Source organism: Episyrphus balteatus, chromosome 1 (genome assembly GCF_945859705.1).
Source record: "Episyrphus balteatus chromosome 1, idEpiBalt1.1, whole genome shotgun sequence".
In the NCBI taxonomy this organism is placed as follows: domain Eukaryota; kingdom Metazoa; phylum Arthropoda; class Insecta; order Diptera; family Syrphidae; genus Episyrphus; species Episyrphus balteatus.
In genome coordinates, this window is record NC_079134.1 from 110,472,182 (window position 1) to 110,616,360 (window position 144,179).

Sequence of the window (144,179 nt, forward strand, 5' to 3'; positions counted from 1 at the left end):
CGAATAACAGAGTTACGCGCGACAGAGTTACGGCCGCCAAAGTTACGCGAAACCGAAGATACGAAAAACTAGAGTTACGAATTCTAAAGTTATGTTAAGCTATGACATGTGATGTTTGGGTTGGCAATAATTGCGAGGAACGATATGGAATTATGGAAACATAAATAAGAGAATATCGATACGTAGATGCAATATTAGTTGGACAAATAAGAAGTTAATTTCAATTATGGCCCCCAAACTTACATAAGTATACTTATTTTTTTTTTCTATTTCAACGTTTTTGAGATCTTCTCAAAAAAACAAAACCATATATGTATAATGTATATCTATGCCTATCCAATCAAAATTTTACAAGATTAAATAGCACCCATTTTCGCTTTACTCATTTAGTTCTGACCAATGAGGAATATATTAATCTCTTGTTTGTATTTCCATATCGTTCCTCGCAATTGTTGCCAACCCAAAAATCACATGTCATAGCTTGACATAACTTTAGAATTCGTAACTCTAGTTTTTCTTCTTCGTAACTTCGGTTTCGCGTAACTTTGACGCTCGTAACTCTGTCGCCCGTAACTCTGGTATTCGTAACTTCGTCGGTTTACCATAAAATTTAGCTGGTATACTATGACGAAAGTAGGGTCCTAATTTTTGCAAGTTTAGGGGTGTCTGGCAGGGGGAAACAACCGCCGTAGGTGTCTGGCAATGGACGACTAGACTTCTGAAGTTATCCTTAAGAAAATATAAAAAGATGAAGCGGTATACTATGACGAAAGTAAGGTCCTATTTTTTACACCTTTAGTACCGTTTACCTGCCAAAGCAACCACAACCCAGAATTAAAAAGTCCCTGGTCGTTCTTACCTTTATGGGGGGTATGCACAGACAAACTTTCAGCTGGTATAAAATAACGAAGGTCTGGCCGTCGTGGGCTCTTAGTCTATTACAAATTCATCCAAGACGATCGATGGGATGAATAATGCGAAAATCTTGTTGCATTTATGCATATAGTTCGGATGGAGTTGAGTTTTATGAAATTATTTGACATCAACAAAAAATGTGCACATCGAGATTTCGTGCGAGTTTATTTTTTTAGTTTTGCTTCTCAACCATCGAAGAAGGAATTTTGAAAGAACAATTAGAAAGGAAGAATATGAATGAAAGCTGTGTGATGCAGGTTTTATGGGTTGTTTAATTCTACATATTTCTGCTTGTCATTAATATTATTAGACATAGTTCGATGAGACATTCTTTTCTTTAGATCAGGGTGTGCAATGCACATTTTGCACACCCTGATGAGACGCCACTGTGAGATACCTATCTAGTGTTCAACATTAGAGTTCCTGCCCGAATAATTCATGTCCATATATTATTATACATATTTTAAAATTAAATTTAAATTTAAAAAAAAAAAGACATGCCGCGAATAGTGATTCGAGCGAATACCGAAAATTTGGCCACGCTCTTCGGCCGAATACCAAATATTCGGCCAATCTATCTTACTACTTCGTGATTTTTTGTATTCATTTACGAGTAAGCGACTATTTTAGAAGCTGGAATTGTTTCAGAAGAGAGGCGTAATCGTTTGCCACCAACGAATTCTGAAAAAGTTGTTTTTATTCTTCAAAACTTACCCTTAGGCCCAATTTATTGACTCTCCATTAAACTTAAATCGCCATTAAAAAAAGGAATTTTAAGATTAAAAACCAAACTCGTTTAATTCAGCCTCTTTTAAGGATTTTTTTGAAGTTTGACATCATTAACTAATTGAGCATTAAATTTAAAAGTCGTTTAAGTTAAAACTCCAAATCGACCTTTTAAGAGGGATTTTTAGAGCAAATGGAGGTTTTAAAATGAATTTCTATTTACTCACTCTCCATTAGCGTCAAATGTCATTTCAGTTATTATTTCATTATTAATTTATTTAAAAAAAAATTGTTCGTGAAGTGAGTTAAGGAATCATTAAAACAAAATTGTGTATGTTATAGTCCAGAATAGAGAATATTTGTATGGAATATTAGTACCTGTAAAATAGTACATAAAATCAAGAAATAGATTCTTAAGTCTTATACCAACCAAAACTTTTACACCAAATCTTTAGAATTAATAAAACGTAAGTCAGCTGTTATGATACCTTTCTCACACACAACTTAACCCATCAAAAATACACCCTTTCACCAAAAATAATTTTAAGAACTTTATGAATCCTTTGTCCCTGCTTTATCTAAAACTTTCATATCGAATTTGATCAGTGTAGCAAGTTTTTCACATGGGTTTCGGTTATATTTTACCTGTTGAAGTCAAAAAACAAACACCTTTGTTTTTAATCGGCAATAACTTTTCTTAGAGCAATCGTATTTTACTTTACTTTATCGTACTTTACTTTTATGTCATTAGATTCAGCATCAAAAAATACCTTGAAAACATGTGTCATATGATGCTATTCGACAAACAATTTTTTTCAGTTTATTTTTGACCTTCACCCCCTCTTTTCCGCAAAAAAACACCCTTCCGCCCGACTTTTTTATAGACTTATTTTGTACTTGGTTCTTATCCCAAAAGCATCTCATCTTTTCGCAGAGCGCAGATGAGCGACTAATAGATCTAATAGATTAACTTCTCCACTTCAAAATAAACAGAAACACTACGTAAAACTAATCAGGGTTGAGATGCTGCATAATAAAACTATCTCAAAACATTGCAATTGTAACAGTCTTTGGTAACCACTTACGGGTAAATCGTTTGTGTGTTTTCGCCTGGCGTTTTAAGGCTGCAAAATACTTACGGTTTATAGTTTTTATGTTTTTTATACTGTTTATCCTTCAAATCTTCAAATTCAAATCTATTTAATTTGACAAAATCATAGCTTTTGACAGTTTTATTTTTCAAATAAATAAAAATCCCTAGGATATTTTTAATGGAGTTTTAAATTTAAAGTTTGCATTAAAAGGAAAGACTTTAACTAAAGCAAATTGAATGAATTTTTAATGATGTATACTTAAATGTTTTAAAAGATAAATGTCTTTTATTCTCCATTTTTGGAATTCAGTATTCTTGCGACAGTCGTTGTTGACGAACACCTGAAATCACTTTTTGAGACGACCCCAGATCCGACTGTTTTAATTAATGCTTTCGTTATATCGGAAATAATAAAAAAATGTTCGAAGAATAAAGTTTAATCAACATTAGTACCAAATAGATATCATCAAAATTTTAAGAAATATAAATAAAAATAATAATCTGTATTCGTACTGTTTAAAGGCGTTTACGTTTTCTCATTTCCCTCTGGTTGGTTATACCACGCGCATGCTGAGAAAAAAATATTTTATACTTTTTTCTGTTTGAAAGGTTGTAGGAACCGCCCAGATGATGGCTAAAATTTCATCCGCAAAACATGTCGTTTTCATCTACATTTTTAATTCTTAATTGTTGTTTCGTTTTAATAAAACAGTAAAATTATACCTAATTTATTAAAGTTTATGCTGAAAATATTCATCGACATCGAGATTTATAAAATTACAGCAAATCATTCTTGATAAAAAGGAATGCATCTAATTTTCCATATGTGTTATCTTTTTTCACTATTCTGATTAAGTAGTTCAAGACTTTTTTGTTTTATATTAGAGTTTTCTGTTGGAGCATCGCCCGAGAGAAGATGTCTTTCTTTGTCATCTTCGAAGTTTTGGGGAGTGTTCCAGATTTGAAGGGTCGATGATCCGAATAATACATACAGTAAACCACATCCTATCAACATCCCAGCAGTAATAAGGAATACATATTTCCAGCTTTCGAAAGTTTGCTACAAAAAAAAAAAAGTAAAAAAATTTTATAATGAATTTAAAAACTTACATTTTCTAGTGTAAGCATTCCAACAATGATTGGAGAAATAAAACCTGGAAGAACACCAATCATTCCACTGATTCCAAGAACAATTCCAGCATAGTTTGGTGCAATGTCTACAATACTAGCAAGAGGTCCAGATGATACCGCCCCGTGAAACATTGTCGCAATAGTCAAAAAAACTATTGCCGCTATGGAATTATGGCCGTACAAAGCCAAAGCCAACACTACGCAACCTTTAACAATGCAACAAAATGTAGTTGCAAGCTTTCTTACATTTGTTCGTGACATTTTCTCTGTCCGAAGAAGGTAATCACCCAACATAGAGAAAATATAAGCGAATATCATTCTCATTAAATGTGGTAGCCCGGACAAAATACCTGTCTGAAACGAAATGTAATCTTTTAAAATCTTTAAATTATGAGAATTTTAAATTAATATTATATGGTAGTTACTGAGCCAGAAAAGTAAAAATAAAATAAGAAAAAACAAACTTTATGTACATATGTATATCAAAGTAACATAGAAAATTTTTTTAAACATACGAGTATACGAAATATTCAAAATCAAAGAGAAACAATGTTAATTTAAATAGTCTACACTGAGGGAAAAAACGCAACGCAAAATGTAAAATGTTAAAGTTGATTTAATGTTGAAAAAACTAATAATCCAGTCAAATAAGGGTTTAACCTCGGAATGAATGCTAATAGAAATTTTTTCTCTCAATACCTTAGTTTTGGCATTCTATAACATACCTCAAAAGTCTCGAAAAATCTCATGTCCGCAAGTTGCGATTTTCAAGGTCAAAGCGCGAAATGGAGATTTTCAAAATTAGCAAAAATAGATGATGGTATTATATGTATACACATATGATACATGATATCAAGGTATTTTTTAATGCTGATTCCCAAAAATTTAAAATCAAGGCAATTTGAAAGTATAATTCCTAGAGAAAATGATGTACTAGAGAAAGATAATTATAAATATTTCCAATCTAAGATGTTCTTGAAAGTTTTCTGTCTGACAAGTCGTTCTCCAGATATTAAGCCTAATGCGTTTTTCAAAATGGCGGACGCCCCACAAGACCAAACAATACGCAAACTAAGATTTGTACTCAAGATAAACCCCTCTTCAAAACTGCATTCAAACTAAGCTGACGTCACAACTTTTTTTGGATTTTTTCCCATTGACTGAACTATAACCCATTGAACGATTCTTGCAATAAAAACTCGTGAACGTCTGTAAGCAATAACACTGGTCAACAAAATTGAACTTTTTTTTTGCCATAAGAACCAAAACATACTTTTCTATAGGTTTTTGGTGTGCTGAACGTGAATCTGAAGTCAGAAAAATTTGATTGGTGTCCGTTTTTGAAATATTACCGTTATAAAATGTCATTTTGGCTGTTTTCGATGTTCTGTTTTTATGTGGGGTAATTTATTATAAACAATCTTGTAACGGTGATTACAAGAACAGATATTTTAAAACTGTTTAAATTTTCAAGATATCTCTATTACTACTTGAGATATCTTTAGTTTCAGTTAATAAGCCAAAGAGAAACTAAACCTATTCTAAAGTTTAAGTCACTGGTCACTAGAAAGTAGCGGTTTTTGACTCAGAAACAGCGCTGGCCAACCAAATTAAACTTTTTTTGCCACTAGAACAAAAATATACTTTTCTAGAGGTTTTTGGGTTTCTGAACTCGAATCAGAAAAATTCTATTAACTTCCGTTCTTGAAATATAGCCGTTATAAAAAAAACCTTTTTTTTGCATTTTAAAACATTACCTCGAAAACAGCCAAAATGACGTTTTTTGGCATTTTCCCGAACCCAAACCAATATCCTTCTCCCTATTCCAACTTAAGTTTAGATGGAACTTATCACGAAAATTATCTTTCGGCAAGTAAAATTATGTGTTGTAGAAAAATTTCCGATGAATGCTGCTACTGATTTATTATTTAAAGTAAGCAAAATAATTTTTTTATTTAAACAAAATGGTTGAATTTTTGTATCTGAAGTTTTCTTATCTGTCTTCATGTAACACCCAAATAAATAGAGTAAGTAAGTAAGTTATGTCGTAACTGAAGTCAGCACCTAATTCAGCACTGATGTCAACCTTTGAAATTCTTTTTTGAAATGTATCTTATATAAATTATAATAGAGTTGTTGCGTCCCTCAGGTGTATCTTTTCAGAAACGGAGATAATAAATGTGGGTTTTTTATTAATAGATATTTTCCCCAAAATAAAATATGTACTGTTTTTATTTGAATAAAGGATCGGAATTCGGAACACTCCCAAACATTTAATTTTGTATCAATGTTTATATTTTGAGATAGATAGAGGAAGTAGGGTAAAAGCGGGAGGCTTCGAAACATGGGAGGCTTCGTCATAGGTATGCATGTTTTGTCGCTCTTAAGATTTATTCCCTTCGTTTAACGAAAAACCGTTACTGGTTACTCTAATGACTGAAAAAACAGCCCCCCCCCCCCCCCCGTTTAGCCGGGAGGGGCAATTTTCTAAAAAATTGACTTAATTTGGAAAAAAAATATTAAAAATCAACGGTTATACCTACAACAACGTGTTATACCTTTTTGTAAAGCCAAATACCTCGTCTTTCATTTGGTATTTAAAAAAAGCTGTTTTTTGAAATAGCTTTTGAAAAATTAATTTCCAAAGTCAAAATTTTGGAAAAAAAAATGAAAAAAAAAATGTTTGAACTAATTTTTCTTAAAATTTTATGTAATTAAATACTAATTTAGTTTCTTAAATTCGATGCTCTCATATGTTTTTAAACAAAAACAGAAAACCAGATGCAAAAATATCTTGTCGTTTTTGAGAAATAAAAATAAAACCAAAACAACTTTTTTCTAAGAAAACCCCTTTTTTTTATTTTACGTGGAATATCGCAATATTTTGTCGTTAGAGGTGAGTTCCTGAACTGGAGTTAGGTGGTAGGGGTGTAATGTTTCAGTGTGAATGACTCTCCAAGCTCTCGACTGCAGTTACCCTCCTGGTGCTAATAGAGGGATTATGATCCACCAAATCCAAAATTCTTTCGTTAGCGGCAACTGATTCCTCGGTAAGTGGTCTTTCGCTTCTTCGACGTTCTATCACTCCGTACTCTCTCAGTATTCGGTGGGTTTTGGAAAAGGTCCCACGACTAGGACACCTCCTGTTGGGAAATCTTTCAGCATAGAGTCTTTCGACTTCACGATCTCGACCATTAGCTAAACCATAGCAGAAGTGTATGTCCGTTAATTCTTCCCAAGAGTATCTGTACATCGTGTTGATGAGTAAAAATTCAAACTGGAAATAGTTACTTAACCAAACTGTGTGGGCTTTTATTTATCTTTGGGTCCCAAATTTTTTGTTTTTTATTAATGAAAAATTGCAGTTTTATTGACCTAACGCCCTATTAGGTAGAAACTATCGGCAGCGAGCGAGCGACCCCATGGGGTCGTAATAAGAAAAAATTACAGGTCAGTGGTCTTTCAGGCTTTATCAATGAAAAAAGGACAAATCCATGTTCATCTAATACTATGTAACAATTCCTTCCACTTAAAATAAAAAAAAGGGTTATTCTTAGAAAAAAGTTGTGTTGGTTTTATTTTTATTTCTCAAAAACGACAAGATATTTTTGCATCTGGTTTTCTGTTTTTGTTTAAAAACATATGAGAAAATCGAATTTAAGAAACTAAATTAGTACTTAATTACATAAAATTTTGAGAAAAATTAGTTCAAACATTTTTTTTTTCCAAAATTTTGACTTTGGAAATTAATTTTTCAAAAGCTATTTCAAAAAACAGCTTTTTTTAAATACCACGTAAAATAAAAAAAAAGGGTTTTTCTTAGAAAAAAGTTGTGTTGGTTTTATTTTTATTTCTTAAAAACGACAAGATATTTTTGCATCTGGTTTTCTGTTTTTGTTTAAAAACATATGAGAACATCGAATTTAAGAAACTTAATTAGTACTTAATTACATAAAATTTTGAGAAAAATTAGTTCAAACATTTTTTTTTCATTTTTTTTCCAAAATTTTGACTTTGGAAATTAATTTTTCAAAAGCTATTTCAAAAAACAGCTTTTTTTAAATACCAAATGAAAGACGAGGTATTTGGCTTAACAAAAAGGTATAACACGTTGTTGTAGGTAAAACCGTTGGTTTTTAATATTTTTTTTCCAAATTAAGTCAATTTTTTAGAAAATTGCCCCGGCTAAACGGGGGAGAATAGACCTCCCCCCCCTCCCATACGGTTTTTTTCATATCTCGACCTAACCTACACGCTCTAGCTTTTTGGCACTTTACTCCTGAATCACCCTGTATATAGATTTTTGTTCGAAAATAGTAAAAAAGTGCATAAGGGAGGGTTCGTCATCAACAATTGGGGAGGCTTCGTCAAATACCACCTTTGCTGCTTTTTAAGGATGATTTAACTTTCAGTTTATTTAAGCGTCGGAAAATTAATTTTTTATTATTTATTAGAACAACAATTTTGTCCTGAATCAAAAAACAACAACAAAATATAATCTTTTAATCATGTATTATTACAGTAAGTAAACTTTATTACATACAATTAGAATATATTTCTACATTATTGAACTTTTCTTTTTTTGACTGTTTGACTTGATCTCCCAACCTATGCTTCGTCAACCGAAGCCTCCCATGTGGGGGAGGATTTGACAATTTCACTTTTTTGTTTTTATGTTATAATTTTTCAAAAACAAGTTGTAACTTTATGAATTTCCTTCAAAACAGTAAGGAAAAAGACATAAAGTTAAAATACAAACAAAAAGATAAAAATATTTCATTTTATTAAATAACTAAAATTCGTTAACTGTTAAGGTGTCGAAACCTCCCCCGCCCTCTACCCTACAACCTTTTCAATTAACTGCAAAAATGTGAAGTCAATTCATTTATTGCAGATTTACTTGTTTTAAAAAATAAAAGCTCAACTATTTTGATTATACTTACCGTAACGAAAGACTTCAGAGCCTCTATGGTCTGTGTAGCAGCGAAGCATTAGTAAATGAGATTTTATCATTTTCAATGATATAATACAATTAGGAGCAAAAAATTTGTTGAAGAATATTTAATAGACATGTTAGTTGATTTGTGTGGGTAACTTATTAATTTGAAATTCTTCTTAAATCCTGAGTTGAGAATATTTGAACTAAATAGTGACGATTTGCCTCCCATCGGCAACACACGTGTGAAAGTCTCGTCTTGTCGGAAAAGAGTGTTCTCGTTGTGTTTTTAATTATTTCTTACATAATTCCTGTCATTTGTGTTTTTATTTTTGTTTACAAGAAATAATTATTAAAAAAAAAAGAAACAATAGCCCATTTAAATCAAAAATATAAATACATAAAACCCACAAATTAAACCAAAAAAAAAAAAATAACCTCGCGGCGTGCATATAAAATAAATTCATAAAAAGTGCAATAACAAACAACAAAAACACCTCAGTACCTCTCCCGCAATAAGAAAAAAAAAAAAAAAAAAAACAATAGTTCACTGTCCCTTACCAAATAACATAATTCCAAAAAAAATGCAAATACAATAACAACAACAACCGTAGCATCGCCAAATCACAAAAAAAAAAGTCGCGAGCCTCTAAATAATAGTCTTCAGTGCATGTGCATAACGAGTTTTCCTTCCCCCCATCATTCTCACTGTCGAATTAGCTAATGATTGTGGTATTGTGAGTGGAGCTTCTTCTCATAATGCCGCAATCGTTATCAGTTCGATTCCAGATAGATTATTGTATGTGTTGATAAATAACCAGGGGCGGATCGATACAAATTGTCACTAAGGCATAACACTAGTGACAATTTGTTTTGTTGAAGCTCAAATTGGAATTTATGTAAGACATTCAATATAGGTAATTGTCGGATAAGGTTTTTTAAAGTTTAAGTATATTTAAATGGTAGGTAATTTCAGGGTCGATTATGCCAACATTCGTGGGCTTAGATCGAATTTTCGAGATGTGTACATTTATACTGTGCCATTATTCTTTTCTCACCACGGTCTCTCCATTTATATTCGAAATGATGTTGCCTATCAACTTCAACCACAATACGGTCAGTGCATTAACACTAATTTTAACTTCATGTGGTTCAAATTTACAATTAACAAGCGCATCATACATACATGTTTTATTTATCGAAGTCCAAATCTGGATAGTAATTCAACTTCTAATGAATTTGATGCTCTATCCGACTCCATTCAAAGGATTGTTACCCTTCAGATTACCCTGATTCCAGTACAGATATGATCACAAACTTAATTCGCTCCGGAATGAGAAATTTTATCCTGAATAGGGCTACAACAATCAAACCGAAAGAGAATTCGTGGTTGGATTCGAGCTGCAAAGAGGTTATCAGGGAAAAAGAGGTAATGTTCCGTTATAAAGCCAACCCCACTGAGGAAAATAGGATAAGATTTAAGCAAGCTAGAAAGGCCAGCAACGCCCATATTCGACGAATCTAATTTTTGCATAAGCAAAAACTAAGACAAAAAATACTACAGTGTCCCACAGGTAGTACAAATTTTTGGTCATTTGTGAAAAATATTCGAAACTCTACAACATCTTCGGTTCCAACGCTCGTTTACAATGACACTCCTTTTGTTAGTTCTCTTGAGAAAGCCAACCTTCTCGTCAGGCAGTTCGTGCCAATTCAACGTTAACAGAAAGTGTCATGACTCCCCCTTCACTTGAGCGAGTAAATAGTTTTATGGGACCTATCTTTTTTCGTACTCGTGCAGTGGCAAGAGTTCTTAAAGACCTTGACATACACAAATCCGCTGGCCCAGATAGTATCCCTCCCATAGTTCTGAAGAGATCTCTTTCCGAGTGGATGGAGAACAGCATTTGTCCAGCCTGTCCCTAAAAAAGGCGAATCTTCTTCACCCTCTAACTATCGTTCGATTGCACTTACGTCCCTTCTTTCCAAGGTCATGGAAACGCTGATTAATTTCCAGCTTAAGAAATATCTTAAAGAACGGAAGCTTCTTAATTACCGGCAGTATGGCTTCGTAGCAATAGATCCACTGGTGATTTGATGGTTTATCTCACCGATCAGTGGAACAAATCTTTACATCGTTTTGGAGAAAGTAAGATTGTTGCGCTTGATATTTCAAAGGCATTTGATAGAGTTTGGCATCAAGCTCTCTTATCGAAAATGCTTGCATTCGGTATTGATGAATCTCTTCTTCGTTGGAGTAGAAATTACCTTTCGAACCGTTCAATTCAAGTCGTTTTGGATGGATTCAAGTCTGAAACCCATAATATAAACGCTGGTGTGCCCCAGGGCTCCGTTTTGTCTCCGACTCTCTTTCTCATTTTCATTAATGATTTGCTCTCTGAAACTTCTAATGCATTAAATTGTTTCGCAGATGATAGTACCCTCAGCTTTTCATATTCGTTTGTAGATTCACACCCATGTCCTTCGGATGTGGAACTCCAACGGCAAAATATGATAAGCTCATTAAATTCTGATCTCGAATGCATTGTCCAATGGGGAATAAGAAACCGCGTAGAATTTAATGCTTCTAAAACACAATGCTGCTAACTATCTTTAAAACGAAACAATTCAACCGTAATACTCATGCTTCAAGGAATACCCATCAGTTTACACTTGAGCCCAACTTCGGACGTACCGTCAAATACAGAGATTCATTCTTTAGTCGTACTTCTAGAATGTGGAATGCATTAAGCATTACCCGCCTCAGTTTTTCCCTCCCATTTTAATGTTCAGAACTTTAAAACCAATGTGCATCGGTATCTCCGTTTACATCCCTTCCTCTTTTCCTAAAGCTCGTACTGTGTATATATACAAATTAAACTATTTTAAACTTATTTTACTTAAAAAAAATAATTTTATTTTATTTTTTCAATATTAATCTTAAGTCTATGAGTTACAAATTTAAACTAAACTAACTTAATGGATAAAGCCTAAGCGAAACCTTCTTTCAATTTATATTTTGATGACTCTGTTGTTTTTACGGTGCCGTGAAATAACGCCGAGCGAAATAACGCCGAATTCCAAAATTCGGCGTTATTTCACTTTCAAAAGCGAAATGAGGCCGAATTTCAACATTCGGGCTTATTTCACAATGACAAAGTGAAATAACGCCGATTCGGCATTATTTCACTTTTTCGGTGAGGCAAATCCTGCTAAGTGGAGCTTAGGAAAAATTGCAATGTAACCACCTGTAGTCAGTTTGGTATTGAAATGCCATATTCTTGGCAAAGGGACATAAGGCCCATGGACATAACAGCCACTTTATATTTGTGGACTTAAGTCCCAATTGAGTGAGACATAAGTTCCAAATTAATTGTCAAACTCAGGTTGGACATAAGACCCACAAATAAAAGATGGACGTTATGTCTCACTAACGAAGAATTCACAAATTATAAAATTATTTCCCAACTGGATTTGGGATAGTTACAAAATTCGATTTTGCACTTATGTCCCACCCTATTGGCACATACGCCTATCCAATAGTGTATCCAAAGCAGGACAGCATGTCCCCAGCCTACAAACATACTTCACTATTTATACGCCTAAGTCCTGGGTATTATTATTGTTTTTATGTGTATACCAAACAACAAAGAAATGTTTGTGTTATAACTTAGCAAACGCGAAGCGGAAAAAAATTTGCTTACATGAGAATATATTTAATTTTCGGAACCCAAACGCGTAGCGGAAAAAAATTTTGCCCACGGGAGAATCAATTTTGAGGTGTGAAAATAAAAATTCGCGCGAATTTTTATTTTCACACCTCAAAATTGATTCTCCCGTGGGCAAAATTTTTTTCCGCTTCGCGTTTGGGTTCCGAAAATTAAATATATTCTCATGTAAGCAAATTTTTTTCCGCTTTGCCTTCCACCAATTAAAACAGGTGGGATTTATTCGTTTCTTATCTTTGTATTGTGATGACCGCCCTATTTGCGAGATAATTTTCAAAATGACCCGCGCTTATCATGCGAGGTTGGTTGTATTCAAAGTTTCTTTTTCATTTAAAGAATCTGAAACAAAACGCGAATAAAATAGAACAAAAGTTATTCTACATTATTATTTTATATTTCGAAAAGTGTGGGGCTTATGTCCCAGTTAAATAAAAAATATGTTGGGCTAATGTCTCACTCAAGTGGGATATAATTCTTAAATTAAATGTCGTCCCACTCAAGTGGAACGTAATTCCCAAAAATAAAGAGTGGGCGTTATGTCCTTGGGTCTTATGTCCCTGCGCCACATTTTAATCACATCTTGAAACTTATCTAGGTTAATGAATAATTAAGAGGCATATAAGAAATAAGAGCCAAAACTTTTTTGGAACCTATACCTCGATGGGATGGACATAAGTCCCAAATTGGTATGGGAGCCATTGTGCCCAAATAAATTTGGGACTTATATGCCTTTGAAAATAAGAAAAAGGGTAACATACCGGTTAACTTGCGTCTGCTCTTATGCTGACTTTTCTAACATTCGGCCTTATTTCTCAGTTGGGACTCGGCGTTATTTCACTTTGACAAAGTGCAATAAGGCCGAATGTTGAAATTCGGCGTTATTTCGCTTTTGTAAAGTGAAATAACGCCGAATTTTGGAATTCGGCGTTATTTCGCTCGGCGTTATTTCACGGCACCTGTTTTTACTTCACACGTTCACACAGTCCAGACTGCAACGTATGTCAAAAGTATGTTGCTGTTGGTCATTGCACTCGTGGCTTGTGCAATGCATTTAATATCCGTTGATCTCGAACCCATTTCGAGGTAATGCTTAATCAACAAAAATGTTTCAGCAAATGTGAAGTTAACTCCTCCACCCTTAAATTCGAACGTCCTCGTTCGATGACCTTAGGTGGTTTGCGATGTCTTCAATTCCAATTACTATTGTTTTCGTTCTTTCAGCTGGTTTTGGTACTGATATGATTTGTATTTGTATTTTGTATTTGTATTTGTATTTCAAAAAATCACATGATACAGTAAGATATAATCTTTAAGAAGTATCTAAGTTTGCTTACCAAGTTAAAAAATAAACTATACAACAAAAAGTTCAATATATTAATTAAATTACAGTTACATAATTATAAAAGTAAACAATATTTATAAACTATAAAAATAAAAAGAAAGCAATTAAAGAGAAGAGGAAAAATGTGAGATAATCTTCTTTCTGAAGGAAGCTTGTGAGGAAGTTCTTTGAATATCAAAAGGAAGAGAGTTCCATGTCCTGACAACAGAAATAAAGAATGATCGTTCAGCAATGGTGTGTGTAAAGCGCGGCAAAATTAATATAAGACCTCTACGAGACCTAGCAAAATGGAGCATCTCCTCCAAGTACCCTGGACATCTTCCATGAATTATTTTATGTAGCAGTGAAACGTTTCGATACAAAATATATTTATTTAAGTTGACTCCTAACAAAGAATCATGTAAAAATGAAACACTTTCATATCTGTTGATATTATGGATAAAGCGAAGGCAATCATTAAACGCAACATTAAGTTTATTTTTACAATCATAGTCAAGACAAGGGTAAACGGCACAGTTGAAAGTGAAATAAGGCATGATTAGACTTTTTACTAGTTGTTTTTTTCGGATATTGCATCACAACAGCTCAACTTGTTATTAATTTGAAACCCTAGGTACTTAACTTTACTAACATAGTCAATATTTTGAGCATTTAAAACAATATTCGGAAAGTCCATAAGATTAACTTCTCGTCTTGAACATACCATACTAAGTGTTTTCGTCGGATTAAGTTGCAGTTTATTTGAGTTAGCCCAACTTAAAATATTAGCTAAGTCTTCATTTATGCGAGCAACGCAATCATCCATTAGACCTAAATCACTAAAAATATACAACACATCATCCGCATACATATGATTTCATCTTGTGGATCTTCTCTTTTCCAGATCTTACAATATGATGTTGCTGTTGATCGTATTATTTTGAAAAAGGCGAACATCGTTGCTAAGGTTGCTAACGTTGATAATAACAACATGAAGATGGTTTTTCTTTGGCTCGCTATCTCTAATTTCTTGGTGTATAGGGTGTTGTTTGCTTCTATTTCTCTTATCATTTCTAGTGATAAAAGTTCTTCGATATGTGGCTTATTGGCAGATGGTTGGAGTAATGCGGGCAGGGGGTTATGATCCGTCTTTTCAGATGCTGAGAACTTATACTGTTCTACTCGGATGGTTGCGTTACTAAAATAAATTACGTAAGTTCCGTTGAGTGGAATTTCTTTCTCATTGACTTCAATAGTGTTATCGAACTGATTTAGTAAGATGATTCCGGGTGTGATTTCTTCTATGGAAGGGACGTGTTGATTGTTTACGTAGTTGCATGAAGGTTTTTCGCTTGATAGTAAATGGCTTATACAATTATCTTCACTTATATCTATAACAGAATTCTGTTTACAAATTGAAAGTTTATCATAAGTTTTACATTGATTTGTTATGCCGTACATAACTTTTTTACATTGTAATATTTCTTTATAATTTAATTTTATTATGTTTCTTTGCTAGTAATAGGTAGGCTTAAAATGTATAACAATAATGTATTATTTGAGGCTATTTTTACATCGGCAAATTCAACTGCTTCTATTACATTGTTGTAAGGCATATTTTCTTCATTTATAATTTGTTCGATTGATTGTATTTCAGAATTAGATAAAATATAGGTGTTTATTACACCAGTTTTTGCCCATTGCATGGCGTACTCAATATTAATAATTTCTTCTCTTAACATATCTAATTTAAATTTCAAATTTAAGAGTAGTTCATGCTTAATATCCATTTCTGATTTTCTTATTATTTCATTTGTTGCGTTACTTATTTCGTTTATTTTAACTAAAAGTAAATTATTAATTATTCTTTGTTGATTATTATTTGAAAGTATGTTGTTTATTTTTTCATTTATTATTTGGAAATCATGTTTGTCAGGGGTTCCTGCGATCCATTTCCATGCTGAACCAATTAGTTCTATAGATCGCTTGTTTCGAGGATTAGGGGAAAGGCGGTTGAGGTGAGTTTGTATTTGTTGTATTTCGTAGGATAAGAATGGGAACATATAGCCCGGGAGCCAGCGTCACTCATTTTTGAAAGATTTGATAATGGATGAATTTATTTTTTTCGGGCAGTTTTTACATTAGAAAAACATAAAACCGATGCCTGCAGGCGCACCCGTGGTGCATTAATTTACAGTTAATTTTCAAAGTTGTAAAAAAAACGAGGTCACATGTCTAACATGATAAGACTTGAAACCGGTCTAGAACGTTAGTTGGCACTGCCTTGAGAAAGAAAAACCATGCCTGCCACCTGGACAGTGGGGCGAAGTTACCTAAAGTTGTAAAAAAAACCGTCAAATTGTTATATGTGATAAGGGCTGAAGTATGTTTAGATAGTAATGCCTGCCACTTGCGTCCCGGGGAGAAGTCGCCGGCAGGATCGAAAATAGTCGCACTGTCGCATACTGTATACAATCCAAAAATATTTTGTTTTTGGGTAGAAATATGGGAGAGAAACAATGTTTTGATGAATTTTGTAGACCGTTTAATAAAGAACACCGAAAAAATAATATCAGCTCTAAAAGTCTTTTATAACTCCAAAGCAAAGGGGTAAAAGGGGGGAAAATACCCATTTTAATCTATTTTATCAAAACGTCTAAAAAAGTAAAAGTATATTAAAATATACCTATACTTTGCATTAATATATACCTCATAACAATTATACCAGAAAAAGGATAAGGAGGGGGGGGGGAATCACCTTTTGCTGTTACCTGGCATAAGATCTTTACAAAACAAATAAGTTTTAAAAAAACATTTTTGTGTGTGCTTTTAGTTTTGGTTTTAATTTGTTTTCAAAACGTTATAAGATTATAATTTAGTCAAAAATGCTGGACAGCACATCTTCGCCACTTCTGAATGACTCCATTAAACATGAAATATCTTCTTCATCAGAATCTTCGCTAGTGCTGACTTGGTTGTGGGTAGGTTCTTCATCATCTTCTTCGTTGTCAATTTGGATATTTGCGTCTGTTTAAAGGAACATAGGCTCAGAAGTTTTTTCTAAATCGCCAGCTTAACTGAAGCCACCTGTGCGATAACATGAGACAATTTTCAACTATGTCTCCTCCTCTGTGCCACGTAGTTCAGTGTTGTATGTTCTTCTCTCGTTCTTTCTCTCTTTGTCTTTCTGTGTTGTATTAATGTCTTGTGTTGTATCAGCAAAATGGACCTAGATTCCGAAGCTGCAGTGTTTCTAGTACGGAGATTTATCTTCAGATTAGTTTAATATGTAATGTAATGTAATGTAATGTAAAGGAACATAGATTAAAAACTGTATGAATTGTCAAAGGATGATGGAAAGTTGATGTATTTACCTGAATCATTAATGTTTGAATGATCCTTAATCAAAACTTCGCTGGCCGAAGTTGGTAATTGGTCACCTTCAAACCACCTAAACTCCAGTTTGTCCCTTATTTCTTGCCATCCACAGTTAGAAGGAGAGAGGACGGTGGGATTTTGGCGGTATGCATTACTCCATATACTTCAGATGTAAGCACATCTCAAAATTTGCTGGCACAGCTCCGACTTGCAGGGTGGCAAAATTGAGCCATCAAAGTTTTTTGTTTTAATTTTGAACGTCTCTTCAATGTCGTTGCATTTAAAGGATTTGGCGAAAATTGAAAACCGGGCTTCGTTGAAGTCATTAAACTGTTTAAGTCCGTATATGTAGCAATCAAATCTTTCTAGTATGTCAAATATCTGTGCTTCGATGTCTGGATAGTTTTTCAGTTTTGAGAAGGCTTCGATGAAATCAGTTGAGTTTTGAAGAATTGTAAGTGGCCGCTTCTTGCCTTTTTTGAAAAATGCAGGGTTGAAGTCACATCCTGTGAAAGCATGGAATCCTGGAAGAGCTTGACATAAATCTGGTCCCAATGATTCGTAGAGCTTCGACACGTTGATGAACTTTTCTGCATTACCAACGCCAACTTTCAGCCAAAGTCTTACATTTTCTTTCAAGTGCTGCATGTTTCCAAGTGCAATGACGAGAATGTCCGTATCGGAACAGCGAATAAGAACATTCGAATCTGGCTCCACTTGACAGGCGTGGAAAATGACTTTAGTGTCGGCTTCTTCGTGTGCAGGACATGCTTTATTTTCGTCTTCTGTTCTAACAACAGCTCCATTAACTTCCAAAAATTTGTAACAATTTGTATAGTTAACATAAACTGTTTTATTTTTGAAGAATGTCACCATCTCTTGATTTTTCTAGTCTTCGATCAAAAAAGACACCAAGCTCTCCTTAAAATTAATATTTCTCAGCTCGGATAGAAAGTCTGCAGGCCGGACTTGATCGGGACCCTTTATTTGATATACATTTGTGCAACGTGTGTTCATTGTCCTTGATTGAGGGTGAGAAATATTCGTCAAAGGTTACTATCACCGTTCCGGCTGTACAAGTGTACATCTCGTAAACATCTGCAGTATCTTTTTTGAAATATTTCCAAAAGAAGCTGGGATCTCTCTCATCAGATGAAGAATGAAAAATCCATCGAAAATTTGGACATCTACATGCGATGGTGGTTCTTTGTTTTCCTTTGTTTCCAAAATGTTCAATAGGGTAGATTTATTAAATTATTTTTCCTAATTACTTTTTCTTGAAAAAAGAACATTTAACCCTTTTTAGGTAAAATATGCAAAATAATTTTTCTTCATTACTTTTTCTTGGCACCAATTAGGAAATCAGGTATAAAAAAATTTACTATGAAAATCAGCCAAAAAATGGTTATTCAATTATATTTTTTTTGCACAAGTATGAACTCAGGTATAAAAATAGGAAAAGGAAAGTATTCATTTGAAAATAAATTGATAATTAAAAAAAAAGTAACATTTTTATCCATGAATTAAATAAAAACAACTTCATCATTGACAAACAAAATGTTTTTGAAAAAAAAAAAAAAGACATTTATATTGAAAAAATTTACATTTTTGATTGCAAAAAATGTTTCATTTAAAAATAAATATATTACCAGTGGCAATTCTGGTAAGGATCTCACAAATAAAAAATGTGAAATTAAGATTGCAATAATCTTATCAATTTGTGCCAGTTACGACTTTTGCAAAAAAATACACATTACGTTTCGTTATGAAACAAAAAAAAAATTAAGGGTGTTTTAGACCCATAACCACCCCCACCGCACCACTCTCAAATTTTTATGGTTTGATTTATATTAGTGCCAGAAATAAAACTAATTATTCTAAAAGAATTTCGTTTTGAATATATGGGTATCAAGAAACCATATAAAAATGTGTTTGTATCCCATTTGCCCTTCTTTGTGCCCCTTTTTCTTATATTATTGTTATAAGATATAAAATTATGCAAAAAATATGCATATTTCTTGTATACATTTAGTTTCATAGCTGTTTAGATAAAATTAAATAATTAATAGATTAAAAAGGATGTTTTTCCCCTCTTTGCTCTATAGGGCAAGTATTGGTTTCGTGTAGAAAAAAAAATTTGAGGTTTTAATCAAAACCAACATTACGATAGTGGAGAAGATCAAAAAAGTGGTTTTCGTCATGCCGTCCGTCGGTCTGTGCGTCTGTGCGTCTGTACGTCCATCTGTACATCGAGCTAGGGCCTAAACGGATGGATGGATTTGCTTGAAACTTGGTACAGATGATTTTTACGTAATTCCCTAGGTCCCTTTTTTTATTTTTTTAATATCTCCTTTCTAACGCATATCTCCCATATAACGTTTTCGAGGTATTGCAATTTTCTCGAAAACGGCTCTAACGATTTTGATTAAATTTGGTGTACGTAATAGTCTTGTTGGTTCTAACAAAACTGCGTTTTTAGTTTTTCTCAAAAAATGCGGAGAACAGAAATATGGCGTTGCCGTTTTTCGAAAATCGACATATTTTTTATGTTCATATTTTTCATGAAAGCATAATTCAATTTTACCCAAAATTTACCGACATCATTTTTGAACTACAAGAGCAAGTACGTGCGACCCCAGTCGTGCATTTTATTTGGAGTGATATTAGACTTTTAGAGCTGATATTATTTTTTCAGTGTTCTTTATTAAACGGTCTACAAAATTTATCAAAACATTGTTTCTCTCCCAGATTTCTACCCAAAAACAAAATATTTTTGGATTGTATACAGTATGCGACAGTGCGACTATTTTCGATCCTGCCGGCGACTTCTCCCCGGGACGCAAGCGGCAGGCATGGTTTTTCCTCTATTTTAAATGTCAAACTAACTATCTAAACATACTTCAGCCCTTATCACATATAACAATTTGACGGTTTTTTTTACAACTTTAGGTCAGCGGCAGGATAACTTCGCCCCACTGTCCAGGTGGCAGGCATGGTTTTTCTTTCTCAAGGCAGTGCCAACTAACGTTCTAGACCGGTTTCAAGTCTTATCATGTTAGACATGTGACCTCGTTTTTTTTTACAACTTTGAAAATTTTTTGCCACTTATTGCCCCACTGTTGAGGTGGCAGGCATCGATTTTGTTGATTACATTTGCCTAAACTACAGATAAAAAAATAATTTAAGCGTTATCATCATTAACATTGAATAATGACGCTGGCTCCCGGGCTAATAGGAATGTTAGAATTTGGAACGTTGGAAAATTCTTGTATTTTTTTCTGGATAGCACTCAGGCTTCTTCTATAAAGATCCATGTCTATGACATGTATCAGTTTGAAGTTCCCTGTTTGAACTTTCACATTTCCCGAGTTGATGGCTATGAGTTGGGAGTTCGTATAGTCAAGGATTTTGACGCTGGCATTTGTGGTACAGAGATACACCAAAAACCTAAAGGGAAGGAGAGGAAATTAATTTTTAATTAAACTTTTGTGTATGGTTTTTCCTGATTTTGTAACGACAGTTGAGTTCTTATTTTCTTTTACTATTTCTTTTCTATACTTGGGAGATAGTTTATTTCCTAATCTCTTGTTGACCTTTACGTAAATAATTTCTCCAATGGAAAAGTCTCTAACAACGGTTTTCTTTTTGTTATGGTATTCTAAGTCGGAGTCTTGTTTTTCTTTAATTTTCTGTGTCGTTCTTTCTCTTTCTTTTTCAAGTTGTTCCGGATTATTTGCTAGATCTCTTGCGAAAAATATGTCGATGGGTTTTTTGCCTGTAGTCGAGTGTATGGAATTATTATATTCAAATATTGATTTGTCAAGAAGTTCTGAAAATGTAAAGTGTGGGTTTTGAGATTTCAAGCATCGAATTACTTCGGAAAGTGTAGAGTGGAAACGTTCTATTTGTCCGTTTGCTGTACTCGTATATGGAGGTGTTTTAAAAACATTTATATTGAAAAAGTTTTCTACCATGAAAAGAACCGAATTCGAGTTTAAGGATTTTTCGTTATCTACGACAATACTTTGTGGAACGCCAAAGGATAGTATTAATTCTCTTAGAAGTTGTTTTATGTCCTCAGCAGATCTTGATTTTAGGATTTTTACTAAAGCATATTTTGAAAACTTATCAATAGCTGTCAGGATAACTCGTTTGTTTGTAAAATAGATATCTATGTGTAATATTTGTCCAGGGTATGTAGGTATGGGGGTTGCTTGGATCATGGGCTTGGAAGGATGTCTGTCGTATTTATGTTCTTTGCAGTATACAGTTTTTGTTATCTTTTCGACTTTACGACGCATTTGAGGAAAATAAAATTTGCTCAACATCTGTAATTTATTTTCTTTACTATTTCTATGTGCACGGTTATGTTCTTTGATTATTTCAGATTCTTGTTGTTCTTCATCTACTAAGTCTGTGACAGTTTTTCTAGCAAATCTAGTTCTATATTGTTTGAAATGAATAGGATAAATTTCTTGAATTTGGCCTAAGATTCTTTTACTTGTCTGTAAGCCATTGATGACAGATGGATTAAGGTAGCGTTTTAGGATTTCAATTATTTTTTCGTTAGAAAATTCTGGTTCTATTATTGTGTGTCGGTGGTATGTTGGAAATATAATTTCAAATTTGTAAGAAGCTTGAGTACCTTCTGATAGGATGATCTGATTTTTGAAGACATTTACAGGTTCATCTGCGAATTGAATGAGGTTCTGACTAGAACTCTCATTACTGTGTTGAGTAATAGTCAATGTGTTAACATTGCTGTCTACTGGTGGTCTAGATAGACCAGGTTTATATTTTATTTTATGTTTGTATTCTTCAAGTATGTTCTTCCAACGTTTAAGCTTTTGGTTGTTATTTTTATTGCTTAGAGCGTAAGTCAGTGGTTGATGGTCGGTGTAAATTGTAACAATTTCTGAACCGTAAAGGTAATTTCTAAGAGAATCAAGTGCCCATATGATGGCCAACATCTCTTTTTCGTTGGTTCTTGTTCTAGTACTGCGCCTATAGCGTAGTTAGAAGCATCTGTAGTAAGATGGAACTCTTTTTTAAAGTCAGGAAATGTAAGGATTACATCTTCTGAGATAAGGGAATTTTTTATTTTCTGAAACGCTTCAAGGGCTTCATTGTCGAGGTGTATAATTTTTTTGCTGGAAGCTTGTTTGGACACTCGTCCATCTTCCCCTCTTAAAAGGGGTTTCGCAAGTTTTGCGTAGTCCTTAATGAACCTGCTGACTGAGAAAGCTGTCTTCTCTATATCATTTTCGTGAAGTTGTATCTGGTGAAAACCACTTTTGAGATCTAGTACTGAGAAAATTTTGTTCTGTCCAAGCTGGGATAAAACTTCGTTTATTTCGGGGATCGGATAGCGATCACGAATAGTAATAGCATTTAGTTTTCTGTAATCGATAACTAATCGATATTTCCTTTCTCCAGATGCATCATCTTTTTTGGGTACGACCCATATTGGTGCATTATACGGGGACCGTGAAGGTCTAATAATACCATCTTTTAGAAGTTGGTTAATTTGTTTCTCAACCTCATCTTTTAATGACATTGGATATGGATAGGATCTTGTATAGACTGGTTCATCATCCTCTGTTCTAATTCTACCTTTAACTGTCGTAGTAAAAGTTTATTTTTCATCAGGTTCGGCAAATAAATTTGAATATGTTTCTGTAAGTTTATGAAGTTCTAATTTTTGTTTTTGTGACATGTGGCTGTCTCTAATTGTGACAGAGTTTATTGATTCGGAAATTTGTTGTTTGAGTCTGATTTTAAGTTTATCTTTTATAAGCATATAATTCTTTTCTGTAAAAATGACAGCTGACAAATCTTTAAGACTGTCATTGCCTAAAATTCCGTGGAAGGATTTAAGTGTGGGTAGTATAAAGAATTTTATATGAATATTATTAATACCGAATAGATTTATCATAGTATGTTGGGTAATTTCGACTTTTCCGCCAACAGAATTTGCAAAAAAGTTTTGGTTATTGGGAGTTGGGTTATTTACTAAGCTTGGCTGAATGTAGTTTTTATTTGACCCTGTGTCGACTAAAAATTTTAGAATTCTACCATCGCTCGTCTTACATTCGAAGTATGGTAAAGACGAGCTTGTTAGCCTAAAAAATGAATATCTGCATAATCATTAAGTTGTTCATGGCAGTTGTTTTGGTTTGCAATATACTCTTCTAGTGATTCGTCTCCAATTTCTATTTCATTCATAGAATTGAGGAGAGAGTTATAAGAGTTGATGTCAGGTTGGTCAGGATAGACATTATTTGAAACCATGTTAATTTGGTCGGTACCTTGTTCAAAATCTGGATTGTTTACTGATTCAGGATAGGGATAAGAAGTTACTGGTGTTGTTGAAACGTGAAAATTTCTTTGGGCTTTAGGTGGATGTGCTTGTAAGGATGGGGATGAAATATTTTGTTCATTTGGTCTCTTACCGAATAATGGGTTGTGGGGTTTTGGTCTATTCATATAGTTTACTGCTCAGATCGACCATAGATCTCCATTGGCACTGGTCTTGGAAAAGGTTTTGGAGCGATCGATCTAGGTGGGACATATTGTTTTTGTGGTTGAAAAACGTTTTGTTGTGGGTATTGGTAACGTTGTTAAAATTGTTGGGGGTATTGAGGATATTGGGAATTTTGTGGATAATGGGACCGTTGTGGAGGGTATTGTGGAATATGTGCTAAATGTGGGAAAAATTGTTGTTGTTGTGTAGCAGGGGCTGGTCTGTGGGATGGTAATTCTGGGATTGGTTTTTTGTTAGGAATATTAGCATGTTGTGATCGAAAGTTTTGGTTTTCAAGCTTTTGACATATTGATTGATTGATATTTGGGGTATAGGATGTACTGCGACCTGTAAGATCTATTGTACCCCCCTATTAAGCTAAATGAGTTAGTACCTCATTTTATAGCTCCTCCTCTAACCTAATTCCTTTTATGAAATTGATTATTTGGGGTATTTTCAAAGAGTGCAATTTATCCTCTTCGACTTGGTAGCGACCCATGTGTTTAAATCTTTGGTGTATTAGTGCATTGCAACTACCCAGGATGTGGTCTGGTGTTTCTTCTTCTTCGCTACAGAATCTACATATTGCACTATTTACTAAACCCAAAATATGTAGGTGCCTTCTTAACTTACAGTGGCCAGTGAGGAGCCCAGTGATTAGCATGAGATTGTTCCTACTTAGACTGATACATGATTTGAAACGCTCTCGGTTGTAGTTCCCGAGGAGCATTTTCGATTGTCTCAGTTTTGGTAGTTCTGCCCAGTTTTTTGCTCTCCTCGTCTAGTTTTATTTTATTTTTAATGACATTTTCTCCTATTCCGCAATACGGTTCGGGTCCCATTAGAGGGGAATTTGCTCCCGTTTTTGCTAAGGAGTCCGCCTCCTCGTTACCCTGGACACCAACGTGCCCAGGTACCCAGTGGAGGGTGACGTTGTTTATTTTGCCAAGTTCGTTAAGTTTTCCTATACACTCCAATACTAGCTTGGAGTTGATTTCGTAGGATTTAAGTGCTTTTAGGGCAGCTTGACTATGAGACATAATGGCAATATTTTTATTCCGGTGATTTAATTCGAGGTTTATTTCTGCACATTTTACAATGGCATTTACCTCAGCTTGAAAGATACTTGGGGATTGACCCATAGGTACGGAGAGTTTGGTACTAGGCCCAAAGACGCCTGCCCCTGTACCTTCCGCTGTTCTCGACCCGTCTGTGTACCATTTGATGGTATTTTCTTTAAAAGAGTAGTTGATAGATTCACCTACCCAATCTTTTTTACTACTGAGATGTATACTGTAGTTTTTCACAAAGTTATAATTTGTGACCATTGCATCTCTTGGAAAGTCAAGGAAGTTTTCTTCTGAGGATCTGGACAGGAATTCTCTTTCTCTGTTGCCTATGCATTTTCCAGCCCCAGTTCCTTCCTTGGCAAATCTCATGATAGCTCCCTTAGCAGCACTTTCAATGATAAGGTGAAGTGGAGTTAAATCAAGAATTACCTCCATTGCTGCTGTAGGGCATGTTCTCATAGCCCCGGTTATGCAGACACATGCGAGTCTTTGCACTTTATCTAGTGATTTCCTAGTTGTTGCAAGATCGGTTCTTTTGTGCCAAGCCACCGCACCATAGGTAATTATAGGTCTTACCATCATAGTGTACATCCATCTTAGGATGTATGGTTTGCAGCCCCATGAATTGCTTGCTAATCTTTTGCAAATCATTAAGGCTTTCGTAGCTTTACCAGTGGTTATTTCTACGTGTTTGTTCCAGAGGAGTTTACTGTCTAGTGTGACACCTAGATACTTAACCTCCTTCTGTGTTTCTATTACTTCTCCAGCTAACCGTATAGGTTTCATACGTGGAAGAAGTCTTTTTTTGGTAAATGGTATAATTGTTGTCTTGGTAGGATTGATGTTAAGTCCTGCCGATAGACACCATTTCCGAGTGTTTTTCAATCCTCCTTGAATAATATCGCAAAGAGTTTCTTCAAACTTCCCGCTGGCTATTATTACTATATCATCGGCAAAACCGAGACATCGTATACCTAGGGAAGTTAGATTTTCTAGTAGTTCATCAACAACAATACTCCAAAGCAAGGGTGAAAGGACCCCCCCCTGAGGACAGCCTCTTGTTGTGATGATAGTTTGTACATTAAGACCTGCCCTTACCTCAGCTGTTCTTGTGCTCAGCATTCTTTTGACATAAATATAGCGCTTGTGGGAGATCTACAAGCAGGGGCGGACTGGCCCACCGGGCACTCTGGATTTTTCCCGGTAGGCCCTCGGGCAAGAAAACATTTCTTAAAAGCACTTGAAATTCAATTTTTAAATTCACTCACGTCATGCTTCAAATCGGTTTCTGGCCTTTTTAGTCAGTATAAATCTATTGTGCCCGCTTGTGGATCTTTCGAGACCTATAGCATTATGTTTGTGAGCCCGCTATGTATGTTTCGAGGCCCACAGAATTATGTTTGTGACATTTAAGTCAATGTAGGCCTCCTATGGTTCTTAATGGGCCTACCGAATTCTGTTTGTGGGCCCCATATGGATCTTTCGAGGCCTACAGAATTATAATTATGGCCTTTAAGTCAATGAAGGCCTCCTATGGATCTTTAGGGGCCTACCAAATTCTGTTTGTGGGCCCCATATGGATCTTTCGAGGCCTACAGAATTATAATTATGGCCTTTAAGTCAATGAAGGCCTCCTATGGATCTTTAGGGGCCTACCGAATTCTGTTTGTGGGCCCCCTATGGATTTTCAGGGGCCCCATATGGATCTTTCCAGGCCTACAGAATTATAATTATGGCCTTTAAGTCAATGAAGGCTTCCTATGGATCTTTAGGGGCCTACCGAATTCTGTTTGTGGGCCCCCTATGGATTTTCAGGAGCCCCATATGGATCTTTCGAGGCCTACAGAATTATAATTATGGCCTTTAAGTCAATGAAGGCTTCCTATGGATCTTTAGGGGCCTACCGAATTCTGTTTGTGGGCCCCCTATGGATCTTTCGAGGCCTACAGAATTATAATTATGGCCTTTAAGTCAATGAAGGCTTCCTATGGATCTTTAGGGGCCTACCGAATTCTGTTTGTGGGCCCCCTATGGATTTTCAGGGGCCCCATATGGATCTTTCGAGGCCTACAGAATTATAATTATGGCCTTTAAGTCAATGAAGGCTTCCTATGGATCTTTAGGGGCCTACCGAATTCTGTTTGTGGGCCCCCTATGGATTTTCAGGGGCCCCATATGGATCTTTCGAGGCCTACAGAATTATAATTATGGCCTTTAAGTCAATGAAGGCTTCCTATGGATCTTTAGGGGCCTACCGAATTCTGTTTGTGGGCCCCCTATGGATTTTCAGGGGCCCCATATGGATCTTTCGAGGCCTACAGAATTATAATTATGGCCTTTAAGTCAATGAAGGCTTCCTATGGATCTTTAGGGGCCTACCAAATTCTGTTTGTGGGCCCCATATGGATCTTTCGAGGCCTACAGAATTATAATTATGGCCTTTAAGTCAATGAAGGCCTCCTATGGATCTTTAGGGGCCTACCAAATTCTGTTTGTGGGCCCCATATGGATCTTTCGAGGCCTACAGAATTATAATTATGGCCTTTAAGTCAATGAAGGCCTCCTATGGATCTTTAAGGGCCTACCGAATTCTGTTTGTGGGCCCCCTATGGATTTTCAGGGGCCCCATATGGATCTTTCCAGGCCTACAGAATTATAATTATGGCCTTTAAGTCAATGAAGGCTTCCTATGGATCTTTAGGGGCCTACCGAATTCTGCTTGTGGGCCCCCTATGGATTTTCAGGGGCCCCATATGGATCTTTCCAGGCCTACAGAATTATAATTATGGCCTTTAAGTCAATGAAGGCTTCCTATGGATCTTTAGGGGCCTACCGAATTCTGTTTGTGGGCCCCCTATGGATTTTCAGGGGCCCCATATGGATCTTTCGAGGCCTACAGAATTATAATTATGGCCTTTAAGTCAATGAAGGCCTCCTATGGATCTTTAGGGGCCTACCGAATTCTGTTTGTGGGCCCCCTAAGAATTTTAAGGAGGTCCCATATGGATCTTTCGATGCCCACAGAATCCTGTTTATGGCCTTTAAGTCAACGATTTTTAAGAGATCTTTTCCGAAAAAAAAAAATATTTTTCATTTCACCACAGTTGTAAACCCAAATGCAAAAAAATTTATACTCACTACGATTAAACGCAAAAATAAAATTCACATGACAAAGCTTGCCTGGTGTTTTAAAAACCATTAATTCTTTTGTTTTGGAACTGAAAAAAATATTTAGCCACTTCGAAAATGTATCCCAATTCAGAAGCAAAGGCCGTGTGTGAATTGGGTTGAATATTTAGCCGAGACTAAATTTTTGACAATATTGAGGTGAAAAAAATTTTTTTTCAGTTGTAAAAAATTTACCCTGCTCTGGGACCTGGTTAAATTTGTATCTGGGATACCCATATCTGGAATATGTTTTTGAACGCGATTTATGTCTTATAAATAAGGTTAATATTGAAAAGAATAAAAATAATAAATACCTAAATATTAATTTATTTGAGCAAATTATATTTTTTTTATTGTAGCTTAGTTGCAAAATTTGCTTGACTTTATTTTTTAATTGAACAAATTTTATAGGTTCAATTTGAATTTCAGGGTGTTCCTCTGAAATAAAAGTAACAAATTGAGTTTTTAAAAAATATTGAACTCTTAATTAATTTGCAGCAAAAAATATTTTGATTAATTAATTATTTCTTTTTATTAGAAATGTTTTAGTGATAGAATTGTAAAAAACAAAAATCAATTATGAGCGGAGGAAGCAAAATACAGTTGCAAAGTCAGGACTTTTCGAAATTTCGCAAAAACTGCATTAAATCGAAAACCGTAAGAATTTGAGATGAACAAGTTACCAAATTCTGAGAATCCTAAATTTAGCCTATCAGCATATTTCGTTTGATCCATTACTTCTACGACACCCTGTGTATACAAAATATTTAACAAATTTTTAGCAAAAAATGATATAAAATTTGTTTTAAAAGTTACAAAAACATCTTTTTAAATGGTTTTGACATTAATTTATCGAAGTTACTGATAAAAATATTATTTTTTTTATGAAAATCGTGAAGTGTTGTTTTTTAACATTATCATTTTATTTTAAAAGATTTTTAAATTGTGAAATCTCAAATTTTAATTTAACTTTTAACATGTAATCAAAAAACTTTTTCTTGTGAAGCTTTTCAACATGACAAACAAAAGCACTGGATAAATTCACGAAAATTTCTATAAGTCGGTTAATGTGGTTGCAGTCCTCGTAAAATGCCACATGTTCCGAAAAAAATAAATATAACGTCCTTAACAATTATTCCTGACAGACCAACCCCTTGTATTTTAGAAAAAGAAGGTGCAATAAATAAAAAAACATCAAGCTCTTCAAATGTCTCTGTTAAAAAATATTTCTAATATTTCAAATATTTTTTATTTATACTAAGAACATACATACATTTTGAAAAAAAGAGCTTGTTTCTAATTATTTTTCGACCACTGTATATAAAAAAACAATTTCTGCATATCAACTTTTATTTTTAAATATTTCGAGTAAGTAAATAATTATGTAAGTATCTTGGGGCCCTTTTCCTAAAAGTCCCGGAAGGCCCTTTGACTCCCAGTCCGCCCCTGTCTACAAGTTCTCTAATACCTAATAGTCTAGGTAGATCGCCTCTAAGACCTCTTATAAACGTATCAAGAGCTTTGTCTCGATAGGTTTCCGTTAGCAGATGCATTGCATCTGTAGAAATATTCATGCTTGATATCTTGTTAAGTATCAGTGATAAGTGTTGATATACCATCTGATAGTATTGCTCAACAGTGTTATGACTCTGTGTAAGAGAAGTCATTTGGTACTCGAGTGTACCAAGGTCTCGTTTGTCAGCATAGTGAGTAGTCAGACATTTGGAAATACATTCCCAGTTTAACAATGTGTTGTATGATTCTAAAACTGCATCAGCATTACCTACAATTTTGTTTCTTATAGTATTAAGAATACCAAAGTATTTTGGTGAGCCTTTAAGATTGTTATAAATGTTGAGAATCCTCTCAACACTTTTTCTCCAAGAACTATATTCGAAAGGGGGAAAATTGAGCATCAATAGTTTGCTCTATACCCTTGTAAAAGTTGGCATGAGGATTTATAATTGTTTGAACTATGTCTTTGCACTGTTCCTTACACACTCTTGAAACTATATTTGTAACCAGATTTTCGAGCTCTGCTGTGGCAATAACTCTATTACTGTTATTTACGGTTGCACTTCCACTTGGAGGGGGCATATTAAGATTTGGAAATTGCAGCTGGATGCCGCTAAGGTCAGGGGGATTTGTATTATCGGTTGGATTTGGATTTTCGGTATTAGGAAGGGGATACATGATTTGTTTAGCTTTAGAATGCTTTGATTTACCAATTTTGGTAGCAAAATTAATAAAGATTTTGGATTAAAAATTAAATTAAGTAATGGGAAAATTTCTTAAATTTAAAGAATTTAGTTAAAAAAAAAATTTAATTCACTTTTTGATTTGAAATTGAAATAATTGAAATAATTGAATAATTTATAAATTTTTCTTAAATTTCTTAATTGACTAATAAATTTTAATTCACTTCTTAATTTAAGTTCTTACAGTACTATTACTCGGAACATCCCACGCTGGTGAAAGGTTGGGTTTCTCTTTTGCCTAGGCTACTCGGGCAACTCTTTCACACTCCCTCGTGTTCTCGTCTCTCGATCGATTGACTACGTTCCTTTGTTTTGTTTGTTTTATTCGGCTATTCACTCGCAGCGAGCTTATTAAGGTCGACTTACTACATTAGTTCGAAAAAACCGTGTTGGACGCCAATTAAACTATTTTAAACTTATTTTACTTTAAGGGCCAATTTTTCAATAGTCAGATAAACCTCAGATAGAGCTCATTCCTAGGAATAAAAGTTTTTTTTATATTGATATTTATTCTTCTGATAGTCTAACTGACGATTGAAAAATCAGGGCTAAAAAAAATAATTTTATTTTATTTTTTCAATATTAATCTTAATTCTATGAGTTACAAATTTAAACTAAACTAACTTAATGGATAAAGCCTAAGCGAAACCTTCTTTCAATTTATATTTTGATGACTCTGTTGTTTTAACTTCACACGTTCACACAGTCCAGACTGCAACGTATGTCAAAAGTATGTTGCTGTTGGTCATTGCACTCGTGGCTTGTGCAATGCATTTAATATCCGTTGACCTCGAACCCATTTCGAGGTAATGCTTAATCAACAAAAATGTTTCAGCAAATGTGGAGTTAACTTACATATTAATTACATATCATTATAAAAAAAAAATAGTATGTATATACGAGGGCTAATTGTTTGATGTTACCTATGTTTTTGAAAATAAAAAAAAAACAACCATTCTATTAAATGAGCGTTATTTGACAACCATGTCATTTACAAGCAAAACACTTTTTTTCGACTTTTGTTGAATTTGTTAATTTAACATTATGGAAAAACCTAGCATTAAAATATTTTCAGTAGGTAATATTGTAATAATACCTACGCTTAAAAATAATACATACGCAAAAATCTGATATTTAAGAGAATTTACGTTTTTTGAAATAACAAATAAGGATATCTTCTTACATATATCGGGAAACCGACGACTAGAGTAATGCGCGACAGAGTTATGCGCGTCAAAGTTATGAAAAACCCTTTCAGAACCTTTCAGAATACAAAAACTTAAATACCTAATATGGAAAATTTACCTAGTAAAAAAGTCGGATTTCCTAAGAAAAAAAATTTTATCTCGGTTATTTATGGAATATTCTCAACAATGTTATATCATTTTGAAAAGAGAATTGAACACACCAACTTTTTAGGTAACTAGCCGAAACATCGTAGTGCATTTTTTTTTTACACTACGGTTCATTGAATTAGAGTCATGTAAAAATTTTTAGTACTTAGTTGGGCAAAAAAGTAATATTTGCTTTAAAACTGATGCAGCTGAGTTAAAATTTTTGAATGCATTTGGTAGCAGGGTTATTCAAGGTTCCGTAACAAAAGAAAAAAATGAGAAAAATTCTTATAATCGCTATAAATTCGATTGTTTGTCATCAGGGCCCTGTTTCAGAGCTACTACATCAACTACATCAGCTACATCAGCAACCTCAAAAGCCAATAGTTGAGTCCGATTGAAATTCGGGAAATATTTCTTATGGTTTAAATAGTGCAAATGTTCAAAAAATGCTTCGTGAAGTCCAACAGGCCTCCGCAATTAATGTTTAAAGTCATTGATGTAGCTGATGTAAACAATGTATTAAGCTCTGAAATAGGCTCCTTATATTATATAAACATGACAGGGCACATTTGTTCGGTCTTCTTGATTGAGGTTATTTTGTTGTGTTAAATTTTGGAGGAAAAAACAATTAATTTTTTTCGTTCACCCCGTTTATTAGTGTTAGTTTTTTCAAAAACGGATGTATAGTTTTAAATGATATTTTCAGAGTTATGAGCAAGAAAAAAGTAATTTAAGTAAAATCCGCTTAAATTGAAACGGCTCTATTTAAAAAAAAAAGTTTTATTTAATTAAAGAAAAAGAAATAAGGAAAACATTAACGAATCAAAAGAAAAATTCCAAAATTTTAAACAAGATAAAGCTCAAACTTTCTAGTTTTGAGAAATCATAATGAATTTTTTTCGAACTAGATGTTCGGCTCAATCCTATTAAATCAAAAAAAAAAGAAAATTGGAAATTTTTCCGTTTTTTTTTTTTGTCTAAAAACTTGGAAAAAATCTTTCCACCTTAAATTTTCTTTTTTAAAGTTTGATTTCGACGCTGAGATATCGAATTTAAAACTTGAAAGGATCTTTTTGACTTTAGATCAATAAATCAGTATCCGCTGATTGCACAAGAAAAGGAGTGTTTTGAAATCTTCAATAAGTTTCCCACAAAAATTTAGTGGGTTTAAAAAAAAATATATTTTTTTTTGCAATTTATGGAAAAATCAAGAAAAAAATGTGCTTTTTGTTGCTATGGGATAATCAGGCGCTAAATTATATCAAATGGTTAGATCAAAAAGCATAGAGCGCGTTTTGGTTGTGTGTAGTTTCATTAATAAGTTTGAACAAAGCGCGCTTTACTTTTTTAAGACTAACCATTTGACATAAACTAACAAAATTATTTTATAGTTTTTAATGCGTGATAAAAGCGTTGTTTTTAAAATTATATATTTTACTTTTTATCATTATTGAAGGTAAGCAAAATTCGACTTACATAGGTTGTATATGTTGTATAAGCCTCCATGTTTTTTTTTTCATTTAATTGATTTGGAATGTTTCAATGTTTCTAAGCTTCACGCCCGTCCCCTGACCACCAAAATATTGTGTTGACGTCTGAACTACATATGTGTACAAAGTTTCAGCTTGATACGATAATCGGAAGTCGGTCAAAATTAACTTCTTCGATTTTATTACATTGCTAGTTAGTTTGTTTGTTACAAGTGAAGCTAATAAAAGCTTATTAAAAATACAAGTATTGATTGAAAACGTTATAAAGGGCATGTAATGGACTTTATGCAAAAAATATTTCTTGACATCACTCCTCCCCCTAGTGGGATGTTTCATTTTCGTCTGTAAATCGTAAATACCCTCATTTTGGGTATATACCCGCCGTTTGGGTATTTACCCGGTATAAACCCGGTAAGTACCCATTTATAATTACCCACCCGATTGGTATATACCCGAGGCACATCACTAGTCACGGCACATGAAAAACCGTCACAAGGTGACCATTTTTTCGATTTTTTTTCAAATTATATTTTTCCTCAAAACATGAAAACCAAACATGAAAATGTTTTCTTCCCCTTACCTCTTTCCATGATCAACCTCCTTAAATAATTTAACTGTATAAAGAATGATGTTTTTATACACGAATAAGGTAAGATATGGATATACGAGTAATCACATTCAAATTAAGTCTATTTGATGAAACTCATCAACTAACATAAATGGGCCTTACTAATAATCAAATTTAAAGCTGACTTTAATTTTTACCTTAATTCCACATATTTCACAATACAAAAAACCAATTTTATAGTCATGTTAAAGGCTAACTCTAGGTTAAATTTTATAGTTGAGTTTCCCAACTATAAATTTTAATCGAGCATTAGCCTTTAACTTGACTATTAAATTGGTTTTTGGTATTGTGAAATATGTGGAATAAAGGCAAAAATTAAAGTCAGCTTTAAATTTGATTATTGGTAGGGCCCAATATGTTATAAATTATAACTTACCGTTTTAATATCCCAGTTGTGTATAACTTTAAAGTATGTTGGCGCCTGTGTCATCAAAGTGAATAATCCCCAAATGCCTCCCCATTGTGCAATAACATTCATCCAAACCGGTTTAGAAGTAAGAATTTCTTTCCAAGGCGTAGAATTTGGTTTGGTTTGAACTGATGAACCGAGGGATTTCTGGATATAAGAAACTTCCTGTTCTTCAATTCGCGGATGCAAGGCCGGTGTATCGTAGACAAATAAGATCCAGCCTAGCCACCATAATGTGCCCACTATACCACAAATGTAGTACACCCATTCCCAAGAGGTCCAAGAGATGACGTAGCCAAAAAGTGGATAGAAAATTGCTATACCGACCGAGCCTCCAAGATAGGCCGTAACAAATTTACTCCTTTCATTCGGTGGAATCCATTGAGCAGTTAGGACATGCAGGTTACGTATCCCACAAATTCCACAATCACCTCACCCATATCCATATTTTCGCAGTAGTCAAATTTCTCATAATTTCCGTTCCCACGATGCAATGAACTTAAATTGCAAAAATGCAAACCTAAACGGTTTTGCTCGTAACCATAAACCCCAAAAGTAAAGTAAACCCAAAAGTAAAGTAAAATTAAAAATATGTATCTTCTAATAAGAGCAGTTGTAATTGAAGAGCTGAAGAATAAAGACCAAGAATCTAAAGTGTTGTGTTTAATTTGTATTTCTTTTTAAAAAGTAAATTGGCGAAACAAAAAGTTTAAGTGGCGCAGTCATCGGTAGGATTTCTATATATTTTAGAAATCCATATGAGAACGAACTTACGTAGTGACAAGTGAAAATTGTGAATCATAAAACAAAAATAAAACAAAGTGACAAATTTAAATTGTCCTAAAAAGAAAATAAAAAAAAAAAAAAGACAAACTTAAATTGTCCCAACAGATCAAAATAAACAATCAAAATTCGCCGAAACAAAATTAACAGAACACTCGATTCGTGGCAAAAAGAGATCACAGAGATGGCGAACGAAGAAATCCTGAACAGATTAACAACTATTCTGGAAACACTAACAACAGCACCGCAACCCAGTAGACAGAGCAGAATCGTTTATTTGAATAAAGAAATTCAACATATTCCAACATTTGCGGGGGAAAGCGGAGACTTGAGTCAGTTCATAGCCAGTGTTCAAACACACCTTGACGGATTGCGAGAACCGCTGCGAAGTGAGACATGGCAGACCATTTACAACTCGAAGATCATCGGAAAGGCAAAAGAGCTGTTACTAAATAATCGACCGGATGGATGGGAAGCGACACAGAAATTATTAAAACAACATTTCCGACCAGTATGCAGTTATAAGGAAATTTCCAGAAAAATAGGTAACTTAAAAGTAAGTTCTATCCAGGAATTAAACGAAAAAATTGAAAGTTTAACGCAGGAAATAAATCAATTTATAGTCTATGAAGAGAATCCAACAGAAGCTAAACAAACCTTTTACACCTTACTGACGAACAAAATAAAACAAGTAGTGTCAGGGAATTTGAGTAGAGAAATAAAGGAATTGTATAGTTTACATCAAATTAAGGAAATTCTATATTCATATGTAGGATACGATCACAATAATTTAGATAGGGAATTCCTCAGTCAGGATAGACGCATACAAAACTCAAACCAGAAAAGTAGGAATAATTGGAAAGAAACTAATCATAATCCTTTTAGACAGAACAACAATAATTTCAATAGCAATCATAACCCATTTAGACAAAACAACAATAATTTTAACAGTAACTTTTCCAGGCAGTATAATAATAATTTCAGGGAAAATAATAATAATTTTAACCATAGTTATAATAGACAAAACTACAATGGACCAAGTACATCCGGGCAACATAGGGGTAATAACCAACCCATATTTAATCCCTCCGGACAAATTAGAAATTCAACTCAAAATCCTGTACCCATGTCGGTAGATCAAACGGAGAGTAGAGAAGAAACGAATAATTTAGAGTTTTTTCTAAATTAAGCCTCGGAAACAAAATATTTACAGACCTAACAATAAACGGAAAAAAATATAGGGCGCTCGTTGATACTGGATCAACCATGAGTATTGTGAATTCTAACTCAGTGGACTGTAGCGAATTTAAAGTATACGATCAAATAAAAATGCAATTACAGACAATAAATAACGTAACGAATGAAGTAGTAGATAGGATTATTACTAATATCCCTGAAGAATTTAATTGTAGCGGTAGAACAAGATGGTATAAAAGAGACTTAGGTCCTAAACCATACGATATCTTAATAGGTATGGACTTACTAAGTAAAATTGTCAAAACTTTTGATTTCGATAATAAAATTCTCATACTGAAAAATAACACAACTATTCCATTATATTCTGAAAAAGACATTGCAACTTTTGATTGTTTTGAGCTTATTGAAGAAGGTAAAGAACTTGATCTTAGTTATTTAAATGCAGAAGAACAACAAGAAATGGAAAAGTTATTAAGAAAATTCAAACATTTAGTTTATCATGAAGGTGATCAGCTGACGAATACAGATACGATCATGCATGAAATAAAAACTACTGTTGACCAATCAATACACGCTAAGCTTTACAGGCTACCCCCCCAACATGAAGAAGAAGTCCGAAGACAGGTAGAAGAAATGGAAAGTCAGGGAATTATAAGAAAATCAAATAGCAGGTACGCATCGCCTATTGTAGTAGTGGCAAAGAAACAAGATAATTCAGGACAAAGAAAATTTCGAATTTGTGTAGATTATAGAAAACTGAACGAGATCACTGTCGATGATAAATATCCACTCCCGAACATCGATAGCATCCTTGATAAATTAGGAAGGGCACAGTATTTTTCGTCAATTGACCTTGCAAAAGGCTATCATCAAATTAAAGTTCATCCCGCCGATATCCCAAAAACCGCATTTGTGACACCCAATGGCCTCTATGAATATCTTAGAATGCCATTTGGATTGAAAAATGCACCGGCGACATTTCAAAGGATGATGAACAATATATTAAGAGACTATATTAACAAAATTTGTGTCGTCTATCTAGACGACATTCTAATTTTTTCAACGAGTCTTAAAGAACACATGCAATCCTTGACCTTAATTTTCAAGAAACTAGCTGAACATAATCTTAAAATCCAATTTGACAAATGTTCGTTTATGAAAAGAAATACTGAATTCTTAGGACACGTATTAACAGCAGAGGGAATGAAACCGAATCCAAATAAAATTCAATGTATAAAAGATTATCAATTACCAAAAACACAAAGACAAATTAAGTCGTTCCTAGGCACTACAGGGTATTATAGGAAATTTGTTAAAGACTATTCAAAAATTGCATACCCAATGGTGAAGTATCTGAAAAAAGGAGCAAAAATAAACCTTAATGATCCTGAGTATATTCAAGCGTTTGAAACACTTAAATCAAATATTATAAAACATCCCATACTTAAATTTCCCAACTTTGAAAAACCTTTCACACTTTTTACTGACGCAAGTAATTATGCAGTAGGAGCAGTTTTGATGCAGGAAGGTCAACCTGTTTGTTACGCGTCAAGAACTCTTAACGATCATGAAAAAAGATACTCCGTAACCGATAAAGAATTTCTAGCAATTATCTGGGCAGTTTCATATTATAGACCTTACGTCTGGGGAAGAAGATTTAAAATAGTTACTGATCACTTACCTATTAAATACTTAAATAAAAAATACACCGGAAAAGAATTTAGTCAGAGAACCCAAAGATGGTTATTAAAATTACAAGAATATAAATATGATATTGAGTATCAAAAAGGCAAATTAAATACAATTGCAGATTTTCTAAGTAGAATCCCTGAGGAGGATAATAAAAAATGTAAAGAGGACATAGAAGAGACCGTTAATAATTTATCAGATAATGCAACAGTACACTCAGTAGAAGAAGAACAGCTTAATCATATCCCGATAAAAGAATCAATAGTAAATATATATAAAACTCAATTAATTTTAACAAACAATGTAGATAAGGAAATAGAAATTTTATATGGAAGAAGAATTATTTATATTGATATGACAAAAGGAGAAGAATATTGGACAGACGTTTTACGAAGATTCATTAAGACAGGTATAATAGGAATATACACTGAATTAACATATCACGAATACAACAAAATACAACAATTGTTAATAAAGTTATTTAGTCATAACAATCAGATTAAATTTATAAAAGCAACAATGAGAGCACAAGAAATAGGTAATTTAGAAGAAGCCCAAAAACAAATTTCATTGTACCACACCAAAGAAAGTCTCCACAGTGGAATCGTTGAGACATACCATAGTTTAAAAAATAAAATATATTTCCCAAAACTAGTTAAAGAGATATCAAAAATAATAAACAATTGTAGAACATGTCTAGAAACCAAATACGAAAGGAAACCCATAAAGAAAAAATTTCAGTTAAGCGAAACCCCAAGTAGACCAAACGAAATTTTGCATTTAGACATATATTATTTCATGAAACAACCGTTTTTAACCTTAATAGATAAATTAACCAAAAAAGCGTACGCGTATTATCTTCCTAATCGAAACTGGGTTAAAAAAATAGAAACTCTTGAAGAACATTTTTCAAAATTCGGAAAACCTTCTAAAGTCATTTCTGATAATGAATTCAACTCTGAAAATGTACTAGAATTCTTTAACCAACAAGAAGTTCATCTTCATTTAACAAAACCCAATACCCATACAGGTAATAGTGATGTTGAAAGATTCCATTCAACATTACAGGAAAAGTTGGTAACTATGCGGAATTTAAACCTTACTTTATTACAAAAAGTCCATAGAGCAGTTAATAACTATAACAATAGATACCATTCTACTATTAGAATGTCCCCAGAAGAAGCAATGTTCGCTGACATAGCCATTTTAAGAAATCACATTATAAAAGAAAAAGAAAAGAGAATAGCAAGGCTTAATAAAAACAGGGAAGAATATAGTGAAAATAGGCAAGTCATACCAGTAAAAAATTATAAACGAAATTATTTTAAAAATGAACCTAGATATAGGATTAAGAAATTAGAAAGAGAACATCCAATTAACATCAAACGACCTCGTTTATTTGCAGATGATCTTGCCATTTCTATTTCTAATTCTAATACCAGTAACGACACCCACATTAACAATTGACACAATAACAAACGAAAACGGATACTCCATTATTAACATGGGTAAAACGGAAATTGTACAAGACACTAAAATAATACTACACTTAATAAATATACAGGACTTAAGACATACCATTGACGCAGTAGAAAGAAACATACAGTTCTTAAAGCTCCAGAATGACCCCATAATAAGGAAGCAAATCGAAACCATCAAAGCAAAAGTTAGGACAATAGGACCAAATCCATTAAATACGCGACAGAAAAGAGGTTTATTAAATGTCATAGGGAAAGCTAGCAACTATCTTTTTGGTGTAATGGACGATGAGGATAGACAAAATATACTAGAACACGTTACGGAATTAGAAACCAACAATGAAAACACGATCAATGTAGTAAATAAACAAATAGAAATAAATCAAAGTTTCAACGAAAGTATAAAACATTTCAAAGAAATAATAGAAACAGATAGGATAGATTTATCTAAATCCTTTTCAGAACTTAAAGAAAATGAAAAACAATTCATTTTAAAACAAATTAAATTAGATCAGATTTTAAAACTCAATATGTTAGAAGAAAAAATAAATCAGATAATAGATAATATAGCTCTTATAAAACATGGATTAATCCACCCTAGTTTATTAACTTTAGCAGAACTAACTGACACTAAACTTGATATATTAAAACTTAAAAATATTAAAGTAGGAACACTAAAATATAATAATGAAACTGTAGTTATAGCAATCAAAATTCCTAATAATTATGAACAAATTGATTTGAAACTAATAATGCCTGTTCCAAATAAACAAAATTTAGAAATCCAAATCCAAGAATACTATTTCATTGAATTAAATAAAACCATGTACCATTATCAAAATGATGTTCAATATAAAAAAGATTTGATTGTTGTCAATAACTGTATTACAAATAAAAATTGTACACTAAAAGAAAATTATAACAGTGAAATAAAAAGAATTGATGAAAGTACAATAATATGTAAAAACTTAAAAAATGAAAATATTGTAAATAAATGCGATGATAGAAAAATCAAATTAGAAGGAAATTATTTAATAACTATTAATAACTGTAGCATTTATATTTTTAACGAAACTATAACAAATAAAAATATGTATTTTGTTGAAAGATTTTATTATGATGAAACAGAAAATTATAATTTTACTAAACAATTAAATTTTGAAGAGATCATTCTTAAAAATGTTGTAAATTTAAAACCAATAAAACAATTAAAATTGCATAAAAACATACATTATGTCATTGGAACAACAACTATAATAATTATTTGTATTTTACTTTTAATATTTGTAAATATGTTTAAAAAATATAAAAAAGTTATTTTGCTAATTAAAGAAAAAGAAACTCCAAAAATTCAGGAGAATTTTAATGTAAAGGGGGGAGAGGTTACGTATCCCACAAATTCCACAATCACCTCACCCATATCCATATTTTCGCAGTAGTCAAATTTCTCATAATTTCCGTTCCCACGATGCAATGAACTTAAATTGCAAAAATGCAAACCTAAACGGTTTTGCTCGTAACCATAAACCCCAAAAGTAAAGTAAACCCAAAAGTAAAGTAAAATTAAAAATATGTATCTTCTAATAAGAGCAGTTGTAATTGAAGAGCTGAAGAATAAAGACCAAGAATCTAAAGTGTTGTGTTTAATTTGTATTTCTTTTTAAAAAGTAAATTGGCGAAACAAAAAGTTTAAGTTGCATAGCTGGCCAAGAGAGACCCTTTAAAAAAGAAAGTTATTCTTAAATAATTGTACATGTGTAATCAAGAAATCATCTTCTGTAGACCCATTTGCTCCTAAAATACAAATATTTAAGTTCCACATTTAGGCTAGGCACACACATGCGATTTTAGTCGCACGATTATTCAGTCGCAAAAATGGATCACACGGATTTCAATGTCGGTAAACACACATGCTTCAAAAAAATAGCCGCGATTAAAAAGTTGAAAATTGTCCCATTTTTTTGGCGACACGATTGTCGCAAATTAAAATGGAACAAATGGACCAGTATAGTTATGCACACACTTGCGACTAAATCAGAAACGACTAAAAAGTAGCAGTCGCAAAGAGGCCAAATCATGCGCACACATGCGATTTTCAACCACTCGATTTTTTAGACGCAAGAAATGAAACACATTATTTTAAATGAGAGCGCACAGACTTGCGATTTTATAATCGCAAAGTTTAAAAAAATGGATCCGGTTCTATTTTTCGCGATTTTTTTTTGCTGCACATAAGGATATATTATACAGAATAAAATGCACCTGCCCGCAAGTGTGACACTTGGAACAATTATTTTAAGTACAATAATGGATATTACTAGAAACTTTTGTATAGAGGCTCTTTTTTATAAACGATTGGAAATTTAAATTGACAATTCCATAAAATTCATAAAAATTTAAGAGAACACCCTCAGAAATTTACCCAGTACTATAGAATGAGTAGACAATGCTTTGGTGAAATAATGGTACTCGTGGGGCATAAAATAAGATACAAACAAACACATTGCAGAGAATCTATTTCTATTTCTAATCTGGTAAACAAGCTGTCAAACCTTTACCAAATTTTGAGACATTTATCACTTTACCACTTTTACCAGAGCTTACACCGTTTCATGAATTCACCTTATCATAAAATCCGATCGTAGATACCATTTGTGTGAAATGTTTCATTACGAAAGGATTTCGTGATTGTTTTCTTTGCGGTCATTTGATCATTATATTTGAACAGTGAGTATCTCCTGGCTCTTTTGATCTTGAGATGATGCATTTTTTTTTATCGATAAACGGTCAACTTTTTTCGACCAAACATAATGTTTTTTCTTGCAATAAAAAATAGTCGCGCGATTTTTTAGTCGCAAGTGTGTGCACGGTAATTTTATGTTGCAACTGCGATTTTTAAGTAGCAACGACTGAAAATCGCATGTGTGCGCCTAGCCTTAGATAGGATTTTCATATACTCAAAAACGCAAAATATCCGCTTCAAATATAATATAATGATCCTTAAAACCTCATAATTTTATAAAATATCAATATTTCTTTAAAATTATGAAAAAAAAAACATTTTACCTTACTTCTATATAGAAACCATTTCCGAGTTCAAAGATGTAACTTTTTGGAACTGTTTATGTTTGCTTGGTCCAAAATTTCAAGCGTGCAATTGAGTTATTTTTGGCAAATTTTGGGAAAGTGCTAAAATATGCATTTATAGTAAAATATTCTAAATTTGCACTAACGATTAAATGCTATTTTAGAGGAAATCTCCTGATTCGTATAAATAATTCGATGCCATGCTTTCAAGGTGTTCCTAAAAAATAAGCATTTCTGATACCTAGCTTCCACATAAAGAGCTGCATAGTTGTAAAGAACAGTTTGCATGAACAGTTTGAAACTACTCCCTAAACCGCATATCACACTATAGAATAAAATAGATTTATTGAAAAAGAATTTTAAGAAATTGTTTAATGGACTTTAATCTTTAAAAGTTTTTTTTTCTTCATGTATAGAATTGTAGTAGGTATAAAGTTACAGCTAGTTAAAATATTTTTTATTTTTATTTATGCCATTAATTTGTTTTCTAAGAATTTTGAAATAAACTTAGGGGAGAAGGGGGTAAATTTGACATTTAGTTCTTAAAAGTCTGTATTTTCGAAAACTGTTAATGTATTCCAATATTTTGTTTTGTATTTGATTTATTGACTATTCAAGATTATACTAAGAGTAAATTTTTTTGTTTTACAACATTTCAACATTAAAAAAATAATGTTTTCTAAAAAAAGTCATTTTGTCAAAAGTGCCCCGGGACCGGGACATCGTGTGCATTATATTTTTAAAACTATCAGCGGATCTTGCTCGTCTATTGTTTGATTAGAAAAATAAATAAATTTTTGGTTATAAACAATCTACTAAACAATATAACGAAAAAAATAAATCAAAAAATTCATTTTCTAATAAGAAGAAACAAAACCATAAAATATTTAAAAAAATCCCTTCATTTAAATCTTAATCAAAATTAATCTATGTCGATTTATTTTTAAATAATTTATTTAATATATAATTCCCCTAAATCAAAGTAAAATTTTGTGCCCACATTGCAAAAGTCAAAGGTGCCCCGAAGGAGCCTCATAAGTGTTTTGCTTTTTTTCAATAAAATTAATACTATTTTTTTACAAAGCTGGTTTTAATTAACTAAACTTTGAGCATAGTTCTATCAAAATATGGATTCACCATCAAAAAAACTTTTCTATTAGGTTCACAAATAGCTTACATACCGATGGTCAAAAATAAGATCAGAAATACAGAAAACACGAAAACACGTGGTAGATACTCCTCCAAAAGTTAATGAAAGACTGAGAAATTTCACAAAGTTTCTTTAAATCAAACTAAGCTTTTTTCTTCATCCAAACTATTCATTATTAAGGGCACGATATTGAAGATTCCTCTGAGGCATCTAGACTCAGAAAAATCCTTTCAACTAATCCAACCATGCCGAGCTCCCTAAAAGACTCAAATGGCGATTGGACTAGCTCCTATGAGGAATCGCTAAACTTGCTACTAGACACTCATTTCCCTGGTAGCTCGAACTCAATAAGTGACATTGGTCACCGACCCAACCAATTTTATCAAATTAGCAAAGATCTTATTTTAAAGGATAGACTAATATGGGCAATAAATAGCTTCCATCCATACAAATCACCTGGGCCAGATGGTATCATACCCGCTGAATTACAACACGTCTCAGATATCATACTACGAAAGTTGGAAATTATAATGATAAGCTGCATAAGCTTCTCGTATATTCCAAAGGCCTGGAGAGAAGCAAAGGTGGTTTTTATACCAAAGGCGGGAAAATGCTCTCATGTCACTCCAAAAGATTTAAGACCTATTAGTCTATCATCCTTTCTGCTTAAAACTCTAGAAAGAATGATAGATATCCATCTAAGACAGGAAATTGAACCATGTCTGATCTCTAAGGCACAACATGCCTACACTAAAGGGAAATCGGTGGAAACTGCTCTCCATTCTCTGGTAAGCACCATTGAATACTCTCTACACTACAAAGAGTACACTCTTATCGCCTTTTTAGACATAGAGGGTGCTTTCAATAATGTCAGGAACTCAGCAATCATGAATGCTCTTGACAATCTCAAAATAGAAGACCCGCTTAAGAACATGATAGAAATCATGCTTAGTAGCAGGATTATCAGTTCAGAGTTGAGAAACTTCAAAACCCGTAGAGCAGCCAACAGAGGGACCCCTCAAGGAGGGGTCTTATCGCCTCTCCTATGGAACTTAGTAGTCAACGAACTGCTGCTAGACCTAGAGGGAGAAGGTTTTAAGGTTATCGCCTACGCGGATGATGTGGCAATTGCCGTATCGGGCAAATACCCACAGACACTTGCAGAACTTCTACAAACAGTTTTAAACAAGCTAATTCACTGGGCTAGAGGATGTGGATTGGATATTAATTCCACAAAACGGATCTTGTCCTTTTCACGAGGAAATACAAGATTCCAGACTTCAAACTCCCTACAATTAAAGAGGTAACACTTACTCTATCCGATCAAGCTAAATACCTAGGACTCATTTTTGATAAAAAACTGACCTGGAAGCTCAATATTGAAGAAAGAGTTAAAAAAGCCAATGTGGCACTCTTTTCATGCAAAAAAGCCATTGGTGGCAAATGGGGATTTTCTCCTAACATTGCACACTGGCTGTACACATCGGTCATAAGACCAATACTTACATATGGGATGGTAGTTTGGTGGACCGCACTGGACAAAACGATAAACTTAAACAAGCTTAAATAAATTCTTTTATTGTGGGCTTAAAGTCAATTTTATTCAATTTTTATATATTATATTTTTTGGCGCAACGTTTCAGGGATGGTTATCCCCTTCATCAGGCCTTTAAATAAAAATATTTTAAATAATTAATAAAATATTTATAAATTACAAAGTTGGAAAACTTACAAAATATAAACAATATTTGATGAAAAACAAAATTATTTATGATTTTTACAAAATAAGCAAAATATTTAAAATGAAAACAAACTCAAAATTTAGTAGTAAAAATACATAAGTAAGGTAATTTAACTTTTAGCTAAATGACTATATATAATACTAAGACCATCGCAGTCCGATCTTCTGTTGACAACATTTTCATTCTTTTAGGCCAGTCATTATGTCGGAAAAAACGGCTTAGAAATGCAAAATGACCGAGAAAGCTAAATTTTGGATATGTTGTAGAGGATGCTTAAAAAAGCTTAACTTGAAGTTTTCGACCAAGATTTCCTATGAGCTTTTTCCGCCATTTTGAAAAAAAGGATAAAATTGGTTTTTTGACAATAACTCGGCTATATGACGAGATGCGAAAATTTTACAAGGAGCTTTTTTGTAGCTTTTAACGAGTTCTACAATTCATGCATACACATTTTTTGTGTATCATGAACCGTTTTCGAGATATCGATTAAAAAATTCAAAAATTTAGGACATGCAATTTGTTTTTTGACATAATCTATTTTTGGGTGATGAATATCGAAAAAATTATTAACATAAAAATTGTAGCCCACATTCAGACCTACTATGTCGTATTTTTATATTTATTTTTTGGACAAAAATTACGACTTCCAGCCGGCCGCAAAGTCGTTTAGTCCGCAAGCCGCCCGTTCGGTTGTAAAAAAAACAATCATTCATGTTTTTTTTTAATGTTTATATCATTATATCAGTAACACATACATACAAATGTATGTATTTATTTAATAAATAATGAGAAGAAGATGGTAATGGTTTTTTTGTTACCCCAATTTTATTAACCCAAATTTTGTAAATACAGTATACCGGCTTTTTGTGCATTTTGTAATTTGCTTCAATCTCAATATTATTTAGTTCATCAAAATTGCAATTAGATCAGTGCCAATAATTTTTGAAAATAAAAAAATTATTAGCAGCATTTAGGATAAATGGTATATGAAAGCGGAAAAATAAATTGCCCACAAACTAATTGGTGGAAAGGGGGCGGGTGAATGCCTTGTTCGATTTCACTAGTCAAAAAGTTTTTTTTTTATAGAAATCAAAGTATACATCACAAAAATAGTGTTTTGAACGTTCAAAATTCAATATCTCAACAACTTTGCACGTTAGAGCTATTCTAATGCTAGATTGAATTTAAGAAGGTCAAAGGCCATTAGAAATGTATAATTTGGTTTCTATCTTAAATCGATCTTAAAAATCGTTTTTTATTTCAATTTTTCTCAATATTTTCTAAATCAAGAGTATAGTTTTTCCATACAATCTTAAATAAAAGGTTTTAATATAAGTAACTACATTCCAAGCTTTTCAAAAATCAAAAACTTTTTGGATTGACAAATAGGCTATTTTATCAAATTAAATTCGTCAAAAATCAAAAAATTAACTTTTTGCTCAAAAAACATTTAAAATACATAGAAAACATAACAAAGTAATTTTTAACCAAGATTTGTTACAATCAAACCATTTTGGTAAAAGATAAAAATAAAAAATAAAAAATCGTATTTTTTGCATTTTTTCAATATTTTTGAGATTATATAAATAAAATGGTTTTAGTAAAAGTTATGACATTTTATTACCCACAACGTTTGCATTTAACTTTTGTTGATAGGAGGTCTACTTTTGACAGAAATCGTAAAAAACCAAGATTTTCGACACCAACACTTTTTCGCCCACCCACCCTTTTCCACCAATTAGTTTGTGGGCAATTTATTTTTCCGCTTTCATATACCATTTATCCTAAATTTTACAACCACCTATATGCTGCTAATAATTTTTTTATTTTCAAAAATTATTGGCACTGATCTAATTGCAATTTTGATGAACTAAATAATATTGAGATTGAAGCAAATTACAAAATGCACAAAAAGCCGGTATACTGTATTTACAAAATTTGGGTTAATAAAATTGGGGTAACAAAAAAACCATTACCATCTTCTTCTCATTATTTATTAAATAAATACATACATTTGTATGTATGTGTTACTGATATAATGATATAAACATTAAAAAAAAACATGAATGATTGTTTTTTTTACAACGGAACGGGCGGCTTGCTTGGCGGTGGGAGCGGACTAAACGACTTTGCGGCCGGCTGGAAGTCGTAATTTTTGTCAAAAAAAAAATATAATAATACGGCATAGTAGGTCTGAATGTGGGCTACAATTTTTATGTTAATAATTTTTTCGATATTCATCACCCAAAAATAGATTATGTCAAAAAACAAATTGCATGTCCTAAATTTTTGAATTTTTTAATCGATATCTCGAAAACGGTTCATGATACACAAAAAATGTGTATGCATGAATTGTAGAACTAGTTAAAAGCTACAAAAAAGCTCCTTGTAAAATTTTCGCATCTCGTCAGATAGCCGAGTTATTGTCAAAAAACCTTTTTTTCAAACTGGCGGAAAAAGCTCATAGGAAATCTTGGTCGAAAACTTCAAGTTAAGCTTTTTTAAGCATCCTCTACAACATATCCAAAATTTAGCTTTCTCGGTCATTTTGCATTTCCAAATGTATATAATGACTGGCCTATTTTGAATGTGCAGCATTTCTAATAGCATACGTTTAGAATAATGATTTTCTTGTTGTAAGATTTTTACATTATAAAAATCTGGCCTGTGGTCTTCCTCTAAACAATGCATAGCTAGCGCCGTTTTTTGTAAGTTACCGGTTCTCACATCTGATTTGTGTCCGGATATCCTGTTTTTAAGTTTTTGTTTCGATGTTCCAATATAAACTTTTGAACAAGTATTATTTCCACCTAAACAAATAATCTGGTATACCACGTCCGATTTGTCTTCTTTTTTTGTTTCGTCTTTTAGTTTGGTAAACACATTTGTTTTTAGTGTATTGGAAGATTTGAAAGCTATTTTTATCCTTTCCTTATCTCTTATTGGAGCATTTGTTAGTCTTTCCGAAAGTTGTGGAACATATATAGAACTACTATATATTCTTTGTTGACCACCATCAACATTTCCAGGTATTGTTCTTCCATTATTGTAATTTGCAATCAAAGATTTAGTAATTTGTATTGGAAATGAATTTGCCGAAAGTGTTTCTGAGATAATTTTTATGTTTTTTTGAATAAAAGAAGAGTCACTATTATCCAAAACTCTGTTTATAAAATTTTTAGCCGTGTTAATTATAATTTGCTTTGGGTGTTTTGAATTGAAATTTATAAGCCTTCCGGACGATTTCATCGACAAAATTAAGGGTGTCATCAATTTAGAAGAAAATGATGTTTTGGTATCTTTTGACGTCAAGTCACTTTTCACTAATATTCCTGTTCAAATGGCGTTAGAGTTTGTAGAGAAAAAATGGAACAATATTCAAGAACATACAAATATAGAAAAAGATAACTTTCTTAAAATTTTAAGTTTCTGCATCGTGGATAATAACTATTTAAAATTTAACAACCAAATTTATAAGCAAAAACAAGCTGTTCCCTTGTTTATTTAAAATATTTTTATTTAAAGGTCTGATGAAGGGGATAACCATCCCTGAAACGTTGCGCCAAAAAATATAATATATAAAAATTGAATAAAATTGACTTTAAGCCCACAATAAAAGAATTTATTTATATATAAGAAAAGTCACCAAATTTGTTAAAGAATTTATATAACGGAGGGCTCGCCGTAAAAGAAATAAAAGAATGGAATTTTACACTTATATCACTGAGAAATACGGAATAAATACTACAGATAAACTAAAAAAATATAGCAGATTTAATGTGTCGAATATCAAAAACAAGAACAACCTAATATTCCTTTTGAAATGCAGGGAATTTGGATTGGTTCCAAACTTTCTTCATAATAGTACGAAGAATATTATACAAATGTATGATTTTTCAAACGAACAATCAGAAAAAGGTATTCGAAGAAAATTATTATCATGTATAGAAACTTTTAATTCCAAACTACTTTCGCTATCTATCTCATTAAAACAATCTCAAATTTCAAAACAAAAGAAAAACATAGGTAAGTACTTTGGTAAACTTTATTACAAACACATTAACTCAAAATGAAAGCACCAAATTTTTAAAAAGTCAAAAGAAAACACAAAATAAAATTAACCTAAACACAAAAAAATCGCAAAAGAAAAAGTTAGATAAATTGAAAAGTAATATGAAAAATAAAATGGGTATTGTTATTAACGATAACTGGTTCGTTAATAAAACCAACATTCAATTTCCGGATGACATCAAATGGCTCCTTTCAATGGGTCAAAAATTTTCGTTACCTTTCAACAAAAAGAATTTTCCACTCTTTAAAATCATAGCAGATGTAGAAGAAATAATTAAAACAAAAGATCTAAATGAACAAGATTTTTCAAGGTCATGTTTTACCCACATTTTGCAAGACCATTTAAGATCCACGACAGTTTATTCTTTTGACAAGTTTTTGAATAAAATTTATCTCGATACCAAGAAATTCTTGAAAGAACACCCAGAAATATACATTATACCAGCAGATAAGAGTAATGTAACGGTTGCTTTATTAAAAACTGATTATATTAACAAAATGAATGGATTACTATCTGACACAAATACATATACCATTCTTAATAGCGATCCAACAAATAGACTTCAAACGCTTAATAATAATTTTGTTAAAAATCTTTTTCGTCAAAATAAAATTAATGAGTTTGAAAAGAAGAAGCTAACTACATACACTGCAAATAGTCCAAGAATCTACGGACTACCAAAAATTCATAAAGATGGAATTCCATTAAGACCGATTTGCGCATCAATCAGTGTTCCTTGCTATGAATTATCAAAGTTCTTAGTTAAAATATTATCAAATTTAACAAAAAATTCTAAATTTAATGTTAAAAATTCGAAAGATTTCATCGACAAAATTAAGGGTGTCATCAATTTAGAAGAAAATGATGTTTTGGTATCTTTTGACGTCAAGTCACTTTTCACTAATATTCCTGTTCAAATGGCGTTAGAGTTTGTAGAGAAAAAATGGAACAATATTCAAGAACATACAAATATAGAAAAAGATAACTTTCTTAAAATTTTAAGTTTCTGCATCGTGGATAATAACTATTTAAAATTTAACAACCAAATTTATAAGCAAAAACAAGGTGTTCCCATGGGGAGTCCTTTATCACCAATATTGGCAGACATTATCATGGAAGATCTATTAGAAGAAGTTATTAAAAACCTTTCTGATAAACCAAAATTTGTTGTAAAATATGTTGATGACCTATTTGCTATACTCAAAATAAACAATGTAAATTCAACACTACATGCTTTAAACTCTTATCATCAAAACATCCAGTTTACTGTTGAAATTGAAGAAAATGGAAAACTACCATATTTAGATGTTTTGGTCATTAAAAATCAAAATCATTTCATTTTTGATTGGTATAAAAAACCAACATCGTCCGGAAGGCTTATTAATTTCAATTCAAAACACCCAAAGCAAATTATAATTAACACGGCTAAAAATTTTATAAACAGAGTTTTGGATAATAGTGACTCTTCTTTTATTCAAAAAAACATAAAAATTATCTCAGAAACACTTTCGGCAAATTCATTTCCAATACAAATTACTAAATCTTTGATTGCAAATTACAATAATGGAAGAACAATACCTGGAAATGTTGATGGTGGTCAACAAAGAATATATAGAAGTTCTATATATGTTCCACAACTTTCGGAAAGACTAACAAATGCTCCAATAAGAGATAAGGAAAGGATAAAAATAGCTTTCAAATCTTCCAATACACTAAAAACAAATGTGTTTACCAAACTAAAAGACGAAACAAAAAAAGAAGACAAATCGGACGTGGTATACCAGATTACTTGTTTAGGTGGAAATAATACTTGTTCAAAAGTTTATATTGGAACATCGAAACAAAAACTTAAAAACAGGATATCCGGACACAAATCAGATGTGAGAACCGGTAACTCACAAAAAACGGCGCTAGCTATGCATTGTTTAGAGGAAGACCACAGGCCAGATTTTGATAATGTAAAAATCTTACAACAAGAAAATCATTATTCTAAACGTATGCTATTAGAAATGCTGCACATTCAAAAGAATGAAAATGTTGTCAACAGAAGATCGGACTGCGATGGTCTTAGTATTATATATAGTCATTTAGCTAAAAGTTAAATTACCTTACTTATGTATTTTTACTACTAATTTTTGAGTTTGTTTTCATTTTAAATATTTTGCTTATTTTGTAAAAATCATAAATAATTTTGTTTTTCATCAAATATTGTTTATATTTTGTAAGTTTTCCAACTTTGTAATTTATAAATATTTTATTAATTATTTAAAATATTTTTATTTAAAGGCCTGATGAAGGGGATAACCATCCCTGAAACGTTGCGCCAAAAAATATAATATATAAAAATTGAATAAAATTGACTTTAAGCCCACAATAATAGAATTTATTTATATATAAGAAAAGTCACCAAATTTGTTAAAGAATTTAAACAAGCTTATCAAAGTCCAAAGGTCAGCAAGTATGTGCATAAGCGGTGCGCTGAGGTCAACCCCTTCTGACGCCCTAGACATACTTCTAAATCTCACACACCTAGACATCTTCAGCAAACAAGTAGCAGCTAGCTCAGCTACTCGTCTAAAAGCAACCTCTCAGTGGACCAGTAATCATATTGGCCACACAAACATTCTAAACAAGTTCGGATTCCTTCCGGATCGTCTAGACTATACCACACCTCAACTGGTGTTCGATAATAATTTCCAGAACTCCATTCCCTCCAGATCTGAATGGGAGAACCTTAGTACTCTGGATAATGACTCTTTACACTTCTATACTGATGGTTCAAAAACCAATGAAGGTGTAGGAAGTGGCATATTTTCGGAAAAACTGAATCTCAGTCTCTTCTTCCGCTTACCAGACCAATGTAGCGTGTTCCAAGCAGAAATTCTGGCGATCAAGGAGGTTCTCTCTTGGCTCAGAGAAAACGTAATATCCAACACGGATATTCGGATCTTCTCGGACAGTCAAGCAGCCATTAAATCTCTTGCCTCTGTCTCTACAAACTCAATCACGGTCCTCGACTGTCAAACATCTCTAAGGGAGATGTCTGAGCAGTTTAACATTCACCTCGTATGGGTGCCGGGACATAGAGACATCCCAGGCAACTGCAGGGCATGGGTACAATTCACACGTGGTGGAAATGAAACCTTAAAAAATCATTTTTCTTGCAAAAAAAAAATAGAAAAAAAATAGCAAAAAAAAAAAATATTCTATCACATTTAAATCCATGTTTTTTATATGACAACCTATATAAATTGTATATCATCTGAAAGCTTTTTGTTTCAGCTCAAAATATCGACCATGTCTATACAACATCTACAAAAAGAGCTAAATTTTTTTGAACCAAATCACTTTTCATCAAAAAAGTAACAAAATCAATTTTTTTTTGCTCTTCTAACATTATTAAATGTATTTTTTTAAATTACAACCAATGATAAATTTGATGTCATCTGAAAGCTTATTTCACCTTTTTTATGACGTATCAATCATATTTCTAACATGCCTACAAAAAAGTAAGTATTTTTAAAGCCAACTATGTCGAAATTTCAAACTCAGATTACGGTACTTCCTACAGTGAATAATGGCTGGTCATCGGCAACATATCTCCACCGGTGTTTTCAGGTATTTTTCAAGTTTTTCAATTTAAGATTGTGTAACTTGTAGAGCACTAACTGTTATGTGTGATATATCAAATGCAAGGTAATATTAAAAGCATGCGTATTAAAGTCGAATAAATTGTTTGTGTGCTCTAGATCAAAAGATATAACGTGTTTTGAAAAAGAACATTTTTTTACCGTTATCTTAGGATATTGAATATGAAATTAATTGAAATTTTGCACAATTATAGTTTATTTATTACCTATCTACAGTAAAAATTTTATTAATCTATCTATTAAAACAAAAAAGTTAATAATCAATTGATTTTTCCTGTCGCTTTTTCGTTTCATCTTGTTTCAAATCACTAAGATATTAAAGAAGTTTTCACTTCAAAAATGAACATTCTAAGATCACTGATGTGAAACATTTTTTACCTACAGGAACATAGGCGCCAAGAATTGATAACAGTTTTTTGAACAAGGGTTTAACACAATCATCTTGTACCTTGGGCCCCTGCCCCTCACAAGGTAAAAAATGATTGTCTATCATTTAAAAAAAATATATATTAACAAAAAAAACCACGGCAACACTTATAGTTATAGGGGAAGTGGGGGCAAGACCGCCCACTTAGTGTTTGACTGTCTTAAAAACGTTTAATGTTTAATGTTTTTTGCAGAAACCCTCATTATTATAAAAAAATAAAAAAAAAGTACTGAGCAAAAGATACTACGTTTTGAAAAAACATCGAACAAAAAACCGTCTTGACCCCACATGGGGGTAAGACCGCCCTATCAAATTTTGTTGGTCGAAAGACCGTTTCTAATGTTTTAAATGCAGCCTATTTGTAATAATAACACAATTATGCTATATTTTTATTAGTTCTCACTCCAGCACAAGCTTTTTGGTACCTTTTGGTACACATTTTGCACTTAATCCAAAAATACTTTGGACTGGATCAAGAAAACAGTTGCAGATAGAAGGTACAAATACAATTTGCAAAGTCCTCTTCATCAGAAACATCAATTACAGTATTGTTTGGCGCATGTTGCTTAGCTTTTTGAAAGATTTAGGCTAGGCGCACACATGCGATTTTAGTCGCACGATTATTCAGTCGCAAAAATGGATCACACGCATTTCAATGCCGGTAAACACACATGCTTCTAAAAAATAGCCGCGATTAAAAAATTGAAAATTGTCCCATTTTTTTGGCGACGCGACTGTCGAAAATTAAAATGCAACAAATGGACCAGCATAGTTATGCACACACTTGCGACTAAACCGAAAACGACTAAAAAGTAGCGGTCCCAAAGAGGCCAAATCATGCGCACACATGCGATTTTCAACCACTCGATTTTTTAGACGCAAGAAATGAAACACATTATTTTAAATGAATCGCAAAGTTTAAAAAAATGGATCCGGTTCTATTTTTCGCGATTTTTTTTTGCTGCACATAAGGATATATTATACAGAATATAATGCACCTGGCCGCACGTGCGACACTTGGAACAATTGTCTTAAGTACAATAATGGATATTACTAGAAATTGTTGTATAGTGGCTCTTTTTTTATAAACGATAGGAAATTTAAAAGGACAATTCCATAAAATTCATAAAAATTTAAGAGAAGACCCTCAGAAATTTACCCAGTACTATAGAATGAGTATTCAATGCTTTGGTGAAATAATGGTACTCGTGGGGCCTTAAATAAGATACAAACAAACACATTGCAGAGAATCTATTTCTAATCTGGTAAACAAGCTGTCAAACCCTTACAAAATTTTGAGACATTTATCACTTTACCACTTTTACAGTGAGTATCTCTTGGCTCTTTTGATCTTGAGATGATGCATTTTTTTTTATCGAAAAACGGTCAACTTTTTTCGACCAAACAATGTTTTTTCTTGCAATAAAAAATAGCCGCGCGATTTTTTAGTCGCAAGTGTGTACACGGTACTTTTATGTTGCGACTGCGATTTTTTAGTAGCAACGACTGAAAATCGCATGTGTGCGCCTAGCCTTAACGGTGAAGTTCTTTTTTCACTTTGCTTAAGCTACCAGAGTTTCCAATTTCGCCGATGGGCGGTCTTTCCTCAGTCATATCATATTTGATGTTCTATATTATTTTTTTTTTTTAATTTATCTTTATGACTCCTTCTTTCGCAGAAAATACTTTTTAATATTCACTTTCCATTATAAAATAAAATGCACGACTGGGGTCGCACATACTTGCTCTTGCAGTTCAAAGCACTTTTAAGTTAGTTTACTTGTAGATTTTACGAGCTGCCTCTATATAAATTTTAAAGAAATTTTTTGAGGTTGGGGAGGAGCCGATATTTAGGGCAAATTTTTTTATATGAAAAATTTTTTTTTTATTTGACTTTTTTTGGAAAAAATAAAAATGCATTTTTATTGCAATAGCTTTGAATATAACGTCTGCAAAGTTTAATCAAAATCGTTAGAGCCGTTTTCGAGTTATTTGGTTTAAATTGAAAAATTTGTATGGGAATTCAGAATTCCATAAAAATCATCTGTACCAAATTAGAAGAAAATCCATCGACGCGTTTAGGCTGTGGAAATGTGTACAGATGGACGCACAGACGCACGGACGGAATTGCGCGACCCACTTTTTCGGAGTTCTCCATCATTGTAATGTTGGTTTTGATTAAAACCTCAACTTTTTTTTTCGACAAGAAACCAATACTTGCCCTATAGAGCAAGTAAAAAGGAAAAGCTGAAAATTTTGATTATTTCAGTGTCAAAAATACAACTGACTTTTCACAGGAACGATAACAATTTGATGAAAAATCACAAAATTTACCGTAACTCTTCGAGGTCATAACCGAAATTGCTAAAACTTACAGACGTGATCGGTCGTACCAAAGGGCACCTATTTTTTATTGCAAGTGTTGCCAATTTTACTTTTTTTCATACAACATAGTACGAAAACCGTCTTGCCCCCATAGGCGGTCTTGCCCCCACTTCCCCTACATTTTTCAGAATTCTACACTTAATTTTAATTTTTAAATCAAGTTGTTTCAATGAATTGTTTTCGAAATAATCGATTTCAGAAAAAGAATTTTGAAAAAAAAGTGTAAAAAAACACATTGAATACTATTAATGTCAATAGTGTAGATTTCAATACGAAATTGATCGATAACGTAAAATGCATTAATTTATTCCTTATCAAACACTGAAAACCATTATGTTCATATGCCTTCTAGGGTATATTAGGGTAAACCACCCAATCATTGGCATTTTAAGCGAATGTCGCCACAACTTTAATTCGCAGTTTTTTCCGCATTGCATAAAACTATTATTAATATTTTGTTCTGTAATGATCAATATGGCCTTAGGCCTTAAAGCCTGAACACAAGAGGAATCTATTTAATCTTTTAGCTGCAGGCGGTTTCATTAAAAACGGTAAAAAAAATTTGAGTTAGAGGAAAATTTGACTTGAAGGAAGTACGACTTATAGGGAATCGACTGTATTTGAAATTTCGATTATTTGTCAAAAGAGTTTTTTTTTCGCAAAATGACAGGAACTATGTGAGCAACCTGAAGAGGAACCTGACGGAAAGGACATAAAATATTGTTTGAGTGTATTTGTTTTTGAAACTTTGTGAAAATTGAAAGCTTGGTCTTGTTCAAGCTTTTTGAATCGAATACTTTTTTAAATGAAAGAGAGATATACAAACAAGCTACTAGGGGGAAGAAGATAAAACATCGTGTTTACTTTTTTGTACTTTTTTGACTTTGTGTTTTGATGTAGTTCAGGTTTAATGTTTATTTGTTCATAAAAGTCTCACTTAACAACTATTTATCTCATTCCTTCATGAATATTACCACCTTAAACTCACCTAAAGGTGGGAACCCAAGAGTGAAGTTTTTTCCAGTGATACCCAGAAGGAGATCGGAAACTTTCGTACGTTTTACCCACCAAAACCCATTTGTTTATTTCAGTGAATAAATGTGAAATACACACATAGTGTAACCACAGTGTTTTCATGCACACATATGCGACTTTTCACGCATACTTAGCCAAAAGCTTCAATCTGTTCACGCATACTTAGCCAAAAGTATCAATCGCAGCTTTAAGGAAAACCAGTGTGATGTCAGATGTTTCCCATCGCCATCTGGGTATCTCTGGTTTTTCCAAGGTATAAAATATGAAAGAAGTGATGCCAAATTTTACAGAAATAACAAAAATAAATATTTTTGGCAAAAATTTAAAATAGTGGCTGTAAATGGTTATTAAACTCAAGGTGCCAATCATTAGGGGGGGGGGGGGGTTTGCTAACAATAGGGCAGTTTACACTAATAAAGTATGTGTTGCCGTTGTGTTGTAAAATTGCTTCTACCGCTTGAACGATGAAATCTTCATAATTTCTGATATTTAATAATCTAGACAATCTTTTGGCATCATTATGAAATTGAAACAAATTGTTTGTAAAACAAAAGTGTTTAGGTAAAAAAAACGAAAAGACCGGCAATTTTAAACCCATAGAGAATACAAAAATTTCCTGTGTCAAAAATTTTCCCTGCTCTGGGAGCCGGTTAAATTTTTACCTTCGGAGGATACATTTTTCGCAGAAGAATATTGTAATGTATTTTTTAAATATTTATTAAAAAACTGAAAATAAAGAAAGAAAATTGGGAAAGTAATACAGCATTATAAGTGTGTATCAGGTAAAATCTATTTAATTTTATATATTTCACTTTATTGATGATAAAAAATAATTGTCAGTGAATATTAACGCAAAAATAAAATACGCAGGACAACGCTTGGTGGAAGTTTGTCAATTATTGTAAATATTTATAAATGTTTTAAAAACCATTAATATTCTTTTGTTTTGCAACTAAAAAAATATTAAGCCACTTCAAAAATGTATCCCAATTCACGCAGCTAAATTTAACCAAAGATACATTTTTTATTCAACAGACATACAAATGTCAAAAATTTACTCTCGGCTAAATATTTAACTCAATTCACACACGGCCTTAATAATTTTTAATTACTGAGCTGTAATTTGCTTTGCTTGCACTTAAACATAATAAAACGCAAACAATAACAATACTAAACATTTCTCAAAAAAAAAAAACTAGTAAATTGTTAAATAAATTCCTTGAAATTGTTAATATGTATTATCTTTATACTGGTAGTAAATGAGCACATTAATAGCAACATAAACAGTGTTTTTGGATTTATAATGACTTCAGACCGTGTAAAAAGCTTTAAATTATTAAAAAAATATCAAAAAAAATCAATGGTGCAGACGTCTGAAATTGTAACGACTTGAACAGTTTAATTGATCTCCTCTGGCAAATGGAAATTCAAATAAGTTATGGTTTACTTATGTTATTTAAAAATGTTTTTTTTCACAATTTTTTGGAGAGATAAATAAATAAGTCAAGAAAAAAAAGGTAAATGTATTTAAGGTACTTACACACACTAATCCTTGCAAAACTCTCCACCAAACCAGTGCTCTATAATCCAGATAAGAAATTATTGGAATAAAAAAACACATCCAGGCCCCTGTCGCATTCGACAAGCCAAAAATTATTTTTGTACCAAACTTTTTCGCAAGAAGTCCCCCTGGTATTTGTGTAACCCAGTGAGCCCAAAAAAAGCCACCAAGAACCAAACCTTGCTGATATTCATTCCACTCAAAGCCGTTTTCATCGCATTCGATCTGAAATTGAAAAAATATTAAATACCTAAATAATAATATATAATTTATAACTATAGAGCTCCTTGTGACCTATTGCAAAGGATTACTGAACTGAACTGCTTTTAAGATTAATGTCTTAACACACCTACTACTGTGAAGATAAACATCTCCATGATACAACTAGTTGTATGTTGTATCTTGTCTCAGCTCAGTGACGTCCACAATTATAGTTTGACAACCAACACTAACCCCCTAAATACAAGGGTGTAGCTGTTGCTCTAGCTTGTAGCGCAAGTTGAAGAATTCTCAACTTTTTGCTTAAGCCTGGTACGCTGTTCGCGCTAAATTTTAGCCGAGATAAAATTCCCATACAAGTTATCGATAATTTGTATGGGAACCATTTTAGCTCAGATAAAATTTTTCGATAGTTTGTATGGGAGCTAAAATTTAGCGCGAGCAGCGTACCAGGCTTTAGCTGCCGCCAACTTTTGTTGTTGTTTCCCTCAGTAAAATTTTGACAGTTCTACAAGCTACAGCCACAGCTACACCATTGCACAATGGTTCCGTAGCGCATACACTTGGCTACAATTTCCCACACAAATCACACATCTCAAAACACAAGAAAAAGTATCTATTTTCCGTACCGGGCATCTAACATTCACAAAAAAACTCGACATTATCACCCCTTTCTTTCTTTTTACACACCAAAATCCGCACAGAAAAAAGAACAAGATACATAACCTACACCAACTCTCATACATTATAAAAAAAAAGGTTTGTTTACGTTTTTTTTGTTCAATCTACCTAACTTTGTTTGTGTATTCAATGGAAAAAAAAGTGAAGAAGAAAAAGTTTCATGAGTGAGAAAAAATGTCCAATTGAAAAAGAGCCTTTTCAGCTTTATTTTTGAAAGCTCCTTGTCTGGTAAGGCTTGTCTGGTAAGGAAATGATTATATTATCTGTGCTGAAGGTTTAAAAATCTGTCAGTCAAGCTGGATTTAACTATTTGTCATTGTCCTCGCCACAGTGGTGAATTTGGTGCTTAATAGCGTCATTTAACTATTAATAACTATAGCGTCAAAAAATAATTGCACGGCCATTTCTTGACGAAAAGTCATGAAATTTGGGGCACTGAAGCATAGTAGTATGAGAATTACGAAAAAGTCTTCCAACTTTTATTTTTTCAAAACGGTGGTTCCAAAATGGCGGACAGAAAAATTGTTAATAGAATTTTCTTTTTAAAAACTGTACATAATCTGGAAATTTTACTAAATGAATGTCAAATAGACGTTTCCTTTTGGATTTATGTAGAACTGTTCATATTACCATGAAAAAAATGTATTTTTAATTAAAACAAAGACCACAAAAAATAGGTCTAAATTGTGTTTTACCAATGAAAAAAAATTTCAAATTTTTAACATTTCTTGAGCTACTCTAACAGGGCATGAATGATGCCCGGTTCATGAACATGTCTTGAAAAAATTTAGTGGAGGCAGTTAAATCCATGCCCACACAGATATCTTGTCGAAGAATCTTGTTTTTTGAACATGACATGAGCGTTGTTATTTTTATTATGTTAGCCCTGTTCCTTTGGGAGGTGGCAAAGTACTTCTAGTAGTTTACTAGCGATTTTCAATGGAACGCACTTTCAACGAATTCAATGCAAATCGTATCTACTCGGTAGGGATGGGAAAAACCGGCCGGTTTAAACCGGTTTCGGTTTTTTTGCTTCGGTCAACCGGTTTTTTTCGGTTTTTTTGTCCTCGCGGTTTAAACCGGTTTTTACAAAAAAAACCGAAAAACCAAAAAAAAACCGGCTGAACAAAAACGTCCAACAAAAAAAAGATCCGACGAGACAAAAAAGTGAAAACCCTCAAAACATTCATTCCCTCTCTCAACTTACCATATAATTATAAATTTTCATTCATATTCGGTTTAACAAATTCCACAAAACTCCTATTAAGAGTGAACTAAGAACTCTTAGGGCCAATTTATTGAGCCTCCATTAAATTTGGAAATTTATCGTTTTAGTTAAAAGCTTTGTTAATCTATTGACGTCTTTAAGTTTCCATCATTAAAAATTCATTTAATTCACTCTGCTTAGTTAAAGTCTTTCTTTTAATGGAAACTTTAAATTTAAAACTCCATTAGAAATATGGCAGGGTTAAGCTTACTAATGAAAATATGCAAGTAACAACTATTAGTATCGGTATGAAAAAGAAAGAGTTTAAGATAGCAGCTATATACTGCCCACCAAGGCGCTCCCCGACAGAAGATGACTATACAGATCTATTAAATCTTCTTGGGCATAACTTTCTTGTTGGTGGAGACTTCAATGCGAAACACACTCATTGGGGTTCAAGACTTATATCAACAAAAGGCAAAAGACTTTTCCAAGCAGGCCGTAAATACAATTGCGAATTCTATTCCTCCAGGTCGCCTACTTACTGGCCTTCCGATACTAACAAAATACCAGACCTTATTGACTTTTTCGTAGCTAAAGGAATCAAACGAAATCACATTAGTGTCGAAGGTAATTATGACTTGTCATCAGATCATACTCCAGTGATTCTAACACTAAGTGAATCGGAAGTAATAGAAAAAAGTAATCCAAAGCTTGTAAATAAGAAAACAAACTGGAGTGATTTTAGAGAAAGGCTTTTAAGTTTTATAAATTTAAGATCTCCCATGGATACAATCGAGCAAATTGACCATGAAGTGGAACAATTTATTGCTGATGTGCAACAGGCCGCTGAAGAAAGTACTCCAACATTTTCTAATAGAAGACAAAATGAAATAAAATATCCTTTAGAGATAAGAGAGTTGATAATAGAGAAAAGAAGAGCTCGAAGAAAATGGCAAAATACTAGATTTCCAGATGATAAAACAAAGTTTAACCGTATAAGCAACAATCTTAAAAAACAAATTTATAAATTCAAAAACGATTCACTCAGTACATTCCTAAAGAATTTAACGACTGATGCTTCAACCGATTTTTCGCTATGGAAAGCAGCCAAGCGCCTGAAAAGACCGCAGTTACTAAACTCTCCCTTGAAATCTCAAGATGGGAAATGGATCGGTAACCCAAAAGAAAAAGCTAACCTTTTCGCGGAGCATCTTGCGAATGTTTTTAAGCCATACCCAGCAAACGCGGCTGAAAATAGCTTACAGTTTGTTGATAAGATAGATGAAAGTGAAATACCAATTGTAAGATTAAAAGAAGTAAAAAGTATGTGTTTACATCAACTATCAAATAAAAAATCACCAGGTTACGATCTTATTACTGCTCAGGTTATGAAAGAAATGCCTTTGAAAGCCTTCATAAAACTCCAATATATAATAAATGCATGCCTTAAGAAACGGTATGTCCCACACCATTGGAAAATTGCTGAAGTTATTGTCATACCCAAGCAAGGTAAGCCACCTACAGAAGTGACGTCTTACAGACCAATATCGCTTATACCAATTATGGCAAAAGTTTTTGAAAAACTGCTCCTGAAGAGACTTAGCAAAATTATAGAAGAAAGAAGGTTAATCCCAAATCACCAGTTTGGCTTTAGAAATAAACATTCCACGATAGACCAAGTTCATAGAATAACGGATGTAATAGAAAAAGCATTAGAAGAAAAACAAGTCTGTTCAGCTATTTTCTTAGATGTTGCTCAAGCCTTTGACAAGGTTTGGCATGAGGGACTTGAGTACAAACTGCAAAGGGATCTTCCCAGACAGTACTATGAAATATTAAAATCGTACATCTCAGACCGATTGTTTAGAGTAAGGTACGATCAAGAATATTCGGAATTGAAGAAAATAGAAGCCGGTGTACCACAAGGAAGTGTCCTAGGTCCTACCCTGTATTTACTATACACAAGGGATATCCCAGTTGAGAATCACACCATAATGGCTACTTTTGCAGATGATACCGCAATTTTGGTACCCGACAAATGTGTCTCTAGGGGAGCAGTAAAGCTGCAATATGCCGTCGACACAGTCAGAGATTGGACCGAAAAATGGCGTATCAAGCTCAATGAAACAAAATCTTCACATATAAACTTTACAAATAAAAAGATAAACAATATTCCAATATTCATTAATAATCAAGCTGTACCTTACGCCAATACGGCCAAATACCTTGGAATGACTTTGGATGCAAAGCTAAAGTGGAAAGAGCACATCAAAAAGAAAAGAGAAGAACTAAACTTGAAATATAGAAAAATGTACTGGTTACTTGGTAACAACTCTGATTTATCAACCCAAAACAAAATAATGCTGTATAATCAAGTACTAAAGCCTGTTTGGACCTATGGTATCCAATTATGGGGCTGTACAAAGAAAACAAATATCGAAATCATCCAAAAATTCCAAAACAAAGTCCTTCGTGGAATAGTTAATGCACCTTGGTACATAAGAAATAGCGATCTACATCGTGACTTACAAATAGAAACGGTTACAGAAGTTGTTAAAAAATACGCTGTATCGCATAATCAGAGACTGCAAAGTCATACCAATTCTGAAATGGTGTCCGTCTTGAATACAAGAAACCATGTTCGAAGATTAAGAAGAACCAAGCCTCATGAGCTTATGGTCTAAAAAGACATGGGAAAGTATTAAAAGTTTAAACTTCCCCCAAAGTGATTTTACAAAGTTAAGAAAGAAAAATCTGATGTCGATCTCTCAAGATTGGTCCTGATAAAGAGGTGGTTTTAGTGGTTAAGAGTCCCACACTACTTGGTGTCGAATACTGCCAAGTGTCTTTTGAAGATTTCCTCCCGTCAAAAAAAAAAAAAAAAAAAAAAAAGGGTTATTTTTTGAAAAATTAAACTGTCAAAAGCTACATTTTTGTCAAATAAAATATATTTAAATTTGAAGATTTGAAGGATAAACAATATAAAAACACAAAAATGATGACCCGTAACAGAAGGTGTTACAATTAGGATTACGCAGCATCTCAACCCTGATTAGTTTCACTAGTCGTGAAGATATTCTCTGCGCTATGTGAAGTGGATAAGAAATGAATTAATTTCTTTGAATTTTTTGTCTATTAAAAATCTCAAATAAAGTGTTGTCCATTAACCCTCATACCCATAGATTTAAAAATTTATATACCATACTGGCGAGAGAGAAATGCCAGTAGTGACCAAAACCTGAAGCAATTCATTCCTATAACGTACATGTCGTTGAACTAAAAAAAACACAAAAACGACTTTTTCTGTAAACCAAAATTACCAATTACCAAACGTTGGTCTTATGAAATTGATTGAACACATTTTTACCATCCCATTTTTTCCATATTCATGCATGTCTTATTCATTTGTAATTGTTAACTTACACTGAAACTTTGTTTAATAAAATAATAAATGAAATGACATTTGACGCTAATGGAGAGTGAATAAATAGAAATCCTGTTTAAAACCTTCGTTTGCTCTAAAAATCCCTCTTAAAAGGTCGAATTTGGTGTTTTAACTAAAACGACTTTTAAATTTAATGCTCAATTAGTTAATGATGCCAAACTTCAAAAAAATCCTTAAAAGAGACTGAATTAAACGAATTTGGTTTTAAATTTTGAAATTCCCTTTTTTAATGGCGATTTAAGTTTAATGGAGAGTCAATAAATTGGCCCTTATAACAAAATCAAACTAAAAAAGCTTTGCTCAGGGATTTTCTTCGAAAAGTTTTTTTTTTTTGGTTGACAATTTAGGTTTAATTTTGTCTTTTTATAAATCAAGCAAAAAAAAACCGAAAAACCGGTTTTTCCAAAAACCGGTTTATTGGCCCGGTTTAAAACCGGTCGGTTTAAATGAAAGGAAAAAAACCGGAAAAACCGAAAACCGGTTTTTTTACTAACAACCGCCATCCCTACTACTCGGGAAGAAGAGCATGAGTAGATGATAGTACTAGATTAACCAAAACATCTACTATAAGTAAACTACCTACTTCAATGGAACAGGGCTGCTATTTTAATATTGTTTTGCTATGTTGTGATATCATTAAATGAAAATTGAATACGCTTACTTTTAAGGTACCTAGCCAAAATTTCGTAGTATACATGTTTTTTACACTACAATCCATTTTTGTAAACTACCTACAATTCTTTACACTACAATGTACAATCCACATTAGGTTCATGTGAAAATGTTGAATACCTACTTATGTAGTGGGGCTAAAAGTGATATTTTGTTTAAAATTAATATAGATACGTTTAATTTTTTGAATGCAATTAATAAGTTCTGCAACATACAGAAGTTTGAGAAATCACGACACTCGACCATGGGTCGACTATGTTTTCTATTTTTTTTTTTTTTATTTTTTTAATGAGCCATGTTCTTTCATAAGCTGTAACTTTCTTGCTTCTAAGCTAGACTGATGTTTATCTTATTCATAGACAATTTAGACCCACTTCTAAATAATTGTTCTATGGAAAAGAGCTGCTTCTTACCTGGGTAATAACTTTAGACACCAGTAAAAGTTAAAATCGCTTTTAAAATATGACTATGAATATGGCCCAATGTCTGTAGGTAACTCCCATTTTTTAAAAATTATTTTTCTGATAAGGTTAGTTTTTGGGGCACCCTGTATACAAAACAAAATATAATACCATGATGAAATATACTTACGTTGATTGAACGAAGCAAATATTTTTCAATTGAAAATTTTTCAAATTTTGTTGCTTTGTTTTTGAAAAAATATTGGTTCTCATATTTCGATGTCGCGTTATCAATTTCAAATGCAATGACTGACCGCTTTGTAGGTATCGTAATGCTCGAATTGAAATTCTGATTCCTTAATTCAATTAGGCTTGCATTGCTCAAACCCATGTTATAATCAACAAACATATCTTTATGCGAAGATGTGATGTTCTCGCCTCTGACGACATCGTTCAGTTCAGTCATTCGTTGTAGTTTTTTAGCTTTTGACATCACCATCTCAACTATTGTTATATTTAAATTGATTCGAATCATATAGTTTACAGCAAATCCTATAAACACTAGGTACCATAGAACTGTACGTGCCTGAACTGTAAATAATTACGTTTTAAATTTCAAAATTCTATATTTTAACATGGACGTGTTTTGGTACCTTTAGCCATATTGGAATCTTAAAAATAGTATGGCACTTAAAACAATTTATTTATCGTCAGTTTTGTATTTTGTTAAGAAACACAGCTCCGTAATGTATGCTATTTGATATGATATAAGTTTGCTCTTATCGTATCTGTTTTGTTTGAAATAATGTTTTAATTAAATAACATACAAAATTTTAACCAAAACTAAAATTTAATAAATCCGATTTAGAGTGTACACTATTTGCAACATTAGTTGTTATATTTATAAGTGAAGCTTTTGAAAATTACGGCAGCCAGAAGTTCGAGCGATAGTCTAAAAGATCGGCAACTGTTCGCTTCTAAGGGAAACTGTCACGAAGCTTTTAAAAGATGAAATTATTATAAGCATTTTATTCTTGATGGCGACGTTGAACCTTACGTATTGACTTAAAGCAAATATAGAGTAGTTACCCGAGAGGAAAAGCCACTTCTTCACTTCATGGCTTTTATTATTTTGCTGCGATCAGTGTGCCAGGCACTCTTATCAAGTATTATCAGCGTTGAGTAAACTGATTTCGCTAATGAATCTTGTTATTATTTAGCTGTATTATTTTATTTCATATTCCAACACATTTTTTATATCTCGAAGACTAATCCATTTTGATAAAAAAATATTCTGTTCTAAATTTCTATATATATTACTCGCACAAGTCCAACGTTATCTTCTTATTGTATCTTATTGAATTTAATATACCTTCATACACAGAAAAAAATAGGTCACTTTTAGAATCAGGATGATTCTTTTTGAAATGTATATTTTTAAAATTATAAAATTTCTCATAAAAATTAATGGTATCCGTTATAACCCTGTTAAAATTAAAGTGAATATCATTTAATTTTAATAAGAATTTTCTTCTTAAGAATGGCAAAAATGAAATGAGTTCCCATTTATTCTATGTGAATTCTTGTTGAAATTAAAAGATTAAAGAAACATAAAAGGATGTTCGTTCACCTTAAATAAATAGGATTCTTTTCTTAGCACTATATAGGTGCTTTGTTTATATACAAGAAATTAAGATGATTTGTCCGCTTATTTAAAGACATCGGTCTTCTAGGCAAAACATCCAGAAATTCATTTAATTTAATACAGATTTCTTTTATTTTTAGCATGTCTTTTTTCTCCGTGTTGAGCCTAAGGTATTATTCTGTTTAAATACCTTCATATTTTACCAACAGAAATCAGTTATTATCTGAATGATAAATAATATGTACCTAACTGTATTTTTTGTTTTGCACTTTCCTCTAAAAAATATTTTGGTCGTTCAAATAAAGATTCATTCGACCGATATGTATACCTATACAGCTGCGGTCAAAAAAATAGCAGTGCATCGAAAAAATATTTTAAGTAAAACATAAAACATAAAAATAGTTTCGATGTTGGATTTTTTTTTAGTAAAACTATTTCAGATACATTCTAGATTAATTTTTAGTATGAATGAAATTTTATATATTGCTAATAGCTAAGCAATAAATCAAAAACAAAATTAACCTAAAAATTAAGCGGTCAAAATAATAGCAGTGATTTTCTTTTTTTAGTAAATTTAAATAAAACAAAGGCACAAAAAGTTCAAATAAACGGTATTTTACTTGGCAAATGCTAGCATTTGCTCCCTTGACCTTTATTTTTAATTACAGCTTCGCAACAACCCCTCAGATCTGTGAGGTGTTATAGCTCACCAAACCTGCTCAACAACGGTCCATAACAGCCGTTATGTTTCGGTTTTGCTTTTTAAACTAATTCTTTTATATCCTCGCAATGATTCTAGAAAGGATCGAGGTCGGGAGACTAAGCAGTCCACTCCATGACCTCAATCTTAATGTTTTGATACCATTGCCTGGCTGCTCTCCTGGAGTATTTTGGGTTATTATCTTGTTGAAAGACCCATTTAAGGGGTATTTTGAAGTCGACGTATGGCAGCATACTGTATTACAAGATATCAAGGTACCACTGCTGGTTTATTATAGTTTTAATCTAATATAATAGACCAAGTCCGTAGTAGAACAAGTTTCTCCAAATCCTTATACTGGACCCTGGAATTTTCTCTGGACTGATGAGAGCAAATTGATTCTGTATGGTGGCAAAGGGTCTCGGTAGTACTACTGAACACGAAATATAACCCTAGGTATAGCAGAAAAACCATTAAAAACGGAGGATCGAGTACAATGGTTTGGGGAAATTTGTCCTACTACAGACGTGGTCTATTATATTATATTAAAACTATAATGAACCAGCAGTGGTACCTTGATATCTTGTAATACAGTATGCTGCCATACGTCGAGAAAACGCGAGGCATGTAAATAGCTAATCTTAATGAAAACACTCCACAATACATTAATTAATTAATTTCAGACCGGAAAAATGCGGAAAAATTAACTTTACCTCCAATTGAAAAACAAAGATATTTTTTTTTGCACTTCCTACCCTTCTTACAGAATTTATTTTTTTTTAAATAGTTGCAATGGTAATTAATAAATAAAAATTATAATACTTTACCTCCAATTGTAGATTAACAATTAAAAAAAAAAAAAACAATTACAACAAAAAAACTACCACAGCGTTTTTAATCGTCAACCAAACTCAAGCGAAAAATAGAATACTTTGTATTACACTGGTCAACAAAATTTAACTTTTTTTTTGCCACAAGAACCAAAATATACTTTTCTAATAGTTTTTGGGGTGCTGAATCCGAATCTGAAGTCAGAAAAATTTGATTGGCCTTCGTTTTTGAAATATTACCCTTAGAAAATGTCAAAAAACGCAATTTTGGCTGTTTTCGAGGTTCTGTTTTTATGTGGGGTAATTCAATTTAAACAAATTCGTAACGGTTATTATAAGAACAGATATTCTTCTTTCAAAAACTTTTTAAATTTTCCCGATATCTCTTTTATTGCTCCAGATATCTTAAGTTTCATTTAATAAGTCAAAGAGAAACTAAACTTAATATAAAGTTTAAGTCACTGGTCACAGAATTTTTGCCACAAGAACTAAAATATACTTTTCTGAAGGTTTTTGGGTTGCTGAACTCAAATCCGCAATCGGAAAAATTCTATCAGCCTCCGTTCTTGAAATATAACCGTTATTAAAAAAAAACCTTTTTTGCATTTTATAACGGTAATATTTTAAGAATGAAGGCTAATAGAATTTTTCTGATTGTGGATTCGAGTTCAGCAACCCAAAAACCTTCAGAAAAGTATATTTTGATTCTTGTGGCAAAAAAGTGTAATTTGGTTGGCCAGTGTTGTTTCTTATTCAAAGACCGCTACTTAAATTTTAAATATATCTCGGGCAATAAAAGAGAAATCGGAAAGATTTAAACATATTTTGAAAGAATAAAACTAGCTTTTATAGGCACCGTTACAAATTTATTCATAATGAATTACTCCACATAAAAACATAACCTCGAAAACAGCCAAAATTACGTTTTTTGACATTTTCTAACGGTAATATTTCAAAAACGAAGGCCAATCAAAATTTTCTGACTTCGGATTCGGATTCAGCACCCTAAAAACTACTAGAAAAGTATATTTTGGTTCTTGTGGCAAAAACCTTGTTGACCAGTGTTATCTGTTCCAATCTGTTCCATCCAACTGTTGACAAGAACCAACTTTCAAGCTTGCTAATGCGAGATGAAAACAAAAAAAACAAACATGAATTACAGTTACCCATTGTATTGAGAAGCTCAACTCATGATTTAAAATCATGTGGCTAAACTTTTTTTTTCTATTTTGTCCAGTCAGATTGGCAAATTACCACACTGTGCGCCGGCGCGATATCAATGTCGATTTTTCACATCTTCATTACAACGCCGTAACGAAGGGTTATTCCAGCCCAGTTGGAATTTTTCCGCAGATTAAACCTAAAATTACTGGACTATAAGGAAAAATTACCTAATAAAAAAGTCGGATTTCTTAAGAAAATAAATTTTATATCGGTTATTTATGGAATATTCTCAACAATTTTATACCATTTTGAAAAGAGAATTGAACACACCAACTTTTAAGGTAACTTGCCGAAACATCGTAGTGCATTTTTTTTTACACTTCGCTTCATTGAATTAGAGTCATGTAAAATTTGTTAGTACTTAGTTGGGCAAAAAAGTAATATTAGCTTTAAAACTGATGCAGCTGAGTTAAAATTTTTGAATGCATTTGGTAGCAGGGTTATTCAAGGTTCCGTAACAAACAAACAAAAAATGAGAAAAATTAAGATTTGTAGTCACGGCACATGAAAAACCGTAACAGGGTGACCATTTTTTCGACTTTTTTCAAATGCCCATAACTCACAAAATATATGGCTGCGATTTTTTTTATTATTTTTCTGATAACTGTCACCACCAACCCTATTTACCGATTTCGTTTCGACGTTAACTTTTGGGAAACCCTGTATAGGACCTGATCTAAGTTCACAACGCAGTACTAACCCTAAGAATTAATACGCATAAAACTGGTCTAACTGTCATTCTGACAATTTTTTGATGTTTGAAATATTTTATTTTGATATTTCAGCAGATTAAACAAAATTAAAAATATAGAAAAAACAGTAAATTAATGAAATTATCATTAAAATAATTAAAAACAAATATTGTGAAGAATTAAAAGAAGCCAACAAGAACAGAAGAAAAATCCTATTAAGAGTAAAGTTTTTCACTCGTCTCGATAAAAAAAACCAATACAGTGCAGTTGGAAGATCTACCAACCTCCCACCCTCCCATACTATTTTTTTCTTGTCTGGACCCAAACTATACGCTCAAGATTTTTGGCACATTCCTCTTGAATCACCCTGCTTAATATAAAAATTAAATGTTCTTTTACTAGTGTATAACTAATACAGTATTCTTTAAGGTTTATGTTTTTTATCAGAACCACATGTACCTATTATAATGTTTCTGAAATGGCCTAGATATCTTTTTCTACACTCAAGTCAAAAAAATTGACAACGCTAGAATTGTGCAATTGCTGAACGAATGTCGAAAAAATTTTCTTCTTTTTTGCCCTAAATCCAGATTTTTGGGGTATATTGAGGAAAGAATGTATGCCGTCTTACTTTGTTCAACAGAGTCAATACTAAGTCGTGACTAAAGTAATCTTTAAATGTTAGTTTTTGTTACACAGCGTAATCTTTGAGAAACAGTGAAATCTATTTTATTTCATTGTTTCTTTTTTTTTTGTAAACCCAAATGAAGCACATACAACCATTTTAAACTTGTTTTTGTATAAACCTGCACTTGGTTTTCGGTTTCATCTTCGAGTCTAATCAAATAATTTTTTATTATTGTACACTCTTTTCTTGTTGGAATTGTAAGACCATAAAAATTAATTGAAATTTTGCATTTTTCTGATATAAAATAACTAAAAACCATTTTTGCTGAACCGAAACTTAAAGAATAATGTGTTCAAGATAACAGTGAATGAAGGCGAAACATTTAATCGTATGTGTTTAGTTTGCACATATATTACAAAGGTAAACAGTTTTTGCCCACTTTGGGAATGAAGACCACGCTACCATGACTTTTAAACTTTTACAAGCCAAGGAACTGCTTTCTGTTGTTTTTTTTAGCATGATAGGCAGAATACCATCAGGGCCTAGAGACTTATGTCGAATTTCTTTCAATGCAAAAATCGAATTTTCGGCGATCTTGAAGCGAATTTTTTCTGAAAATCATCTTCCATAGAAAAAAAAAATCGCCTCAAACGAAGCAGAATTCGAATTTTTTTTAATCCCTCTTTTTGAGAGATTTACACGGATTTGCACACACACTTGAAACATTGCTTTGGTTGTTTGTTTATTTGAGAACGACAACTTCAAATAAAGTGTAAATTATAATCGTTTATCGTATTTTTATTGCGGAAAAATATGAAATAAAAATTTAAAAAAACAATGTGCGATCAAAATATATTTTTTTCTGGCATACTTCTTGTGAAACAGTCCAATTACTGTGGCTTTTCTTCCCGTGATTGTCTTCAGGAAATTTTTTCTCTGTAAAACCACAGCATACGGCCAAAATAATTAACCATCTACTTCATCTTCACTCAGATCTTAATAATATCTCCAATTTCCTATTGATTTTGATTAAATTAAATTTACATTACAGAAGAAAATAAACAAAATTATTGATCAAAGGGAACTCTGTTTTATTTTGCAGAAATTGTTTTGATTTCAGCTTGACGTTCATGTAAAAATTGTTGTCATATAACACACATACAATCGCAAAAAGAATTCGGTATGTTTTCATGTTCCTTTCTAACATCAAAAATTCGATTTTTTTGAGGCGATTCAAAAAATTGAAAGGAATTCGACATTATTTGGAGAGAAGGTGTTAATAGCCCAGGCCCCAGGCTATATTTTCTGTTGTTATCAAGGAGTTAACAAGCTCTGTCATAACTGACAGCAAGGTGGGAATCATATTGACTTCTTCGCACACCGGAAAATAAGTAATCATGAGTCAATCTCAAAAAAAAATTTCACTGCAAAAATCGTTGAATGTCGCTCAAATGTGTTGCTGCATGGCACGCGTTCTATTGATTCGCCGTCCCTGCCAAAGTGTATGACGTGCGTTTGCGTCACACCCAATGAGTAGTCTTGTTTTTGTTATATTGGCGTACCTCATCCGGCGATGATTGCTCATCATGTACCGAGTAGGTACGCTGAGGCCAAAAGTAAGCTTTCAGTATTTGAACCCTCTGATTTAACAACAACTATTAAATTGTTAAATCAAAGGTGCTAATATTGGGACACAAAAAAGTGTTTTTAAGCTAAAATACAGGTTCTTAGCTTACCTTGGTTCGCACTTACCTACGGGCTTGTTAAAACGGTCATATTGGCTGTCTAGGATGCCCCTCACTTGAAGGACATTAATCCAGGGTACAGGATGATGCCCACACAGAGAAAAATATGACCCGCTAAAAACTAACAGATTGCCATATTGTTTTACCGTCCATACATTTCATAAGGAAATCTTATTAAAATCAACGATTAATAAGGTTTTTTTAAGGAGATTTCTTATTATTTTTATAGGGAAAATCTTATTAAAATTTTAATAAAAAGTTGATTTTTTTTTGCAACTTAGCACTAGAACAAAAATCGCGATCAATATTTTCATGGCAGGTTGGTTCAGGTGGTGGACTAATGATTTGAAGTCTCCAGTTCGATTCCCAGTCTGGTCATCGTTTTTTTTATTTTTTTGCAGATTTTAAAACAATAAGGAAAACCCGATTGTTTTAATAAGGTTTCCTTCTTGGATGAAAACCATAGAGAAATCTTATTGTTTTTGTTCTATTTTATGTGGTCTATTTTTCTCTGTGCACATCGAAGTTTTCCTCCCTCAGAAAAACTCTTTTATCCGAAGCACAAATCTAGTTCCAAAATCTGCGCAAGGTTTTTCATTTACTTTGATCCAAAAGTATTTCGATTCAAATTGTCATTTGTTCCAAAAAATATTCACCATGAGATTCAATGGAAACGTATTTGCTTTAACTCGTTATATCTCCGAATTCACTTTTTTGACATCAGCTATTTTTTGACATTCAGCTCTTAGCCCTCCATTTAGAGTGCTTTAGATTAACCTGAATGACGCGCAGCATGTTTTTAGTTCATATCAGATCCTGCACAGTCAGTTACCAGCACCTCGCCGGAGACCCCAGTCTTTTTGGAGACAACGCCAGCCTAGACGATTTCCTTAACCAGGTTAGGATTCAATGCCAAAACGAAGCTTGAAATCGGATTTTTTAAGAACCCCACGACTGATTTAGGAAATCCTCAGAAGGTAAGACCAGATGTTCTTCCGCGGTTCCTCAGGCTTAATGACTGCGCAGTCATGCATCGGAATTAGCGGGTTTAACTTCTAGAGACTGCGAATCAGCTCCGGTCCGCTTGGCTTGATACACATGAGGGGCAGCCAGATACGAGACAGCGGTTGTCTTGGTATTTCCTGGGGTGACATTCTGTATCGCATAAGCGAACAAACGTTTTCGCGTGTGCGAAAGATTTGCTTCAGGCCATGAAGAAAATCTTTCGCACACGCGAAGACGTTTGTTCGCTTATGAGATGCAGAATGTAACCCCTGGGATAAGCTTGAGCTTCAAGCCATCCCATTTATTGCTGATCTCAGAAATACTTTTACTAAGAAAAACCCTAGAAAACCCATCCTCGCACTTGATTTCCCTGGGTGACATTCTGTATCGCATAAGCGAACAAACGTTTCCGTGTGCGAAAGATTTGCTTCATAGCCTGAAGCAAATCTTTCGCACACGCGAAAAACTGAGCATCTCACCAGAGTCGAAACTTGGGTAGGGACCCTCAGTTGCAGATAAGGTATAAAGGAAAATCATATCAGAAAGCTTAGCCTCAGTGGAGAGCTCATCTACAATCGCCACTTGAATATCGTCCCTGACTATCTCATTTAAAGTGCGCGATTGTGCCGCTCCATGAGCTTCCTAACGAGACCCATTTCTTTTGACGGTCTTTTTTGGCTCAATGAGAAGATTGTTGTACTCCTCAACAATCTTCCCATATTTAATCTTGTCAGCGACATCGTTCTCGTCCGGAGTCCAGCTTCCTAATTTTTAACACTCTTGCCAAGAATGAAGGAAGTCCTCTTGAATCCGATGTGAACTCGCTGTTCTTTTCTTACAATAGGTGTGTTTTTTATTACCACCGGGCTTAACTGGTTAAAAAAAACGCCTCTGGGCTAAGCGAGAAAAATTGGCAGCACTGCATACTAAATGTTCCGAAATCAGCTGACACAAAAAAATATAAAGTTGTCATATTTTTCGCTTTTGGGGTTTCTTGTGTGTTTTTGAAAATAAAAAGTTCAACTAACTATTAAATAAATATTTAAAATAATAATTGTCCTTCCAAACATCAGTTTTGATGTTTTTAAAGAAATTCTAAGCAATTTACGAACAAGTTTATTTGGTAGCACAGATTAAAATCTGTTGAAAAAGTTAAGCCCAGAGAATTTTCCGGGCTTAACAGCTAAGCCCAAGGGGCTAGAGTGTTGTTGCATTTAACATGTAAATTCCTTAGCCCCGACTGCGTTTTTTTTGTCCAGTTAAGACCGGTGGTAATAAAAAACACACCTAATGGCTACCCAATGCTTTGGGTGGCTTTGCTATCCGATGGGTTTATAAGGCTTAATAAGGGTGGACACACAGGGCTACGTACTATGGCTGGTACCGCCTGCATTTCCAATTTTTGAAGGTTGCGCAGGTATGCTAGTGCCACCAGCATAATAGGCCAGTCATTATGTCGGAAAAAACGGCTTAGAAATGCAAAATGACCGAGAAAGCTAAATTTTGGATATGTTGTAGAGGATGCTTAAAAAAGTTTAACTTGAAGTTTTCGACCAAGATTTCCTATGAGCTTTTTCCGCCATTTTGAAAAAAAGGATAAAACTGGTTTTTTGACAATAACTCGGCTATCTGACTCGGCTATTTTACAAGAAGCTTTCTTGTAGCTTTTAACGAGTTCTACAATTCATGCATACACATTTTTTGTGTATCATGAACCGTTTTCGAGATATCGATTAAAAAAGTCAAAAATTTAGGACATGCCATTTGTTTTTTGACAAAATCTATTTTTGGGTGATGAATATCGAAAACATTATTGAAATAAAATTTGTAGACCACATTTAGACCCACAATGTCGTATTTTTATATTTTTTTTTGGACAAAAATTACGACTTCCAGCCGGCCGCAAAGTCGTTTAGGCCGCGCCCACCGCCAAGCAAGCCGTCCGTTCGGTTGTAAAAAAACAATCATTCATGTTTTTTTTTAATGTCTATATTATTATATCAGTAACACATACATACAAATGTATGTATTTATTTAATAAATAATGAGAAGAAGATGGTAATGGTTTTTATGTAACCGCAATTTGTGTTGATTGTGCATTTTGTAATTTGCTTCAATCTCTATATTATTTAGTTCATCAGAATTGCAATTAGATCAGTGCCAATAATTTTTGAAAATAAAAAAATTATTAGCAGCATATGGGTGGTTGGAAAATTTAGGATAAATGGTATATGAAAGCGGAAAAATAAATTGCCCACAAACTAATTGGTGGAAAAGGTTGGGTGGGCGAAAAAGTGGGGTTGGTGTCAAAAATCGTGGTTTTTTACGATTTGTATCAAAAGTAGACCTCCTATCGAAAAAAGTTAAATGCAAAAGTTGTGGATAATAAAAGTATAATAACTTTTACTCAAACCATTTTTTTTTTGTATAATCTCAAAAATATTGAAAAAATGCAAAAAAATACGATTTTTTTATTTTTTATTTTTATCTTTTACCAAAATGGTTTGATTTTAACAAATCTTGGTTAAAAATTACTTTGTTATGTTTTCTATCTTTTTTAAATGTTTTTTGAGCAAATGTTTGAATTTTTGACGAATTTAATTTGAAAAAATATCCTATTTTTCAATCCAAAAAGTTTTTGATTTTTGAAAAGCTTGGAATGCAGTTACTTAGATTAAAACCTTTTATTTAAGATTGTATGGAAAAACTATTCTTTTGATTTAGAAAATATTGAGAAAAATTGAAAAAAAAAAACAAAAAAAACGATTTTTAAGATCGATTTTTCCGTAAATGACAATAATATTGGCGAGAAATAATTTTCCATAGAAACCAAATCATACTTTTCTAATGGCCTTTGACCTTCTTAATTTCAATCTAGCATTAGAATAGCTCTAACGTGCAAAGTTTATGAGATATTGAATTTTGAACGTTAAAAACACTATTTTTGTAATGTATTGGCATGGTAATATCTCAACGTGATGTGATAGAATTTTTCTGACTAAAGATTCAAGCTCAGCATACAAAAAATCATTAAAAAATATACTTTGATTTCTATAAAAAAAAAAAACTTTTTGACTAGTGAAATCGAACAAGGCATTCACCCACTCCCTTTAGCCCAATTAGTTTGTGGGCAATTTATTTTTCCGCTTTCATATACCTACCATTTATCCTAAATTTTCCAACCACCCATATGCTGCTAATAATTTTTTTATTTTCAAAAATTATTGGCACTGCTCTGATTGCAATTTTGATGAACTAAATAATATAGAGATTGAAGCAAATTACAAAATGCACAATCAACACAAAAAGCCGGTATACTGTATTTACAAAATTTTGGTTAATAAAATTGTGGTCAACCAGCCACTACCACACCACACAAGACATAACTTGCGAAGTAGTACCTACAAACTTCAACAAAAAAAAAAGGAAAATTAAAACTAAAGAAAAACTTATAATTATTAATAGTCTACGTAAAATTATATCAAAATAAAGTAAAATAAAGTAAAGAAAACTCTTTTTATTAAAAAAAAACAAAACATAAAAAGGAAAAAAAAAGTCCAAAAAAAGGTACGCCTACGCCCTAACATTTGGTCCTTCGAGCCGGATCGCCATATTTAAAGGCGAACCTATTGTGTGGTGCTCGACACTTCAAACCCAAAGAATTGACCGGATAGCGCCATATTGGTCAAAATTATCCTGGTTTTGGGTTTACACTTTGCCGTCGAATTATTGTGAATAAATCACATCGAATTGTGGCCATTAATTCGATCGTGCATGTACACGGCGACTCTTCACAATTGCAGTGTGCACTAGCCAAGAGTGCACATTTTTGGGCGAGTCTCACCTCAAATTGACTCGCGATTGCCATTCAATCAGCCTCTTCTTCATCGTCCTGCCTCAGATTCAACGTCAACCAGCCATCACCACACCACACAAAACGAAAACGAAGTAGTACCTACCTCTTAAAGCTAATTAAATTAAAGAAAAAAAAACTTAAACTACGAATAGAAATCAAATTATAATTTTTGAACTTAAAATAAAGAAAACCAAGGAAATAAATGAAATAAACCAAACAAGGAAAAGGAAAATTCTTTTTATTTAAAACAAAAAAAAAAGGAAAAAGAAAAAAAACACAGGTACGCCTCCACCCCAACATTTGGTCCTTCGAAAAAAAAAGGAAAAAGAAAAAAAAACAGGTACGCCTCCACCCCAACATTTGGTCCATTCGACCGGAGCGCCATATTGGAATTCGAACCTCGTGTGTGAAGCACGAAAAATTACCGAAGCGCTATATTGGTCAAGTAAACGTGGTGTGTGGTTTACACTTTTTCGCCATCGAATTATTTCGAATCAAATATTTCGAATTGTGGCCATCAATTGGCCAGATTGCATGTGAGGTGCTTTCTTCATTGAATGCAGCATTTTCGCATCCAATGAACACGATCAGCAGTGCATGTACACGGCGACTCTTCACAATTGCAGTGTGCACTAGCCAAGAGTGCGCTTTTTGAGCGAGTCTCATCAAATTGACTTGCTATTGCCATTCTTCGTCACCTCTTCACGTCCTGCCTCAGATTCTGCGTCATCATCATCATCATCTTCGTCGTCATCAGCTTCTTCGTCATCATCAGAGTCCTCATCAAAATCGTCATCAAAGTATTCATCAAAGTCATCAGAATTACCATCGGAGTCACCATATATACGTCATCAGTTGCAGCCATCATACATTTGAGTTTGTACAGGTACATTTACAATATTTTACCATATGCTTGAGATTTTTTATATTATAAAATAAATTTCATTGAAAGTATTTTGTTCGAAAATTCAGTGCTTATTAATACGGTAAAAGGGATATATGTATGTATATTAACGGTAAAAATTGGTACGTTATATACATATATATATTGGGTGGGGTATTTACAAACGGTAAAAATTGGTACGTTTTAAATACAGTAAGAAGCGGTAAAATTGATACGATTGGGTGGTAAGCAGTTTGCTTTGTTGAGCAGATTATCACGCGGTTTTTGCTTTTTCATTTGAAATGAGTTTGTAGGCTTTAATTTTGGCATGCGATGAGCTCGTTGATTTACATGCGTCATTTAAAGGAAAATCTGCTAGAGAGTTAAAAAAATCGGCTTTTGAAGCTTATCGGGTTGAACTTCAAGCACTTTGGCTTGATGTTAAGAAAGCATACAGTGAATATATAAGTGCGGTGGCCGATGATGACGTTCTCATTGCGTCACTCCCTGAGGTTAAGGCAAAATATAGAAACTCTTCGGACACATATATTGAATTTCTCAGTGATATTTTGGAGGCGACGCGGCCCCAAGAGGTTAGTTTAAAATCGAATAACGAAAAGAGTGATAATGTCGAATTAAAGCATCATATGCATCTTCCGCCGTGTGAAACGGAAATATTTAGTGGCAATTTTCTCAAATGGCCAGCATTTAGAGACATGTTTACGGCACTTTACATTCGACACGCTAGGTTAAGTCCCGTTCAAAAACTTTTTCACTTGCGTGCTCGGACTAAAGATCATGCCTTAAGCATAGTCTCTAAATTTGAGATAACAGATGATAATTTCGAGGCTGCTTGGGCAGCTCTCAAAGAACACTACGAAAATAAAAGGGTTTTAGTGAATAATCATCTAAGTATTTTGCTTGGTCAGGTGCGCATAACGGTTGAATCGGCAGATGCATTAAAGGAATTGCAGAGCAATATTAATGAAGCTATTATAGCTTTAGAGTCGTATGGTATTGAGGTGAAAAAGTGGGATGCGTTAGTTACATACGTTTGTGCGTCTCGTCTCCCACCACAGACTTTATCCCTTTGGGAAGAATCACTTGCGAATCCAAAGGAAATTCAATCATGGGAAAAAATGAACATTTTTATCACAAATAGGTACCGGGTCCTAGATAACGTTTCAGACATGACAAAAGAAAATAAAGTTTTGAAAAATTCGGGTTCGAAACAGCAATCTTCAAGTTCATTTCCACGCGTTCGAACACATCACGCACAAGTTAGTTCGCAATGTAAAGTTTGTAAGGGGACTCATGCACTTCGTGTATGCCCAGATTTTTTGAAAATGAGCGTTTCTCAAAGGAGAAACACTATTCGAAAATTAAAGTATTGCTATAATTGTCTAGCATTCAGTCACTTGGTAACTGCCTGCCAGAGTGAAAGTACATGTTTTCACTGTAAGGGAAAACATCACTCATTGCTACATTTTGACAAATCTCCTTCGGGGAGCTTTACTCCACAAATACAGTCCACTCATTCAACTTCACTTGCAAGTCAAAATGCCCAACAACATACTGTACCAAGGGACAGTTCAAATTTCAAGCTTTCAAATACGGAAGAAAGCCCCAATGTTTCGGCAAACGCATTTTTTGCCAAAACTAAACGCACAACTCTTTTAGCTACTGCGATGATTCGGATTCATCACCATCACACTGATTTTGAGTGGAGGGCGCTTATTGATCCGGGTTCGGAAATCTCATTTATTTCCGAAGAAGTTCAAAGAAAGTTAAAATTGCCTGTTCAATCGGTTATGGCAACGGTTGCAGGCGTTAATTCCTCGGTAACGGCAACTTCAAACAAAATGTGCTCATTCACTCTCAGATCGAAATTCGATAAACAATTTTCACTTTCCGCTCGGGCACTTGTCCTTAAAACGGTTTCGGACAGTTTGCCTTCCATATCCATTGATATTGGAAATACTCAAAATTTGTTTGACTTTCCCTTAGCGGACCCTTGTTTCAATCAAAGTGGAATGATTGATTTACTGATCGGTGCAGATTTATACCCACTTATTATTCGCGATGGATTAAAATTTAATGTTTTTCAAAGAATTATGGCTCAGAACACAGTTTTCGGATGGGTATTGCTGGGTCCTTTGGAACCTCCCATTTCTCAAAATAATATCGAATATACTCGATCGCTGTCTTTTTTTAATGAGGTAACGGTGGATGAAGAAATCCAAAGATTTTGGAAACTTGAGGAGCTTCCACAAATCTTATTTTTAACGGCCGCAGAACAATTCTGCGAAAATCTTTTCGAAAAAACAACGTACCGAGATAAAACGGGTCGGTTTGTTGTAAGGCTACCCTTTAAAGACGATTCCTTTCAAAGTCCCGGGTTAGGAAATTCGTATGAAATTGCAAAACGTCAATTTCTACGAAATGAAAAGCGTCTTTTATATAGTCCCATACTAAAAAATGAGTACGATTCGGTGCTGTCGGAATATATTGATTTAGGGCATATGAAACCAAGTGATTCCGCGGATAAGGTTTGCGAAAACGGCACATCATATGTTATGCCACGTCATGCAGTGATTAAACCGGAAAGCCTAACAACAAAAGTTCGCGTTGTTTTCAACGCATCATGTTCCTCTTCAAACGGGAAGAGTTTAAACGATTTGTTGTATCCAGGCCCGGCACTTCAAACGGATATAACACTCTTGATGTTAAATTGGCGGCTTTATAAGTACGTGTTCAACAGTGATGTCGAAAAAATGTATCGACAGATAAAAATATATCCCGATCAAACGCCTTTTCAAAAAATTTTGTTTCGTCAGAACCCGAAAGATGATCTAAGCGTTTTTGAAATGTTAACACTAACATTTGGTGTTTCCTGCTCCCCATATTTAGCAATTCGTTCTTTGCATCAGTTGGCTAAGGAAGTAAATCGGTCTCATCCTCTAGCATCAAAAATTCTGTTAAACGAGTTGTTTGTAGATGACGTTCTTTCAGGGGCTCATGACATTTCCACTGCGGTAGAAGCTCAATTCGAATTAATTGAGGTATTAAAGTCTGCCGGTTTCAATTTAAGAAAGTGGACATCGAACGCGAAGGAGTTACTGAGTCCTCTGCCTAAAGGTTCACTTCTTAACGAAGATTTCCTAACTATTGATGATAAAAGTTCTGTAAAAATGCTTGGCATAAAATGGAAAGCTACTTTAGATACATTTTCTTTCTCGGTACAATCAATACCACAATCTAACTCTTTCTCAAAACGCTCAGTTCTATCCGTCATTGCAAAATTGTATGATCCTATAGGGTGGTTGGCCCCTATTGTGATCACAGCAAAAATACTGATGCAACAAATTTGGAAGGATAAAACTGAATGGGATAGTTGTCTTCTTCCCACCACCGAACAGAGTTGGAAAGTATTTGTGGCAAGTTTGCCCGAGGTTGCAAATGTAAGTATACCACGATGGGTGGAATACACTCCGCACGCTGTTTCACAGATTCACGGATTCTGTGACGCGTCCGAAAAAGCTTATGCGGCATGTATTTACTTACGAGTGCAACAACAAGATAAAATTACCTCCCATCTCTTGTGGGCGAAATCAAAGGTTGCGCCAGTAAATACTATCTCGTTACCAAGGCTAGAGTTGCAAGGGGCAGTTCTTCTATCTAAAATGATCAGTTTATTGTCAACAGCTCTTCAAATTCAAAATGTTTCATTAGTTAATTTGTGGACGGATTCCACTATAGTCTTAACCTGGCTTCAAAAACAACCATGTTCATGGCAAACGTTTGTGGCAAACCGAACAGCAGAAATTTTGAAAAATACGGCGGTGACGGATTGGTCGCATGTAGTTTCGGGTGAAAACCCAGCTGATCTAGCCACGAGAGGAGTATCCCCTGTGGATTTAAGAGAAAGCTCTTTGTGGTGGAATGGTCCCCACTGGTTATTGAAACCTCAATCAATGTGGCCACAAACCAAGCTTGAACCAGTTGATGAGTCAAATCTAGAAGTGAAAAAGGTAAAGTCGTTTAAACAACAGGTCGTACAGGACTTCGAGGAAGATTTAGCTAAATTTTCGAACTGGCCTAAGGCTGTGTGCGTATTTGCTTACATGGAGCGGTTCCATCACTCTTTTAAAAGGCATGGAAGTACAAAATATTCTTCTCCGGAACTTTCATATGAAGAATTTAATTTAGCCAAACAAACGTTAATTGTATTTACACAACAAAAATATTTCAAAAAAGAATATGGTGATTTAATACAGGGAAAACATTTAGAGTCGAAAAGTTGGTTAGGAAAGTTCAATCCCTTTATTGATGACAAGGGCGTCATGCGTGCGAATGGGAGATTAGCTTTGTCAACTATATCGTATAACGAAAAATTCCCCATACTTCTTCCCGTAAAATGTCTTTTTGTTCAACTTTATATACAATACATTCACGAGCTTTCACTACATGGTGAAATTCAAATCATGATGCGCATGATAAGATCGGAATATTGGATTCCACAGGTTAAAAATCTGGTAAAAAAGTGTATTATAAAGTGTACAGTTTGTACTCGGTACAAAAAACATGTTCAAACCCAATTGATGGGTGCATTACCTAAAGAAAGAACGGTTTTAGGTCGCCCTTTTACGAATACTGGAGTGGATTTTGCGGGTCCGTTTCTCATTAAGACGTATTATGGTCGAAAATGTCGTTTAGACAAAGGGTACGTTTGTATCTTTGTATGTTTTGCAACGCGTGTCATACACTTGGAACTTGTCAGTGAGTTAACAACACAAGCATTTCTTGCGTAATTTACTCGTTTCATTTCTCGACGGGGAACTCCAGAACAAATGTTCTTAGATCACGGCACGAATTTCGTGGGTGCATCCAAAGTTCTTTTATCTGATTTCCACAAATCACTTTTACATTGCCCTAGTGCAGTTGCTCACAAATTAAAATGGAATTTTATCCCTCCAGGGTCACCCCACATGGGTGGATTGTGGGAAGCGGGGGTCAAGAGTTTCAAAGGGCATTTCAGGAAGGTAGCAGGTAATGAAAAATTCACATTCGAAGAATTTACTACCTTGCTTACCCGAATTGAATGCACTTTGAACTCGCGACCCTTGTCACCGATGTCTGAAGATGTGTCAGATATCGTCCCACTGACCCCTGGTCATTTCCTCACTGGAGGAGTGTTAAATGGTTTGCCCGAACCGTCATATTCAGATCAATCGTTAAGTATTATAAATCGGTGGAGAAAGTTGCAAATTCTTCATCATCAACTAAGCGCTCGTTGGAAAGAGGAATATTTAAAGGAACTCCATAAACGGTATAAATGGAAGTATCCCGAAAGAAAGGTTCAAATTGACGATCTCGTCACTATACGAAATGAAAATTTGCCCCCAAACCAGTGGCGCCTTGGGAGAGTCATCAACGTGCACGCCGGACATGATAACAAAATTCGCGTCGCGGAAATTCGAACCGAAAAGGGAATAATCACGCGCTCGATTGCCAAAATTTGCATCCTTCTACCTCAAAAGTAAAGTGAAAAACGATTTTTTCTTAAATATAGATGAATTTGAGTATAATGAAAACAAATTCGTAAAAGAGATAAAGGAAAATTGCTTACCATTCGTAAAAAAAAAAAAAAAAAAAAAAAAAAAACAAAAATATATGAATTTATATAGGGAAGGTATCGTAAGGAGCTCGAATTTTCGCATCTATATATACATTTATTATAAATTTTAGTTATTGTATGCCGAAATTTAAAGCATAGGGATAAAATTTGTATCTCGTACTTTTAATTTTGCAAATTAAAATTCTTGTATCATTCTAAATTTACTAATTTCTTTATTAAAATTGAATTAAGTCATAAAAGTAAATAATTTAACTCTTCATCATTTGTTCTGGTGTGTTGGTGGTTTGTTTTAGCTGATTTTATAGTTGCAAGGTTGCAAGGCGGGCGGTAATGTTCAATTCAGAACGTTCTACCGGGGGGAAACAAACGACTACGTGAAAAACGTACTCCGTTTTTAGGGAGAATTGCGTACTCCGTTTTACGGAAAATTGCGGAACGCAAATTCTCCCTATTCTCGAACACGCCCACGTTTCGTTTCCTCCCGGTCCGAATTAAAAATTGACATTGCAGCCAACCTTCAACAATAAAAAACCCATTCAATCACATTCATTCTCGCATCCATTCAATTCAAAGTTGTCATTCTCTCATTCCATTTTTCAACGTCAACCAGCCACTACCACACCACACAAGACATAACTTGCGAAGTAGTACCTACTAGGGATGCAACATCGTTAAAAAAAACATCGATGTTTGAATACATCGATGTTTTATTTACAACATCGATGTTAAAAAAACATCGGTTCTATCTTCGATACATCGATGTTTTCCCGATGTATTTTTGTTGGACATAAATACGTTCTACTGTATCTAAAGAACAAAATATTTATGTCTTATCTGTTTAAAACCCAAAAACCTAAGTTGAATTCAATTTTTAGGTACCACAAAACAGACAAATTTATCAACAAAATGAAACATTCGATTTTATTTATATATAAATACCATCAATTCTAATCAAATGGAATCAATTTTTTTAACGTTCAGAGCTCTGAGCGTAACTCACAAGCATGTCAATAATGGTCGCCATAGGCGTACACACCATTGGGCAAAGCGGGGTGGTGCCCCGAGGCCCCAACTGACGCTAGGGCCCTGACTGGAGACAATGCAGAGAAGGAAACTGTTATTATAAATAAAGTAGAAAAAATATTACCTCAGGGACCTCAAAAAATGCTACTAAAATAATCTAAGCGACCAAAAAATAATACTTCTGGAGCCCCCAAAAAAAGAGAAAGGCGTATACCTATACATATCCTTTTTAAAAAAATGTCGAAATGGCCCCTTAAAATTAATATTGTCCCAGAGCCCCGGCAACTCAACGTACGCCTCTGATGGTCGCGTTCTGATTTCTGAACACACAGAAACAGTCTTTTGAATGAAAACATTAAAAAAAAACTTTGAAGCTTTGAACACTAGACAAAAAAGATTGAGTTTGAGAGTTCAAGTTCTGTTATTATGCAAAAAAAGAAAAACGAGTAACAAAATGAACGATGTCGATGTTTTGCAGATTTAACGTCGATGTATCGGCGATGTATCGGCTTAAGAAACATCGATGTAAACATCGATGTTTTTAACAAAAACATCGATGTTTTGAAAACATCGATGTATCGTTTGCATCCCTAGTACCTACAAACTTCAACAAAAAAAAAGGAAAATTAAAACTAAAGAAAAACTTATAACTATTAATAGTCTACGTAAAATTATATCAAAATAAAGTAAAATAAAGTAAAGAAAACTCTTTTTATTAAAAAAAAAAACAAAACATAAAAAGGAAAAAAAAAGTCCAAAAAAAGGTACGCCTACGCCCTAACAATTGTTTTTTTACAACCGAACGGACGGCTTGCTTGGCGGTGGGCGCGGCCTAAACGACTTTGCGGCCGGCTGGAAGTCGTAATTTTTGTCAAAAAAAAAATATAAAAATACGACATTGTAGGTCTAAATGTGGTCTACAAATTTTATTTCAATAATTTTTTCGATATTCATCACCCAAAAATAGATTTTGTCAAAAAACAAATGGCATGTCCTAAATTTTTGACTTTTTTAATCGATATCTCGAAAACGGTTCATGATACACAAAAAATGTGTATGCATGAATTGTAGAACTCGTTAAAAGCTACAAGAAAGCTTCTTGTAAAACTTTCGCATCTCGTCAGATAGCCGAGTTATTGTCAAAAAACCAATTTTATCCTTTTTTTCAAAATGGCGGAAAAAGCTCATAGGAAATCTTGGTCGAAAACTTCAAGCTAAGCTGTTTTAAGCATCCTCTACAACATATCCAAAATTTAGCTTTCTCGGTCATTTTGCATTTCCAAATGTATATAATGACTGGCCTATAACCGATGACGGTCTCTTGGCTCGAGGCCAAAAGTTCATCCTCCATATCGGATGTAGTAGCGTCTGTCTTGTCTTTTCTGTCCATTTAAATTCATATAAAAAAATTAAGGTCCCACGAGTAGGTCGGAAAGGAAATGTCAACTCCGGCACAGCCGATTACCGGCGTAAGGCAAAAACTATGATGGACTGGCTTTTCCCCAGCCTTCAATTTCTTCGTTCGGCACGGATTATGAAAACGCTCACCCCACCCCTGAAAATTGGGAACCTTGTATCGACCTAGTTAGGTTAGGTTAAATGGGCTGACAGTTGATGTTGTTACCGTCACACTTAGATCAATGTAGATCCCTTGTGATACCCTGAAGTATTTATAACCTCATTAAAGAAGTGTAATCCTATGAATCCTATGGTTTGTCGAGCCATTTGGTAGACTTGACAAAGTTCAGTAGGCTGTTGCCTGACAGTTCTGATAGTTCTTCTAATTCATTAAAGAAGTAGTTCCCTAAAAATGTTTTTCTAGTGCGGCAGAGTGCTGGACAGTGACAGAGGAAGTGAGTAGTGTCTTCCTGTTCGTCCTCATTGCCGCAGCCTCTACATAGATCATCTGTGCTAAGCCCTATTTTCTTTTTATGGTAGCCCGGTAGGTTATGTCCCGTTAAGACACCTATAAGGGATCTTAAGGAAGGTTTACTGAGTAGTAAGATCTTATTTGATTTTTTCTCGTCGTAGTTCGGCCAAAGTTTCCTGGTGTGACCGCAGGTAACTAGGAGGTTCCATCTTTCATTGGTTTTTTGAAAAATATGTTTGACGATATTTCGTTTCATTTCACATTGTTCGGTTCTGATGTTATGGTCTATGTGCCTGGCTACACAGTGATTTTTCAATCGATTGAAAAATCACATGCGGTGGCTACACACTGTTGTGCCCAATCACGTTCCACTTTTACATTTTCTAGGAACAAATGTCAAAAAGAGGAAAAATTTAGCAATGGAACTGTACTGCCCTCAGAAAATTCAGTTCCCTTCGTGAGCATCTTCCCCCTTCACTCTTCATCCCTCTTGCCTACAAACTCACTGCTTAGACGATTGAAAAATCACACTTGCAGCCAGGCACTATGAGAGAAGGATCAAGTACTGAGCCTTCCCTTGCAAGCTCGTCCACTTTTTCGTAGCCGAACACATCACTGTGGCCGGGACCCCAGCAGAGTCTTACATTATGCTGCATACCAAAAACCCTAAGCTCTTCGCGACAGCAAGAAACAAGCTTTGACTTGATTAAGGTGGCAGAAATCGCTTTTATTGCCGCTTGGCTATCAATGAAAAAGGTTATGTCAGCAGGTGATATCGCCATCATGGATATTTGTGTAGCAGCATTTTTCACTAAGCTGATCCCCATTTTTCCAAAAACGCACAAGATAAAAATTGTGGTGATCATTTCCTCCCGGCACTAGGTTACAAGGATACTACTGTACATCGCATGAGCATAAATATTGTATACGATACAAGAATTTTTGCGACCTTTTCAGTCATCAATTTTTTCAGGAAAATACAAAATTTTCTTTGAGTATATCTACTTGAACAGTTAAATTTAAATCACTTAAAGCGTTTTCGTGTGGTAATTCCTAGAACTGTTCAGAACTAACCAATTCGGAAGGCGAAACGAACAAATTTTATATTCTGAAGTTAGTGTTTCACTGTATTTGTAATAGAAAATACTATCACACCGGCCAATATGAATTAACCCTTAAATGCATGAATTATCCAATTTTGAAAAAAAGCTACTCAAATAATAAAACATGACCCCAATAACACGGATAAAATATAAAAATAAAATTTTTTCGCAAAATTTCTCATAAAAATAAGAAAATAAGCACTTGTTTGCCCTTTTTGTGTCCTTCAATAATTCTCTTGCATTTTAATATTTAACATTTTTTGTTTCCATATTTAATAGCTTTTTCATACTTTTTAATTACAAAATTACGACTTAAAAAAGGATTTTTCTAATTTACAAAAAAAGTGTGGTTCCCAAAATCATAGCGGTCTTAGACAAAAAATCGGTTAAGTTTTAAATATTCTTAAAAATTAATAAAATATTTGAAAAAAAATTAATAAATGTGTTTTATTAACAATATATATCCCAAACAATTAATTCATTCACCCAACAATGCTATATTTAGGGCCATTTTTTCACTCGGCCCTTAATCAATTTTGTTTTAAATTACATAAAATTATGTGCGTATTAGTGGAGTCAAATTAGATTTATACCTCGGAATCCAAGGAAAGTCGATGAATCTGTAAAACTAGTATAGGGCTGCATTTTTGAAAGGTCAAATAAGAAAGTTACCGCTCTCGATTACAACAATTACCAAAAACAATTACCAAACAAAAAGATTTTATCTTCAATAGACGCAAAACTATAGTAACATGAAAATGAGGTTTTGCAAAAGCTCAAATGCGGGTAGCGGGGAAACCACGCAACTTCAAATTAAATCTCATGGATTTGCTTCCTAACAGTTATAGAGAACATCCCTACAAAGTTTGAGCAAAATCTGAAATGAGACAGCAATTCCGATGCAACTCTGGGGTTGTACCCGCGATACAAATTTAAATAGATTACAAACCTTTGAAAATAAATTATTAAGTTCATTTGTAAATGCCCCGTGGTATATAAGAAACGAAGATCTTCACAAGGATCTTGGAATCCCCACGGTTCGCGAAGAAATAAAAACGTTTGCCCAAAAACATCGAAAACGAACATACTAATAGAACAATACTAGAAATTCTCGACGAGACAAACTTAGTGCGACGTTTGCGAAGGACTAAACCTTCCGATTGGGTTTAGTGAAATTTTTCAATTTAATTCCTTTATTTCAAAATATCGGCATTGATTAATATAAATTTAAATGTTTTAGAGATTTTATTTGTTTAACTTCCTTTAAGGGGTTATATCTAGTTGTAATTGCAAAAAAAACTTCTTTTTTTTGTGGATTTATTGTGAAGAGGCATTTAATTATATAAACATAAAGAAAACATATCAATATAGCAAATTTAATGTATTAAAAGAATTCGCTGTGTATTTAAAAAAATATTGGGTTCCGTTATTTTTGTAGTGGATCTTCTAGACGACCTCCAAAAAAAAGGTGTCTGGCGGTGAGCAAAATTTCTCAGAAACGGCTGGAGTAATCGGCTTGAAATTTTTACAGAATTTTCTTAGATACTTTTGTCAGGTAATGAAAGAAGGAAAAAGGTTTTTGGCAGTAATTCGATTTTTTAAGCCACTTTAAAGTGTAAATTTTCGTGAAAAACAACGACTTTTTTTTTGGAAAGCCGCCATTTTGTCAAAAATCAAAATTTTGACTATTCCTTCGTTCATTACCTGCATCATAGAGGAAGGAATACCTAGAGAGCCGACTCGTACCCCCCATACCTAAAACACCCGCAAATTTAATTTCAGATAATCTCTCTTATTTTTCTCTTGTTTTCCTATCTGTGAATACGTGTGAAAAGTACAATTCGTTTAATACCTTCCTTTCACCAGTAGATGTCCTCACAAATTTTGAATTTAAACATGATTTTGGTTTGTACATGAACTTGAATAGCTCAAATAGCTCACTCCAGACACCCACCTTTCAATAAATATGTACAGAAATAAAAAAAAAAGGTTCGTGTTTTGAATTTGTTATATTATTTTTTTATGAATTTATTTCCTACTGAGCACTTAAATTGTTTTTAATTGTTTTGAGCTCAACTCCACAGTTGAATGTGTTGGTGCCATTTAAAATGTACGGGAAAACTACCACATATAAGCACTGTGGAGTTTTTCCTCTCATTGCAGGTTGTAGGGTGGAAGAGAAAAACCAACCGAAGTCGCGTCTCTAGGTATTCCTTCCTCTATGACCTGCATTCATCTATCCTGAAAACGAATCTTTTGGTTTTTTAATTTTAAGTGACTTGGATCAGAGATATCTTCATAGAGGAAGGAATACCTAGAGACGCGACTTCGGTTGGTTTTTCTCTTCCACCCTACAAGCTGCAATGAGAGGAAAAACTCCACAGTGCTTATATAGTTATATGTGGTAGTTTTCCCGTGCATTTTAAATGGCACCAACACATTCAACTGTGGAGTTGAGCTCAAAACAATTAAAAACAATTTAAGTGCTCAGTAGGAAATAAATTCATAAAAAAATAATATAATAAATTCAAAACACGAACCTTTTTTTTTTATTTCTGTACATATTTATTGAAAGGTGGGTGTCTGGAGTGAGCTATTTGAGCTATTCAACATTGTATATATATTCTTATAGTACTCTCATTGTATATATATTTCTATAGTACTATCAATCCATGAAAATACTTTAGCGACATCTTTTGGTAGATCTGCCCTTTAATTTTCTGCATAAGGTTCAAACATAAAATAAACTAGCGATTTCAGCGGTGGCGACGCAAAACAGAAAATTCTACTTCATGAGAGTACTATAAGAATATATATACAATGGTACTCTCATGAAGTAGAATTTTCTGTTTTGCGTCGCCACCGCTGGGATCGCTAGTTTATTTTATGTTTGAACCTTATGCAGAAAATTAAAGGGCAGATCTACCAAAAGATGTCGCTAAAGTATTTTCATGGATTGATAGTACTATAGAAATATATATACAATGCATTCAAGTTCATGTACAAACCAAAATCATGTTTAAATTCAAAATTTGTGAGGACATCTACTGGTGAAAGGAACATTATAGCTTTCACACGTATTCACAGATAGGAAAACAAGAGAAAAATAAGAGAGATGTATACCAATTATCTTTTTTTTTTTTTTTTTTTTTTTTTGACGGGAGGAAATCTTCAAAAGACACTTGGCAGTATTCGACACCAAGTAGTGTGGGACTCTTAACCACTAAAACCACCTCTTTATCAGGACCAATCTTGAGAGATCGACATCAGATTTTTCTTTCTTAACTTTGTAAAATCACTTTGGGGGAAGTTTAAACTTTTAATACTTTCCCATGTCTTTTTAGACCATAAGCTCATGAGGCTTGGTTCTTCTTAATCTTCGAACATGGTTTCTTGTATTCAAGACGGACACCATTTCAGAATTGGTATGACTTTGCAGTCTCTGATTATGCGATACAGCTTATTTTTTAACAACTTCTGTAACCGTTTCTATTTGTAAGTCACGATGTAGATCGCTATTTCTTATGTACCAAGGTGCATTAACTATTCCACGAAGGACTTTGTTTTGGAATTTTTGGATGATTTCGATATTTGTTTTCTTTGTACAGCCCCATAATTGGATACCATAGGTCCAAACAGGCTTTAGTACTTGATTATACAGCATTATTTTGTTTTGGGTTGATAAATCAGAGTTGTTACCAAGTAACCAGTACATTTTTCTATATTTCAAGTTTAGTTCTTCTCTTTTCTTTTTGATGTGCTCTTTCCACTTTAGCTTTGCATCCAAAGTCATTCCAAGGTATTTGGCCGTATTGGCGTAAGGTACAGCTTGATTATTAATGAATATTGGAATATTGTTTATCTTTTTATTTGTAAAGTTTATATGTGAAGATTTTGTTTCATTGAGCTTGATACGCCATTTTTCGGTCCAATCTCTGACTGTGTCGACGGCATATTGCAGCTTTACTGCTCCCCTAGAGACACATTTGTCGGGTACCAAAATTGCGGTATCATCTGCAAAAGTAGCCATTATGGTGTGATTCCCAACTGGGATATCCCTTGTGTATAGTAAATACAGGGTAGGACCTAGGACACTTCCTTGTGGTACACCGGCTTCTATTTTCTTCAATTCCGAATATTCTTGATCGTACCTTACTCTAAACAATCGGTCTGAGATGTACGATTTTAATATTTCATAGTACTGTCTGGGAAGATCCCTTTGCAGTTTGTACTCAAGTCCCTCATGCCAAACCTTGTCAAAGGCTTGAGCAACATCTAAGAAAATAGCTGAACAGACTTGTTTTTCTTCTAATGCTTTTTCTATTACATCCGTTATTCTATGAACTTGGTCTATCGTGGAATGTTTATTTCTAAAGCCAAACTGATGATTTGGGATTAACCTTCTTTCTTCTATAATTTTGCTAAGTCTCTTCAGAAGCAGTTTTTCAAAAACTTTTGCCATAATTGGTATAAGCGATATTGGTCTGTAAGACGTCACTTCTGTAGGTGGCTTACCTTGCTTGGGTATGACAATAACTTCAGCAATTTTCCAATGGTGTGGGACATACCGTTTCTTAAGGCATGCATTTATTATATATTGGAGTTTTATGAAGGCTTTCAATGGCATTTCTTTCATAACCTGAGCAGTAATAAGATCGTAACCTGGTGATTTTTTATTTGATAGTTGATGTAAACACATACTTTTTACTTCTTTTAATCTTACAATTGGTATTTCACTTTCATCTATCTTATCAACAAGCTGTAAGCTATTTTCAGCCGCGTTTGCTGGGTATGGCTTAAAAACATTCGCAAGATGCTCCGCGAAAAGGTTAGCTTTTTCTTTTGGGTTAAAGATCCATTTCCCATCTTGAGATTTCAAGGGAGAGTTTAGTAACTGCGGTCTTTTCAGGCGCTTGGCTGCTTTCCATAGCGAAAAATCGGTTGAAGCATCAGTCGTTAAATTCTTTAGGAATGTACTGAGTGAATCGTTTTTGAATTTATAAATTTGTTTTTTAAGATTGTTGCTTATACGGTTAAACGTTGTTTTATCATCTGGAAATCTAGTATTTTGCCATTTTCTTCGAGCTCTTCTTTTCTCTATTATCAACTCTCTTATCTCTAAAGGATATTTTATTTCATTTTGTCTTCTATTAGAAAATGTTGGAGTACTTTCTTCAGCGGCCTGTTGCACATCAGCAATAAATTGTTCCACTTCATGGTCAATTTGCTCGATTGTATCCATGGGAGATCTTAAATTTATAAAACTTAAAAGCCTTTCTCTAAAATCACTCCAGTTTGTTTTCTTATTTACAAGCTTTGGATTACTTTTTTCTATTACTTCCGATTCACTTAGTGTTAGAATCACTGGAGTATGATCTGATGACAAGTCATAATTACCTTCGACACTAATGTGATTTCGTTTGATTCCTTTAGCTACAAAAAAGTCAATAAGGTCTGGTATTTTGTTAGTATCGGAAGGCCAGTAAGTAGGCGACCTGGAGGAATAGAATTCGCAATTGTATTTACGGCCTGCTTGGAAAAGTCTTTTGCCTTTTGTTGATATAAGTCTTGAACCCCAATGAGTGTGTTTCGCATTGAAGTCTCCACCAACAAGAAAGTTATGCCCAAGAAGATTTAATAGATCTGTATAGTCATCTTCTGTCGGGGAGCGCCTTGGTGGGCAGTATATAGCTGCTATCTTAAACTCTTTCTTTTTCATACCGATACTAATAGTTGTTACTTGCATATTTTCATTAGTAAGCTTGGTTTCTTCATAATGTTTTAAGCTTTCTTTTATAAGAATCGCCGATCCACCTCTTGCCTTGTCAGCTGGATGTGGAGCGTGGTAACATGAATAGTTTTCTATTACATTATCTAGACTTTGCCCATTGGAGAAGTGAGTTTCGGACACCAAGCAAATATCTATATGTTCTAGATCTAAAAAGATTTGTAATTCGGATAAGTGTTGTAAAAGACCGTTTGCATTCCATGTAGCGATTTTAAGTGTTCTGTCCATCATTGTTTTTTAAGAGCGACTTTTTCGCTTAACTGTTTGATATTCAAATCCTGTTTATCAATTCTTTGAAGAATGAGGTGTAGCATTTCTTTTATGGAAGTCTCTTCATTCTTCCGCACATTTTTTAGAATCTGAGAATAGGCTTTATTTCCATCGCTTTTACTTTGAACAGCTTTTTTAGGCGGTTCATTCTTAGTATTGTTTTCAGCAGTTAAATCGGTATTTACTGTGATTCTGGGTTTGTCTCTAGCAGATGTATTTTTGCTTCTGAACTCTTGGAATTTTTTGGCAACTGGGCAGCCTCTATAGCTTGCCGGGTGATTACCCTGGCAGTTCACACATTTTGCTTTCTGATCTTTGCTCATCGGACAATTTTTAGTTGCATGTTTTCCTTCGCACTTTACACAAGCAAACTCGCGGTTGCAGTATTTCTGGGTATGACCAAAAGCTTGGCAACGTTTGCACTGCGGAACAACTTTAGATTTTCGGAGTGGTTCAATTTTAACAGCTATGCCCAAGATTGATCTTACTTTATAAATCTCCTCGACACTTTGTTTACTGTCAAAAGTTAGCATGAATAAAGGTAGTAACCTCTTACTCGTCTTCGATTCTCCAGAGGAGTTTTTAATTGTCTCATTCTTAAATAGATTGACTGCATCAAGGGCTTGGTAGCCTTTTTGTACAAGATCTACCACTACTTCCTCAGGAGAGCACGAGGAATGAAGACCAATTATCTGAAATTAAATTTGCGGGTGTTTTAGGCAAGGGGGGTACGAGTCGGCTCTCTAGGTATTCCTTCCTCTATGGATATCTTGCTCACCGCCATAGAGGAAGGAATACCTAGAGACGCGACTTCGGTTGGTTTTTCTCTTCCACCCTACAAGCTGCAATGAGAGGAAAAACTCCACAGTGCTTATATGTGGTAGTTTTCCCGTGAATTTTAAATGGCACCAACACATTCAACTGTGGAGTTGAGCTCAAAACCATTGTATATATATTCTTATAGTACTCTCATGAAGTAGAATTTTCTGTTTTGCGTCGCCACCGCTGGGATCGCTAGTTTATTTTATGTTTGAACCTTATGCAGAAAATTGAAGGGCAGATCTACCAAAAGATGTCGCTAAAGTATTTTCATGGATTGATAGTACTATAGAAATATATATACAATGTCAAAACAATTAAAAACAATTTAAGTGCTCAGTAGAGAATAAATTCATAAAAAAATAATATAATAAATTCAAAACACGAACCTTTTTTTTTTATTTCTGTACATATTTATTGAAAGGTGGGTGTCTGGAGTGAGCTATTCAAGTTCATGTACAAACCAAAATCATGTTTAAATTCAAAATTTGTGAGGACATCTACTGGTGAAAGGAACATTATAGCTTTCACACGTATTCACAGATAGGAAAACAAGAGAAAAATAAGAGAGATGTATACCAATTATCTGAAATTAAATTTGCGGGTGTTTTAGGCAAGGGGGGTACGAGTCGGCTCTCTAGGTATTCCTTCCTCTATGCATAGAGGAAGGAATACCTAGAGACGCGACTTCGGTTGGTTTTTCTCTTCCACCCTACAAGCTGCAGTGAGAGGAAAAACTCCACAGTGCTTATATGTGGTAGTTTTCCCGTGCATTTTAAATGGCACCAACACATTCAACTGTGGAGTTGAGCTCAAAACAATTAAAAACAATTTAAGTGCTCAGTAGGAAATAAATTCATAAAAAAATAATATAATAAATTCAAAACACGAACCTTTTTTTTTTATTTCTGTACATATTTATTGAAAGGTGGGTGTCTGGAGTGAGCTATTTGAGCTATTCAAGTTCATGTACAAACCAAAATCATGTTTAAATTCAAAATTTGTGAGGACATCTACTGGTGAAAGGAACATTATAGCTTTCACACGTATTCACAGATAGGAAAACAAGAGAAAAATAAGAGAGATGTATACCAATTATCTGAAATTAAATTTGCAGGTGTTTTAGGCAAGGGGGGTACGAGTCGGCTCTCTAGGTATTCCTTCCTCTATGCCTCTATGCTCACCGCTAGACACCTTTTTTTGGAGGTCGTCTAGAAGATCTACTACAAAAATAACGGAACCCAATATTTTTTTAAATCCACAGCGAATTATTTTTAGGGTCAGTGTGGGTAAATGTAAACAGGGGTAAATGAGAACATGTCTCATAACAATCTTCAGTTAAATCTCTTTGACGCATACATAAGTACAAATCGCGGACGCATGTATCTTTTAACTTATACGTAAAACTCATTGATGTCAAGAGAGAATTCATTCGATGAGCGTATTTTCCGTGAAAGATAATTTTTTAAAGTGTAAAACAAGTCGTTAGTCTTCCAGAAAAATTAAATATTTTTGCAGATTCAATTAAGTCAGTATAATTTGCAAATACTTTTTAGTTTTTAATTTTGATGTAGATTCTATGTGAAACAAACAAATTTAAAAATACAAGACATTTATGTCGATTTGGATGTGTTTACATTCACCCCAGAATATTTTTCATAATGGGTAAATGTAAACAACGTATTCTGGGGGTAAATATAAACATATATTTTTGCTGAAATTATTGGTTTTTATAAAAATAACGTATTTTTAGTCAATTTCTATTGCTAAAGTGCCGCGAAATCACATTTTAAAGTAGCCAACACCATTATTTTTAGTGGATGGTGTTGCAAAATCGGTCTTTGACGTAAAAACAAAAAAAAATATGACGTTCAGAGCTGCTGAGGATGCATATTGGGCGCCTATATAAAGAATCAAAGGAAGAAAACAAAAACTTTTATTGGAATTTGAAAAAGTTTTTGTCAAACATCTTCTTGAACGTTTTTCATGTCGTTATCCATATGATAAAGAGTAAATTCTAAATTTTAAAACACCGTTTACATTTACCCCGAATTTGTAAAAAAACAGAAACATGGTGGGGTATTTGTAAACATGCCATATTTGAGAGTAATTTAAACAATTTGGGAAATATTTGTTTATATTTATAAAGAAGAATTGCCATCATATACCATTCAAGTTGTTCCGTGAAAACATATAAAAATCTAAAGTCGAAAGAAAAAAAATACATGAAATTGGATATGTATTCTTTATATTTATATAATTAAATGCCTCTTCACAAAAAATCCACAAAAAAGAAGGTTTTTTTGCACTTACAACTAGATATAACCCCTTAAAATATTTTTTTTTTATATCAAAATTTAAACCATTACTTAAATGATTTAATTTAAAACAAATCATCAGTAGGAACTTTCATCGGAAAGTTACCTACAACACGTAACTTAACTTCGAGAAAGATAAATTGCTAGATAAGTTCCATCTGAAGTTAGTTGCAATCGCGAGGAGGAGGTGGTTTTAGTGGTTAAGAGTCCCACATATCTATGAGCACGCGTTTTCCGATCCTCATAGAATCTTTTGAAGATTTCAACACCTACCCACGGATAACAAAAAAAAAAAATTCCGATTGAACGATTGCATACGAAATGACAGTAAACGGTCCTTAAAAATTGTGTGTAATCGAGCACGGTGAATTTTGTTTTTAACTTTCTTATAGGTCAACTATTAATAACGCAGCCCTATACTACTTTTACAGATTCATCTTAGATAATATCTTTTTGTTTGAAACGGTATTTTAAAGCTTAAGAATAGTAATTTTTGAATAAATATTAACAAAAATACATATTTATTATACCTGAATTAAGAACAAATTTTGAAAAACTAGTAATTTTGCTGATTTTTCATGGTTTTTGACTGGCTCTAGAAATTTGGCTATTATAATGTAGGAGGCTTATACTTACTAAATATTAAATATAGATATTTTTCAACAAAATAAATCTTAAATCGACTCGATATCTTCAACAGACTTAAAACTATAGTAACATGAAAATGAGGTTTTGCAAAAGTTCAAATGCGGGTAGCGGGGAAACCACGCAACTTCAAATTAAATCATCATGGATTTGCTTCTTTACAGTTATAGAGAACATCCCTACAAAGTTTGAGCAAAATATAAAATGAGAAAGCAATTCCGACTGAACGCTTGCATACGAAATGACAGTAAACGGTCCTTAAAAATTGTGTAATCGAGCGTGGTGAATTTTGTTTTTAACTTTCTTATTTGACCTATTAATAACGCAGCCCTATACTAATTTTACGGATTCATCGACTTTCCCTGGATTCCGAGATTTTACCAATTTTATGCTTAATTTTACCATTGAATAATTACAAATAGAAGTGACACCGCAGATTACTCATGCGACCACAACGTACCGGAAGATAGATGAACTACATGTTTGCGCCTTAACTATCATGTATTTTCGAGTTGAGTCTTAACAAATAATTTTTTTTTAAACCTTCATAAAAAAATTAATAATTATTATTAGGTATACATTTCAAAGAGCTTATATTGATATAAGTTTTCGTATATTGAAAAGTCATATTAGTCTAGAGAACAAGGACGATGCCTTTTACTCCTACTGGCCTAGGTTCGAATACCGGTAAAAATTGAAATTTGTTTTTTTTTTATTTATGCGGAGATTTTTTTTTGACAAATTTAATTAATTTTTATTCTAGTAATGTAAAAAAAAAAACAATCTCAATTTCCCGTCAGATTCGAACCTAGGCAGGTAAACTTACCAGACATTCACCTTATCCTCTAGGCTATCTCCACTTTTTGAAATAGGTAAACTTTTATCTATATGTATAATTGGTTAAGGATTTGATTTTGGGTTGCTGGATTTGCTTTTGGATTGTTGGATTTGCTTTTTTATTTCAACGCACGATACTAGCGCCGACAATTTTACAGCGGAAGTTTCCCTGGGTGTCCACTTCTATTTGTAATTATTCAATGCATTCACCTTATCCTCTAGGCTATCTCCACTTTTTGAAATAGGCAAACTTTTATCTATATGTATAATTGGTTTAGGATTTGATTTTGGGTTGCTGGATTTGCTTTTGGATTGTTGGATTTGCTTTTTTATTTCAACGCACGATACTAGCGCCGACAATTTTACAGCGGAAGTTTCCCTGGGTGTCCACTTCTATTTGTAATTATTCAATGATTTTACTCGACTATATCAAAAATGATACAATATGCATTTAACCCTTTCGGACCCAGCGTTACTCTCATGTAACATATATTTAAAAATTCGTAAAAAATATTCCATTAAATATTTTTTTAGGTTTCGATGGCTCAATTAAAAGATAACGATGCCTAGTTACTGGATTATTACAAAAATTTAGTCAAACATCATACCTTTAATTTTTTTATCGAAAAAGGAACTGAATTTCACATTTTTTTCTTTTTTTTGCAAATTTTTTTTTTATATATGGTCATAATTTTGAAAAAAAGATATAAAAAAAGTTAATCCAGAAAGTGTTTTGCTTTTTGGCTTAGAAGAAGTACCATATATTATTGTTTTATAAAAAGTGATTTATTTTACCGACTTTTTACTTGCGATATAGGTACTATAGGGCAAGTTTAGGATTCGTAAAAAAAATCGAACTTGAGATAACAATTTTACATGACATTACGATGATGGAGAATGCCAAAAAAGTGGGTCCGGCAATTCTGTCTGTCTGTCTGTCTGTCCGTCTGTCTCTATCTGGAGCTGCAGCCTAAACGAGTGAAGTGATTTTCTTCAAACTTGGTAGTTAGCAGTTTTTGGTGATTCCCTAGAGGGGAAATTGAAATTTTTTTTTTATGACCAAAACTAACGGTACCTGCCATATAACGGAAATAGAAAAGTAAATTTTTTTCAAAAACGGCTCTAACGATTTTGATTAAAATTTTTGTGTTTAGTACTACACATAAGAGCCAACTTTTTAAATAAAAAAAATATTTTTTGTACCGTTATTAACGGTACCTGTCATAGAACGGTTTTTTTCGTTTCTGAATATCTCGTACAAAATTAACCCGATTTAAATGAAAATTTTTATACAAAAGTGTGTAAGTAAAGATAATATTAAAATTTTAGAAAATTTTCAAAAAACGCATATTTGGATTTTTAAAAAATATTTCAAAATTTTTTTTTGAAAAATCAATTTTTTGAAAACGGATCAATGAAAAATTTTGAAATTTAGTTTTTATGTGTAAATCAATTATTTCTTCAAGATGGCATACCAACTTTTTTTTTTGAAAAATGTTAAAAAATTTTTATAAATAAAAAATTATTTTTTTAAAAAACGGCTCCTACAATTTTCGAAATTTTTTTTCTAAAAATACCTTTTTATACAAGAAATAAAATGGCATATTTGTTTTTTTTTTAAGATAATTTAAAACGGAGTTTAATTAATTTTAAAAACAGATTTAATTTTTTTATACTACTTATGAAATTTCTTCAAAATATCAAATTTTAAATTTCTTGAATAAAAAGCTTTAACATTGTAGGTACTTTAAGCATAAGAGCAAGTACGTGCGACCCCAGTCGTGCAATTTATTTTGGTGGTCATGGGCAGTACATGTTACTCATGGTATAAAAAGACAAGGTATGATCATTAGAGCCGCCATCTTACAAAATGGGGTAGTAAGGTTTTGACGTTTGGCATTTGGCAAAGTCAAAAGCAACAACAATTTCCAAGACAAATTTGTTTACAAAAACAATTTCAATGGGCTGGGCTGTCAAAACCTTAAGTAGCCATAAGTTTTGACAGTTCTCGATACTGAGTTTTTTCTAATGATCATACCTTCTCTTTTTATACCATGCATGTTACTTACATGTAACATGAGAGTAACACATTATTTTTGCTATTTATTATATTGGAAAATAACTTTTTGTTCTTCATATTTCTTAGTTGTGATGTTTTTGATACGATAGTACTGAAAAAACATTTTTTAATATTGATTTTCATAGCTTGGGTTCGAAAGGGTTAAGGGTTAAGATATATACATAATTATTTGACCCGAATCACACTTTTTTTTAAATTGGTTACCAATTATTTGTTATTTTTTTTACTTGGGATATACATATGTAGCTACTATAGGGCAAATTTAGGATTCGTAAGAAAAATCGAACTCGAGATAACTTTCCGACATGACAAGGAGAATGCTAAACAAATTGGCCCGGCAATCCTGTCTGTCTGTATATACCTCGAGCTACAGCGTTAGCTACTGGAGCGATGTTCTTCAAACTTGGTAGTAAACAGTTTTGAGAGATTCCCTAGAAGAATAACTAAAATTGTTTTTTTAGGACCAAAACTAACGGTACATGTCATATAACGGAAATAGAAAAGTATTGTTTTTTTTTGCAAAATGACTCAAACGATTTTGATTGTGTAGTATTACACATAACAGCCAACTTATGAAAAAAAAAATATTTTTTGTACCGTTATTGACGGTAAGGTAACTGCCATTTAACGTTTTTTTTTTTCCTTATGAATTTCTTAAATCTCGGATTTAGCGTGGGTGTAAAGTACAAAATTTTCAAAAAACACATTTTTGGATTTCGAAAATATACAGGGTGTCCCACAGTTACCGCCCCCAAATGAAAACCATGGATTCCTGAGGTCATAAATGAACAAAAAAGGAGCTATTAAATAAAAACGAAACCAACCTCTTTTCCAAGACTGGATAAGGACATACATCCGAGCACATTCCATGACAAAAATTATGTCCCGCAAGAAATACGATGTGATTTACTAATTTGTCTGTGCTAAACAGATATGAACAAAAATTGTTCATGATTGTTTATTTCTCTACAATATTTTTTTGTGTTGCCTTTAACACTGCGCCAACACTCGATAAGTATGTTTTAAGGTGTTGACTTTTCTAGCGTTTTATTCCGCAACTCATCTACATTAAAATTCCTATTATTGGTTTATATAAAACTTCTTGTGATATCGGGGTATTCCTTAATAAAATATAGAAGGCATGTGAGTAGTAAACTCCTCCAAAATAACAAACCAAAAATAGGTTTTACAAATATATTTTTGAAATTAGTTACAATTTTATTTCTGCCATTTCAAATTCGGCCAACAAATTCGAAACAAATGAAAACGTCAAAAAAAAAATAAAGCTAAACCAACTCGATAGTTTTTAGAACACCACAACTCGCAAGAATTGAGACCAAAATGGAATTTGGACTACTGTTTATCGCATTTTGAAAGGTTATTCCTATAGTCGTAACTGTCGTGACTATAATAAAGAGCAATTGACTCAAAACTCATTTCTGGAACACCACAGATTGGGAACTCTTCGGTGGTTCCTACTGGGCATTTATTTTCGGTTTTACTTGCTTGATCATCCGCTTTTAGATATATCTTGGTGGTCCATAGAATATTTTATGTTTGCCAAAACGAAAGAAAATTAATGGTATTTCAAGGCTGTCAGCTTAGCTATAGGTATCGTGGAAAGCCATTTATCAGGTGTCTATACCAAGTTCAGTACAATTACTCTCAAATAAACGAATATTATAAAATACGAACAAATTTAATTTCAACATAGTACTTAGCTAATATTGCATTATCTCGTAAAGCAGTTAAAAAATAAGCTTATCTAATATTATTCTTACTTAATAAAATGAAAACGGAACAAAGCCCTGAAAACAACATTCAATGCCTATGAAGAGACAACAGAAAGAGATTACAGTTTTATATCATATATATATAAAAAAAAAGCGCCTATCCCACGTTTTCATACGTCAAAGTTCGATCTCCATTCATCGCCGAGGGAGGGGTAGTTGCAAACAATGGTCCTGGGTGATGTTGATGGTGTTGTTGATGGGGATGCGATTGGGACTGTTGCTGATGAGGGTGTTCATTACGGATTTGTCCTAAAGGAAATAAAATCCCATGCGGCATTTGTGGATGATGTAAGTGTTGCTCGTTGTTTGGCGGTGGTGGTGGCGGTGGAGGTTGCTGCGATTGTTGATGGGTATGAGATTGTGTTTCTAGAAGTTGCTTACGTTGCTGATCGCTTTGTTGTTGCTGCTGTTGTTGCTGCTGATGGGCCTTATCATTTTCTTCTGCATACTTTTTTTGCATTTGAAACAAACTATGAGAAATTTGTTGTTGTGTATGAATCCTTTGCGGATCGTTCGTATCACGTGTTGGTTGAGAATGTTGTTGCCTTTGTGAAGATTCAACTTGTTGCGTCGAAGCATTTGTTTGTTGCTGATCGGACTTCTCTACGGTTTTATCATATTTTTTTTGCAACTGGTACATACTATGTGGATGCTGTTGCTGTGGGTGCATTTGTTGAGAATCTTGTCTTGTAATTTTGTCACTTGACTGTAACTGCTTTGATATCGACTTATCGGCAATTAATTTTTGTGTACCTTTATTTTGGTATCTTTTAAGCACTTGAATAAGCTCTGCTTTTACGTCTAATCGAGCTTCTTCAGGGACCTTTTTCATTTCTTCATAAAGTGAAAGTAGAAAAAGCTTATCAGGATCGCGTTTTTTACGCTTTCTGTCTTTTTTAGGAAACGCATCTTGCATCAACTGCAAAAGCTTTTCTTCAAAAGCAGATTCTCTATGTATTGCCGCTGCGGCAGCTGCGACAGCTGCCTCCCTTCGGCGATGATGTAAATGTTGATGTCCACAAGCAACAGATGCTGCTGAGATACCTGAAAATGTTGGATGATGGCTAGCAGTACCATTTGTCTCAGCACTATGAACATTAACAGTAGATCCAGAAAAGTTTCCGGCATGCTGGTGTTCTTGATTAGATGTTACACTAGGCTCTCCTCCATCAGTATCATGTACATCTTGTGTAGGATGACCGGCATCTTTAGCGTTCTGACTACTGCTTACAGCAGCAGCAGATAGAATAGCATCACAAAATTGTTCTGGCACATATTCGAATCCTGTCATAAAATTTTCGGGTTTAAGCTCTCCGCTCATTTCTTCATAAAAATATTCTGAGCCTACAATATCAATTATATCATTATCTTCTTGATTAAGCTCTATTCCTGGAGGTGGGGAACCACCAGCTATTTGGCAACGTTTCATTTCGGCAAGTTTTTTCCGCGTAGTCAAGCGCATGTCCCGCCAACACTGTAATGAAAGTAAAATCAATGTTATCAATACACTAATGCATATACAGTACGAACAAAAAAAATGCAAACAAAAGAGGTTTAAAGAGTTTTGAACAAGAACGAAATTTGGCATATTGAAACTATTTTATTTTCATTAAACAGAGTCAATTTGTGGAATATTTTACTCCAAAACAATTATTTGGCCAAAAGTCTACCTAAATATGCGTTTTTAGACGCATATTTATCGCTACTGTATGTAAAATTCTTTCTCTAGCTTGGTTTAAATATTTTTCTTAACATAAAAACTACTACTTTTGTTCTATTTTAATTAATTTCCTGACTTATTGGAATCTAAATCTATATTTTGGGACATTGAGAAAGTAAGCCACAAAAAAACGGTGCATAAATTTATATCTTTGATACATGATACATTTGATACATTCTGCTGCTAAAAACATTACGGATTTTTTCCATTTTCATCAATTAATATTTTACTGCACTAAACTGAAACAAATTATTATTCCAGTATTTTTCTACGTCGTTTATATACAGGGTGTCCCAAAAGTCAACGTCGAAACGAAAACGGTAGATAGGGTAGGTGGTGACAGTTATCAGAAAAATAATTTTTAAAAATCGAAGCTATAGCAAAAGAAAAAATTGAGAAAACTTAAGATTTGTTGTCACAGCACATAAAAAACCGTTACAGTGACTATTTTTTCGATTTTATTTCGAATGTCCATAACTCAAAAAATATAGGTTTGACTACGATTTTTTAAATTATTTTTCTGATAACTGTCACCACCTACACCTACATTATCTACTGTTTTCATTTCGACGTTGACTTTTGGGACACCCTGTATAACAATTTCAACAACAAATGATGATCTTTAATACGTAAAAAAAACACTAAAGAAAAATGAAAAATAGTCTTAGATTTTCGACCTTTTTTCGAGATTATTAAATGTTTTTATATTTGAATATTTTTGGACCTACCTACCGCGATTCGTTTTTTTGTTTTGTTCTTTTTAAACGAATTTGAATAGAAAATCAATTGCATTTTTTTTCATATGTTTTATTGAAAAATTTAAAATAAATACAAAAATAAATGATAAACATTTATTTTTTTTGTTTGATTTTTTTCTACGCAAAAAATTATTTTAGTTTCGGAATTCTTTTTGTGATCTTGGAAAATTTACTTTTTTGAGCCTTAATTGGTTGTGATGTGTTTCCCCCCAAAAAATATTGATTTGAATAAAACACATACATATAGCACCATATTAGAATCTTCATAAGAAAACAATTGATACAAAAACATAATATGCTTTTATCACACACTAAAAACCATAAAATAATCGGTCGAGCACTTTGATCAAACCAAAGATCATATAACTAGTAAAGATGTCTCACGTAGAACAAACTTCTGTGCTTGAAATTTTCTACCATCAGATTTTACCCATAGGTCCAAAACATGTATCCAAGAATTAAATTGTTGAGAAACATTTTAAAATTTTTCGATGACTGCGTAGAAAAGAGAGGGTTGATTTTTATAGATGAATTTATTTAATGGGAGGAAGCGAGATAGTAGTTAAATGTTGATACGAATAAGGAAAAGAAAAAAAAAATACATTTGTCTATGCGAGAATGTACCTATGAAATAATTTTTTTTTTTGTTAAATTATTCAGGAAACTGATATTAACACATGATTCAAAATAATAATTTAAATAAGAATAATTTTAGATATATATATGACAAGAGTGTATGAGCAAAATTGTCTGAAAATGAATTTCAACCCTCAAATTGTCAATAGGTCCAAATCATAATAAAGCAGAAATCCTTCGCAACATTAAAAAAAAGTTCTTATAATGAGTGGGAAAGAGAGAGTTATTTTTAACACATTTCTTAAATGCGAAGGACCGAGATGTACATAAGTTGAATAGAAACAAAAATGAAAACAAAAAGGATCGTTTTGTCGTGTGGGTATATATTTTTTTTCACAACTGGATTGCTTCGCACAAGCAGGGCGAAGACGAGATGGCTAGTATTAAAGATTGATGAAAAAAAGAAGAAAAACAACTTTTGCAAGTGACTGGTGTGCTGGTGGGTAGGTATACGTGTAAGCAGAAGAAGGTTGATAAGTTTTTTTTTTTTTTGATTTAAAATTTTTTTTCGATAGTAGTTAGATATTTAGGTATTTTTTTAAGTGGAGGGTGGTTTTCTATTTCCATATTTTTGTTTCCTTTTTGATTAATCGCAAGGCACAGGCGCATTGCTTTTAGGTGTAGGTACACACGTAATATGTAGGTAGGTAGGTCTTTTTTTTCCTTTGCGACAGCAATCGTCCTTGAAAAATGTAGTTCATTTTATTTTGGTTGGAAAAAGAAATTCAAACAAGTGGTAGGTAGGTAGTAGACCAGTGCCAATAATTTTTGAAAATAAAAAAATTATAAGCAGCATATGGGTGGTTGGAAAATTTAGGATAAATTGTATATGAAAGGGGAAACATTAATTGCCCACAAAAAAATTGGGGGGAAAGGGGTGGGTGGGCGAAAAAGTGGGGTGGGTTTCAAAAATCATGGTTTTTTACGATTTCTGTCTAAAGTAGACCTCCTATCGAAAAAAGTCAAATACAAAAGTTGTAGATAGTATAAATGTCTACAACTTTTTCTCAAACCATTTTTTTATATAACCTCATATAACCTCAAAAATATTGAAAAAAAATGCAAAAATACGATTTTTTTTATTTTTATCTTTTACAAAAATAGTTGGAAACTTCGTTAAAAATTATTTATTATTATTTTTCTATATATTTAAAATGTTTTTTGAGCAAAATGTTCATTTTTGGATTTTTGACGAATTAAATTCGAAAAAATAGCCTATTTTTCAATCAAAAAAGTTACCGAAAAAATTTTGCAATTTTGAAAAGTTCGGAATGCAATTAGTTATATTAAAACCTGTTTTTTAAGATTGTGTGGAAAAACTATACTTTTGTTTTAATAAATATTGAGAAAAATTGAAAAAAAAAAAACAAAAAAAACGATTTTTAAGATTGATTTTTCCGTAAATGACAGTAATATTGAGGAGAAATAATTTTCCATAAAAATCAAATTATACTTTTCTAATGGCCTTTGATCTTCTTAATTTGAATCTAGCAATAGAATAGCTCTAACGTGCAAAGTTTTTGAGATATTGAATTTTGAACGTCGAAAACACTATTTTTGTGATGTTTTGGCATGGTAATATCTCAAAAACGTGATGTGGTATATTTTTTTTGATTTCGGATTCGAGTTCAGCGCACAAAAAACCATTAGAAAAATATACTTTGATCTCTATAATTTTTTTGACTAGTGAACGAACAGGACAGAAAAAATCGACTGCCTTGTTCGGTTTCACTAGTCAAAATTTTTTTTATAGAGATCAAAAGTATATTTTTCTAATGGTTTTTTGTGCGCTGAACTCGAATCCGAAATCAAAAAAAATATACCACATCACGTTTTTGAGATATTACCATGCCAAAACATCACAAAAATAGTGTTTTCGACGTTCAAAATTCAATATCTCAAAAACTTTGCACGTTAGAGCTATTCTATTGCTAGATTCAAATTAAGAAGATCAAAGGCCATTAGAAAAGTATAATTTGATTTTTATGGAAAATTATTTCTCCTCAATATTACTGTCATTTACGGAAAAATCAATCTTAAAAATCGTTTTTTTGTTTTTTTTTTTTCAATTTTTCTCAATATTTATTAAAACAAAAGTATAGTTTTTCCACACAATCTTAAAAAACAGGTTTTAATATAACTAATTGCATTCCGAACTTTTCAAAATTGCAAAATTTTTTCGGTAACTTTTTTGATTGAAAAATAGGCTATTTTTTCGAATTTAATTCGTCAAAAATCCAAAAATGAACATTTTGCTCAAAAAACATTTTAAATATATAGAAAAATAATAATAAATAATTTTTAACGAAGTTTCCAACTATTTTTGTAAAAGATAAAAATAAAAAAAATCGTATTTTTGCATTTTTTTTCAATATTTTTGAGGTTATATGAGGTTATATAAAAAAATGGTTTGAGAAAAAGTTGTAGACATTTATACTATCTACAACTTTTGTATTTGACTTTTTTCGATAGGAGGTCTACTTTAGACAGAAATCGTAAAAAACCATGATTTTTGAAACCCACCCCACTTTTTCGCCCACCCACCCCTTTCCCCCCAATTTTTTTGTGGGCAATTAATGTTTCCCCTTTCATATACAATTTATCCTAAATTTTCCAACCACCCATATGCTGCTTATAATTTTTTTATTTTAAAAAATTATTGGCACTGGTCTACTACCTACCTACCACTTGTTTGAATTTCTTTTTCCAACCAAAATAAAATGAACTACATTTTTCAAGGACGATTGCTGTCGCAAAGGAAAAAAAAGACCTACCTACCTACATATTACGTGTGTACCTACACCTAAAAGCAATGCGCCTGTGCCTTGCGATTAATCAAAAAGGAAACAAAAATATGGAAATAGAAAACCACCCTCCACTTAAAAAAATACCTAAATATCTAACTACTATCGAAAAAAAAATTTAAAATCAAAAAAAAAAAAAACTTATCAACCTTCTTCTGCTTACACGTATACCTACCCACCAGCACACCAGTCACTTGCAAAAGTTGTTTTTCTTCTTTTTTTCATCAATCTTTAATACTAGCCATCTCGTCTTCGCCCTGCTTGTGCGAAGCAATCCAGTTGTGAAAAAAAATATATACCCACACGACAAAACGATCCTTTTTGTTTTCATTTTTGTTTCTATTCAACTTATGTACATCTCGGTCCTTCGCATTTAAGAAATGTGTTAAAAATAACTCTCTCTTTCCCACTCATTATAAGAACTTTTTTTTAATGTTGCGAAGGATTTCTGCTTTATTATGATTTGGACCTATTGACAATTTGAGGGTTGAAATTCATTTTCAGACAATTTTGCTCATACACTCTTGTCATATATATATCTAAAATTATTCTTATTTAAATTATTATTTTGAATCATGTGTTAATATCAGTTTCCTGAATAATTTAACAAAAAAAAAAATTATTTCATAGGTACATTCTCGCATAGACAAATGTATTTTTTTTTTCTTTTCCTTATTCGTATCAACATTTAACTACTATCTCGCTTCCTCCCATTAAATAAATTCATCTATAAAAATCAACCCTCTCTTTTCTACGCAGTCATCGAAAAATTTTAAAATGTTTCTCAACAATTTAATTCTTGGATACATGTTTTGGACCTATGGGTAAAATCTGATGGTAGAAAATTTCAAGCACAGAAGTTTGTTCTACGTGAGACATCTTTACTAGTTATATGATCTTTGATCAAACTTTATAAAATTACAAGCAACAAAAATGCGCTCTACGCTTTTCGATCTAACCATTTTCAATATGTCAATTCAATTATTAGGGCGTGATAAAAGCGTATTTTTAGTTTTTTAAACTATATATTTTATTTTTTACTTTTTAGTCTTCTGCTAAAATTGATTCAGTGTTAAAACCCCCAGTGTCCGGACCACTAAAATATTGTGAAGTCATCTGTTGCACAAATTTTTATTTCGATACGATGATTGGAAGTAGGCTGAATTAGATTTAGGGTGTTTCGGCCCCCCCAATAGCCCTCCCCATGGTCTAAAACACCACCAAAAAATTGTGTTATCATCCGGAGTACCAAGTTTCAGTTCGATACGATAAGTCGAAGTGGGTCAAAATTTAGTTCCAAGATTTTACGAACATAGTTCGCTCGAATTTAAACTTATGCCGTTTTCTTTCGCTCTATTTAAGAGTACTCTAAATTTTTACTCCTTTTTCCGGAGTGATGGAACATAATGAGAGTAATTTTTTTTTTTTTTTTTAATTGTGTGTGTGACAAGACAAAAATGGCTCATTTCCTTGAAGAAAATAGTGATAACAGGTCTAGGGACAAATTTGTAAAAACAAGAGTTTTTGAAAGAATGGTCCTCAACTCGATATTTTGGATATTCGGGATTCAACTGATCAACTTGATTTAGTTTAGTGGATTTAAATTGTACAGATAGAAATGAGATTCTGGCTTTTTAAAAACGTGTATGCAAATATTGTAGGTTGTTTTCAAAATATTTTTTTTTGTGTTTGAAGTCAATTTGTGAGATATTGCATTTATTATCTAAACGATTGAAGATTGTCCTTTACTCTCATATAGTTGTTTTCCTTTAATTGCCTCCTAGACAATCTTTGGGCATTAGTAAATGTATGAAATTTAAGCAAAATGTTTGAAAAATTTTTTTTGTTCACAAAAATCTTCATTTAAATTTAATCGTGTTTTTGGGTTCGTCTGTCACCCGACAGACGAACCGGTTAAAACGTCTGCCATGGGTGTTTTTGCAATCAGGGCGACGAGGGCGTCAGGATCCAATTATTTCTAGGTGGTTACCCTAACTAAATCAATTTTCAGAAAAAATGTGCTTTTGATGCACTTTTTCTCAGCAAAGGCGCAGACACATGCTGGCAGGCGTTCGTTTTCGCCATCACCATGAGTGGGACTTATTCTAATATTAATATGAATCGGTTACCTCTCACGCAAAAAATCTGCTCCCGGCTCTTAGACTAATATGGATATTGAAAATCGAGGTATTAATTGTATTCTAAAAAAAAATTAATTGTATATGCAACTCTATTTTTTCATACGAAGGGGTTGAAGTACACACTTAAAAAATTTGCACTTTTTTCGTTTTTTTTTTTTTTAAACATAAGTGTTTTGAAATAGCGCAACACGCCGCAACATGTTCTAACCTATATAGAGTCTTGGCCAAAAGTATTAGGCACCCCAAAAAAATACTTTTTTGATTACTGGAAGCGCGGATTTGTTTCATCTTCCATTTTTTTTTTGGCTGAAATTAGTCGTAATGGACGTGGGTGTCTTAAATATATACAACTTCAACAATTAATCCATTAGTTCTCATATTGTTTGAATGTGGTTTCGGCCGATTTCACTGTTTTTTTTTTCACTAATTTTTAAATAAGTCGGGAAGAATGAAACCCCAAGTCTCTTTCCTCCACTGTATTAAGGAAATGATGCTTCTTCTTCAGCACCAAAAATCTTTGGAATATATTGTTGCAAAAAAGAGGTAGAAGGATTTGAACACGAGTATTTTTTTTTCAAAACACTCTGACTATATCTCGAAGAAAATTAATGCAACTTCTTGTGTCCAGGTGAATGAGACCATGATTATAGCATTATACTGAAGCCTTCTAACTGTTAATAATTAAAGTTTTGTACAATTTGCTTTAGTTACATATTTGTAGACCTTTTAAAATCAGTGTTATTTAAACAATTTAAAAGTATTTGTAAATCTTTGCACAGATTTCTTGGGCTGAAATATTGAAAACAACTATAGTCCTATAGAAGAAGCATCATTTCCTTAATACAGTGGAGGAAAAATTAAAACTTGGAGTTTCATTCTTCCCGACTTATTTAAAAATTAGTGAAAAAAAACAGTGAAATCGGCCCAAAACCACATTCAAACAATATGAGAACTAATGGATTAATTGTTAAAGTTGTATATATTTAAGGCATTACGACTAATTTCAGCCAAAAAAGATGGAAGATGAAACAAATCCGCGCTTCCAGTAATCAAAAGAGCATTTTTTTTGGGTGCCTAATACTTTTGGCCAAGACTGTTTTATAAACAAGGGAATTTTTTAATTTTCTTATGGATTAATGCTTTCTTAAAATTATAATAAATCGGCCTCCGTTGGTCGTAGAGACAGAGCTAATTTTTTTAAATTGTAGATAATTTAAAGGAGTACAATAGTATTTTATTTTGTTAGCCAATGCTTGTACCGTTTGCAAAATAATAAGGCAAGAGTTTGCTAAACAAAAAAAACGATGTCAACTTAATATTATTTATTTTTTATTTGTTTAAACAAAAAGAATGTGCACCAAATCGATAGAAAATGTTATGACGAACAATTACAGTTATAAGTGATACCATTTCCAAAAGGCAGCATTATTCATTTAATTCTAATTTTTAAATCAATATTTTTCAACTAGGTAATTGTTTTTGAAATAATCGATTTCAAAGTTAAAAATAGGCGAACAAAAAAATTTAAAAAAAACTCATTAACTACTATTATTACTGAATTTTAATAAAAAAAAATTGACTTGCAGAAAACTGCCTCAATTGATTCCTTATAGAACAGTGAAAACTATATGTTTCTATGCTTCTAGTTTTTGAGAAAACTGAAAAATAATTTTATCAGATTTTTCTTTTTTCAAATTATTTTTTTTTGTATTTAATTATTATTAATAAATCATTACTTAATTATTTTTTTTATTTTTCAATTTTTTCTGCATGAGTCAATTTTTTTATTAAAACTCACAGTCTGAACAAAAATAGTATCAATGAGTTTTTTAAAAATTTTTTCGCCTGTTTTTAACTTGGAAATCGATTATTTCAAAAACAATTTGTTTGAAAAATATTGATTTAATAATTAGAATTAAATTCTGCCTTTCGGAAATGGTATAACTTGTTACTGTAAGTGTTGCCGTTGTTTTTTTAATAATTATATTTTTTATTTCAGTAATTTTATTAGAAAATTGGCCCCTCTCTCCTAAAGGGGGAGGTAGACCCTTTTCCCATACTAAAAAATGATTGCATTGAACTCCTCTCCAAAAAAAAAACATTATCAAATCCTGGCGCCCAAGTTATCGTACTACGTGTCAAAATAACATTTTTGTTCGGTGCCTTAACATTCAAATTTCTATATCTGCGTTGAAATCGCAACATTTTTTTTTCTTAGCAAATTTTGAACTGATTTTCATAAGCATGTTGTTTTGAAAACATATAGGTACTTTAAATTGATTTCGAAGTTCGGTAAATCCGGGTGTATTTGAGATTTTTTTGTATTTATTATTGTTTAATGAAATCGCAATAAATTATTAAAAATAAATGCAACGGGTGTTGGGATATAACATATAATGTACCTATAATAAATAAAAAATTAAATTCAAAAAAATTAAATGCATCCAAATCATGGTGAAAGAGTTTATTTTTTAAAGTTTTAAACATTGGTCATTTTCGTACAGACGAAATTCAATTGCATTTCTGTACGTTTTTTGTATGTTTCATTTTCAAAATATTCATAAAATAAAAACCTCTTCACATGAATATTCGGTTGTGATAAATAACTTATCATGTGAAAAGATTTATACATTATTTGTTTTCATTTTATCACACATCACGAACCGAATTTATTGTGAAGCCGTGATTTTTTTTTTTTTAAATTTAAAAATAACGCAGAACGGAATCGACCGTCTGGTTGCTTTTTTTACGAGTTTTCTTTTGCATTTGCCTTAATTGAAGTTGTGTGCGAATACCGGTGTAAATGCATCTCAAAGAAGAGATTTAAAAAAGGTCGAGTCTTCAGAAAATTAGCGCTTTCTTTTTTATTGGAATTCTTTTAAGGAAAAGATTCGACTGCAGACCGAATTTTTGGTTGTTTTTGAGCCAATAAAAAACGGCTAATATTCAAGTAGGTATATCAATTGTTATTTTTAAGCCTCAATTAAATTTATTCATTCATTATCGAACATTTTCCGAATATAGCTTGTCCCCTCGCCCGCCCCTTCAATAAATATTTTAACAATAGCAGTGTTTTTATTTTGTTGGTAACTCAGTACCATTTTGCACGGTAAATACCTAACAACAATTAATAATGATTGCTAAGGATAAACAAATTTTTTTATTTGTTGGTTTACAGAGAAATTTTTTTTCGAAACCAATACATTTTTTAACCCTCAACAATGTTCTTTTGTTTGTTTTTGTTTACAGCATAAGTTGTTAACTCAGTAAAATATTGAGTACATAAATAAAACACGGCTAATAGTGTTGAAAATAAGATGAATACAGTATATAAATTGTTGTTGGCATTAAATAAATTAAAAGAAATATTAATAGCAATTTTAAATTTCACCTTTTTCCATTGAATAATAGTCTTCTTTGGACCAATAGTATTTAGTGCTGCCTGAATTTTCTCCCAATACCATTCCTTCTCCTTTTTACCTTCCATATATTTTGTTTCGCGTAGCAAAGAGATTAACATTTTCTTTTGTGGTTTAGTCACACGATCCTTGAATAAAATATTGAAAACCTAATTAGAAAGACATTTTCCAGCTTTAACATTACTTGAAGAAAAAAGTGCAAAGTTGATTAAAAATTTAACAAAAAAAAAAAATATAGCCCTCAGAAAATAACTTCCAATGGTTGTTTTCTATTAATAGACGATGGATAAATTTGTTTTAACTCGAGTAGGCCAAAACTCACCATATCTCCCCAGCAGGAAAAAAACTATTTTAGATGGTTTATTTTTAATTATAAATGTTTAAATTATTTTATTTGCAAACCCACAACAGAAATATATTTTCATTTCAGGCTTTTGTGTTTTGTCCAGCAAGTCGCTGGTACGCTTATTATTGCTGTCAATGTGACATTTGAAGTAACTCAACGCTTACAATCGCAGAGAGAAGCAAAATTGCGAATTGCGATGCTCTTACATCTTACTGTATGTGTGTTCAACGACGATGTTCTGAACTGTTCCGGACGTTTTTCTGTTCTGAACTGTTCTAGTTTGCTGTTCATTGACGCTGCCTGGAACAGTTTAGAACAGGATTTTCTGTTCTTAATTTTAGCTCTGTTCACTGACGCTGTGCTGGACTGTTCTAGACAGAATAGTACAGCTTTTTGCCGTTCATTGAGGTTTTTTCTGTGCTGAACTGTTCTAGATTGCTGTTCATTGACAAATGAACTGTGCTGTCCTGTCCTGTTCTGATCTAGAAAAATCCTCGTTGAACATACTTTTTGAGTAAGAGCAGGTTAGAACAGATTCGTGTAAACTGTCAAAAGCAAAGCTGTCATTAGGTGTGTTTTTTATTACCACCGGTCTTAACTGGACAAAAATTATTATTTTAAATATTTATTTAATAGTTAGTTAAACTTTTTGTTTTAGCACAAGTCTAAGGACAAGTACTAATCGTATATAAATAATCATTTAAATAAAACAAATAACGATTTAACGTGGAAAAGCCGAAGCAAAAACCACGATCAGATTTGTTTTACTAGAATCTTAAAGTGAAAGAAAAAGTCATAGGGCCTTACCAATAATCAAATTTAAAGCTCAGTTAAATATTTAACTGAGCGTTAAATATTTCTCCATACCAATAACCAATTTAATAGTCAGGTTAAGGGTTAACGCCACGTTAATTTTATAGTTGGGAAACTGAACTATAAACGCGCGGTTAAATGTAAACGCACGGTTTGTACTGTCATTTGTCAGCAAAAAAAAACATTTGTCAAGTCAACAAGCTGTTGAGAAAAATTAATAATATTGGCGGCAATTTATTAAATAAGTAAATGGAAAAATTTATTTGTTTATAAATATTTATCTTTTTTAGCTGTAGCTTGTAGCGCAAGTTGAATAATTCTCAACTTTTTGATCAGCTGCTGCCAACTTTTGTTGTTGTTTCCCTCAGTAAAATTTTGGCAGTACTACAAGCTACAGCCACAACTACACCATTGTATTGAGTCAGTCTATCGTCGTACTTCACGATAGATGAACATTTTTTTTATGCACTTTTGGCCTCCTTGCTTGGGCTCCATTTTTTAACTTTTACAACCAAAATAAAAATATATGAAGGTATGTAGGTATTTTGTAGTTATATTTTTGTTCATTATTACATTACGTGCAAAAAATGTCATTTCAATTATGTCATTTTGACAACAAATGTAATAGATTTGGTAATAGAAGCACAATTAGTTAAACGCGTGTTTATTTTGATTATTAGTATACACACAATTTAACGCGACGGTAAAATTAAACCCGACGATACTTAAACGTGTGTTTAGCGATTCATTATTGGTAAGGCCCATAGACTTTTTTGGATGAAGGTTTATTTTACTCCAAGTAAAGAAAATATTGCTACTCGTAAGGTATATTCTACTTTATTTTGTTCAACATAATTTTCTTGTAAAAGTTACTTTACGGAGCCAAGAAATATTCAATACGTAAGGTAAATTTTACTTAAAATCTAGGGCTTTTTACTTTGATTTCCTTATTAGTCATATGGAGTATAAAATACTAGATTCATTTTTCTCCTTGCATATTCTAGACTAAAACAGCAAGTTCGCCGCTCCTCAACTAGTAATCGGCATCTGCGCCTTTTGCCCATACTTGCATGAGAAAATCCCTCATATTACGTAAGTCGTTTGTATACAAAAATGACTTGCTCTGGGAGCTACAATTTGTCTTAAATAAGAAATTAATCTTGGCGCTCTTCGCCCCTCTTTCCTATGACACGATAATTGCTTTATACATTCACACCTATTACGTAAGTCGTTGGTGATAAAACGACACAAAAAACGACTCGCTCTGGACGCCAAAATTGAGGCTCAAAGAGCGAGTCGTTTTTGTGTCGTTTTATAACAAACGACTTACGTAATAGGTGTGAATGTATTCCCCTTTTCTCACTAACAACCCATACATTCCAGTCCAACTACTGGTTGGAGGCTACGAACTGGCTAGTTTATACATTAGGGCGTTCGTTATTTAGGTTTTTTTTCGGGAATCAAGTTCCTAAGTGGAAAAAATGTTTCTAAATAATAAAAAAAAATTCCCTAATTTTTTCAGATTTTTATTTTGATGCTAGATGGCGCCCCTAGAGGGTTAAAGTTTTTTCTCATTTGAAATAGGTATATGTTGACTTATACTTATGAATTTCTATTCTATATTAAACACCCTTTTCAAAAAGGTATAAACCGTTTTTCTAGGACTAGGGGCTTAGTCAGGACATGTATTTCTTTTTTGGGTTTATTAAACCAAGCATGTTTCATTAAAACAAGCATATGAGTAGCATGAAAAATAAAATAAAACTCAAAAAAGACCATGCATGTCCTGACTAAACCCCTAGTCCTAGAAAAACAGTTTATACCTTTTTGAAAAGGGTGTTCAATATAGAATAGAAATTCATCAAAAATTTTTACATTTAGGCTACAAAAATGGGCGTATAAGTCAACATATACCTATTTCAAATGAGAAAAAACTTTAACCCTCTTGGGGCGCCATCTAGCATCAAAATAAAAATCTGAAAAAATTAGGGGATTTTTTTTCATTATTTAGAAACATTTTTTCCACTTAGGAACTTGATTCAAAAATAACGAACGCTTTATTATACATATAATTTTGTGATTTTTTTTTTGTAATTTTAAACTGTGAATTCAATTGTTTTTGTTTTGTTTTATGAAAATCTAAAAAAAAAATACGCTAAAAAAATTGAACAATTACACGTAACAAATCATATTTTAACCTTCGTGTGATTATAATCACGTTCCTTAAAAGTTTTCACGTGAGAATGAGAAGGACTAATGAAGCTATCATATGTACATACATATTTGAAAAAGTTGAGGTGATTTTACTTGGGAAAAACATGGTTGTACAAAAAAACCAGCGATTTACCAAAGGCATCAGTGTTTTACTGGCGAAAATACAGCAAAGATTCGGGTGAAAACCGTGACTTTTAAAGAGGAATCTCGTGATTTTAGGGGGTTAACGGTTAACGAAATCGTTAATTTAACCGAACTAACCCTACCATTGGTTTAAGTGTCCAACCCGTGCTTTAAACGACACTATTCTTTAAGTGGAGAGATTATGTAATTTTTCCAAAGTAATTCGGGATGTTTTCGGAGTGATCCGTTTATCGGGAAACCCGTGATTTCACTGACGCGACATTGTGATTTTACCCAAGATTTTCATGATGTTAAGAACAAACCTGTGGTTTAACCGAAGTGACTCCTGGTTTTCGGGCAACCCATCATTTTAATGCGGAACTCAAACTCATTGAAATAAAATGCACGAAATAAAGCACTTTTATATGTTAGTTTACTTGTAGATTTTAAGAGCTGGCTCTATAGGAATTAAATCAAAATCGTTAGAGCTGTTTTCGAATAATTTGCTATAACGTGAAAAATTTGTAATGAGAGGTACACTTTCTAAAAGACATATAAATTAAAAAAAAAAATAAAATGCACGACTAGGGTCGCATGTACTTGCTCTTATACTAAAAGTAACTCTAATGGTAAAGCTTTTTATTCAAGAAAATTAGGAAAAATTTCAAATTTGATATTTAAAAGAAATTTCATAAGAAGTGTAAAAAAATCTGTTTTTATAATTAATTAAACACCGTTTTAAATGATGATTTACAAAAAAAAACAAGTATACCATTTTATTACTTGTATAAAAACGTATTTTTAGAAAAAAAAATTCGAAAATCGTTAGAGCCTTTTTTAAAAAATAATTTTTTATATATAAAAAATTTCTAACATTTTTCAAAAAAAAAGTTGGTAGGGTAAGCGGGGGTACATTTGACACCGGGGCACATTTGACTTTGCGTTTTTCGGTATGATCGTGCCCTTAATTAATAATAGTTTGGATGAACAAAGAAGCTAAGTTTGATTTAAAAATTATTTGCGAAATTTCGTAGTCTTTCATTAACTTTTCGCGGAGTACCACGTGTTTTCGTGTTTTCTGTATTTCTGATCTAATTTTTGACCACCGGTATGTAAGCGATTTCTGAACCTAATAAAAAAGTTTTTTTAATGGCGAATCAATATTTTGATAGCACTATGCTTAAAGTTAAGTAAATTAAAACCAGTTTTGTAAAAAAATAGTATTAGTTGTTGAAAAAAAAGAAAAACAGTTATGAGGCTCCTTCGGGGCACCTTTGACTTTTGCAATGTGGGCACAGTTTTACGCTGATTTTGGGGATTTTTATATTTAATAAATTATTTAAAAATAAATCAACATCAATTAATTTTGATTAAGATTTAAATGGAGAGTTTTTTTGAAACATTTTATGGTTTTTTGTTTTTTCTTCTTCTTTTTAGAAAATAAATTTTCTGATTTATTTTTTTCATTATATTGTTTAGTAGATTGTTTAAAACCAAAAATTTATTTTTTTTCTAACTAAACAATAAACGAGCAAGATCCGCTGATAGTTTTAAAAATATAATGCACACGATGTGGGGTTTAATCCACCATTGTCAATTGTTCCCCTTATAAAGTCAAATGTGCCCCGGTCCCGGGGCACTTTTGACAAAATGACTTTTTTTAGAAAACATTATTTTTTTAAATGTTGTAATGTTGTAAAACAAAAAAATTAACTGTTAGTATAATCTTGAATAGTCAATAAATCAAATACAAAAGAAAACATTGGAAAACATTAACAGTTTTCGAAAATACAGACCTTTAAAAACTAAGTGTCAAATGTACCCCCTTCTCCCCTATGCCATTTTGAAGAATCAATTAATTTACACAAAAATACGAAATTCAAAAATTTTTCACCAACAGGTTTTCAAAAACTTTTTCAAAACAAAATTTTAAATATTTTTTAAAAATCCAAAAATACGTTTTCGAAATTTTTTAAAATTTTAATATTATTTTTATCTAAACGCTTTTGTATAAAAATTTTCGTTGAAATCGGGTTAATCGGGATATCGGATATTCAGAAACCAAAAAAAACGTTCTATGACAGGTACCGTTAATAACGATACAAAAAATATTTTTATTATTTCAAAAGTTTGCTCTTATGTATAATACTATACAAAAAAAATTTAATCAAAATCGTTAGAGCCGTTTTTGAAAAAAAATTACTTTTCTATTTTTGTTAAACGGTAGGTACCGTTAGTTTTGGTCATAAAAAAAATTTCAATTTCCTCTCTAGGGAATCACCAAAAAAAATCGAATTTTTTTTAACCAAAATTAATGGTACTTGCCATATGACTAATGTAGAATTCCTTTCAAAAACAAAAATCGATCTTAAATAGATTTTTTGTTCTGTCAAACATGCTCAAAACATAAGGTGTGTTTTTTATTAGAACCGATCTTAAAGCCTAGTAGTACGCAGATCGCACATAACACATAATAAGGTAATATCTTCCGAACGTTGTCAAAATTTGTTTTTGTTTTTTATTACCACCGGGCTTAACTAGACAAAAAAAAACGCCTCCGGGCTTAACTAGAAAAATTGACAGCACTGCATATTAAATGTTCCGAAACCAGCTGACACAAAAATATTTAGAGTTGGTTTTTTTATGTGTTTTTTTGGAAAAGAAAGTTTAACTAATAATTAAATAAATAGTAAAAAAATTAATTGTCATCCCAAACATCAGTTTTGATGTTTTTAAACAAATTCTAAACAATTTATGAAAAAACTCATTTGGTAGCACAGATTTTAATCTGTGGAAAAAGTTAAGCCCAGAGAATTCTCTTGGCTAAACAATTAAGTCCCTCGGACTAAGGTGTTGTTGTATTTAACATGTAAATTGCTTAGCCCAGACTAGGGTTGCTTAAACATCGATAGTCTATCGATAGTATCGATAGTAAAAAACTATCGCGTACATCGATAGCTTAAAAAAACTATCGATAGTTTTGCATTCCACAAGTTTATTAGTTCTAAATGTCATTCACGATCTGGTGCAACAGGCCTAGTAAAAGTGTAAAATTTTATTTTTTTACAATAGATCGTGAACGCACCTCTTCTTATCTATAGTAAATATTAGGTGTGTTTTTCATTACCACCGGTCTTAACTGGACAAAAAAACGCCTCGGGGCTTAACCTGAAATCTTGGCAGCACTGTATATTGAATGTTCCGAAAACAGCAGACACAACAAAAATTTAGAATTGTCATATTTTTCGCTTTCGTCATTTTTTTGTATTTTTCATGTATGTTTTACAAAGAGATACAAAAATGTATTCTAGCAAAACTATTTTAATACATTTTGTCCTTCCAAACGTGAGTTTTCACGTTTTTAAACAAATTCTAAACAATTTATGAAAAAATTAGTTTGGTAGCACAGATTTAAAACTCTTCAAAAAGTTAAGCCCCGAGAAATCTCCGGGCTAAACAACTAAGCCCAAGGGGCTAAGGTGTTGTTGTATTTAACATGTAAATTGCTTAGCCCAGACTGCGTTTTTTTTGTCTAGTTAAGACCGGTTGTAATAAAAAACACACCTATTGAATGGAATCCATGATATGATTTATATCAGCTTCACTCTTGTTTTTTACGGAGTTGTCTTTCCACCGATGCTTCTTCTTTTTTTTCAATTTTTTTATAATTTCATTCTTTGTTGTGTTCGGGTTAATTTATTTTCACAAATTACATCAAAAGAAACAAAATAAAAAATAATAAGAATAAAAAAGATAAACTGTTCATCATAGGCGACACGCGAAGGTGAGCTGCCATCTGTCAAAAAAATTTTACACCATTGTATTTTTATTTTGCAATAGGGTTAGGGTATAGCAAAAGTGCAAGACCATTGTAAAATTTCAATCCATATATTTTGTTGTTTCAGTGTTGTAAGATTTTACACTTTTGCACTTTTGCAATGATACTAGACCAGTTGCATCGGATCGTGAATACCCCTATTATATCAATCACACTTTTTATTCTTATGAAAATCACCACCAGATTTTCATCAAAATATCATTTTCCTTCACTCCACTCAGGATTATACTTCCGATTTAGCCTTTTTTCTGGAGTGATGGAACGAAAATGAGAGTAGATTTTAAAACTGTCGGTCATTTTTTGTATGAAAAAAAAACCTTGCCTAACAAATACTTAAACAAATGTCGAGTACTTAAGTGTGAACAAATAAGCTCTAATAAGGTACCTACTCTCATTGGTAAAATTGTGTTGTGTCTTTTGTCGTTGTCGTGTTCCTTCACTCCACTGAGGAGTAGACTCGAGATTTAACCTCAATTATAGAGTGATGTTGAAAATAAAATTTCCTTTTTTGTCGCTAACGGCCATATTATTCACTAGTTTAAAAAATACATCTAGATGTAAAATTGTCAAATGTCAAAAATAAATCCAAAGTAGTTAACCCGATTTTAACTATGAAAATAGTTAAAAAATAGTTAAAAATTACTATTTTTTTTCTCTGTGTGATAGTGAATATCATAGATTTGGATTTATTTTTGACATTTCAATTTCTTTACATCCAGATGTATTTTTAAACTAGTGAATAATATGGCAGTAAGGAACACAAAATCTTAAAAAGTTAAAAAAACTCAGTGGAGTAAAGGAAAGCTACATATACTTAACTTATACTCGTATGTTTTGTTTTTGTTCATGTTTCTGTTTAGTTTGCTTTAATTTTCGAATTTGCGTTTATCATGATGTATACTTATTTGCATTGAAAATTCGAAATATTTTGTGATTGGGTTACTAAAATTTGTTGAATTTAAGATGTTACGTAGGTTGAATTTTAAATATTATTTTTTTTTGTTTTTGATAAAGTCTGTTACGCAGATCGTGCTTAATTTTAGGGGCAGGTTTCTATTGAAAAAAAAAAACATCGATAGTATCGATACTATCGATTGTTTTTTTGAAAAATATCGATACTATCGAAACAGCTGACTATCGATGTTTAAGCCACCCTAGCCCAGACTGCGTTTTTTTTGCCCAGTTAAGACCGGTTGTAATAAAAAACACACCTATTATGTGTATGTGCGCAGATCGAAATAAATTTTAGGTCCCATACAAACTATCGGCTAAAATTTAGCTCGATCTGCGTGCCAGGCTTAACTGGACAAAAAACGCAATTTACATGTTAAATCCAACAATACCTTAGCTCCTTGGGCTTAGTTGTTTAGCCCGGAGATTTCTCAGGGCTTAACTTTTTGAACAGTTTAAATCTGTGCCACCAAACTAATTTTTTCATAGGTTGTTTTGTTCACAAACGTGAAAACTGACGTTTGGAATGACAAAATGTATTTTTGCTAGCATACATTTTTGTATCTCTTTGTAAAACATACATGAAAAATACAAGACAAAACTAGACAACTCAAATTTTTTGATGTGTTTAAGTAGCCGTTATATCAAAATATCTAAAAATTTTCGGTTTTGGATTTCTTAAAAATACTTCAAATTTTTTTTTTTTCAAAAAGCAATTTTTGAAAACGAGTTGTATTGTTATTTTTTATTCAGGGTTCACAATAAAACTTATTTCGTTTATTTAATTTGCATTTTTACTTCCCGTTCAAATAAACACTTTTTATTTCAATTCAATTTATTATTCGCTCAAATAAACACACTAAGGGCCATCCGTGGTTCAGCAACTATTATCTTCTGAAATCGGTGGTAAGGATCCGGTTTAGCACTGGTGCAAGGTCGGCACAATGCCAAAACCACGCGATTTTTGGACATTTTCACTTTAATGCGTCATTTTACTTGTCCCTCTATTCACTGCCTTGATTTTAATTTTCCATCTGTTGCCTATGAGCATAAAATATCAATTTCCGTTGCACGAGTTTCCATAAGATCGCATGAGTTTACTAAGCTTTGAAGCCGTTTTTCTCAAAACTACAATTTTGCAGATTCGTGGTTTTGGCTTTGTGCCCACGATATGTAAAAATAGCCACATCCCCTGCAAACCAAACCTCAGTAGTTTAGGGGAAAATACAACCACCAACAAAGTCTAGTTTGTAGATGTATGTGTGTTTCCTTATATACCAAAATCTCTCCCCTCAAAAAAATAAAATTGTTTTGTTTCTCCTTTGTAAAATGGGAGGAAAAGAGCGCAACGTATGCAATATACAAAGTTTTGTCTCCTTTGTTCGCGTTTGTTTTGACTTTTGCTGCATTTTATATTTTCTAGCGAAACCTTGAAAGCCGCAGCAACATAACTTTGCTGAGCAAATTATCTTTGAATGTGAGTTCGACTTTTTCTCTGTGCAGACAAAAACGAAAAATATATAAAAAAAATTCCACCATCATCGGGAAGTTTGACACCGCTTCACAGATTTCTTTTACGTACAAATTTCACCACTTCTAGATAAGTACTTTTAAAGTACAATTTTCAGCGGTTTTTCTGTATCTAAAAAAGTACTGGCAAATATACATTAGAAGCACTTCCGGATGTGCTTCGCTGATGTACTGTTAAAGTACATTTGTCTGTACTTTTGATGGAGGGGAAATTTATTTCATCTTGCATGCGAGAAAGAGATGGTTGCTCCACGTATTCTTATATACAAGAAGTATATAACTGAGTTTTTTCCCGAGCTCCTATCTTTTTTCAGCGGCAAAGAAGTACTTCTTTTACGTACATAATTCACCGGTTTTTTCTGTAGTTCAACGTTTGCAGAGCACTGAGCATACAGCTGCCCAACATCACAACCGCAATCCAATCCACAAACAGCCCTGCAAACCAAACCTCAGTAGTTTAGGGGAAAATACAACCACCAACAAAGCTTATTTTGAGAATGTATGTGTTTCCTTATTTACCAAAATCTCTCTCCTCCAAAAATAGAAATTCTGTATCTCCTGAAAAAATAAACTCTTCTTTGATAAATGGGAGGAAAAGAGCGCGATGTATGCAATGCACAAAGTTTTGTCTCTTTTGTAATGGCGGCTCGCGTTTGATTTGACTTTTCCTACATTTTATATTTTCTATTGAAACCAGTAAAACCTTGAGAGCCACAGCCACAGCAACATCAAAAAAATTTTTCGCTGCTCAATTTGAAGAATAAAAATAAAAACAATTTAATTTAAAAAATATATAATCTTCTCAGTGTTGAGTGTTATTTGTGAAAACTATTTTCTCTAAACAATATCTACCACACAAATTCTTCGGCACGCCACAAAAATTTATTTCCACCATCAAAATGCACAGCCTCAGCCTTGGTCATTTAGAAAAAAAGTAATACAAAAATGATACAAAAACAACCACCAATTGATTTGGAAAATAAAGGTATGCTGATTATAAAATTGATAAATTATAAAGTTGTTGATTTTTCTGTCTTTTAGTGGCGATCAATTCCAGACATCATTGACTGAGTTTACAGCAGCTTCAGCCTTGAGCATTTAGAAAAAAAAATCAAAACAAGATACAAAAACTACCACCAAAGTGCAGACTGCAGAGTATTTTTTTATTTTTTTCTTTTTCATTTTTCTCAACTGGCCAGGCCACAGTCGCGTGACCAAGGATTTTTTTTTTATGTATTTTGTTTAAAAAAAAAAAACTATTTTGTGTTTTTCCAATAAAATATTAAATAATAGTTGTTTAAAAGAATTGTTTGTTTGTTTTAAAGATTTTTTTATTTACAGATGAAATTAAAATATGGATTTTAGCAGTACGGATATAAACCCATGAAAGTGCTCCAAATAAGTACTTTAAAAGTACATGTACAGTGCTTTTTCTGTAGGTAAAAAAGTACTGGAAAATGTACATCAGAACCACTTCCAGATGTGCTTCGCTGATGCACTTTTGAAGTACATTTTTCTGTACTATTAAGAGGGGAAATTTATTTCATCTTGCATGCAAGAAAGAGATAGCTGCTTCACGTATTCTTATATACAGAAAGTATATAACTGAGTTTTTTCCCGAGCTCCTATCTTTTTTCAGTTTAAAAGAAGTACTTCTTTTACGTACATATTTCACCGGTTTTTTCTGTAGTTCTGCGTTTGCTGGGAGAACAATTTTTTTCGCTGGGCAAATTATGTCATGTCGTCTCATTTTATCTTTCGTGTACATGTAATTTTTTCTCTTGAATGTAGAGGTAAAATGACTCGTTTTACTTCTACATTCAAGAAAAATCCTTACACGTACACAAGACTTCAGAATCATGCCCATGATTTGAACAACTCTCATGTCATGTTCAAAAAACCAGATTCTTCGACAAGATGTCTGTGCATGGATTTTTCTGCCTCCATCGAATTTTTTCAAGACATGTTCATGAACCGGGCATCGTTCATTCTCAGTGGAGGCGGCCTGTAAAATGTAGCTAAGAATATACCAATGATTTTTGGTTTTTTTTGAATCCAACATGGATGCCATGGCAAATGTTTTTTGTTTTTTTGTGAAAATTTTTTTGTATCCAACATGGATGTAATGGCCTTCCCTCTTCGGAGTTAAAATTAAAAAAAAAAAAACAAAAGCAACATTTTTGACAGACAGCTGCCAATGTGTATGCACAGTAGGGTGGTCGTTATTTTCCAAAAATTGGAATTTCTATGCTCCCAAGGGCTTATATGGTTGGAAATAAATAAAAAAAAATATTCCCCAAGTTTCAAGTCTCTAAATTAATTTTAACCCGTGCCGAAAAGCGGTTGAAGTTTCTTATGGGAATAACATGGGGTTTTTGACCTTGTCCCATCAAATTTAAATTCCAGCCAAACTATTCGTTCTAAAAATCTGAAACTTGGCAGACTTATACCTTATAGTTGTAGCAATCATGTGGATTTTTTTCAGATTTTTAACTATTATAGATTCGGATATTGAGCTCGGTAGAGAAAACCATTTTTTCAGACTTTTTTAATTTTTTTTTTTCAAAAAAAAAAAAAAATAATAATAAATTCCTTATTCGTTTATGAGTAATTCCATATGAAAAGAATATAGGAAAAATACCTGTCATAAAATCTTGTTCTGTCATTTTTTAACGGTTCCTTAGCTCAAAATATGAACTTCTGTATATAAATAATCCCCCAAAAAAATTAGCAAGTGAGTAGAATGAATTAGTTCCCTAAGTCACTCAATTTTTGAGAGTAAAAAAAAACATGATCTTTAATTACTTTTTTTGCATATTTCTTGCGACTTTATACATAATTGAATTAATGTTTTTTTTGCAAAACCGTTATTAAAAATGAAATAAGTTCATTTTAAGCTGATCTATTACAAAAAAAGGTGAAAATACATTTTATTTTTTTTTTCTAAAAAAACAATTTTTTAATTTTTTTTTTTCAAAACTATTTTTGGAGTAAAAAATTATGATTTTTTCAATAAAAATAGTTTCGTAATGATTTTTTCACTTTTAAGCTGTTTTTTTTGCAAGTTTTTATTTTGATGATTCAAATTTTTACTTAAAACGGCTTGGCACGAATATGATAACTTAGGCGACAAGAATTGATAACGGTATTTTGTAGAGGAGTTCAATACAATAATTTTTTACTATGGGAGAGGGGGTCTATCTCCCCTCGTTTAGGCGGGAGGGGCATTTTTCTAAAATATAACGTAAAATACTAAAAAAATTATTAAAAATCAACGGCAACACTTACAGTTATAATTGATATCTTTCTGAAAAGCCGTAATTGTATTATTAATTCATTCTACTCACTTGCTAATTTTTTTGGGGGATTATTTATATACAGAAGTTCATATTTTGAGCTAAGGAACCGTTAAAAAATGACAGAACAAGATTTTATGACAGGTATTTTTCCTATATTCTTTTCATATGGAATTACTCATAAACGAATAAGGAATTTATTATTATTTTTTTTTTTTTTTGAAAAAAAAAATTAAAAAAGTCTGAAAAAATGGTTTTCTCTACCGAGCTCAATATCCGAATCTATAATAGTTAAAAATCTGAAAAAAATCCACATGATTGCTACAACTATAAGGTATAAGTCTGCCAAGTTTCAGATTTTTAGAACGAATAGTTTGGCTGGAATTTAAATTTGATGGGACAAGGTCAAAAACCCCATGTTATTCCCATAAGAAACTTCAACCGCTTTTCGGCACGGGTTAAAATTAATTTAGAGACTTGAAACTTGGGGAATATTTTTTTTTATTTATTTCCAACCATATAAGCCCTTGGGAGCATAGAAATTCCAATTTTTGGAAAATAACGACCACCCTAATGCACAGTGGTGCCAAATGTTTGCATGTATTTCAAAAATCCCGATGTCGTTTTTTTGCACAAAATCTATATAGATAAACAAAAAAACACACCTATTATTTACTCAAAAAAAGTAATGTGATTATTCAATAAATTTTGTATAATTTATTTTTCCTTCACAAAATACTTGACAAAACAACTGAACACTGTGAAAATGAATTTTACATCTGGATTTATAAGTTAAACAGTCCTCCAGAGAGCAGTTTGGATTTAACGAGATTGGATTTAAGTAGTGAATATTATGGAATTGGATCTATTTTTGACATTTGACATTGTTTACACCCAGATGTATTTTTTAAAACTAGTGAATAATATGGCCGTAAGGGTATTCATGTAAGGATACAAAAATTTCCGCAAATGGTTTACGTGAGCACCCCACAAGAAATATTTGCAAAAACGTGGAAAACAAACAGCTGTTTGTTAAACGTCAAATTGAACTTATAAAATTTGTTCAATTAAAAAAATAAAGTCAAGATAATTTTGCAAATACTATGCAACAATAAAAAAAAAATTAATTTGCTCAAATAAAATAATATTGTCTTTTCAATAGCCCTGTTCCATTGGAGGTGGTAGTTTACTCATGAGTTGATCTAGTACTACAATTAACACTTGATCTTCTACTCGAGGAGATAGGAATGTGTAGTTGTTGTACTAGATTTCTACTCACGAGTAAACTACCACCAATGGAACAGGGCTAATATTTACATATTATTTTATTTATGGTTATCTGAATAATAGCACTGTTCCATTGGAGGTGGTAGTTTACTCGTGAGTAGAAATCTACTACAACAACTACACTTTCGTATCTCCTCGAGTAGAAGATCGTGTGTTATTTGTAGTACTAGATCTACTCATGAGTAAACTACCACCTCCAATGGAACAGGGCTAGTAAGACATAAATCGCATTCAAAAAGATATTCCAGATACGGGTATCCCTGATAGCCTATCCGATAGGTGACTGAAGCTGTTCTCTGTTTAATTCTGTTCTTAAAAACTTTCTATCTATGTGCGTTCCTTTTAAAAACTCATTTTCTGAGTTAAAAAACTAAGAAATTTTAAAACAAAATTGTATAGACGTTATTTGACATCCAATTCGGTTGTGGATTATTTAAAATACTCATCTGTAAGAAGGGAGCTCCATGCTAAAACTAAGTCAAACTATCATCTTTACTTATTAGGCATCAAAAACCAAATCAAAACAGATCCGAAAAAGTGTTGGCAATTTGTAAACAATAAAAAGAAAACAAATAATTTCCCGGCTCTGATGACTTATAACAATCTTACTGCTAGTGATCCTACAACCATCTGTGATATTTTTGCTATCTTTTTTGAAACTGCCCAAATAACATTTTGTGGTTAAAAAGCGGAAAATAAACCGGATATTAACTCTGGTTATTTAACGGATAAGTTACAAAACTCGTTAAAAAAACGTCTTAAAGACGTTCCAGAAACGTCTCCACAACCGAAAATGGTCAGTTATTTTTTAACTTCGTCTAAATAGGGTTTTTAAAAAACCCACTTTTTTCTACAAATACTGGGTTTTTAAAAACCTAATTTTTACGGTTATTAAATAACTGTTTATTTTAAGTTAAAAAAGAACTTGAAATAAACCATTTACGGCTATTTTATAACCGTTTACAAACCGTTATTATACAGTTTAAAAAAAAACCTGTACTGAGTTATTTGACGGTTTTTTTATAACCGTTTTACTACGGTTATTATAAAACCTGTAATTTACGTTATTACAGGTTTTTTTGAAACCTGTAATATAACAAGTTCTTATAAAACCTGTTTTAAACGTTATTTTACGGTTTTTTTTATAACCTCTTACCTATAGGTTTTTATAAAACCTGTAATAAACGTTATTTGACGGTTTTTTTATAACCGTTTTCCTCCAGTTTTTTTTAAAACCCGTAATAAACGTTGAACAGGTTTTTATAAAACCTATAATAAACGTTATTTGACGGTTTTTTTATAACCGTTTTCCTCCAGTTTTTTTAAAACCCGTAATAAACGTTGTACAGGTTTTTATAAAACCTATAATAAACGTTATTTGACGGTTTTTTTATAACCGTTTACCTACAGTTTTTATAAAACCTGTAAATAACTTCGTACAGGTTCTTATAAAACCTGTAATAAACGTTACTTGACGGTTTTTTTATAACCGTTTATTTATAGTTTTTTATAAAATCTGTAAAATGTTATTTCACGGCTTTTTTATAACCGGTTATTTACAGATTTTAAAAAACCTTTAAAATGTTTGCTTACCAACATGCTGCAAACCATAAGATTCTTCCCAGCTGAAAATTTAATATTTTAAATAAGAACGCTGAAATTTAAGTTAAGTGAAACATTATTTTTTAATGAATTTAAAACTAAAACTAAAAATAAAACTAAAAATAAAACTAAAAATAAAACTAAAAATGAAACAACCTATGTCGTGGATTGCCCGTCAGAGGCAGAGGAGCTGGTGTTGGAACTGTAAAGAGAAAAATGTTAACTTAAATGTTGATTATAATTTTTTTTTAACTTACGTGGACGGTTTTCCCATTCGAAATGGGGCTTGCTTTAAAAAAGCTTTGAAAAATGAAGCACCCTCGGCTTCACTGTAAGTGGGGAACCTTGTTCGGACCGCTTCCATTATAGTTTTATATAAAAACTTGTATTGGCTGAAGCTTTTGGCGTTTGTGCCCAGCCAAGAATGTTCCGCCAGTAGTGCATCTGTAAAAATGCACTTGCATATAGTGGGGATCGTTTTCGTTCCGTTGACCCCCCCATATGAGCCCAACTTACGGACCTGAAAGAAAACAAAAATATGTTTTAAAAATAATGTGCTTTAAAGTGTGTTAAGTTTCGCATCTTTGAGTGCAATATGACACAGACCCCTAAACTTTTAAATTTTCTGAATCAAAGCTTAATACCTCTCTAAAGAAAGGAGACGACAAGTGTGACATAATTATTTACCTAAGTTGTCAAAATCATTTGTTGAAATAAATGTAGCTGATGTAGGCACAGTCCCAGCTCTCGTTTATGAGATATTCCAGGTTATTATTTTAATTTTCTAATGGAATACCTGTATCTCAAAAACGAGGGCTGGCAGGAAGATTCTGATTTCGAATTCTAGTTCAGCACATCGTCGCCCTAGTATTGAAGTGCCGTATACGCCATTTTTACATTTTTGGGAAATCACATTTAAATGTTCGGAAGATAATTGCGAAAGAACTAACCGCTGGTATTTTTTGATATTTTAGTATGATATATAATTAAAATGTGACTTTTATATACATGTTATTGGACATCTGCAATTCGTTTAGTTTTCAAAATATTTAAATTTTTGTCCAAAATGAGTTTGCCATATACGCCATGAAAATCAGAAGTTTCTTTTATTCATAAACACGTACGTCAAAAAAAAACAACGTACGTCAAAACAATTCTCAAAATTTTCTTGCATTGCATGAAAAATTTGACGTAAATGCCAAAATTTCTTGTTTTTGTCAAAACAATAGTGAATATCTCGGCAACGAAAAAAGATAGAAAAAAACGGATAGCAGATTTGAAAAGAGCAACTTCGAAAACATACGACTGCATACCTAGTTCAAAAAATGCAATTTGGCGTATACGGCACTCCAATACTAGGGCGACGACATCAAAAGCATAAGTGGCTTTGTTTAAGAATATTTAAAGAAAAATCAATTTTATTGGTCTGTGTCATATTGCATTCAAAGATTTCAGGATAAAAATAAACTATCAACATAAACTTAATATTTTTAGAGAAGTAACAAATGAAAATGAAATCAATATAGAATCTATTGATATCTTATAAATTCAAATATTTCATATATTTTGGTACTTACCAATTTTTTTTTTAACAATCCATTTTGATGGAGTTTTTCCTCCATTTCCTCAATTTTTTGGACAGAGGTAAGTGGGAAAATTTCATCAAGTTGCAGTTCCTCATCCACTTCCTCTGCATTGTCTTTTCCAATTTTGGACGCCAACAAATTGACCGAAACTTCGGACTTCGCCATGAATGCCTCCAGCATTCCTTGCATGGCCTGCACCTTCACCTCAGTGGAACGCTGTCTTTCCAAAATTTCGTCTATTTTGGACGACAGTTCCTTGAATTGGGTACTGGTGCTGGGGCCTATAAACAATTTAAAATAAGAGTTATAGTAAAATACAAAAAAAAAGTAATACGGTTAGTGAAAGAACTTATATGCTATCTCAGCTGTTACTAAGAGGGACTGGAGTTTATCCTATTCAAATAACATTGGATAAACCCCAGTCTAAGATAAGCTTGAGTTTAAAAACGACTTTGAAAATGGTACTAGTGTTAAAATACATTTTTTACCTTCATGCGTGTATAACTCGGAAATGACATTAGTGATGGTAACATCTTCATTTGGGGGGGTGAACGGGGAAACGTCTTGAAAATTAGAAGTAAGTATGACAAAATTAGTTACTTTGTTCCCATGTTTATAATTTTTTAATTTTAAACTTACCAGAATTAGGAATCAAAGTTGACATCAATTTGTTCAGATCTGTCATGTATTCCGAAGAATTGGTGTCGATGATGGTCTCTTCTTCCGTATTTTCTTCAGAAGAAGACAAATACTCGGCATCCTTTTCCTTCTGAACTGCTTCCTCCCAGGAACCTTAAAAGGAAATACATGTTTCGTCGTAAATATAAGTGGCATGAAAGGGATACAAGAAAATATTTGTTCAAAAGGTGAAGCGGCTTAAGACCGGCCGAACAGCTCTGATTTTGACGATTTTTTTTCAAACGTAGGTAATTAAAAATGCTTTAAAGTCTATAGATTAAAAATTGCCGATGTTGCCGTATTGTTTTTTAAAATTACAATTAAATTTTTTTTGAACAAAACCATTTTTTTTTTGCTTAAATTTCATAAAACAAATGATAGCAAAAGATTCTCTAGGTTATTTAAGAAAAAAAAAATATAAGGGAGCAAGGGACAATCTTCCATCGTTTAAGAGATAAATGCAATTTTCTCATAATCTGACTTTAAACACAAAAAAAATATTTTGAAAACAACGGCAACACCTACAATATTTTAAAATACATTTTTAAAAAGCCAGAAGCTCATTCTTATCTCCTAAATTTAAATCCACTAAATTTAATCAAGAGTTTTTGAAAAAAATTTCAATTTCAATGGGTTTTTTTTGATAAAAACTGAATTTTTGCTTTGAAATAATTAATTTTCTCAAAGACTTTGGTAAATAAGAACTTTAAATTTTTGCTATTTAACTTTCAACAATAAGGGCTATTGACTGAAGAAAAAATTACTTTATATTTAGATGTTGAACTTTAAAAAACAAATAAGTAAAATTTTTTTTCAAAACTTCTATTAAAAAAAGTTCTTCGAAAATGAAATACTTTTTAATTTTTTTCATAAACCGTAATTCATATTGACATTTTCTTTTATAATTTCAAATCGTAATAAATGTGGCCAGAAAAATTTGAAAATAAATGCATTTTATAGGTATTACGAAAAAGTTTAAAAAACGACATCTTAAAATTTTTTCAATAATTTTTTTTTTTCAAAAATCTGAGTTCAGATACCATTCTTTCAAAAGCTCTTAATTCAATGAACTTAATTTTAATTTTACAAATATGACTAAATTTTTAGCTTTTTAAAAATGTATATTTAAATGTTGTAGGTGTTGCCGTTGTTTTCAAAAATTTTTTTTTGTGTTTGAAGTCAGATTATGAGAAAATTGCATTTATCTCTTAAACGATGGAAGATTGTCCCTTACTCCCTTATATTTTTTTTCCTTAAATAACCTAGAGAATCTTTGCTATCATTTGTTTTATGAAATTTAAGCAAAAAAAATTGGTTGTGTTCAAAAAAAAATTAATTTAAAAAAAAATCTTCAATTAAATTTAAAAAATTTGAATAAGTAAAAAATTAAAACGACAACACCGCCAAATTTAAAGTATTTTTAATTACCGACCTTTGAAAAAAAGATCATCAAAATCTAAGCTGTTCGGCCGGGTTCCCTAATATTGCCAATTTTTGAGCTTTAGTTACTCCACTATATGTGTACATTAGACCGTTCGTTGTGTTTTTTTTTATTAGGTCAAGCTCTAAAGCCAAGTACGCTGCTGATATATGAGAAATACATAGGATTTTTTTTAATGTTTAAGAGTTTTATTTATCCCTACGTTCAGTATATTCCAAAAAAATGTTGGAGATGGTTGGAAATTACCCTTTAATATGTAATTTTTTGAGGAAAAAACTTTTTTTTTACATATTGAAAGGTCATAATCGCGATTACTTTAAGTATATGAAAGGGGACCTAAAGTGTATCAAAGTTAACGTAACTAAGCTGTCAAAAATAGGCCCCCAGGATAAACTGCTTTAAGTTTAGATACGAATAAAATTTTACTTGGAGAAAAGTGGTCTAAGTGAACTTAATAAAAATAAAATAAAAAAGATGTAGCTAAACTTGTATCTTACCGATGTCATCAAATATTAATTTGCATGCTATGCTTTGCCAATCATCCGATGCTGTGTTGCAATTTTTCCGACTTTGGCCATAATAGCTTCGTTCCATCGATGACCCAATTTTTGGGAACTGCCGTCACGAACTTCCCTTCATCTTCGAGCGTCTCCACAACACAATACATTTTGATTAACAATGTACTAATGGAAAAAAAAACAGATTCAGTGTTTGGTAAAGTTATTTTGAAAAATTTAGAGGAAATATTTTCTATGTTATAAAAATTAGGCAAATTTTCTTCTTCATTTGATTTATAAACGCTTAAAAATTTAGAATAGAACGGTTTTTCGTAAAAATTTTGTTTTTGTTTTAAGCTTGAACCATAGATAACTGGAATGCCATGTCGATATGTTGCAAACTCCATTCTAACAATTATTAGTTATTTTTCAAACTCAGAAGTTATTTTCCAAACTCAGAAGATATTTTTCAAACTCAGAAGTTATTTTCCAAACTCAGAAGATATTTTTCAAACTCAGAAGTTATTTTTCAAACTCAGAAGATATTTTTCAAACTCAGAAGTTATTTTTCAAACTCAGAAGTTATTTTCCAAACTCAGAAGTTATTTTCCAAACTCAGAAGATATTTTTCAAACTCAGAAGTTATTTTTCAAACTCAGACGATATTTTTCGAACTCAGAAGTTATTTTTTAAACTCAGACAATATTTTTCAAACTCAGAAGTTATTTTTTAAACAATATTTAAAATAAATTATAAACAAATAACAATATTTAATATTAATTAAATTAATGATAATTTGACCAATTATTTGAACTATTAATGTTTATGTTGAATCGGGCTTTTTTGGTCACTTCCTTTTATATGCAAATAAAATAAAAAATAAAATAGTATGAAATAAAGATTTTTATTTGCATATAAAAGGAAGTGACCAAAAAAGCCCGATTCAACATAAACAACAATATTTAATATTTAAAATAAATTATAAACAAATAACTTACCTCTTAATAATTTTTCACAGATAGATATTTTTTTAAATTTAATTTATATTTTTTCACAATAACTTTCGCGCACAATAACTTGTCACCACCAGCCACAAAAGAATACTGAGAGATCTGAGAAAAATGAGAGACAAAAATATGATAGGCGACGCGCGACGCTCGAGTATGGTGAATGTGTATGTGTAGAGAGTTGTTGGTTAGTTGAAATTGGGTTGGAACTTAGTTGAAAAATTACCAGGGTTGTTAAAAGGTAAATAACGAGTTGATTAAAAACTTATACGTACTTATAGTAGTTATTTAAAAACTTACTTTAAACTTAGGATTTATAATGGGTTAATTTTAAACCAATAAACAACTTTCATGGTAAAAAGTCAGTAATTTAAAATCTCGTTTCACACTTAAGGTCAAATTTGGTTAATTTCTAGTTTATAAATAGCTTTTTGTGTAAAAAAGGAGTTATTTAAATACTTACTTGAAACTTGTAATGAAAATCTGGTTATTTTTTAGCCCATAAAAGACAAATAAAGAAGTTAATTAGAAACTTTCTTTAAACTTAGGATTTATAATGGGTTAATTTTAAACCACTAAACAACTTTAATGGTAAAAAGTCAGTAATTTAAAATCTCGTTTCAAACTGCAGGTCAAATTTGGTTAATTTCTAGTCTATAAATAGCTTTTTGTGTAAAAAAGGAGTTATTTAAATACTTACTTGAAACTTGTAATGAAAATTTGGTTATTTTTTAGCCCATAAAAGACAAATAAAGAAGTTAATTAGAAACTTACTTTAAACTTAGGATTTATAATGGGTTAATTTTAAACCAATAAACAACTTCCATCTTAAAGTGAGTAATTTAAAAACTCGTTTCAAACTATAGATAAAATTTGGTTAATTTATAACCAATAAATAACTTTTTGGGTAAAAAAAGAGTTATTAAAATACTTATTTAAAACTTTGAGATCAGATTTGGTTAAATTCTAACCTAAAAACAACTTTTTGTGCGAAAAAAAAGTTATTAAAATACTTACTTCAGACTTGGAGTCAAAATTTGGTTATTTTTTAACCCTTAAAACACAAATCTAGAAGTTATTTAAAAACTTATTTATGACTTTGTGTCAAAAACGAGTTATTAAAATACTTTTCTGAAACTTTTGAAGAAATTTGGTTATTTTAAAACCAACTTCAAACTGAGGTTATAATTTAACCAAAAAAATTGGGTTGAAAAAATAACAAGAATGTAACCTGGGTTTTATAAAAGTAAATAAATAGCCAAAATATTTCCTTGGTTTAAAAATGGAATTTTTGAAACTAATTTATGACTTAAAAGTTTATTTTACGTATAATTTTAACCCAAAACAAACCTTCGAAAATACTGGGTTTTTTTTCTAACCTAAAATTAACTACAGACTTTTAGCAACCCGTTTATAGCCGCTTTATGACCGCGGTTATTTGCAGTTATTTTATAACTTTGGTTATTTTGTAACCGAGGTTTGAAATTGTTACTTGGGTGTTTATAAAAAACCTTAAACCTGTGATGCTTCCTGTGATATTAGCTTTAAAAGTACCTGTGATAACTCTTGCCATAATATCTGTGATAAATTGAACTGTGATAACAACTGTGATAAAATCGATAATTATTTAAAAACTTTAGAAAGTTTTCCCCAACTAGACGTAGCTGCCCAACTAACAATTTTTCTTCCATAAGGTTAGGATCTTTAATTTCTCGCAGTTATTATCTCTACAGGTCTTGTATTTAGTTTGTGAATCGAAAATTAAAACTTTCGAGGCTAAACTTTCGTTAAACACTTCCTAGAAACCTAGTGCAAGTGGAATTTCAAAATTTGTACAAGCATTAATGTTAACATTTCGTTTAAATTTCAATAAGGCTACACGAAATTCCATTGTAGAAGCACAAGAAATAAAAGCCATTAAATGACTTCCTTTAAATGGCTTTTCCAATGAAATTGTATTAGAACTGCTTACAAAATCCTTATGAATGCTATGTATTTGTTTTTAATCCAGTTCGAAAATTGTCAGATTCAAAATCACTTAGGTAGGTATTTAAGTATGGTAGAACTACAAATTATACAATTGCCTTAAATGCATTTATTTTTGTAAATGTATATAACCGAAACTATCTCAATAATATGTAAGCCGTCAAACATATTTGAAAAAAAAAAACATTACTTTAAATTATAAATTAACCGCAGTTAAACAGTTTTGCCTTTTTAAACAAATATTCCACAAAATAGATGTGTTATAGTTACAACATTTTAATATTTGATCGAAATAAATTGTTGAATTGTTGTTTTTGATTGAAAATAATATAAAATATGATTTATATCACTTTCAAATATAACGATTTATATTTTGTATACGAAAAAAAGAAATTCAATTTCAGGCGCTTGCGCGAAAAGCTTTTAGTTTTATATTTTTGCCTTATAGTCCAGTGCATTTAGGATGTTCATATGGACGACCCAGCAGTTTGTACCACCCCCAAATTTTTTTTGCTCATTCGATAGAGCATTGGCTGAATATCATTACCCTGATTTTTCGCACTCGTGAAATTCACCTTTCGGCCGCCATCTTGGATTTTAGTTTTTGTTGAATATCTCGATTTCTATTTATCCTACATAAAAGTTGTGTATACAAAAAACGTAGGCAATTAAATTTCGCGTCTTTTATATTAAGAACAATTTTTCGATATTCTGAATATTAAAAAAGTTACAAGCCAAAAAAGTAAAAAAAAAATGAACAAAATGACAATTTTAAAGTTTTGAGCACTTTTTATCAAAATTATGAAAAAAACCAACTTATCACTCTTTGTACCTACAAAACTAGAGATGCCGCTGAATATTCGGCCATATTTAAATTACGTTTACCGTAAGCAGGGCTTTTTTAAACTTTTAACTACGAATTCCTCTCCTAAAAATACTTAAAAAGGATATTGGCAAATTTTTCGCTTCTACACAGTTCAAATGACTATTTGATTTAGCGGGATTAAGAATCGGCTGCAGTTACATATAGTTGATACAAAGTATTGTGATTTCTAAAAAAAAATTTGTTTGGTCGGAGCTAACGCCTAACGATTTTAATATTTCATAGTACTGTCTGGGAAGATCCCTTGCAGTTTGTACTCAAGTCCCTCATGCCAAACCTTGTCAAAGGCTTGTGCAACATCTAAGAAAATAGCTGAACATACTTGTTTTTCTTCTAATGCTTTTTCTATTACATCCGTTATTCTATGAACTTGGTCTATCGTGGAATGTTTATTTCTAAAGCCAAACTGATGATTTGGGATTAACCTTCTTTCTTCTATAATTTTGCTAAGTCTCTTCAGAAGCAGTTTTTCAAAAACTTTTGCCATAATTGGTATAAGCGATATTGGTCTGTAAGACGTCACTTCTGTAGGTGGCTTACCTTGCTTGGGTATGACAATAACTTCAGCAATTTTCCAATGGTGTGGGACATACCGTTGCTTAAGGCATGCATTTAATATATATTGGAGTTTTATGAAGGCTTTCAAAGGCATTTCTTTCATAACCTTACTGCTAAGATCGTAACCTGGTGATTTTTTATTTGATAGTTGATGTTAACACATACTTTTTATTTCTTTTAATCTTACAATTGGTATTTCACTTTCATCTATCTTATAAACAAACTGTAAGCTATTTTCAGCCGCGTTTGTTGGGTATGGCTTAAAAACATTTGCAAGATGCTCCGCGAAAAGGTTAGCTTTTTCTTTTGGGTTACCGATCGATTTCCCATCTTGAGATTTCAAACTTTAATGGAAAAGAAAATGATTGTGAGGCGCGTGATTGGTTGCTTTCTGTAGATGCAGTGGCTGATCTCAATAGGTGGTCGGATGCATTTCGTCTGGAGTGCGTCAGATTTCATTTAGTTGGAGCTGCAAAGAGCTGGTACAATTCCTTAACAATATCCACTTGGGCTAAATTTAAATCTGAGTTCGAGAGTACATTCACAAGTCCTTTGGATACAGCAGACAGATGGAAGTTGCTACTCGAGCGAAAGCAGCGAAAGGGTGAAGATATCATCGATTATTTCTTTGAAAAATTGCGAATGTGTAACGATTTGAAACTGAGTTTCACAGAAATAAAAACCCAAATTATCGATGGTATCATATCCAGAGAGTTAAAACAATTTCTGTTGTGTCGTTCACATACTAACACCAACGAAGTTGTTAGAGACATCAAGTATCATTTCCAACTGATGGGACCTTCAGCTTCAGAATCTGTTCCAACGAAGAGAATAGGCGGCGAGTACAAAAGTCATTCTTCGGTTCCAGAGAGGTGTTCTAAATGCAAAGGTGGACACAAAGACGAATTCTGTACTCAGGGTAAAGCGAAAGATGAAATCAAATGCTTTCGTTGCCTAACTCCAGGGCATTATAAGAGTGAATGCAAAGTTGAGGTTAAATGCATTCGTTGTGGCAATCCGGGACATATGATGAAAAATTGTCCAAAGAGTAAAACGGATTTTCGTACACCAAACGTCACATCAAATGTCGGCAAGAGTGAATCGTCTTACAAAGTTGCATGTGTGAGTTCATCTGAGGGTACATCTAAAGATTTAAAATATTATCAAACTGCAAAATTGAATGGACATGAGATGAAAGCATACATTGATAATGGTAGCAAATGTGTTATGATCAGAGATTCTTATGCTAAGAAACTCAACATTCAATACGAAAAAACATCAGATACTATTTGTGGTTTTGGTAATGGCAAGATCATGTCTTTGGGAGTGTTCGAGGCTAGCTTTCAAGTTGACCAAGCCGAGGCCAAGGTTAAAGTTCATGTGGTTCCAGATGAATTTCTGCAGATTCCACTTTTGATTGGACAGCCTTTTACCGAAAACGAATACATTACCATTGTGAGTTTTTGAGGAGCGACAGATCGTAGACGAGGAATGCTTCAAGGACCTGGTAGTTCCACCTTTACCAAAACAAGAAGTAAAACTAAGGGCGAAAAAAGAAACAGTCATTCCTGCGGGTTATATTGGTTTTATAACTGCTTGTGCTGACGAGATAGAACAACGTACAGATATTTTCATCAATGGAGGTGCAAATCGTGGAGGTTCCTTGATTCCGAGTTGAGTGGTGAGCATTGAAGATGAAGTTAACGAGATTGGAAATGGGATTGTTAAGCCTAATGCGACTAAAATAGAAAGTGTAGCTGAGTTTCCACCACCACAAAATGTTCACACGTCAAAAATGCAACAGCAACACCGAGGGCGAACGGCCAAGTCGAAAGATTGAACCGCAGTATTACACCGATGCTAGCAACTTTGAGTCAAAAAGCTGATGGCTCCGATTGGGATCAATTTGTGAAAGTTGTACAATGGAGTTTAAACAACACGATACATGCAACTTTAAAGAAGACACCGTTTGAAGTCCTATTTAACTATGATCCGAGAAGTATTGACGAAAGTCCCTTAGACGACGAGTTTAACAACGGCCAGATATCTAAAAATATACAAGACGTTCGAGAAAGTATGACTAAAGTTATTAAAGAGAATCAAGTGTATCAACAGAAGCTATATAATAGTAAGAGGTGTGAAGCAAATAAGTATGTACCTGGAGATTTTGTCATGGTTAAACGAGCTTATGGTCCTACTGGAGATTCTCAGAAATTACTGCCTAAATATAAGGGTCCGTACGTTGTAACAGAGGTTTTACCGGGAGACAGATATCGAGTTCAAGATATTCCTGAAATGCAAAGGTCACAAAGATTCTACGATGGTATAGCTGCAATTGATGATTTGAAACGAGTACTCGCATCAGATAAAGTCCAATCAAGTGATGAAGAAAGTGTTTAGTCGAATGTGGTACCGCAGACAACATCAACAGAAGGCCGACCGACAAGAACTAAAAGGAGGGATTAATCGAGGGCGATTATTAATGTGGATGGCCGAATGTTAACTGCCCCACTATTAATAAGCTGCAATTATAAATAAAGAGAGACAACAACATGAGACGACAAATATACGAACTGCAATAAGGAGATTGAGAAAAAGAAGATACAGATACAGCGAATTTATCTATACAGCGAGAGTGTAGCGAAGCGAGTCCTTTTAATTTTTTATAAATTTTATATTATTTTGTTTCTTCTCAATTCATTTTATACTTACAAATAATAAAACTTTAAATTAAAAAACATTCATTGTTTAAAGGGTGCGTTTCTTTTTCATAAAATTTGGAGAAGATTACAATTGTTAATTTAATGATTCTTGCACATAATAATAAATTAAATTTATTCTTGAAAAGGCTCCGCCAACTGACAATTTTTTTGTTAGGGGTCCGCATACTCTGAATGTTTGAGAACCGTTACGTTAGATGATTAAAATATTGATACATTAAGAAATGTTGTTTTTATACGTCATTTTTCTTGGGAAAACTTTTATTAATGTATAAAAAATAACAAAACTTAATTTTTTTGTAAGAGATGAACCAATTTATAAAAAGTAATGTGTATATGTAGTATTTAGACTTTTACTTTTTTACTTAAAAATATTTTGATGTGTTTTTAAGCCATTTGAACATCAGTTTTTGAGTTATTGACATGTCCGGGAACGCTGTTTTTGGGTATGTTAGATGCAATAAAAAACAAATTTAAACTTTTCTTACCGAAACAAATATATTCGTAGATGCGTGTCTACTATTTTAATTGGTAAATGAGAAACAAATTTTAAATAAATGTTATTTTGATTTAAAAAAATGCCTGGACATCAAATTTTCCACCTCCATGATTTTGACCCATACTTGTTTTGGAGGGCAATTTGATTTCAGATTTTGTTTTGTTTTATTTTATTTTTTTTTTGTACCTACTCGTATATATAGTACCTACATTTTCCAAATTTCTTTAAAAAGTCTTAAAAATTTAAACAACTTGAACTCTAAGAGCAAATTCGTGCGACCCAGTCGTGCATTTTTTTTTTTTTATTTTGGGTCATTTTTATTTTGAAAATTGTGTCTGGCAAGGCGTTGAAACCATCAAAACTGTCTGGCTCTTGAGGTAACATCTTTTGATAGTTCCCCAAGTAAAATACATATTAAATTTAGCTTTCATACTATAACGAAAGTACAATCATAATTTATTCAAGTTTAGGGGTGTCTGGAAGGGGGAAGCAACCGCAATGGATGACGAAATTTCTAAAGTTAATCTTAAGAATATATAAAAAAAAAATGAGCTTTATACTTTAACGAAACTAATGCATTTTTTTTAAACCTTTACTACCGGTTACCTGCCAAAGTAACCACAACTAATCCTCATCCTTGATGCTTTTGCGACTATCTTCTGTCAATCTTTTATTGACATACCCAACAATGTGGACGTGGATTACATCCGTTATTTAGAAAATTGCCCACAAGTTACATTTAATAATATACAAATTGATACTTGTAAAGTATCCTATTTTCTTTCATTACTACATGAAGATTATTCTGTTGGACCAGACGGTATTCCTGCAGCAGTTTTGAAAAATTGTAAATCAATTTTATCTCTTTCACTTAAACTTATTTTTGAATTATCTCTCAAGTTAGGTAATTTTCCTAGCATTTGGAAACAAGCGTTTATTACTCCTGTTTTTAAAAAAGGAGTTAAATCCAATATAGTCAATTACAGACCCATATCTAAGCTGTCTTGAATTCCAAAGCTTTTTGAGCAAGTTGTTTGCGATAGCTTGGCGTTCCACTGTAAAAGAATTATTTATGCATTCAACAGCATAGCTTTATGAAAAAACAATCGACGGTTACAAACTTGCTTACTTTTTTACATAAGTCCTCAAATACATTAGAAAGTGGACAGAAACTTGACTGTATCTTTACGGACTATTCTAAGGCTTTTGACCAACTCTCCCATGACATTATCAAAGGAGACTGGGCACTTTTGTATGGGACGTGGCCCATCGGTGTAACACATTGTGACATACATCAAATGAAAGGTCTCGATGAGTGTATTGTTTTTTAGTATGGGCACAAGTCTGTATCTCGTACAGGGAAAGTGCAGTGATGCATTTTATGTTCAAAAATATGTGTAATAAAATTCAGAAAAGTATACATTTTCACTATATGGTCGATTAAATTGTTTCAAAAACATTACATAACTGTGTTGGAAGTTCAATTGGGCTATTCCATCACCAGTTTTCACCCATGACTTAATGCATTTAACACTTTTATATGGGACGTGGCTCATTCGTGTAACACATTGAGGCAAACATTAGATGAAAGATCTCAATGAGCGTGTTATTTTTTTGTATGGACGCTCATCAGTACCTTTTATTTGATGTACATAAGTCTCAATGTGTTACATGTATTTTTGAGCATAAAATGCATCACTGCACTTTCCCTGCACGAGACACAGACTTTTGGCCATAAAAAAAATAAACTAATCGAGACCTTTCATTTGAAGTATGTATCAATGTGTTACACAAATGAGCCACGTTCCATACAAAAGTATTTTAATGCATTAAGTAATGGGTGAAAACTGGTGATGGAATAGCCCAATTGATCTCCCAACACAGTTATGTAATTTTTTTGAACCAAGTTAATCGAGCGTCTAGTCAAAATGTATACTTTTCTGAATTTTATTACATACATTTTTAGACATAAAATGCATCACTGCACTTTCCCTGCACGAGATACAGACTTGTGCCCATACAAAAAAATAGTACACTCATCGAGACCTTTCATTTGATGTATGTCTCAATGTGTTACACCAATGGGCCAAAATGCCCACTCTCCTTTAAATTAAAAACTCTAGGTTTCCCTTTAGGCTTCGTTAATTGGATTTCTTCTTATCTTGAAAATAGATCTTATCAAGTGAAGTTCAGAGACGCTCTCTCAAAATCGTTCATCGCAAAAAGGTGTTCTGCAAGGAAGTCATTTAGGACCTCTTCTTTTTATTCTAGCTATAAATGATGCCCCATTATGTATTCACCATAGCGAAATTCTCATTTTTGCAGATGACATGAAAATTTATAAAAGTATCAAATCGGTTATTGATCGGAGGCTTCTGCAAGAGGACATCAATCATTTTTCTATGTGGTGTTTTGAATCCAATAAAATGTCAGACAATGATTTTTTTCGAAAAAACGTG

The 144,179-nt window shown here is 32.6% G+C and overlaps 4 protein-coding genes across 6 annotated transcripts; 1 reads left to right on the forward strand and 3 right to left on the reverse strand.

Annotated features, from left to right (window-relative positions):
* Positions 1–3,155: 3,155 nt before the first annotated feature.
* On the reverse strand, positions 3,156–66,151 carry LOC129907826 (sialin). Of its 2 annotated transcripts, XR_008771182.1 has the most exons (8): positions 65,649–66,151; positions 65,186–65,586; positions 58,347–58,592; positions 40,954–40,976; positions 34,079–34,508; positions 3,845–4,219; positions 3,458–3,794; positions 3,156–3,402 (listed from the first exon to the last, which is right to left on the reverse strand). XR_008771182.1 is itself a non-coding variant. In XM_055984204.1 (7 exons), exons 1-7 carry the CDS (start codon positions 65,656–65,658, stop codon positions 3,564–3,566), a joined length of 1,716 nt encoding a protein of 571 aa, XP_055840179.1. In that variant the 5' UTR covers positions 65,659–66,151; the 3' UTR covers positions 3,156–3,563. The 2 variants fall into 2 exon arrangements, 1 of the variants encoding a protein (XP_055840179.1); XM_055984204.1 differs by having other exon boundaries at positions 3,156–3,794.
* Positions 66,152–77,656: 11,505 nt separating this feature from the next.
* Positions 77,657–83,741, forward strand: LOC129906601 (uncharacterized). The gene is made up of 2 exons (XM_055982412.1): positions 77,657–77,765; positions 77,850–83,741. The coding sequence occupies exon 2, from the start codon at positions 78,851–78,853 to the stop codon at positions 83,012–83,014; it is 4,164 nt and encodes a 1,387-aa protein (XP_055838387.1). The 5' UTR covers positions 77,657–77,765; positions 77,850–78,850; the 3' UTR covers positions 83,015–83,741.
* Positions 83,742–102,272: 18,531 nt separating this feature from the next.
* LOC129905509 (uncharacterized) lies at positions 102,273–114,356 on the reverse strand. Of its 2 annotated transcripts, none has more exons than XM_055980978.1 (3): positions 114,188–114,356; positions 113,838–114,014; positions 102,273–103,861 (listed from the first exon to the last, which is right to left on the reverse strand). In XM_055980978.1, exons 1-3 carry the CDS (start codon positions 114,188–114,190, stop codon positions 102,485–102,487), a joined length of 1,557 nt encoding a protein of 518 aa, XP_055836953.1. In that variant the 5' UTR covers positions 114,191–114,356; the 3' UTR covers positions 102,273–102,484. The 2 variants fall into 2 exon arrangements, with proteins under 2 accessions (XP_055836953.1, XP_055836954.1); XM_055980979.1 differs by having other exon boundaries at positions 113,838–113,993; positions 114,188–114,355.
* Positions 114,357–130,021: 15,665 nt separating this feature from the next.
* LOC129914107 (uncharacterized) lies at positions 130,022–134,641 on the reverse strand. Its single transcript, XM_055993177.1, has 6 exons — positions 134,068–134,641; positions 132,091–132,243; positions 131,940–132,014; positions 131,443–131,732; positions 130,123–130,385; positions 130,022–130,067 (listed from the first exon to the last, which is right to left on the reverse strand). The coding sequence occupies exons 1-6, from the start codon at positions 134,162–134,164 to the stop codon at positions 130,022–130,024; spliced, it is 924 nt and encodes a 307-aa protein (XP_055849152.1). The 5' UTR covers positions 134,165–134,641.
* Between the last annotated feature and the right edge of the window lie 9,538 nt (positions 134,642–144,179).

Bases quoted from the DNA above. Each gene is read 5' to 3' on its own strand.
- LOC129907826 (XM_055984204.1), bottom strand. The intron at 34,509-40,953 runs ACTTAAACTTTT...ACGTAACCTGCA, and splicing joins CTCTCTTGGCCAGCTATGCA to TGTCCTAACTGCTCAATGGA. The intron at 4,220-34,078 runs GTAAGTTATAAT...ATTTCGTTTCAG, and splicing joins ACAACTGGGATATTAAAACG to ACAGGTATTTTGTCCGGGCT.
- LOC129906601 (XM_055982412.1), top strand. From the start codon at position 78,851: ATGCATCTTCCGCCGTGTGAAACGGAAATATTTAGTGGCAATTTTCTC.
- LOC129905509 (XM_055980978.1), bottom strand. The intron at 103,862-113,837 runs GTGAAATTTAAA...CTTTCATTACAG, and splicing joins CTATTATTCAATGGAAAAAG to TGTTGGCGGGACATGCGCTT.
- LOC129914107 (XM_055993177.1), bottom strand. From the start codon at position 134,164: ATGGAACGAAGCTATTATGGCCAAAGTCGGAAAAATTGCAACACAGCA. The intron at 132,244-134,067 runs GTAAGATACAAG...TTTCCTTTTAAG, and splicing joins ATTAATATTTGATGACATCG to GTTCCTGGGAGGAAGCAGTT. The intron at 132,015-132,090 runs GTAAGTTTAAAA...CTAATTTTCAAG, and splicing joins AACTTTGATTCCTAATTCTG to ACGTTTCCCCGTTCACCCCC.